This window comes from Dipodomys merriami, unplaced genomic scaffold (assembly GCF_024711535.1).
Source record: "Dipodomys merriami isolate MVZ:Mamm:240054 unplaced genomic scaffold, mDipMer1.0.p SCAF_63, whole genome shotgun sequence".
Taxonomy (NCBI): domain Eukaryota; kingdom Metazoa; phylum Chordata; class Mammalia; order Rodentia; family Heteromyidae; genus Dipodomys; species Dipodomys merriami.
The window spans coordinates 222,023-349,762 of NW_027206213.1; the positions used below are offsets into that span (position 1 = coordinate 222,023).

Genomic DNA, 127,740 nt, shown 5'->3' on the forward strand with positions numbered 1-127,740 from the left:
TATATGGTACTGAGGAATTGAACCCAGGGCTTCATGCATGCTAGGTAAGCATTCTACCACTAAGCCACATTCCCAACCCAGCTGTGAAATTCTTTTTTTTTTTTTTTTTTCTTTTGGTCATGAGGCTTGAACTCTGGGCCTGGGCGCTGTCCCTCAGCTCTTCAGCTCAAGGCTAGCACTCTACCACTTGAGCCACAATGCCACTCCGGTTTTCTGAGTGGTTTATTGGAGATAAGAGTCTCACGGACTTTCCTACCCGGGCTGGCTTTGAGCCATTATCCTCAGATCTCAGCCTCCTGAGTGAGCCACTGGTGCCTGGCTGTGAAATTCTTATCTCCAATTATCCACCAGAAAACTAGAAGTGGAGCTGTGGCTCAAAGTGCTAGAACTCTAACCTGAGCAAAGGAGACCAGGCTCTAAGTTCAAGCCCCATGACTGATTAAAAAAAAATTTTTTTTGAGGGGCTGGGAAGTTGGCTCAGTGGTAGAGCGCTTGCCTTGCATGCCTGAGGCCCTGGGTTCGATTCCTCAGCACCACATAAGCAAAAAGAAAAAAGCCGGAAGTGGCGCTGTGGCTCAAGTGGTAGAGTGCTAGCCTTGAGCTGAAGAGCTCAGGGACAGTGCCCAGGCCCAGAGTTCAGGCCACAGGACAGGACCCAAAAGAAAAAAATTTTTTTTTGAGAACACATTTTGACTGAGGATATAACTCAGTGCCTAGTTGTACTAGTACTTCAGGAGAAATAAAATGAATACATTTAGAAAGATGCATATTCAAGCCCAGCACTGGTAGCTCATGCCTGTCATACTAGCTCTTCAGGAGAATGAGATCTGAGGATTGCAGTTCAAAGCCAGCCTGGGTAGGAAAAGTCTGTGAGACTCTTGTTTCTATTTTTGTTTTGTTTTGTTTTGTTTTGGTTGTGGGGCTTGAACTCAGAGCTTGGGCACTGTCCCTGAGCTTCTTTTGCTCAAGGCCAGTGCTCTACCACTTTGAGCCACAGTGCCACTACCAAGTCTGTAAGACTACTACCTCAAATTAACTGCCAGAAAACTGGAAGCGGCACTGAGGCTCAAAGTGGTGGAGTGCTAACCTTGAGCATAAAAGCTCAAAGACAGCACCTAGGCCATGAGTTCAAGCCCCACAGCCTACTCAAATAAATAAATAAATAAATAAATAATATAAAAAGATGCATAATCAAATGTTTTTTTCCTTTGGTTTTTAGTTACTTTATACTTTTTATTTGATTTTGTTTTTTGTTTTTGTTAGTCCTGGAGCTTGAACTCAGGGCCTGGGCACTGTCCCTAAACTTCTTTTGCTCAGGGCTAGTACTCTGCCACTTGAGCCACAGCACCACTTCCAGCCTTTTCTGTGTATGTGGTACTGAGAAATCAAACCCAGGGCTTCATGCATGCTAGGCAAGCACTCTACCACTAAAACACATTCCCAGTCCCATACTTTATACTTTTTAACACAGAACACAAATATTTATACAATCAAGTCTCTAAATCTTTCTTTTTGCAAGTTTTGATTTGGGTTTCATGTTTCTAGGTAGCAAGTTTTAAATAGACTTACGATGTTCCCTGACAGCTGAGACCTAATTTTAATTGGAAAGGGTCATAGATAGAAGACATTGCTCAGTCCATCTCCCCAGTGGCTTTCAAACTTGTGTGTGTGTGTGTATGCACACATGCACATACTAGTTCTGGGGCTTGAACTCAGGACCAAGGTTCTGTTCCTTAGCTTTTTTGCTCAAGGCTGATGCTCTACACATGAACCATACCTATACTTTGGCTTTTTGCTGGGCTGGCTTAACACTGAAATCTTCATATCTCAGCTTTCTTCTTCTTCTTCTTCTTTTTTTTTTTCCAGTCTCGGGGCTTGAACTCAGGGCTTGGGCACTCCTGAGCTTCTTTTGCACAAGGCTAGCACTCTACCACTTGAGCCCCAGCATCACTTCCAGTTTTTTCTGTGTATGTGATACTGAGGAATTGAACCCAGGGCTTTATGTATGTCAAGCAAACACTCTTACCACTGAACCACATTCCCAGTCCTATCTCAGCCTCTGAGTAGCTAGGATTATAGACATGAGCCACTAGTGCCTAGCCTTAAGCTATATTTTTAATTTTTATTTATTTATTTATTTATTTGCCAGTCCTGGGGCTTGAACTCAGTGCTTGAGCACTGTCCCTGAGCTTCTTTGGCTCAAGGCTAGCACTCTACCACTTGAGCCACAGCACCACTTCCAGCTTTTTCTGCTTATGTGGTACTGAGGAATCGAACCCAGAGCTTCGTGCATGCTAGGCCAGCATTCTATCACTGAGTCACATTCCCAGACCCAACTATTTTTTTCTGACTGTGGCTTACAGTTAAACAAACAAACAAACTATGCTGCAAACCACAACAAACAAATCTATTAAAGGGATGAGGATGTAGCTCAAGTGATAGACTGCCAGCCTAGCAAGTGGGATCCTAATGCAGCTCAAGTGGTAGAGCACTTACCTAGCAAACCCAAAGTCCTAAGTTCAAGCCCCACTACTACCAAAAAAATTATTTGAAAATAGACATTGCATACTTCAGTTGTATATGATATAGTCAGAAACTTCTAAAGAAAAATGTCAAGCAGAATATTTTGTTTTCTTTTTTAAAATTTTTTTTCTGGGGGCTGGGAAGGTGGCTCAGTGGTAGAGTGCTTGCCTAGTATGCATGAGGCCCTGGGTTTGATTCCTCAGCACCACATAAGCAAGAAGAAAAAAGCCGGAAGTGGCGCTGTGGCTCAAGTGGTAGAGCGCTAGCCTTGAGCTGAAGAGCTGAGGGACAGCGCCCAGGCCCAGAGTTCAGGCCCCACGACCGAACCCCAAAAAAAAAAAAAATTTCTGGGCTGGGAAGGTGGCTCAGTGGTAGAGTGCTTGCCTAGCATGCATGAGGCCCTGGGTTCGATTCCTTAGAACCACATAAACAGAAAAAGCCAGAAGTGGCGCTGTGGCTCGAGCAGAACCACAGCTTAGGTAGAGTGCTAGCCACACTGTGGCTCAAAATGGTAGAGTGCTAGCCTTGAGCAAAAAAGAGCTCAGGGTCAGTGCCAGGCCCTGAGTTCAAGCCCCACAAATGACAAAAAACAAAACAAAACAAACTAGATAAAAATAAAAATAAAAAATCCACAGAGGGTTCCAGACTTGTATAAGTGGACACTCAGGTTGAACGCAGTTTTGATTGACGGCTAACAGGCAAGAGCCCAAACTAGTTTTGAATTTCAGCCCTGAGATTAGCATGAGATTCTTTCTAATTCCACAGACCTGAAATCCTCCTCTTTGCTAGCCTTACTTTAAAGTAATCCTAGAAAACTCCTCTTGACTACTGTGTAATCCGGAACTTGGCAACAAATGGTCCCCAGGATCTGCTCCAGCTCAGCTGTTCTTGAAATTAGAGCCTAAGAAAAAGTTGACACTACTTTCTTGGGCAGAGAAACTAATCCCATGCATTCTTTGCATGTACACGTAAGCTAGTATGAAGAAGCCAGTCCTACCCCTGAAGGGAAGAGACTCACTAGTTAGTAGCTTACTCTGAAAAAAAGATAGATGACATAAAAGAAATAAAAATGTAGGGCTGGGAAGGCGGCTCAGTGGTAGAGCGCTTGCCTTGCATGCATGAGGCCCTGGGTTCAATTCCTCAGCATCACAAATGCAGGAAAAAAAAGCCGGAAGTAGTGCTGTGGCTCAAGTGGCAGAGCGCTAGCCTTGAGCTGAAGAGCTGAGGGACAGCGCCCAGGCCCAGAGTTCAGACCCATGACCGGACCCCCCCCCCAAAAAAAAAAAAAGAAGAAGAAAAAAATGTGACTAGCATTGGGCTGGGAATGTGGCTTAGTGGTAAACTGAAAGCCTACAATGCATGATGAAGTTCTCGTTCGATTCCTTAGTACCACATATAAAGAAAAAGCCAAAGTGGTACTGTGGTTCAAGTGATAGAGTGCTAGCCTTGAGCAAAAGAGGCTCAGGGACAGTGCCTAGGCCCTGAATTGAAGCCCCAGGTTTGGGGGTTGTGAGTAGCAGAGCGCAAGTTCAAGGCCTTAAGTTCAGTATAAAAAGAAAAAGAAAAAAATAGGCCTAAAAAGTGACGAATAAGGGGATGGGAAGGTGGCTGAGGCCCTGGGTTCGATTCCTCAGCACCATGTAAGCAGAAAAATCTTGAAGTGGTGCTGTGGCTCAAGTAGTAGAGCACTAGCCTTGAGCTGAAGAGCTGAGGGACAGCGCCCAGAGTTCAGGGCCCACGACTGACCCTCCCCCCCCCCCCCCGCAAAAAAAATGTGATGAATAAGCTGGGCGTCAGTGGCTCACACCTGTAATCCTAGCTACTGAGGAGTCTGAGATCTGAGGATCCCAGTTCAAAACCAGCCTGGGTAGGAAAGCCCATGAGACTCTGATCTCCAACTAACCACCAGAGAATTGGAAGTGGCACTGTGGCTCAAATGGTTGAGTGCTAGCTTTGATCTGAAGAGCTGAGGGACAGCACCCAGATGCAGAGTTCAAGCCCAAGACCAAAAAGAAAAGTTATGAATAAGTAGGGTACTGCCTGTTCACGCCTGTAATCCTAGTTACTAAGGAGGCTGAGATCTGAGGATTGTGGTTCAAAGCCAGCCCAAGCAGTCTGAGACCCTGATCTCCAATAAATCACCAGAAAACCGAAAGTGGTTTGAGCTGAAGAACTGAGGAGAAAGGAAGGAAGGAAGGAAGGAAGGAAGGAAGGAAGGAAGGAAGGAAGGAAGGAAGGAAGGAAGGAAGGAAGGAAGGAAGGAAGGAAAAAGCGATCCTCAGAGCTCAGCTTCCTCAGTAGCTAGGATTATAGGTGTGAGCCACCAGTGCCTGGTTTCTTTGAGACTTTTATCTCCAATTAACTAGCAAAAACCAGAAGTGGAACTGCAGCTCAAAAATGGTAGAGTGGGTCTGGGAAGGTGTCTCAGTGGTAGAGTTCTTGTCTTGCATGCATGAGGCCCTGGGTTTGATTCCTCAGCACCACATAAACAGAAAAATCTGGAAGTGCCCAGGTCCAGAGTTCAGGGCCCATGACCTTCAAAAATAAATAAAGCTCAAGGAGAGCACTTATGCTCTGAGTTCAAGCCCCAGTACAAAACAGAAAAAATAAAAGATGTCAAACTATTGATTGTTGGATTTGGATAGTGATTTTGCCAGTCATGGGACTTAAACTCCGGGCCTGGGTGCTGTCCCTGAGCTTTTTCATCAAGGCCAGTGCCCTACCACTTTGAGCCACAGTTCCACAGTTCCACTTCTGCTGAGTAGCTAGGATTTATAAGCATTAGACACTGGCACCCAGCTCTTTGTGCTTATAATTTAACTCCAGTCACAGCTAATGGTTCTAAATGTGTGTGTGTGTGTGTGTGTGTGTGTGTGTGTGTGTGTGTGTGTGTGTGTGTGTGTGTGTGTGTGTGTGTATTAGGGTTTAATGTCAGGGCCTTGGTGCCTGCTAAGGAGGTACTCTACCACTTTGACCTATACCTTCAGTCCAGCATTCTTCTGGTTACTTGGAAATGAAGTCTTGCAGACTTTCCTGCCAGAGCTGGCTTTGAACTTTGATTTTCCAGGTCTCAGCTTCCTGAATAATCAGGATTACAGGTGTGAGTCCCCAGTCCCCTGACTGCCATACATTTTCACTTTCTCTTGTAGACAGCCCTCAGAGGTTCCTGGAGAGCAGAGATAAGCTGGCTCCCTGTGGGGGTGCACCTTCATTCTCTCTGCCATGAGCAGCCTTCACCCTCCAGGGTGTCTTTGGGAAATGAGCTCTAGAGCAGCAACTTTGGTGTGACTAGGATGAGCTTTAATACTTCAGGGTCACAGAGAGGTGAACATGGCAGATTCAGTGGTCAAGTTAGCAACCCCTGATAATGTGGACAGTAAATGCAGCCCCATTCAGCCAGGCTGAATTCAGAGCTCAGAACATTTCCATGAGGTCCTCTTGGATGTCAGCCAGGGCATTCCTATTGCTTTTTTCTCTTCCCACAGAAAAGTTCTGGTGGGTCTGAAGCATAGTAATGCCTTTGCCTAGTAAGGGTGAGGTCTTGAATTCAAACCCAGTACAGCAAAGAAAAAAGAAAACAAGAAGTTCTTGCTGAGTACTTCTGGGGAGATTGTCGGCTCACAAGGGACTTCCCTTCTCTCAAAAGAGCTGCACCTAGGGGACATAACTGTGGCCAGAAGCTGCTTCCCCGGGCAGAGCTGACTGAGCTTGCAGACACCTAACCCAGGCAGGCAAGCCGGATTCTCTCTCCTGGGAATTTGAAACTTGAACAGCAAGTCTCTGAGCTGGGCTGGCGTGGAGCAGTGTCACATGAGCCAGCATGCTTTAGAAAGAAGGTCCCCAGGCTGCCCCTGTTCCTGCCTGTCTGCTGTCTGATAGTTCTTCCTTTACCTTCCTGAGCCACCCCATTCTTTAAAAAACAAAAAAGTCTCATTGCGTTAGATGGTCAGAGTTGCTTTGAGAGGACTCAGAAAACAAACAAAACACAAGTCACGCATAAAAAAATTGATAAATATTATAGCATCTAATAAACAGGTATGAAATGGGCTCTGTGTGTGTGTGTGTGTGTGTGTGTGTGTGTGTGTGTGTGTTTTGCAGGGCCTGGGCACTGAATTCTTTTCCTTTAAGCTAGTGCTTTACCACTTGGAGCCACAGTGCCACTTCCAGTTTTCTGGTGGTTAATTGAAGACGTTTACTGACTTTTCTGCCCTAGTACCTATACACTCATACAAAAAATTGTGTGTGTGTGTGTGTTTACAAGTCCTGGGGCTTGAACTAAAGGCCTGGGCACCTTTTTTTTGCTCAAGACTAGCACTCTACTACTTGAGCCTCAGTGCTAACTTGCAGTTTTTTCTGTGTATGTGGTGCTGAGGAATCAAACCCAGGGCTTCATGCATGTTAGACAAGCACTCTACCACTAAGCCACATTCCCATCCCTCAAATAAGATTTTTAATACTTTACCTACCTGAAGACGTTTTGTTTGTTTGATCAACTTGAAGTCTTTGAAGAGAAGAGATTTTGGTTAATTCACATACACACACACACACACACACACACACACACACACACACACTCACATGTATGTACATATAACATTAAATTTGCCATCATCACCTGTGGGATGGAACCTAGGAACTCACACATGCTAGGTAAGTGCTCTACCAGTGAGCTCCACCCTAATCTTTCCTCTCTTCCCCCCCCCCTTTATTATTATTTTTTTTTTTTTTGCCAATTCTGGGCCTTGAACTCAGGGCATGGGCACTGTCCCTGAGCTTCTTTTGCTCAAGACTACCACTCTACCACTTGAGCCACAGCACCACTTCCAGCTTTTTCTGCGTATGTGGTACTGAGGAATTGAACCCAAGGCTTCATACATGCAAGGCAAGCACTCTACCAGTAAGCCATCTTCTCAGCTCCCTCTTTTTTTGGGGTGGGGGTGGGGCCTGAACTCCAGGTCTAGGCGCTGTCCCTCAGCTCTTCAGCTCAAGGAGAGTGCTCTACCACTTGAGCCACAGAGCCACTTCTGGCTTTTTCCGCTTATGTGGTACTAAAGAATGGAACCCAGTGCCTCGTGCATAGCACTCTACCACTGAGCCACCTTCCCAGCCCCACCCTAATCTCTCTCTCTCTCTCTCTTTTTTTTTTTGTCAGTTGTGGGGCTTGAGCTCTGGGCCTGGGAGCTATCCCTTAGCTCTTCAGCTTAAGGCAAAGACTCTACAACTTGAGCCATAGCTCCACTTCTGGCTTTCTGGTGGTTTATTGGAGACAAGAGTCTCACAGAGGGCTGGGAAGGTGGCTCAGTGGTAGAGTGCTTGCCTTGCATGCATGAGGCCCTGGGTTTGATTCCTCAGCACCACATAAGCAGAAAAAAACGGAAGTAGCACTGTGGCTCAAGTGGTAGAGCGCTATCTTTGAGCTGAAGAGCTGAGGGACAGTACCCAGTCCTGGAATTCAGGCTCCAAGACCAACAACAACAACAAAAAAAGAGTCTCACAGACTCTCCTGCCCAGGCTGGCTTTGAACTGCAATCCTCAGCTCTCAGCCTTCTGAGTAGCTAGGATTGGAGGCATGAGCCACTGGCTCCCGGTTTACTAACCATTTCTAATTGTACAGTTCAGTGACATAAACTACAGTCACATTGTTGACAAGAAAGAATAGGATGGTCTTGTTTCAATATGATTCCAAATATGTAATTGCATTGTTATTCAAATTTTTGTTGCTGTTGTTGGTTTTGGGGCTTGAACTCTGGGCCTGGGAGCTGTCCCTCAGCTCTTCAGCTCAAAGCTACACTTGAGCCACAGCGCTACTTCCTGTTTTCTGAGTGGTTTATTGGAGATAAGAGTCTTTGGGACTTTCCTGCCTGGGCTGGCTTTGAACCACGATCCTCAGATCTCAGCCTCCTGAGCACCTAGGATTACAGGTGTGATCCACCAGTGTCCAGCCTGTCATTCAATTTTTACGCCTCTGAAAATGTATCATGTGAATGCAAATCATTTAAACCCTTTGTCAGCCTATCTGTTTTTCTGGTTTGGAAACTTCAGTAGCTCTTAGTCTGAACTGGGTCAAGTTCTAAGCAGCTTTGAGCTCTGCCCTGGGGAACCATTCTCAGGAGTTAGAGCTTAGGGTTTCCGTAGTCTAAGGCCTCAATATACATGGTCCTCGCTCATTCAAACATCAAATCTTTATTGATTCCACATAGCAGGAACTGAAATAGGAACTAAAGGAAAGGCCCAAGCCATTGTTGTTCCTGGTGGAGCTCATGACCATCTAGAGACTGATATGATCACAGGGCTGTAGGGGAAGAGGCTCAGAAGGCTGGAGAGCATAAGACAGGCACAGATCTCCATTAGATGAGATTACAAAAATAGCCTGGAAGCCAGGTACTAGTGACTCACACCTGTAATCCTAGCTACTACCCAGAAGCCTGAGATCTGAGGATTGCAGTTCAAAGCATGGGCAGAAAAGTTTAGGAGACTCTTATCTCCAGTTAATTAGCAAAAAAGTCAAAAATGGAAGATGTGGCTTGCATGGTAGGGATGAGAGAAAAAGCTAAGTGAGAACTCTAGGCCTTTAGTTCATATATATCATACACACACACACACACACACACACACATACACACACACACACACACGTGTGTGAGCCACTAGTGCCTGACTCACATATGTTTGTTTTGTGCGTATAGCCACGAACCAGATTTTTTGTTTTTTGTTTTTTGTTTTTTTATGCCAGTCCTTGGGCCTGGGCACTGTCCCTGAGCTTCTTTTGCTCAAGGCTAGCATTTGAGCCAGTTGAACCACAGTGTCATTTCGTTTTTTCTGCTTATGTAGTACTGAGGAATTGAACCCAGGGCTTCATGCATGCTAGGCAAGCACTCTACCAGTAAGCCATATTCCCAGCCCCCCGAGTTTCTTTCTTTGGGGGGGTCTGGTCATGGGGCCTGAACTCTGGGCCTGGGCGCTGTCCCTCAGCTCTTCAGCTCAAGGCTAGCGCCCTACCACTTAAGCCACAGCGCCACTTCCGGCTTTTTTCTTTTTGCTTATGTGGTGCTGAGGAATCGAACCCAGAGCCTCATGCATGCAAGGCAAGCGCTCTACCACTGAGCCACCTTCCCAGCCCCACTGAGTTTCTTTTGCTCAAGGTGGTGAGCCACAGTGCCACTTCTGGCTTTTTCAATAGTTTTTTTGGAGATTTGAGTGTCACTGAGTTTTCTTTGTGGGCTGGCTTTGAACTGTAATCCTCAGATCTCAACCTCCTGGATAGCTAGGATTAGAAGAGTGAGCCACTGGCACCCACCTTGGATTTTGGCTTTAAAGATAAAGTATTGCTGTAGCTAAAGCTGGTTTCAAACTCTCTATTCTCTTGCCTCAGGCTCCTGAAAGATGAAATTATTGGTATGGGCCACCATGCTTACCTAGCTCATATATATATATATATATATATATATATATAATACAAATATATATTATCAAACATATACCATACATATATACACATACACACATATGATATATGATGCTAGGAGGTTAACCCCAGTATCTTGCACATGCTTGGCAAGTGCTTTATCACTGAGCTGTATTCTTAGCCCCCATACCAGATTTTAAAAAATACTTTATTTATGTTTTACTGTTTTACTATAAAGGTGATGTATAGAGAGGTTACAGTTACATAAGTCAGGTAATGAGTACATTTCTCTTTGGACAATGTCACCCCTTAACAGATTTTTTTTTTTTTTTGTCATGGGGCTTGAACTCTGGGCCTGGGCTTTGTCCCTCAACTCTTCAGCTCAAGGCAAGTACTCTACCTCTGAAGCCACAGCATGACTTCCAGTTTTCTGGTGGTTAGTTGGAGATAAGAATCTCACAGACTTTCCTGCCTGGGCTGGCTTTGAACCATGATCTTCAGATTTCAGCCTCATGAGTAGTTAGGATTATAGGCATGAACCCCCAGCACCCCCAGCCTACACCAGATTTTTTTTTTTTTTTTTTGGTCAGTCATGGGGCTTGAACTCTGAGTTTGGGCACTGTCCCTGCGCTCTTCAGCTCAAGGCGAGCACTCTACCGGTTGAGACACAACGCCACTTCCAGTTTTCTAGTGTTTTATTAGAGATAAGAGTCTCATGGACTCTTAGAGAGTTTTCTGCCCAGGCTGGCTTTGAACCGTGATCCTCATATCTCAGTCTCCTGAGTAGCTAGGATTACAGGTGTGAGCCACCAGCGCCCAGCACCTACACCAGATTTTGAAGGGCTTCAAATAGCACAAAGAAAAGTTTAGAGGGGGCTGGGAAGTTGGCTCAGTGGTAGAGCGCTTGCCTTGCATGCTTGAGGCCCTGGGTTTGATTCCTCAGCACCACATAAGCAAAAAGGAAAAAGCCGGAAGTGGCGCTGTGGCTCAAGTGGTAGAACGTTAGCCTTGAGCTGAAGAGCTGAGGGACAGCGCCCAGGCCCAGAGTTCAGGCCCCACAACCGGACCCCCCCCCCAAAAAAAAAGAAAAGTTTAGACTCTTCAGCTGGGGTTAGAGTAGGGGTAAAATCAGATGCGCGCTTTAGGGCAAAGTCAGATTGCATCAGTGCAAAGAATGGGCTAAAGATCTCAGAGAGAAGCCAGAGGATTCATCAGCTTTAGAATTATTAAATGTCTTTAAGCTAGTGCTCTGCCACTTGAGCCACAGTGCCAGTTCTAGTTTTCTGGTGGTTAATTGGAGATAAGAGTCTCACAAACTTTCCTACCAGGGCTGGCTTTGAATCAAGATCCTCAGATCTCAGCCTCCTGAGTAGCTAGGATTACAGGCTTAAGCAATTGTCGCCTAGAGTCCCTGAGCTTCCTTTGCTCAAGGTTAGCACTCTACCACTTGAGCAACTGTGCCACTTCTGGCTTTTTCTGTTTATGTGGTATCGAGGAATTGAACCCAGGGCTTCATTCGTACCAGGCAAGCACTCTATCACTCAACTAAATTCCTAGCCCTAAATGTCTTTAAAAATTACACAGTAGAGCCAGGCACTGGTGGGTCACACTTGTAATCCTAGTTATGCAGGAGGCTGAGATCTGAGGATCCCGGTTCAAAGCCAGACCTGGCAGGAAATCTGTGAGACGCTTATCTCCAATTAACCACAAGAAAATTGGAAGTGGTGCTGTGGCTCAAGTGGTAGAGCCCTAGCCTTGAGCTTTAGAGTTGAGGGACAGTGCTCAGGCCCAGAGTTCAAGCCCCAGGACTGACAGAAAAGAAAGAAAGAAAGAAAGAACCAAAGAGGATTTCCTTCTACTCTGTCAGAGCCCTTTTCAGAGCAGTCCCCTCCTAGGAGAACAGAGTTGGTATGAAATGTGCTAGAAAAATGTGAAGCATTCCTAAACACTACCTCACACCCCAGGCAGGCTTTGCAAGGCTATCTTTGTATCTTTCAGATAAAAGAGACTACAGTTTCTCAAGATCTGATTTCCTAGGCTGGTTTACAGGAGGAGGGGTGAGGATGGGGAGGGTAAGGGATAAGATGATCTGTGAGAGGAAGCAGATGGAAATTTCTGTTCCAAAGGTGAAGCCTCCATCACTGTTGACAGACCTGCTCTCTGCTGCAAGATCACACACAAAATCTAGGTCAGAGTGTGGCCTCAATCCAGAACACTGGAATCTTCAAATGGTAAGGGTCCATTTAAAGCCAACTCACTCATTTGACAAATGGAGAAATTGAGTCCCTGAAAGTGTCAAACAGATTTAAAGGTTCCGGCTCTGTTCCTTCCCATAACCTCCAGCATCTTTCATCCAGGGCTTCTGGATATATTTGTATATGTTTAGAAATAAGGTCACCAGCAAAGGTGGTTCACTCTTGTAATTCCAGCTACAAGAAATGTAGGTAGGAGGATCACGATCCCAGGGCCCAGAAAAAGTGAGACCCTATCTGAAAAACAACCTCAAGCTAAAAGGGCTGAGGGTACAGCACTGAGGTGGAATGGCTGTTTAGATGGACACACATGATAGGTAGGCAGGTGGGTAGGTATGTTCAAAGGAGGAATGAAAACTGGGCGCCGTGGCTCTTGCCTGTAATCCTAACTATTCAGGAGGCTGAGATCTGAGGATCACGGTTCAAAGCCAGCCTGGACAGGAAAGTCCGAGAGACTCTTATCTCCAAAAAACCACTAGAAAACCAGAAGTGGTGCTATAGCTCCAGTGGTAGAGCGCTCACCTTGAGCTGAAGAGCACAGGGATAGCGCCCAAGCTGAGTTCAAGCCCCACAACCGACCAAAACAAAAAACCAACAAAAAAAAAAAAAAAAAGAGGAATGAGAACAGAATGTCCCCTCCGATATTCAGTACTTATTATTTTTTTTTTTTTTGTCAGTCATGGGGCTTGAACTCTGGGCCTGGACGCTGTCCCTCAGCTCTTCAGCTCAAGGCTAGCAATCTACTACTTGAGCCACAGCACCATTTCTGGGTTTCTGGTAGTTCATTCGAGGTAAGAGTCTCACGGACTTTCCTGCCCAGACTGGCTTTAAATCGTGATCCTCAGATCTCAGCCTCCTGAGTAGCTAGGATTACAGGTGTGAGCCACCAGGCGCCAGGTTCCAATTACCTTTTACTCCAGTGGTTTTCAAACACAGCTGTACATTAGACTTATCTTGGCAGATTCTAGAACTCTCAAAGCCTTGGTTCTAAATTACAATAATTAGAGATGATTCTCTAGAGATGGAGCCCTGTCATCAGGATTTTTCAACTCTAGGTGAGCATTGGGAGGTGTGGCTCAAATGAGACAGTTTGCAGCCAGAGATAAAACCAGTATTGTCAAAACAAACAAAAATGGGGCTGGGAAGGTGGCTCAGTGGTAGAGCGCTTGCCTTGCATGCCTGAGGCCTTGGGTTCAATTCCTCAGCACCACATAAGCAAAAAGAAAAAAGCCGGAAGTGGCGCTGTGGCCCAGGCCCAGAGTTCAGGCCCCACAACCGGATCCAAAACAAACAAAAACTCCTCAGGGTGCTCTTTTTCTTTTTCTTTTTGCCATCCTTAGGATTTGAACTCAGGACCTTTCATTTGCTCAGTTTAGCTTGCTTAGTTAGCTTTCCACCACTTGAGCCAAGCCTCCAGCCTATCTGTTTGCTGGTGATTTTTTTGGACATGATGTCTTCTTGCCTTGACTGGCTTCTAACTGAGCGGCTGGCTAGGATTACAGCTGTGAGCAGCTGCCCAAATTACCTAAACACAGAAGAAAAGCTTGGCATCTCTGCCTCCATTTTGTATGTGTGTCTGCTTTAGGTCATTTTCTACAGTCACTTTGGCTTCATCTTGTGATCCAGGAAGGACAGGAATGAGAGATATCAGGTTTGTGACTAGGGAAGAAACTATCCCTAAGGGAAGAACAGAACCTCCACTGACCTACCACCCAACCAGCTGACTGACTTCAGAGTCCTGACCCGAGAAGGCAGAGATAACTTCTGCAAAGCCCCTCCAGATACAGACTAAGAAAATAGCCAACCTAGCTCAACCTGTGACCGACTAGCCATGTATACCTTTTCAATGGCTGTCCCATTGGATCCCTGTCTAAGTATATGGCTCATGTCTGTACCCCAAAGATAGATGTAGATATACTAAAGTATCTCTTCCTGTGTCTCTTTATTTGGAGTAAAGAGGCAAGTGGCTAGACCTGACACATGAGCTCCTGGAGCTTGGAACTGAAGTTTAAAACTCCCAGTTCTTTTTCTTAGTCATGGGGCTGGAACTCAGGGCCTGGCTGCTGAGCTTTTATGCTCAAGGCTAGTATTCTATCACTTTGAGCCACAGCTCCACTTCCCGTTTGCTGGTGGTTAATTGGAGATAAAAGAACTAAAGCCATTTTTGCCTAAGCTGGCTTTGAACCTGAGTAGCTACTAGCAGCAGCCATTGGTTTCAGGCTTTGGTTGGCTTTTTGTTTGTTTGTTTTGGTCTTTTGCCAGTCCAGAGTCTAGAGCTCAGGGGCTGGGCACTGTCTTTGAGCTTCTTTTTGCCTAAGGCTAGCACTCTACCACTTGAGCCACAACACCACTTCTGTCTTCTTTTGTTCATGTGGTACTGAGGAATTGAACCCAGGGCTTCATGCATGCTAAGCAAGCACTCTCCCACTAAGCCACATTCCCAGCCCTTGTTTGGCATTTTTATTTTATTATTTAATTTTTTTGGGTCCAGTTGTGGGGCCTGAACTCTGGGCCTGGGCGCTGTCCCTCAGCTCTTCAGCTCAAGGCTAGCGCTCTACCACTTGAGCCACAGCGCCACTCCCGGCTTTTTTCTTTTTGCTTATGTGGTGCTGAGGAATCGAACCCAGGGCCTCAGGCATGCAAGGCAAGCACTCTACCACTGAGCCACCTTCCCAGCCCCCAGCATTTTTATTTTTTAATTTGGAAAAACAGTGCAGGGCTGGGAAGGGACGGACCAAAAAAAGGAACAAACAAACAGTGCAGACAGGTTACTATGTCTTTCAATCAGGTTAAAAACAATCAAAAGCAAATGTTAGCCAGATACCAGTGGCTCACGCCTATAATTCTAGCTACCCAAAAGGCTGAGATTTGAGGCTTAGTTTTCAAAGCCAGCCCAGGCAGAAAAGTCGGTGAGACTCTATCTCCAATTAATCACCAAAAAGTCAGAAATGGTGCTGTGGCTCAAATTGATGCTAGCGGTGAGCACAAAAGCTCAGGGACAGTACCAAGTACCCAGTCTGGAGTTCAAGCCCTAGGACTGGCACAAACAAAACAAAACAAAAAGTAAACTTATTTCTTCAGATGGTATTCTTGTTTAAATATGACCTTACCAATTTTTTTTTCCCTGAGACAGTTTTTTTTTTTTTTTGTCGGTCCTGGGGCTTGAACTCTGAACTTGAGCGCTGTCCCTGAGCTCTTCAGCTCAAGGCAAGCGCTCTACCGCTTGAGCCACAGTGCCACTTCTGGTTTTCTAGTGGTTTATTGGAAATAAGAGTTTCATGAACTTTCCTACTCACACTGGCTTTGAACCGCAATTCTCAGTTCTCAGCCTCCTGAGTAGCTAGGATTACAGGCCTGAACCACCGGTGCCCGGCCCGAGATTGTTTTTAACTTAAGTATTCTCAGCTTTGGTTGTGTCATGATGTGTTTTTTTCTGGTGAACTCCAAATAGAATCTTTGCTACCAAGAAGGCTATTTGACCTCATGGTCAATAATAGGGGTTCTGAAAGTGGCATACTAGCTTTCTAACTAGGGCAGTTTACTAATAGGTAGAAGTGGAACACTCACCTTGATTGAAAGAAACTCAGGGGGACTGGGAAAGTGGCTCAGTGGTAGAGTGATTACCTTGCATGCCTAAGGCCATGGGTTCGATTCCTTAGCACCACATAAACAGAAAAGGCTGGAAGTGGCACTATGGCTCAAGTGGTAGAGTGTTCACTTTAAGCTGAAGAGCTGAGGGACAGCATCTAGGCCCACAGTTCAAGCTCTATGACCGACAAAAAAAAAAAAAAGAAAAAGAAAAAGAAAAATCTAAAAGAAAAAGAAAAGAAACTCAGGAACAGTGTCTAGGCCCTGAGTTTAAGCCCCAGGACCAGCCAAAAAAAAGTCTCTGGGTGGGCTGGGAATGAGGCTTAGTGGTAGAGTGCTTGCCTAGCATGCATGAAGCTGTTGTTTTTTTATATCTTGAGACTAATCACATTTCAAGTCTTCAAGTTGCCACCCATGTGGCTATTCTGTTGGATGGACAGTGCAGGTTTAGTATAGATTTCCTTCCTATCCTCAAACTTGCACACTGTTAAGTTCCCATTAAATGTGTTCCTCAGGGTAGTCTTTTTTTTTTCTTTTTGGTCGGTTGTGGGGCCTGAATTCTGGGCCTGTGCGGTGTCCCTCAGCTCTTCAGCTCAAGGCTAGCACTCTACCACTTGAGCCACAGCGCCACTTCCGGCTTTTTCTGCTTATGTGGTGCTAAGGAATCGAACCCAGGGCCTCATGCATACAAGGCAAGCACTCTACCACTGAGCCACCTTCCCAGCCCTCTCAGGATAATCTTTTCTCCTGTAAGGTCCCCTCCTCATGCCCTCTCCAGTGCTCTGCCTTGGCCTATTGTTCCAGGTTGAATATGTCCTGGAAAAGGTGATGCAGGATTTTTTAAATTTTTCCAGTCTTGTGGCTTGAACTTGGGGCCTGGGCACTGTCCCTGAGCTTCTTTTTTACAAGGCTACCTACCACTTTACCACTTGAGCCACAATGCCACTTCTGGCTTTTTCTGTTTACATGCTATTGAGGAATCGAACTAGGGCTTCATGCATACTAGGCAAGCACTCTACCACTAAGCCACATTCCCAGCTAAGGCTATATGTTTAACCTAACTTGGTACACCCCAAATCTTTGCAAGATTGCTGGTTAACACTGGTACATTTGTGATGGTAAGAGGAAAATTACATTGTCTGTGTAATTTGATTGGTCCTAGAAGCAGCCCCGTGAGACAGAGTGGGAAGTTTGGAAGAATCTGTAACCCTCAACTCTCTCCACCCACCCAGGCTCCACCCCAGTGAGCGGAGGCAGGCCTGGGCCTCTTAGCTCAACCGGATGAATCATCACGTGGTCAGTTGTTAAGCTTTACGCGCGCGCACGCACACACACACACACGCACACACACACACACACACGGTCACAGTTACTAACCACACTGCTCTTTTAATCAATGGATGCACCCCCCCCCCCACTTAGCTCAGTGTTGATTTGAATCAAAAACCAAAGAAAAACCCAGAGAAGTTTCTGTACATAAACCAGTGAAGAAAATGTGTGTTACACATTGTCATCATAATCACTCCATGAAGAGGGGAGGGAAGGGTCAAAATGAAAACCAAGGCTCAGTTAGATTTTCAGTGGGAGAACATTGAGGTAATTACTATCACAGATCTAAACCCCTTCCTTCTTCCACATACCAGAGGCTGTGTTAAGGAAGCTGATGGTTTCCCTTAGGGTAAGAGGTTGGGTGAGGCATTCAGATCCTGTCTGCAGGGAAGAACAAGGCAGAAATCCTTCCCATTCTGACTATGGAACTGCTCAGTTCATCCTCTTTCCTTAGTCTTTTTTTTTTTTTCCTCCTCCTCCTCCTCCTCCCTCTCCTCCTCCCCCTTCTCTTCCTCCCTCTCTTCCTCCCCTTCCTCCTCCTCCCCCTTCCTCCCCTTCCTCCTCCTTCCCCTTCCTCCTCCTTCCCCTACCTCCTCCTTCCCCTTCCTCCTCCTTCTTCTTTTGCTAGTCCTGGGGCTTGAATTCAGGGCTTGGGTTGCTCAAGGCTAGCACTTGACCACTTGAGCCACAGTGTCACTTTCAGCTTTTTCTGCTTATGTGGTAGGAGAAATGGAACCTAGGGCTTTATGCATGCATAAAGCCACATTCCCAACTTCTCTTCCCTCAATCTTTTGCCCACATTTTCAAGGAGGTTGATGGTCTTCTTTTCACATGCTTTTCCTTATAAATATCCTTGAGACAATACTTCAAAAAATCCAAGTTCTAACCGGATGCTGGTGGCTCATGCCCTTAATCCTAGTTACTCCGGAGGCTGAGATCTGAGGATCGTGGTTCAAAGCCAGCCTGTGCAGGAAAGTCCGTGAGACTCTTATCTCCAATAAACCACCAGAAAACCAGAGGTGACTTTGTGGCTCAAGTGGTAAAGTGTTCAGCTTGAGCTGCAAAACTCAGGGACAGCGCCTAGGCCCAGTGTTCAAGTGCCAATGACTGGAAAAAAAAAATCCCTCCTTTAACTTAGTACCTGGTCTCTTGCTTATGTTTATTTTTATTTTATTTTGTCGGTCGTGGGGCTTAACCTCTGGGCTTGGGCGCTGTCCTTGTGCTCTTCAGCTCAAGGCGAGTGCTCTACCACTTGAGCCACAGTGCCACTTTCGGTTTTCTAGTGGTTTATTGGAGATAAGAGTCTCACAGACTTTCCTTCCCGGGCTGGCTTTGAACCGAGATCCTCAGATTTCAGCCTCCTAAATAGCTGGGATTACAGATGTGAGCACCAGTGCCCGGCTTATGTTTATTTTTTAATTTATTTAAGTATTTTTGTTGTTGTTGTTCCAGTACTGGGTCCTGAACTCAGATCATGGGCATTGTCCCTTATCTTTTTATTCAAAGATGGTGCTTTATCACTAGAGCCATACACCTCCAACTTCCAGACTTTTTTCTTTTCTTTTCTTTTCTTTTTTTTTTTCCCCTGGTCATGGCACTTGAGCTCTGGGCCTGCACCTGTGCCTGAGCTCTTCAGCTCTAGGCAAGCTTTGGACCACTTGAGCCACAGCGCCACTTCCAGTTTTCTAGTGGTTTATTGGAGATAAGGATCTCACAAGACTTTCCTGCTTTGAACTTCGATCCTCAGATCTCTGCCTCCTGAGTATATAAAATGACAGGAGTAAGCTACCAGCACCCGGCTAATTTATTTAAAATTTTTTGCTAGTCCTGGAACTTGTATTCAGGGCCTAGGTGCTTCCCTTAGCTTCTTTTGATCATGGCTAGTGCAATAGCACTGGAGTCACAGCATCACTTCTGGCTTTTTTGGAGTAGTTTATTGGAGATAAGAATCTTAAGGACTTTCCAGGCCAGGCAGGCTTACGAATGGATCTTCAGATCTCAGCTTCCTGAGTAGCTAGGATTACAGAGTGAGCCACTAGTGGCCAGCAGTTTGATATTGTGTAAGAAGGTACAAGAACAGCACATGCTGGAAAGAAAGAAGTTATTAATACTTACAAATGCAGAGCAATCCAGAGAATCATGTAAAAAAATAACTAATCAGTTTGGCAAATTTGCATGTTGCAAAGAGTAACACACAAAGGTAAAAGCATTGTTTATTCTATTATTCATTAAAAAAATAAGCTAAGCATGATGGCAAATGTCTATAAACAGCACTCAGGAGGCTGGGGCTGGAGGACTTCAAATTCAAGGTGGAAATAGATTACATAGTGAAACCTTTCAGGGGCTGGGAAGATGCTTGCCTTGCATGCATGAGGCCCTGGGTTTGATTCTTCAGCACCACATAAGCAGAAAAAGCAGAGAGCTAGCTTTGAGCGGAAGAGCTCAGGAACAGCACCCAGGCCCAGAGTTCAGGCCCCACAACTAGCAAAAACAAAAAACAAAACATAGTGAAACTTTTCAAAAAAATAACAAAAGGTTTTTTTTTGTTTTTTTGGTCAGCTGTGGGGCTTGAACTCTGGGCCTGGGCACTATTTCTCAGTTCTACAGCTCAAGGATAGTACTCTACCACTTGAGCCACAATGCCAATTGTGTTTTTCTGGTAGTTTATTGGAGATAATAGTCTCACGGACTTTCCTGCTTGGGCTGGCTTTGAACCATGATCCTCAGATCTCAGCTTCCTGAGTAGCTAGGATTACAGGAGTGAGACACCAGTCCCTGGCAGCACTCTTTCTTTCTTTCTTTCTTTCCTTCTTTCTTTCTTTCTTTCTTTCCTTCTTTCTTTCCTTCCTTCCTTCCTTCCTTCCTTCCTTCCTTCCTTCCTTCCTTCCTTCCTTCCTTCCTTCCTTCCTTCCTTCCTTCCTTCCTTCCTTCCTTCCTTGTCCGGTCGTGGGGCCTGAACTCTGGGCCTGGGCGCTGTCCCTCAGCTCTTCAGCTCAAGGCTAGTGCTCTACCACTTGAGCCACAACCCCACTTTCGGCTTTTTTCTTTTTGCTTATGTGTTGCTGAGGAATCGAACCCAGAGCCTCAGGCATGCAAGGCAAGCACTCTACCACTGAGCCACCCTCCCAGCCCCATCAGCACTGTTTCTTAAATACTTTTTTTTGTTTGTTTGTTTTGGTTGTGGGCTTGAATTCTGGGCCTAGGCGCTGTCCCTGAGCTTTGTCCACCCAAGGTGAAAGCTCCACCAATTTGAGCCACCAGAGCCACTTGTGGGTTTTGAGTGATTAAATGGAGATAAGAGTCTCAGACTTTCCTCCCCAGGCTGGCTTGGAGCAGTGATCTTCAGATCTCAGCTTCTGGTTTTATTTTTTGGCAGTTCTGGGGCTTAAACTCTGGGCCTGGGCACTGTCCCGGAGCTTCTTTTGCTCAAGGCTAGCACTCTACTACTTAAGTCACAGCACCACTTCAGGATTTTTCTGTTTATGTGGTACTGAGGAATCAAACCCAGGGCTTCATGAATGCTAGGCAAGCACTCTACCACTAAGCTAGTCTCTGAGTAGTTAGGATTACATGTATGTATCACCGATGACCAGCTGGCCTTTTTTTTTTTCTTTTCTTAAATTCTAAGGGTATACTTACATACAAATGATAGAGCTTTTATGAAGCTTACATTGTAATAGAAAATTAGAGTGGAGGGGCTGGGAAGATGGTTCAGTGGTAGAGCGCTTGCCTTGCATGCATGAGGCCCTGGGTTCGATTCCTCAGCTCCACATAAGCAGAAAAAAGCCAGAAGTTGCGCTGTGGCTCAAGTGGTAGAACACTAGCCTTGAGCTGGAGAGCTGAGGAACACTGCCCAGGCCCAGAGTTCACCGACAGAGAGAGAGAGAGAGAGAGAGAGAGAGAGAGAGAGAGAGAGAGAGAGAGAGAGAGAGAGAGAGAGAGAGAGAGAGAGAGAGAGGAAGAAAAATTAGAGCAGAAAGTTAGAAAATTATACTGGAAAAAAAATTTTGCCAGGTGCTGGTAGCTCACGCCTGTAATCCTAGCTACTCAGGATGCTGAGATCTGAGAATTGCAGTTCAAAGCCAGCCCAGGTAAGAAAGTTCTTGAGACTCTTTAATTAATCACCAGAAAACCGGAAGCGGAGCTGTAGTTCAAAGTACTAGAGTCCTAGCTTTGAGCAAAAGAGCACAGGGGGTGCTGGGAAGGTGGCTCAGTGGCAGAGTGCTTGCCTTGCATGCATGAGGCCCTGGGTTCGATTCCTCAGCACCACATAAACAGAAAAAGCCAGAAGTGGCGCTGTGGCTCAAGTGGTAGGGTGCTTGCCTTGAGCTGAAGAGCTGAGGGACAGCGCCCAGACCTAGAGTTCAAGCCCAGGACTGGCAAAAAAAAAAAAAAAAAAAAGAGCACAGGGACAGTTCCTAGCCCCTGAGTTCAAGTCCCATGACCAACCAAAAAAAAAAAAAAATTCCACCAATGGCCAGGCATGGTGGCTCATATCTTCAATCCTAGTCCTTAGAAAGCAGAAATGTAGATCATATGGGCTGGGAGGGTGGCTCAGTGGTAGAGTGCTTGCCTTGCATGCATGAGGCCTTGGGTTCGATTCCTCAGCACCACATAAACAGAAGAAAAAAAAAAGAGTCTCATAGACTTTAAAAAAAAAAAAAGAGGGGAGGAGGGAGGGCTGGGAGGATTGGAAGGGATGGGTAGGGGAAACAAAGGAGGAGGCTACAATGCTTGATAAGAAATGTACTCATTATCTTGCCCATGTAATTGTAACCCCTCTGTACAGTATTTTCACAATAAAAAATTAAATTAAATTAAATTTAAAAAAAGAAATGCAGATCATACTTTTTGAGGCCAGCTGGTGTGTGTGTGTGTGTGTGTGTGTGTGTGTATACATGTGTGATAATGAGAGCTGATGTAAATCAACAAGCCAAGTGTGGTGGTTAACCTGTCATTCCGGCTATTAGGAAGGCCATAAGAAGGAATTTAGGCTCCAGGTGAGTCCAGGGTAGAAATCCAAGACCCTATCTGAAAACAAACAAAAAAACTAAGGCAATCAATTAATGAATGAATGAAGAAATAAAGAGGGTAAAGGTTGGAGGTATGACTCAAGCATTTGCCTAACAAGTCTAAGGTGCTAAGTTTCTTTTTTGTTTTTGTTTTGTTTTTTTTTGTGGTTGGTTGTGGGGCTTGAACTCTGGGCCTAGGCACTGTCCATGAGCTCTTCAGCTCAAGGTGAGCACTCTACCACTTGAGCCACAAAGTCACTTCCAGTTTTCTGGTGGTTAATTGGAGACAAGAGTGTCATGGACATTCCTACCTGCCTAGGCTGGCCTTGAACTGTGATCCTCAGATCTCAGCCTCGTGATTAGATAGGATTACAGGGGTGAGCCACCGGCACCCAGATTAAACCCCAATAACACCAAACAAACAAAACCTCCAACCATAAATGTAAAATTTGAAACAATAAATGTAACTAGTAAGTAATGTTAAGGGCCTTGTGCTTGCTAGACAGAGTGCTCTTCCACTTGAGCCATTCTCCTAGCCCAAAAAGCTGTTTTTTAATAAAGGCCTCACACGTCAACAGGAAAAAGGATGGATTGGTCTAGGGAATGACAACTTTTTATTTTTCTTCAACACATGTCTCTGGGGTAGAAGGTGGCTGCCAGAAGTCACAGTGAGGCTGCGGGGGCCTAGTCTAGGTTTAGTCAGGAGTTCTGTGATTGATTAGAAATGTCTTTCAGGGATCCTGGTGCAGGGAGAATGACTGCATTGGGCCACTTACTGGCTATTCATGGACTATTCATGAATATCCCTGGGACAACATCCCAGCAATTTAGGGACAAAATCGTCCTACTCATACTATATGCCCAAACAAATTGTATTTCTTGATGAATTAGATTTAAATATTATACATACATGAAAACTACAGAGGGAGAAAACAAAAACAAAAACAGGATTTATTCCAGACCAAACAAAACCAACTCTTAGCAAAATTAAGATTTATAGAGTTTCCCAGAGAACCATGCAGACATCCAGGTACAGAGAACAAAGAAATGTTTATTGCCAGGAAAGGGGGCAGGCAAGACCCCTTCTCACAAGAGAGGAGTGAGAAGAAGCACCGGCTATGGCTATTGTCTGCGGTGACCTATATAACCTCGGAGGTTTAGGAGGGGCTAGAAGTGGGGCTGGGAGGCGGAGATCCTGGTTTGGACGTGTGGGCCAGGGGCTTCATCGTGTTCGACTAGGATTTATGGTTGCTATGCTAATAGCAGGGCAACTGCTCAGACCTGAAGGTCACTCTAAGGGGCTCCTGTTGCTTTATACGGTGGTTGCTGCCCAGAGAAATGCCATCCCAAAGTAAAGGGGGTTAGAAGTTGATTATTTACTGCCCTTACTACATGGGCCTAGTGTTGCTTAGGAAGGAAGCATGCTAAGCTGTGGAGAGGGGAAGGAGTGGACTAAGCTATAGGAAGGGACTCATTTCGCTCACATTCCAACCAACAAAACAAAAACTCAAGTGCTGATTTTAGGGAAGGGCTTCCCAAGCGTAACCTTAAAGACAGAAACTATGAAGTTAAAGATTGATAGGTTTAGAAACTTCTCTCCAGTAGAGTATAAAAGGAAAGTGACAAAAAGAATTCAGTATATTTTAGTATTTAGTGAGTCCCTCCACTAATAAGGCAAATATCAACATCCTAGTAGAACAAAAAGTAAGGAAGAGACAAGAAATCAGCAGTCCACTGAGAGAAACGTAAACTGCTGAGGCACAGGTTAGCAACCTAAGAAATGAAAATTAAAATGATATTATACCATTTTCATCTGCCAGAGTGGCAAAAATATCCTAGCTGGGCACTGGTGGCAGATGTTTCTTATCCTGGCTACTCGACAAGCTAAGATTTGAGGATTGAGGTTTGAAGCCAGCTTAGGCAGAAAAGTCTGACTCTGTGTGTGTGTGTGTGTGTGTGTGTGTGTGTGTGTGTGTGTGTGTGTGTGTGTGTGTGTGTGTGTGTGTGTGTGTGTGTGTGTGTGTGTGTGTGTGTATCAGTCGTGGGGCCTGAACTTGGGGCCTGGGCGTTGTCCTTCAGCTCTTCAACTCAAGGCTAGCACTCTACCACTTGAGCCATAGCACCACTTCCGGCTTTTTCCGCTTACGTGGTGCTGAGGAATCGAACCCAGGGCCTCATGCATGATAGGCAAGTACTCTACCACTGAGCCACTTTCCTAGCCCAGTCTGAGACCCTTATCTCCAATTAACCACCCCAAATCGGTAAGCAGTAAGCAGAAAAAGCTCAGGGACAGTGCCAAGTCCTGAGTTCAAGCCCCTGTACCAGGACATACACAAGTTCAAGTCTCAGTACCAACACACACACACACACACACACACACACACACACACACACACACACACACACACACACACACACACACACACACACACACACACACTATCCTGAAGGATGTGAGAAAGGTTTTGTTGGGTTTTGTTTGTTTATTTTGGTCAGCTTTGGGGATTGGCTTCAGAGCCTTGGTGTTGTCCCTGAGCTATTTTGCTCAAGGTTAGTGCTCTAACACTTTGAGCCACAGTACCACTTCCTGTTCTTTCTGGTGGTTAACTGGAGATAAGAGGCTCCTGGCTGGTTTTGAACTGGGATCCTCAGATCTCAGTCTTGAGTAGCTAGTGGAGTTTGGATGTGGAAAACATTTGAAGAGCAGAAAAACTTTGTTTGTGAAGTCTAGTTCCTTTAAACACAAAATCCACTCTTTTTTTTTTTTTTTTGTTATTTGTTTTGTTTTTTTGAGAGCAGTCAAGCAGCAGAAGATAGCTTTTACTGCCTGGATCAGTCAGAAGTTGTGGAAAGAGATCTCTGTGGCTCCATAGTTAGCAAGGACATCCTGCCTGCCAGTTCAACTCAAGTTTCTTTTTTCTTATGCTAAGAGGTATTGCCACAGGAAGTAGGTCTGTGCCTGTAGGCTATTTCCCTTAAGAAAGCTTTCACTTCTTAGATACCTAAATCACTGGCTAAAATGTTAACTCTCAGCTTGCCCCACTTTTGGGAAAGCTTCCCTAAGTCCCTCCTGAGGCCAGGAAGCCCACTCAGAAGGATGGGCCCCTCCCCTGCACCTGCAGACATCCAGGTCTCCAATCCGTACCCAGGTCATCACACCTTTGTCACTTTGTTTTGGTGAGCAGGAGCTTGCTCCCCTGGGACATTTGGTGGGAAGTATCTTGGGGTGGTGTCAAAGATCATCTTTATTATGACTCAGATGTGATATCACTTTCATTTTGAAATACCCAAATAACCAACAGAATGAGAAGATTTTATTAATACGACAAGGGCTGGAGGCATGGTTCAAGTGGTAGAGTGCCTTGGAAGCTTGAGGCCTTGAGTTCAAATTTGGTTCCACAAAAACAAGTGAATTAAAAAGATATGTGTAGGGCTGGGAAGGTGGCTCAGTGGTAGAGCGCTTGCCTTGCATGCATGAGGCCCTGGGTTCGATTCCCCAGCACCACATAAGCAAAAAGAAAAAAAAGCCGGAAGTGGCGCTGTGGCTCAAGTGGTAGCCTTGAGCTGAAGAGCTGAGAGACAACCAACACCCAAGCCCAGAATTCAGACCCCACGACTGACAAAAAAAAAAAAAAAAAAAAAAAAAAAAAAAAAATGTGTATGTGTATACACAGAACTGATCATCTACTAATGCCTTCCTAGGCCAAATAAGCACTCCCCCCCCCCTTTTTGCCAGTCCTGGGGCTTGAACCCAGCGCTTGGGCACTGTTCCTGAGCTGCTTTTGCTCAAGGCTAGCTCTACCATTTGATCCACAGTGCCACTTCCAGCTTTTTCTGTTTAATTGGTACTGACTTCATGCTAGGCAAGCACTCTACCAATAAGCCACATTCCCAGCCCAATAGGGACTTTTTTTTTTTTTTTTGGTCATTCGTGGGGCCTGAACTCTGGGCCTGGGCGCTGTCTCTCAGCTCTTCTTTTGCTCAAGGCTAGCTCTACCACGTAAGCCAAAGAGCCACTTCCGACTTTTCTACTTATGTAGTGCTAAGAAATCAAACCCAGGGCCTCATGCATGCAAAGCAAACACTCTACCACTGAGCCACCTTCCCAGTCCCCCCAAATAGGTATTTTTAAACACTGGTGGCAAGAAATTAAATTGGAGGACAACTTATTTCATATGACAGAAAACAAAAGCAAAGGATGTTGGGAACCAGACACTGGTGGCTCACACCTGTAATCCTAACCACTCAGGAGGCTGAGACTGGAGGATCACAGTTCAAAGCCAGCTAGGACAGTAAAGTCCAATTAAACACCAAAGGCCGGAAGTGGAGCTGTGGCTCAAGTGGCAGAGTGCTGGCCTTGAGCTGAAGAGCTGAGGGACAGCGCCCAGGCCTAGAGATCAAGCCCCATGACTGACCTCTCCGCAAAAAAACAAAAACAAAAAACCATAGGCCTGGGCTGAGAAGGTGGCTCAGTGGTAGAGCACTTGCCTTGCATGCCCGAGGCCCTGGGTTCGATTCCCCAGCACCCCATAAGCAAAAAGAAAAAAGCCAGAAGTGGTGCTATGGCTCAAGTGGTAGAGCACTAGCCTTGAGCTGAAGAGCTGAGGGGCAGCGCCCAGGCCCAGAGTTCAGGCCCCACGACTGGACCCCCCCCAAAAAAAAAAAAAAAAGGGCAATGGGGAAGTAGCGCTGTGGCTCAAGTGGCAGAACACTAGCTTTGAGCTGAAGAGCTCAGCAAAAGCGCCCAAGCCCAGAGTTCAAGCCCCACGACCAACCAAAACAAACAAACAAACAAACAAATATGCAATGGTGAGAGTATGACTCAGTTAGATATTACTATAGAGCAAGGTTTCTCAGAGGCTCTAGAGATGCTTTCCTGGCTCTAGGAAAATTTGTTTCATAAATTGTTTTCATAAGCCAGCCAGCCCAGGCAGGAACGTCCATGAGACTTATCTCCAATTAACCAGCAAAAAACAGAAGTGGCACTGTGGTTCTAGTGGTAGAGTGCTAGCCTTGAACTGAAGAGTTCAGGGACAGCGCGCAGGCCCAGAGTTCAGGCCCCACGACCAACAACAAAAAAAAAGAATTCTAGGTTTTGGAAAATAGTTGTCCTTAACAAAAACAATATATATGCTAAAATGGTATTTAGCATATTTTTATTCATATATATACTAGAAAGATTCTTATCTTCAGTTAACCACCAAAAAGCCAAAAGTGGAATTATGGCTCAAGTAGTAGAGCACTGGCCTTGAGGGGGGAAAAATGCAGAAGGCTAGTGCCTAGACCCTGAGTCCAAGCCCTAGGACTGGCACACACACACACACACACAAAATAAAAATAAAATAAAGTGGATTAGTTTGAGGACTGGATGTATGGCACAAGTAGTAAAGCACTTGCTTAACATGCTTATGGTTCTTGATTCAATCATACATTGTCAAGAAAAAAAAATAGGTGGTTGTGTGCTAGGTCCTGGGTTCATCCCCAGCACCAGCACAAAAAGGAAGGAAGGAAGGAAGGAAGGAAGGAAAGAAAGAGGGAGGGAGGGAGGGAGGGAGAGAGGGAGGGGAGGAGAGAGAAAGAAAAAGAGAAAGTAAAAGAAAGAGAAGGAAAAACAAAAAGAGCCAAGTGCCATGGCTCATGTCTGTAATCAGGAGGCTGAGATGAGGATTGAGGTTTGGTATTAACCCAGTCTGTGAAAGTCTTATCTCCAATTAACTACCAAAAAGGCAGAAATAGAGAAGGGGCTCAAGTGGTAGAACACTAAAAAAGCCAGGCCAAAAAAAGCCCGGCAATAGCCTGAGGGCCTGAGTTCAGGCAAAAAGGTGGGGGGGGGGGGGGGAGAGAAAAAGAAAAGCCTATCTTTGGTGATTGGAGATACTGACACCACATGACTAATCCAGGAAGGTTTACTATTATTGAAGTAGAATTGCCTCAACTTTCCACAAGGGTTCAACCAGCCTGGTAGCAGATGTCAGGAGGCATAGTCAGCCATGAGGAGGGGGGGGGAGGAGGAGGAGGAAGGGGAGGAGGGGGAGGAGATGTCAGGAGGCACAGTCAGCCATGAGGAGGGGGGGAGGAGGAGGAGGAGGAAGGGGAGGAGGGGGAGATGTCAGGAGGCACAGTCAGCCATGGGGGGGGGGTGGAGGAGGGGGAGAGGGAGGGGGCTGCAGTAATTCTTTCCCTACTAACTAGACACAAAGTTTAGGAGATCATTTGGGGAGCTACAGCCCTCTGAGCGCCAGTCTTTGGGGGGCAGGGGAAATAAGGGAAAGGGGTCTTGGGTCTGCCTTTGGGGACAACTCCTCATTGTAATCTTCTCTATAATGACCCTGTTTGTTCTTCTCTCCTCTTTTGCAGTCTAAGTGACAGGCAGGACTGAGGATGTCAGCACAAGTCTTTGGCGTTCATTGCTTTCTCTGTCCTTCTCCAGCAAACGCCGGTGGATAGTTCCCATCATGCCAAGCTGAGGCTGCCCTTACCAGTTTTCGGTGAACTTCCCCTTTCCCCCTGAGTGTTTACAGAAGGCCTGTGTGGCAGCAGTTAGCCCTGTGACAGGAGGTGCAGTAGGGGTGCGTGCCCACAAAGGCAGCTTTATTTCACCAGGCAGCCAGACAATTGTGCATAGTATGTCATCCAGTCTTCTCAGATAGAGGACTGTGCCCCAGAAAAGGGGAGCATCCTTGTTCAAGATCACCCAGAGAATCAATGCTAGAGCCAGGCCTATGTCTCAGGTCCACCAGCCCTCAGCAGAGTGGAGTTTTTCTTACAGAATGTTGATGTTCAAAACAGGAACCCCATAGCCTCAGGTAGATGTGGAAGAGTATAGTCATGGTCAGAAGGAAGAAGAAACAATAGCTGGGCTCCGGCGGCTCACGCCTGTAATCCTAGCTACTCAGGAGGCTGAGATCTGAGGATCACGGTTCAAAGCCAGCCCAGACAGGAAAGGCTACGAGACTCTTATCTCCAATAAACCACTCAGAAAACAGGAAATGGCACTGTGGGTCAAGTGGTAGAGTGCTAGCCTGAGCAGAAGAGCTGAGGGACAGTGCCCAGGCCCATGACTGACAAAACAAAAAAGAAAAGAAAAGAAAAAGAAACAATTATATCCTCCAGGTTAAGAACACCCAAACAGAATGACAAAAGGAACTTTAAATTGTTTGCTACTTGGGGTAGCTCTGAGTGGTGAAGGCTGAGGTGGATTCAACTCAAACTTCAAGCTCTTAGGAAACACTGCTTACTTCCCAGGTCATAGAGACTAAGGAGTGACCTCAAAAATGACTTACCACAAAGGTGCAATGGCTGTGTGCCTCTGATCATATAAAATAATACTTATTCAAGCTGGGCACTGGTGGCTTACACCTGTAACCCTAGCTACTCAGACAGCTGAGATTTGAAGATCACAGTGTGAAGCCAGTTCAGGCAGAACTCCCAGTGAGACTCCTTTATCCAATTAACCACTCAAATGGTTTAAAAAAAAAAAGGTTTAAAAAAAAGCCCAGCAACAGCCGGGTGCTGGTGGCTCATGCCTGTCATCCTAGCCACTCAGGAGGCTGAGATCTGAGGATCACGGTTCAAAACCAGCCCGGGCAGGAGAGACCGTGAGACTCCTATCTCCAATAAACCACCAGAAAACCGGAAGTGGTGCTGTAGCTCAAGTGGTAGAGTGCTCGCCTTGAGCTGAAGAGCTGAAGGACAGCACCCAGGCCCAGAGTTCAAGCCCCACGACCGACCAAAAAAAAAACAAAAAACAAAAAAAACAAAAAACCCAGCAACAACAACAAAAAACTTGTTTCCATTACTTGGAGTTCATTTCCATAAATGTTATTTTTACATTTTTAAAATTTTTACATTGATTGATTGTTGGTTGTGGGGCTTGAACTCAGAGCCTACGCACTGTCACTGAGCTTCTTTTGCTCAAGGCTAGCACTCTACTGCTTGAGCCACAGCGCTACTTTGAGTTTTTCCTGTTTATGTGGTACTGAGGAATCGAACCCAGGGCTTCATGCATGCTAAGCAAGGACTCTACCGCTAAGCCATATTCCCAGCCCTATTAATTTTAGTTATCATTAAGTAGTTGTGCGATGGGGTTTCAAGTGAACATGACAATTTTTGAGCATAGTGCATCTGGCTCAGTGTCATCCCTCTGCCCCCTCTTCTGCTCTCCAAGCATACCCATTCCATTGAAACTTTTGTCCAGGTTTTTTTTTTTTTTGGTCCATCATGGGGCTTGAACTCTGGGCCTGGGCGCTGTCCCTCAGCTCTTCAGCTCAAGGCCAATACTCTACCACTTGAGCCACAGTACCACTGCCAGTTTTAGAGTCTCTCAGACTTTTCTGACCCGGCTGGCTTTGAACCATGATCCTCAGATCTCAGCCTCCTGAGTAGCTAGGATTACAGTAGTGACCCACTGGCACCAGGCCTTTCAGTATTTCTTAGCTCATTGAAGAAACTATTGGAATTTAGACTTTTATGTATTTAGTGATGCTGAGGTTTGAACCCAGAACCTCCTTGTACATATTAGGAGAGTGTTCTATCATTTAGCTATATCTCCAGTCCCATAATCTTGTTTTTATTTTGTTCTGCCATATTTTTGAACTCAGGGCCTAAATGAACGGTAACACTTGAGCCACATGTTCAGCCTGGATTTTTGCTGGCTGTTTTTGTTTTTGCTGGTCCTGGAACTTAAACTCAGGGCATGGGCACCGTCCCTAAGCCTCTCTGTGCTCAACGCTAGCACTCTACCATTTGAGCCACAGTGCCTTTTTTTTTTTTTTTTTTTTTGCCAGTCCTAGGGCTGGAACTCAGAGCCTGGGCACTGTCCCTGAGCTTCTTTTGCTCAAGGCTAGCACTCCAACTTGAGCCACAGCGCCACTTCTGGCTTTTTCTGTTTATGTGGTGCTGAGCAATAGAACCCAGTGTTTCATGCATGCCAGGCAAGCACTCTACCACTAAGCCACATTCCCAGCCCTGGTTATTTTTATTTTTGTTGGTCATAGGACTTGAACTCAGGGCCTAGGTGCTCTCCCTGAGCCTCTTTATGCTTAAGTCTAGGGCTATACCACTAGACCCACAGCACCATTCCTTTTGTTGGTTATTTCATTTTATTTTATTTTTTTGTTAGTCGTGGGGCCTGAACTCAGGGCCTGGGCACTGTCCCTCAGCTCTTCAGCTCAAGGCTAGCACTCTACCATTTGAGCTACACTTCCAGTTTTTCCTGTTTATGTGGTACTGAGGAATCGAACCCAGCTTCATGCATGTTAGGCAAGTACTCTACCACTAAGCCACCTTTGCAGCCCTGACTATGTTCTATATTTACTTATGCATCCATTTATTTTGCTGTGCTGGGGAATCAAACTCAGACCCTTGTGATACTTGGCAAGCGCTCTACCCCTGAGCTATATTTCCTGGCCAACAAATATTTTTCTAAGCTCTATTGTGTCAGATATAGTGGCAGATATACAGAAGACTACTTGTTCCCTCATCTCAAGGTTATACCCCAACATTCAGCCTCTACTTCTTTAGCCTTTTTTACCTCTCTTTGTCCATGTAGCTTTGACTTCTTTTCTTCAGTCTCTTTGTCATTTCTAGATACCAGTCAAATTGGGCTGGGAAGGTGGCTCAGTGGTAGAGCGCTTGCCTTGCATGCATGAGGCCCTGGGTTCGATTCCTCAGCACCACATAAGCAAACAGAAAAAAGCCGGAAGTGGCACTGTGGCTCAAGTGGTAGAGCGCTAGCCTTGAGATGAAGAGCTGAGGGACAGCACCCAGACCCAGAGTACAAGCCCCATGACTGGACCCAAAAAAATTGTGGAGGGCTGGGAAGGTGGCTCAGTGGTAGAGCGCTTGCCTTGCATGCTCAAGGCCCTGGGTTCGATTCCTCAGCACCACATAAGCAAAAAGAAAAAAGCCGGAAGTGGCGCTGTGGATCAAGTGGTAGAGCGCTAGCCTTGAGCTGAAGAGCTGAGGGACAGCGCCCAGGCCTAGAGTTCAGGTCCCACGACCGGACCCCCCCCCCAAAAAAAAAATTGTGGATACCAGCCAAATGTTTCTTCTGCCTGCCTATGCTTCAATTACCATGTCTAGACTCATTATTCCTACTCTATATCTCTCTGGCCTCTATACTGAGCATCAAACTCTTGCTTTGATTACCTTGTTCTTTTCACTTTTTTTTTTTTTTTGGTTGGTCCTGGGGCTTGAACTCTGGGCTTGGGTGCTGTCCCTCAGCTCTTCAGCTTAAGGAGAGTGCTCTACCACTTGAGCCACAGCGCCACTTCCGGTTTTCTGGTGGTTTACTGGAGATAAGAGTTTCACGGTCTTTCCTGCCCAGGCTGGCTTTGAACTGAGATCCTCATATCTCAGCCTCATGAGTAGCTAGGATTACAGGCGTGAGCCACCAGCGCCCAGCTTTCACTTTTTTTTTTTTTTCTTTTGGTCGGTTGTAGGGCATGAACTCTTGGCCTGGTTGCTGTCCCTGAGCTCTTCAGCTCAAGGCTAGTGCTCTACCTCTTGAGCTACAGCACCACTTCTGGTTTTCTGCTGGCTAATTGGAGATAATTGCTTGGGATGGCTTTGAACTGTGATCCTCAGATTTCAGCCTCCAGGTGGATTACAGACAGGAGCCACTGGTGCTCGGATTCTCTTCACTTGTTTTGATGCCACATTCTAGCCTATGTTATAAACTCCTTTTCCTCCAGATTTAATTATTTTAATTTTTTTTGTGCTGGTAACTAGGACTTGAACTCAAGCCTCAAGTTCTCACTTCGCTTTTCCCTCCTGGGTGGCATTCTACCCCTTGAGATATGCCTTCAGTTCTGGCTTTTTGCAGGTTGAGTTTTAGAGATCCTCAGATCTCAGCTTCCTGTATAGCAAGGGACTTCAGGATCCTGCCTTTTAAGGTGCAATTCATCATATGCTTTGCTGCCCAAGTCGTTTTACAAATTGTTACCAGTTTTGCACTGTAAGGGAAATGGCAGAGAGGAGAGTTTGAGGTATGTTTGCCACAGGATATATATATATATAGGGCTTGAACTCAGGGCCTAGGTGCTGTTCCTGAGCCTTTGTGCTCAAGGCTAGCACTCTAGTACTTGAGCCACAGCACGACTTTTTCTGAGTGGTTTATTGGAGATGAGTTTCAAGGGACTATTTTGCCTGGCCTGGCTTTGAACCATGATCCTCAGACTTCAACCTCCTCAGCTAGGATTATAGGTGTGGGGCATGGGGCCCCCAGGTAGCTCCAGGCCTTTTCTCTTTTCTGCATAGATAGCCTTCCCCCCCCCCCCCCCCAGTCTTGGTGCTTGAACTCAAGGCCTGGGCACTATCCCTAAGCTTCTTTTGCTCAAGGCTAGCACCACAGCACCACTTCTGGCTCTGTTTATGTGGTACTGAGGAATGGAACTAGCATGCTTCATGCATGCTAGTCAAGCACTCTACCACTAAGCCACATTCCTAGTCTCTACCTAGATATTCTAAGCAACAACCCTCCCTACCCCCACAAATATGGCTTTTGGTAGTTTCCTGTTGTAAGCACTGCTCTGCTTTACATACACACTTTCATTTTCTTCTCAAACACAGAGGGTATTTTTAACATTATATAAAGGTTACATGCCCAAGGCTGTGAGTGGAGTGAAAGACAAATATGAAAGCAGTCTAAGTTGGGAATTTGGGCTTCTTTCAGTGACTGCCTCTCACCAGGTCAGTGGATGTTAAGTACATGGAAATCTCACCTCCAGGAACTCTCAGAACAAGGCCTATACCTCAGGAAGGAGAGGTCCTGTAGAACAGCTTCAGCAAATATTTATTATGGATAATACTTCCCTCCCACAGGAATTTCTTTGATGGTAATGATATCCTACATAGTGCCTGGGATTTGATCTGCACACTTAGGCACTAGCTTTTGTTTACAGTGCTGCCTTAGACTGATAAAAACTTTTTCCTCTCTCCTCAGGCCCAGCCTAGTTTTATTGGCTGATGTGCCATGAGGCTACCAAGCCTTCACATCTTCCTCATTCACTAGAGACACAATGGCACTCAAAGACCCTTAAGAACATTTAAAAAGCAAATTTTCAGGTTGGTTTTTAAGTAGGACCCAGAAACCTGCCTTCTGGACACCAGGATCCTCCTTAGGCTGTAGTCAATGATCAATCTCTAAACTGTGAGGAATATCCCAATTAAGGATTTCCTGACAATTCTCCAAAACCCTGCACAGCTGAAAAATTAGAAACTGGGCCTCTTTTGTTTCTGAATATGCCTGACAGGTGTAGTAACATCCTGACAAGCCGCTAGCCACAGGTGCATGCTTGCCACGTGGTTGGTTAGTACCAGCCCCCTCCCTGTCCAAGACCCTCTTATTCCCACCACCCTGCAGCTGCTGCCCTCCTCCTACCCTTCCCTCCCTCCGGCTGCCCCACTTCTAATATTGTATTGTTTTTGGATAAGCTTTTCCAGGGGGGTGGGGGATTGGTTAGAAAGGTAGCTATTCTTTTTTCATGTCTGGAGAGCGGACATTTTCCTCCCGAGAAAACCTGAGGTTTTCTACCAGAAAAGGGGGCAGAGGCTATTCTCCGGCACTTGGAGATATCACTCCCAGGAAAAGACCGTTGGTCTTTGTACACCAACATCCCAAAGCAGGCCCAACCTGCTGTTTCTTTGTTGGGGCAAAGGGAAAGGATTCTTAAGAGATAAGGTGAAAACAGTTCCAATACCCAGGGTCCACCCACCCTTCTCCCTTCAGCCTCGAAACACTTACACTGAAAGGGGGGAAAAAAAGGCACCAACAAAGAGTTTTAAGATAGTAATTCCCAGGTTTTTCAAATATGAAGCGTTTTTTTTTAACCAATCCATTTTTTAATTCTTAAATTCTTGACATTACAGAACTAAACTGAAATTTATTAACATTCCACTCTTACATTTCTTTTTATCGACAAACAGAAATAAAATCCATGAGCCAAAAAACCCAAACAAAACTAAAAACAGGGAAAAGCTTATAAAACTAAATATGGATCCCAGCATTAACAGCTGAACAGAGAATGTGATTTTTAAATTCTTAGCGGATGATAAAGTGTAGAAACTGAACACTTACAAATTATTTAAAACCTGGAATCACTGACCAGAAATTACACAGTTGGATCATGGGAAAAACAGCAGAAGGGGGTTATGAGTGACCCTACACTGTTCTAGCTGCACCCCATGCCCTTCTCAGAGGAAAGCCTGGCATTAATTAGATACTGGGCCAGACTAATACTGGCAGCCGAGCCAGTGATAGTAACCTGCCTACCAGAGGAGCCTTCCACTGGGTTGGCAATTTTGATCTGGGCCCCCGACATCTGGCGGATCTCATTGATGTTGGCGCCTTGGCGCCCGATTATGCAGCCAATTAAGTTATTTGGAATGGTGAGTTCATGGGTGGTTTGAGTAGATGCATCCAAACTTGCCCAATAGCCTTTCACCTCTGGAGAGCTGGAGTCAATTCCGGCGAATCCGGTCCCGCCGTGCATCATGGCAAAGTGCGACTGTTGTCTTGCCACCTGGTTCAGCTTGGCCAGATCGAGCGGCGAAATGGTGTGTTGTCCTTGAATGGAGTAGGCATCTAGAGGTGGTCCCTCCAGGTCATGGGTGGCGTGGGGGTAGCCCGCGGCGTCGCTGCACCGATCTTGGCCGCCCGCGCAGATGACGGGAGAGCTGGCCGGCATGGGCTGGTACGGAATGGTCATGACTCTCCCTTGCGGAGACTGGGAGAGCGTCTCCAGCATGACCAGGCAGATCTGCTTGACACACTCGGTGACAGACTGCGGTACACCGGCGATGGTAATGGCCCGCTCGGTGGAGTTGGGCAGCATATCCCCCGCCACCTGGACCTGGGCCCCCGTGCTCTCGCGGATCTCTTTGATCTTACAGCCGCCTTTCCCAATCAGGGAGCCGCACTGGGTGGCCGGCACCACCAGCCTCAGGGTGACCGGGGGCCTGCTGGCCGCCGTGCTGTTGGTCATGGAGCTGTTGATATCTTCCTCCAGCTTGTCGATGATCATGGCGAAGGCCTTAAAGATGGCATTGGTGGGGCCGGTCAGAGTGATGATTCTCTCCGGACAATTCCCCTCCGAGATGTTGATCCGCGCGCCACTCTCCTCGCGGATCCTCTTAACCGACTCCCCTTTCTTCCCAATGATGCTCCCCACTTCCTTCCCGTGCATAAGCAGCCGAATGGTGAGAGTCACATTTAGTCCGCTTTCGGTCACACCGGCGTCCATGGCGAGCGGCGGGCGGCGTTCGGGGGAGTTGGGCTCGTTACGTGGTCAAGTCTTTGGTGGCTGGCGGGGGGAGGGGAGGTGTAGGCCCAAAACTGCCGGCGCGAGGCGAGCGAGGGCCGCGGGAGCGAGCGGGTGCGGGCGGGAGGCCGCGGCGTCGTCGCAGGGGCGGGCGGCGGCGGCGGAGGGGGCGAGCGGGGCCGGGAGCGGCGGGCGGGCGGGTGGGCGAGGGCGCGGCGGTAGCGACTCCGGCGGCAGCCTCGGCGGTCTGGGCGGGGCGGGAAGCCCGCTTTCAACCCCGAGTACCCTCTGACCCCGGAAGTGCTTGCCGCGCAGGACCCCTTGAAAAAAATGAGGACCCACAACTTTTAGGTCCCAAGTTCGTGCCCACCTCCACGCGGTACTTTAAAAAAAATGTCCCAACCCCACGGTAGTGAAGCCGATGCACTCGGAGGGTGGGTGCTGCAGGACCGGCAGACTTCTAAAGTGAACATATATTTTGCCGACATTCACGGCCGCGGGGCCGCGGCTGGAAATATTAGTGTTTACTGTGGGACACGCGTATCATTTTCCGGCTTTCATAAAGGGACTTCTGCATGCGGCACGACACAGGCAGCCCGGCGGCCACTGCAGGCGGTAGCTAGGACGCCGCGGGTTTAAAACGTGCGCGTGAGGTGACCAGAGCGCATGCGCACAAGCGTGGGGGGAAACGGGAGGGGTAGCTTCCATCTTCCGGGGGGGAGGGGTGGCGAGGCGCGGCCTGGCGCGCGGGGGCGCGCGCCGGCGGGCACGTGGGGCCTTTTCGTCCCTGGCGTCCGAGCGCCCCGCGCCACCCCCCCCCCCAACCCCTACCTAGGCTCGGTCGCGGCGGCTGAGGAGAAAGTTACTAAACGGGTCTCCTGTCGCTGGCAGAGCTCCGGCTGTGGTGTTTTGGTGAAGCGTTAGAAACACGGCCATAAAAAGAATGGCGCCATTTATATAATGCTTTGTTTGCACTTTCCTGCTCTCTTGGCAAAACCCGGAGGGCCCCCCCCCATCTTGTGCCCTTGTGTCGTGCCTGCTGCGGCAGCGTCGCGCCTTTGGAACAATGACGCGCCTCGGTGCAGGCCGAGCTCCGGGGGCGCGGGGTGGGAGCTGCGGGCTCCGCGGCCTTGCCGGCGCGGTGGGCGCTCGCTCCCGCCGCCGCCGCTCGGCCGCCCTCGGCGCCACCGCCGCCGCCGCCGCGCCCCGCTCTCCGGGGGCGGCTCGAGGCTGGGCCGCCATCTTGGGAAGCCTTTCTTTCCCGAGCGCCTCCCGCTGGGAAATGTTGAGGGCGCTGGCGTCGGAGTTGGGCTTTGCCCTTTCTCTTTTCCTCCTTGGGCAGAGCCAGGTCGGAGAAGGTGGTGTGGAGAGCGTGTTTGAGGATGCCGCAGAGCAAACGGCTAACGTGGCACCCCCCCACCCCCCCCGCGGGCTTGGTCCGCGTGGGTGGCCGCCATGTTTACTGAACACAAAATGGCGACACGTGGCCGCGATTCGTCGCCAATAGGAAACTAGGGTCGGCTGGAAAGCTCTAGAACGCGTCCCCTCTCGTTCCCCTCGGGCTTCCCGGCACCGCGGGTGTTATGATTTCCCCCTGGCAGGTTAAAACCTCCAAGCGTGGTGGGACACTGGCCTCCCCTCCCCGGTCTGGACGGGGCACGTGACACATGCAGACACAATGGCGGCCCTCCCGGCCCGCTCGAGTTCATTAGTGGGGGATGGGGGGTGGGGGTGCAGGTGCTGGGCCAAGGTATCGGTTGGTTTTCCTCTACCTCCCTGCGAAGGACCCGAAAGCACTTAGAAACGACTGCTTTAAGGAAGGAGATGGGAAACTCCTAGACTTTTTTTTTTTTTTTTTGCTGGAGAAATCACGGTGTTTTTTTGTTTGTTTTTCAGTTTATTTTAACGGGAGACTATGGTTTTTGCCCTGTCCCAGCAGGCCAAACACCTGAAGTTGATTACAGTTGTGTGTCCACTGTTGTAGTCGGAAAACGACAGATCTGATGTTAGGGATTTCATTACATACGATCTTTAATTCTTACCACAATTCCCTAAGGTATTTATATATCTCTCTCACTTTTTTTTTTGACAGAAGAAGACATTTTAGGTCCTAGAGAGATGAAGTGACTGGTTCAAGGTCACACAGTATCGGGGATGGAATCCAGACCTCCTGATTTCCATACTGGTGAGCATGTTTTCCAGATTTTCTTTGTTTCTCTTAAAGGTTCTAGATTATTATTTATGCCAGTACTGGGTTATTAGTTCTTATTTTTGTCATAGCTGGTACTCTACCCACTGAAGCCACTCCTCCAGTCCAGCATTTTGCTGCGTTTTCTTTTTGGAGCTAGAATGTAGGGGACCTTGCTGCTCAGGCAAGCTTTGAAGGAACATCAGCCCTCTGGATATCAGCCTTCTGAGAAGCTAGGGTTACAGGCATGAGCAACTAGCACACAGCCTTATTTGTAGAGCTGGGGAATGAGCTCAGGCCTTGCATTTATTTGCTAGGCAAGTAGTTTACCACAAGAGCCCTTTAAAAAAAAAATTTTTTTTTTAATGTGGCACTGAGAAATCAAACCCAGGGCTTCATGCATGCCAGGCAAGCACTCTAGCACTAAGCCACCTTCCCACCCTGAGCCTTCTTTTTTTGAGACTGGGTCTCACTGAGTAGCTTAGGCTGGCCTGGAACACTGGCCAAACACAGCTTTACAATTTAAGTGCAGTCTTCAACAGAGTAGATGAGTTGTCTCTTAAAGGAACCTTCTATGGCTGGGAAGGTGGCTCAGTGGTAGAGTGCTTGCTTTGCATGCAGGAGGCCCTAGGTTCATTTCCTTGGCACCACATAAGCAGAAAAAGCTGGAAGTGGCACTGTGGCTTAAGTGGTAGAATGCTAGCCTTGAGCTTGAAGAGCTCAGGGATAGCGTCCAGGCCCAGAGTTCAGGCCCCATGACGGGCCAAAAAAAAAAAGGAACCCTCTAGTAACTCTTTGTTATATAGTCAGCACCTATTATATCTATTTGGGAACTTCCAGTTTTTATTGAGATGATACCTGTATAGATAGGCTCAGCTATTGTTTTAGGACATATCTGGATGTAGATTGGGAGAAGGAAGTGATTCTGATCTGCCCAAGGCATCAGTCCGCCCCCCCCCTTTTTTTTTGTCGGTAATGGGACTTGAACTCTGGGCCTGAGCGCTGTCCCTCAGCTCTTCAGCTCAAGGCTAGCGCTCTACCACTTGAGCTACAGCGCCACTTCCAGTTTTCTGGTGGTTTTATTGGAAATAAGAGTTTTACAGACTTTGCTGCCTGGGCTGGCTTTGAACTGTGATCCTCAGATCTCAGCCTCCCGAGTAGCTAGGATTACAGGCATGAGCCATAAGCGCCTGGCAGTCTGGCCCTTTGTGTGGCACATTTGAGTCTATCTACCTCTGGGGAAGTGAACAATTTCGTTTAAATTACATGTTTGACTTTACCTCATCTCTACTCAGGTGCTTGACTCCTGTCTTCCCTTACCTTAAAGTTCCAAGCAGATAAAAATGTTATTTTATTCTGGCACCAAGCCTCCATTTTTCAGCAAATATTAACAGAGTGTGATGGAGTGTTAGGTAAAAGTCAGGAATCTGTGGACTTATGAATTCCATATGTAGCATAGCTAGTGGGCCAAGAAACAAATTGTGCATATGTAGTGTGCTGTGTAAGTTGGTATCAGAAATGGAGGGAAGGGCCTTTTGCTTTTTCACTTATATTAATGTTTTCCAAAGTGCTTTCACATTGTTTTTTTTTTTTTTTTTTTTTTGGGTCCGGTCATGGGGCCTGAACTTGGCCTGGGCGCTGTCCCTCAGCTCTTCAGCTCAAGGCTAGTGCTTTACCACTTGAGCCACAGCGCCCCTTCTGGCTTTTTTCTTTTTGCTTATGTGGTGCTGAGGAATCGAACCCAGGGCCTCATGCATGCAAGGCAAGCACTCTACCACTGAGCCACCTTCCCAGCCCCTCACATTGTTGTATTTAAGCCTGCAAACAATCTTAATAGATAAGTATATAATAGCAATGGTGGCTATAATAGAAGCACCAAGCACTTAATATGTGCTAGGCACTGTTCTAAACATTATTCTATACTGGAGTTCAATGACTGTCACCTTTTTTTTTTTTCCTTTGGTATCAGTCCTGGGGCTTGAATCTGGGCCTAGGCATTATTCCTGAACTTTTGTTCTCAAGGCCAATGCTCTACCACTTGAGCCACAGTTCCTCTCCCTGCTTTTTGGCAGCTAATTGGAGATAAGGGTCTTGTGGACTTTCCTGCTTGGACTGACTTTGAACCTCTAGCCTCAGATCTCAGCTTCCTGAATATCTAGGATTACAGGTGTGAGCTTTCGCCCTTGGGTAATGGCTGTCACATTTTAAAAAGTAAATCAATTTTATATCATAACTTGTGTACACACACACACACACACACATACATATATGCACACGCATATATAACAAAACTTTAGTGAAATAGTACTACTACTTGGCATTCTAAGTATTTTGGAAATGTATCTTCACTATTATATTAAAAGAAGCAGGGCTGGGAAGGTGGCTCAGTGGTAGAGTGCTTGCCTTGCATGCCTGAGGCCCTGGGTTCGATTCCTCAGCACCACATAAGCAAAAAGAAAAAAGCCGGAAGTGGCGCTGTGGCTCAAGTGGTAGAGCGCTAGCCTTGAGCTGAAGAGCTGAGGGACAGCGCCCAGGCCCAGAGTTCAGGCCCCACGACCCGACCCAAAAAAAAAACCACAAAGAAGCAGTCATAGCTGGGTGCTGGTGGCTCACACTAGTAATCCTGGCTACACAGGAAGCTGAGATCTGAGGATCATAGTTCAAAGCCAGCCTGGGCAGCAAAGTCCACGAGACTCTTTTTTTTTTTTTTTGGTCAGTCGTGGGGCCTGAACTCAGGGCCTGGGCGCTGTCCCTCAACTCTTCAGCTCAAGGCTAGCACTCTACCACTTGAGCCACAGCACCATTCTGGCTTTTTCTGCTTATCTGGTGCTGAGGAATCAAACCCAGGGCCTCATGCCTGCAAGACAAGAACTCTACCACTGAGCCAACTTCCCAGCCTCCCATGAGACTCGTATCTCCAATAAACCACCAGAAAAATGGAAGTGGTGCTGTGGCTCAAGTGGTAAAGTACTGGTCTTGAGCTGAAGAGCTGAGGGACAGCATCCAGGCTCAGAGTTCAAGGCTCACAACTGACCAAAAAAAAAAAAAAAAAAAGCAGTCATAACAAGTAAAGTGATTGAAAACAAGTTGATTTTGACCAGTATAAATTTTAGCCTCTGCTCAGCCTCTTAAAATGGGTTGGTGATATTTCTATTTTACAGAGGTCAGAGATGAACTATATTATATACCCCCCCATATATATATATATATATATATATATATATATATATTTTTTTTTTTTTTTTGTTGTTGTTGTTGTTGTTGGTCATGGGCTTGAACTCCGGGCCTGGGTGCTGCCCCTCAGCTCTTCAGATCAAGGTGAGCATTGTACTGCTTGAGCCATAGTGCCACTTCTCTTTTTTCTGGTGGTTTATTGGAGATCAGAGTCTCACGGATGTTTCTGCCTGGGCTGGCTTTGAACCGCAATCCTCAGATCTCAGCCCCCTGAGTAGCTAGGATTTCAGGTGAGCCACCAGTGCTGGGCTAGAGAGATGAACAATTTCTTTTTTTTGGGTCCGGTCATGGGGCCTGAATTCTGGGCCTGGGCACTGTCCCTCAGCTCTTCAGCTCAAGGCTAGCGCTTTACCACTTGAGCCACAGCACCACTTCCGGCTTTTTTTCTTTTTGCTTATGTGGTGCTGAGGAATCGAACCCAGGGCCTCATGCATGCAAGGCAAGCACTCTACCACTGAGCCACCTTCCCAGCCCGAGATGAACAATTTTTATCCAACATCCCCCATAAAGTGGTGAGTTAAGGATTCAAATCTAGGCATTTTGATTCTAGAGACTGTATACTTAACTACTAAGCTAGGTGTGTCTCTGCAGTGGTCTTGTTTTGTTGGGAGATAGATTAAGGAAATTAAAATGTTAATAAATGCTGAAAAGCCAAGCAACAAAAAGGCATTTTTGGCCTTATAAATCTGCTACTTAAAAAAAAAATGCTGCATGCTTGTGGTTTAAGTCTGTAATTCTAGCTACTTAGGAAGCTGAGATCTGAGGATCTTATTTCAAAGCCAGCGTGGTCAAAGTAAGTCCGAGAGACTCTTATCTCCAATTAACCACCAGTGGCGCTGTGGCTCAAGTGGTAGAGTGCTTGCTTTGAGCTAAAGAGCTCAGGGACAGTGCCCAGGCCCTGAGTTCAAGCCCCATGACTGATGAAAAAAAAAAAAAAAACCAACCCAAAACAAACAAAAGCCCCTCAGAGAAAGTGCTCAGGCCTTGAGTTCAAACCCCAGGACTGGCACCAAAACTCCCCTGAAATCTTGCCAGCACTAGTGGCTCACATTTGTAACCCTAGCTACTCAGGAGGTAGAGATCTGGGAATTGAAGTTTGAAGCCAGCCTAGGGGGATAAATCTGAGAATCTCTAGCCAGCAAAAATCAGGAAGTAGGGGCTGGGAATGTGGTTTAGCAGTAGAGTGTTTGCCTAGCATGCATGACCCCCTGGGTTCAATTCCTCACTACCACTTAAACTGAAAAAGCCAGAAGTGGCACAAGTGGTAGAGTGCTAGCCTTGAGTAAAAAGAAGCTCAAGGACAGTGCCCAGGCCCTGAGTTCAAGCCCTAGCACTAGCAAAAAAAAAAAAAAAAAAAAAAAAAAAAAAAAAAGCAGGAAGTAGAATTATGGCTTAAGTGGCTTAAGTGGTAAGTAGATAAAACTGAGCAATAGAGCTGGGAAGCTGGCTCAGTGGTAGAGTGCTTGCCTTGCATGCCTGAGGCCCTGGGTTCGATTCCTCAACACCACATAAACAGAAAAAATTGGAAGTGGCACTGTGGTTCAAGTGGTAGAGTGCTAGCCTTGAGTGGAAGAGCTGAGGGACAGTGCCCAGGCCCAAAATTCAGGCCCTAAGACCGACAAAAAAACAAAAAACAAACCCAAAACTGAGCAGCAGGCCTGGTATTCAAACCCCAGTATTGGAATGTATACCTAAAAAAAGGAAATATTCCCTAAAGAAAATTTTACTCACATGTCTTCGCCCCCAAACAACCTATTTTAAGTCTTTCCTTTCTCTAGGACTCATTATGCTTCCTCAGGAAAACCTCTTGTTTTCCAGCTCTATTTCCCAAGCTGTTTTTCCATTAGATTTTTCTGCCCCTACTTTCAGGCTACCTTTTGTTGTTAAGTTTTACAGTGATTATTTATTTTTGGTGCTGGTCCTTGGGCTTCAACTTAGGGGCTAAGCACTATCCCTGAGTTGTTTTTGCTTAAGGCTAGCATTCTGCCACCTGAGCCACAGCTCTACTTCTGGCTACTAGCTACTCAGGAGGCTGAGATCTGAGGATTGTGGTTTGAAGCCTGCTGGAGCAGAAAAGTCCCCATAATTCTAATTCCTGCTTTTTTTTTTTTTTTTTTTGGCCAGGCCTGGGGCTTGAACTCAGGGCCTGAGCACTGTCCCTAAGCTGCTTTTTGCTCAAGGTTACCATTCTACTACTCAAGCCACAGTGCCACTTTTGGCTTTTTCTGTGGTAGAGCACTAGCCTTGAGCACAAAGATGCTCAGGGACAGTGCCCAGGCCCTAAATTCAAGCCCCACAACTGACAAAAAACAAAACAGCAGCAACAAAAAAACAGTGAATCATTGTGGACTGCCTGGACTGGTTTCAAAATGTGATCCTCAGATATCTCTGCCTTCTGAGTAGATAGGATTACAGAGGAGTTTACTGATGCTAGTCAAATGTGTTTTGATGATGATAATGTACTCTACAGGTTACAGGTAGGCCTTTGTGTGGTCCTGTGATCTGGCCTAGAGAGCTCTAGACTTTGGAATCCAAGGCTTGCATGCAGCCCCTTGCTCAGGGACTGATTAGCTCTGAGAATTCTATAATCCATATATCTGGGCTTCAGTTTTCTTATCTGTAAAACAAAAGATTAATGATCTCTTAAGTCCTTTTCTGATTATTTCCAAGTAGGGAATGCCATTTGATGGCTTTGTTTTTTGCTTTCTTTTTGGTGGTGGTGGTGGTGGGGGCAGGGTTGGTTTGAACTCTGGGCCTGGCTGCTGTCCCTCAGCTCTTCAGCTCAAGGCTAGAGCTCTACCACTTGAGCCACAGCGCCACTTCCAGTTTTCTAGTGGTTTATTGGAGATAAGAGTCTTACGGACTTTCCTGCTTGAGCTAGATTTGAACTGTGATCCTCATATCTCAGCCTCCTTAGTGGTTAGGATTACAGGCATGAGCCATCAGCACATGGCTCTGGCTATTTATTTTTTGAGGGAGTAAGAGCATTATATAAATACTCACTTTTTGCAAATTCTGCACTCCTTCAGACCCATCCTTCAGACCCACACCACCAACTTTATGGAGGAAGCCACTGAGATACGGAATGGAACAACAGATTAAATAGTCAATGTCTCACTCCGGGAGCCTCACACGTGATCCTTCTTTCATTCAAGCAACCACAGGTTGGTGAAGGGGTTTAATAGGGTAGAGATGGGATAGCAAGTCAGGCCTAGACTGGAAGTTGAAGCACAGGATTTATACTCGATCCGAGGGATAATTTTTCTTTCCACTTACCCTTGCTGGTATACTACATAGAACTTTTTCAAAGTGATTTTATAGTACTTGATCATCATAGACAACTTTGCCAACAAGTTATGTTTACTTTATGGATGAGTGATCTTTGGATGGAAGAGTAAGGTGATTTGCTCAGAGTTACACAGTTTGTTAGTACCAAAGCTAGGCCTCTTGATTCCTAGTTGTGGATTGTTCTCCTTGGCTTCTGATGCTATGGCATGGATTTGGACATGTGAAATAAGTACCTTAAACTCAAAAGTTCTTCCAGCCAGTCTTTTTTTTTTTTTTCTCTCTCTCAGTTACCCACAGGCTCCTGACTTTCTTAAGATAGTCTTTTCCTTTTTACTCTTATTGTTTATATTTATGAGTTCCACAAAGGTAGGGATGATTCCTGATTCTTTCATTCCCTGAGAGGGCATTTAAGAGTAGAGATCACATTCATTTTCTTTAAACTCAGGGCTTGGGCCCTGTCCCTGAGCTTTTTTGCTCAAGGCTAGTGATTGATCTGCCACTTGAGCCATAGCTCCACTTCTGACTTTTTTTAAAAAACTGTGTGTATATATATATATATATATATATATATATATATATATATTTTTTTTTTTTTTTTGGTCTTTTCTTTTTTAGTACTGGGGATCGAACCCAGGACGTTGCACTTGCTAGGCAAGTGCTTTACCACTGAACTACATCCCAGCCCCACTTCTGACTTTTTAAGTCGTTAATTGGAGAGAAGAATCTCATGTGTGGGGCCGGGAAGTTGGCTCAGTGGTAGAGTGCTTGCCTCGCATGCATGAGGCCCTGGGTTCGATTCCTCAGCATTACATAAGCAGAAAAAACCAGAAGTGGTGCTGTGGCTCAAGTGGTAGGGCGCTGAAGAGCTGAGGGACAGCACCCAGGCCCAGAGTTCAGCCCCAATGACCGATTAAAAAAAAAAAAAATCTCTTGTAGGAGCCAGGACTGGCTCAGATCTTGGCCTCCTGAACATCTAATTTTTCAGTGCCGGGCATGATAGTTATTTAAATTTGTTCTGCTAACATGTAGCAATTTTTCCAAAATATGATTTCAAATTACTCTTCCTCTTCAGGTTTATCTACTTATCTTTCTCTCTGTCCCTTTTTTTTGGTTGGTCATGGGACTTGAACTTGGCCTGAGTGCTATTCTGAGCTTTTCAGCTCAATACAAGTGCTCTACCACTTGAGCCAAGTGCCACTTCCTATTTTCTGGTGGTTAATAGACTTTCCTGCCCTGGCTAGCTTTGAATCATGATCCTCAGAGCTCAGCCTCCTCAGTAGCTAGGATTACAGACGTGAGTCCGGCACCCGACACTTATATTTTTTATTTAAAATAATAGTAGAAGCTGGGTGCTGGTGGCTCACGCCTGTAATCCTAGCTACTCAGGAAGCTGAACTTGGAGGATCACGGTTCAAAACCAGCCCAGGCAGGAAAGTCCGTGAGACTCTTATCTTTGATAAAGCACTAGAAAACCAGAAGTGGCACTGTGGCTCAAGTGGTAGAACACTTGCCTTGAGCTGAAGAACTGAGGGATAGCACTCAAGCCCTGAGCTCAAGCCCCACGACCTAAAAAAAAAAAAAAAAAAAAAAAAGTAGAATGGGCTGGAGGCATGGTGTAAGTGATAGATTATCTGTTTAGTAGGCTCTGTGTTCAACCCTAGTATATCACACACGAAAAACATAGCCTAGGCTTTTGATAGAGGGCTTGTATGGTATGAATGAGGCCCTGGGGTTTACCTATAGCTCTGCTACTCCTCCCCCCTCACTTCCCCCCCCCCCCCCCAAAAAAAAAAAACAACAAAGCCAGGCACTGGTGGCTCATGTTTGTAATCCTAGCTACTGAGGAGGCTGAGATCTGAGGATCATGGGTTTTTTTTTTGTCTGTCATGGGGCTTGAACTCTGAACTTGGGTGCTGTCCTTGAGCTCAATCTTGAGTTCAAGGCAAGCGTTTACCACTTGAGCCATAGGCACAGCCATAGCGCTACTTCCAGTTTTCTGGTGGTTAATTGGAGATAAGAGTCTCATGTACTTTTTTGCCCAGGCTGGCTTTGAAACGCAATGCTCAGATCTCAGCCTCCTGAGTAGCTAGGATTATAGGCCTGATCCACCAGCTCCCTTCTGAGGATCATGGTTTGAAGGTAGTTCAGGCAGGAAAGTCCCTGAGACTCTTATCTCTAATTATTCACTGAAAAGCCAGAAGTGGGGATATAACTCTTAAGTGTAGAGCACTAGCTGTGAGCAAAAAAGCTCCAGGATAGTGCCTAGGCCCTAAGTTCAAGTCCCAGATCCAGCACAGAAAAAATAATGAAAGAAAATTAAGGAAAGAAAACCTTGGGCTGGGAATCTGGCTTAGTGGTAGAGTGCTGGCCTAGCATGCATGAAGCCCTGGGTTCGATTCCTTAGTTCCACATAAACAGAAAAAACTGGAAGCGGTGCTGTGGCTAAAGTGGTGGAGTGCTACCTTTGAGCACATTGAGGCTCAGGGACAGAGCCAAGGCCCTGAGTTCAAGCCCCAGGACTGGCCAAAAAAAAAAATGAAAAGAAAGTCTTTATTGTATTTTAGATTGCTATACCCGAGAACCATGTCTTACTTTTTTTTGTCGGTAGTGGCGCTTGAACTCTGGAAATGGGCACTGCCCCTGAGCTCTTCAGCTCAAGGCAAGCACTCTGGCATTTGAGCCACAGCACCACTTCCGTTTTATGGTGGTTAATTGGAGATAAGAGTCTCATGGACTTTATTGCCTGGGCTGGCTTTGAGCTGAGATCCTCAGATCTCGGCCTCTTATTTTATTTTATTTATTTTTTTGTCGGTCGTGGGGCTTGAACTCTGGGCCTGGGCGCTGTCCCTCAGCTCTTCAGCTCAAGGCGAGCGCTCTACCACTTGAGCTACAGCGCCACTTCCGGTTTTCTGGTGGTTTATTGGAGATAGGAGTCTCACGGTCTCTCCTCCCCAGATTGGCTTTGAACCATGATCCTCAGATCTCAGCCTCCTGAGTAGCTAGGATTACAGGCGTGAGCCACCAGCGCCCGGCAGATCTCGGCCTCTTAAGTAGCTACGATTATAGGCATGAACCACCTCTACTCTTTTTAAAGATGGTAAATAATGGGGTCCCATACTGATGACCTTGTACTGCAATTAGGAGGTCACATCTTAGTTCCCCTTAAAACATCAGAATATAGCTGGAGGCTTGGTTCAAGTGATAGAGTGACTTGTTTAACAAATGTGAGGCCCTGAGTTCAGATCACCACCCCTCTCAAAAAAGAAATTAATTAGTACAGTTGATGGAAATAACCAGGAATTTAGTTTTTCACATTGATATAGTTTTTTACATTGGACAAAGCCAGGGCCCATGTGAAACCTGTACCTAAAGTCCAGGGAGGGCAGGGGAAAGCTAAAGGGAAAACTGAGAACAGAATGAAAATACAAAAGCATAGAGAATGAGAAAGGAGACAAAGGTAAAAAGGGGAACAAAAAAATAAGGTAAAAGAAAATATAGGATTGGTAGGAGGGATGTGAAGACAGTAATCCAGAGATCCATCAGTTCCTCTGACCTCCAGGCTTGCAGAAGCATAGGCTGTTACCTTGTACCAAAGAACAGGTAGCATGATCATGCTTTCTGAGCTTATTTTATAATTTTTTTATAATTTTTTTTTTTTTGTCAGTCGTGGGGCTTGAACTCTGGGCCTCGGCGCTGTCCCTCAGCTCTTCAGCTCAAGGCGAGTGCTCTACCACTTGAGCTACAGCGCCACTTCCTCTGAGCTTATTTTAGATAGCAAGTGATTCCTTTTTTTTGGTACAGTTTTAGAGCTTGAACTCAGGGCTTGGGTGCTGACCCTAAGATTATTTTGCTCAAGGCTAGCATTCTACCTCTTGAGATGTAGGTCTAACTTTGGCTTTTTGGTGGGTAATTGGAGATGAGTTTCACTGACTTTTCTGCCTGGACTGATTTTGAACCACAGTCCTCAGCTCTCTGCCTCCTGAGGAACTAGGATTTCAGGCCCAGCCAATTCCATTTTTTTTTAATCCTTTATTTTCATGATCTGATAGGGGCATTTTTTTGTTTCTGCTATCAGCTAGAGATGGGATTGGATGGAGCAATTTTAATATTAGCCTGATTTCAGTTGATTTATCAGGGAAAATGTGTTTAAAAAATCACAAAAAGGATTCTAAATGAAATTTATTGCACTCATTCATTCATTAATTCATTCAACAAATGATTTTTGACTGAGCTGGGCACTGATAGTTAATGCCTATAATCTTTTTTTGGGGGTCAGTTGTGGGGCTTGAACTCAAGGGCTTGGGCACTGTCCCTAAGCTCTTTTGCTCAAGGCTAGCACTTTACCACTTTAAGTCATAGCTCCACTTCCGGATTTGAGTGGTTAATTGGAGATAAGAGTTTCACCAGGATTTTTCTTTCTGGGTTGGTTTCAAACTGTGATCCTTAGATCTCAGCCTCCTGAGGTAGCTAGAAGGTGTGAGCCACTAGCTCCAAGCTGTGAGATTGTTATCTCCAGTTAACCACCCAAAAGCCAGAAATCGAGCTGGGGTTTAAGTGGTACAGTGCTAACCTTGAGCAAGAAAGCTCAGAGACAGTGCCAGGCTCTGAGTTCAAGCCCAGGACTGGCACCAAAAAAAAAAAAAAAAAGATTATTGACTGTGGGATATCCTAGAAACTACTGATATAAACAAGAATGAGGAAGTGGCGCTGTGGCTCAAGTGGTAGAGCACTTGCCTTGAGCTGAAGAGCTGAGGGACAGCGCCCAGACCCAGAGTTCAAGCCCCATGACCAACAAATAAATAAATAAAAAAAAAAAAAAAAAAAAAAAAAGAATGAGATTTTGTCCTTGCCATCCATATGAAGATGTTTATGGTCTAGAGAAGGAGACAAAAAAAAGCTACAGAGACAATTTGTTACATATTAGGATGTGAGTTAGCAAAGGGTGCAGTGGTAGACTAGAGGCAGGGGCCTTAATTTAGCCTTGGAAGAGACCTGAGTCTGCATAAATAAGGTGACATCTAGACATGTGTTGGGATTACCACTATGCTTGGCTTCAGCTTTTTGTCTCTAAGGAAAAAAGAGAGAGAGAGAGAGAGAGAGAGAGAGAGAGAGAGAGAGAGAATGTGTGTGTGAAATTTAAGGTCTTTGTTTAACTGGCTAGCCTGTTTGAGCTAGTGAGGAGGGAAAGGAGTTCAAGAATAATTGCTGCTTTATGCAGAACAAAAGAAATACGTTTAGCTCATTTTTCTGATTCTACCTACTGAGCACAAGCAAGACCTAGAGACTTGGTTTTAGAGAGAAAATTACTCCAACCAGACAAAGATAAATTCACTGTATAAAATCTGTTACGTCTAGTATAAGAGCCTTGATTTTTTTTTTTTTTTGAGACATGGATATAGCTGCATTAAACAAAAATCTAATGTATAGCTGCGCGCTGGTGGCTCACGCCTGTAATCCTAGCTACTTAGGAGGGTGAGACTGAGCATCATGGTTCGAAGCCAGCCCGGGCAGGAAAGTCCATGAGACTCTTATTGCTAATAAAAACCACTAGAAAACCGGAAGTGGCACTGTGGCTCAAGTGGTAGAGCGCTTGCCTTGAGCTGAAGAGTTGAGGGACAGCGCCCAGGCCCAGAATTCAAGCCTCATAACTGACCAAAAAAACCCCAAAAACCTAATATATATATTTATTAGACATTTCTGGGATTTATCTGGACTAAAAAGGAAAAAATGTTATATTGGAAGAACATCTAAAGTGAACACTTAAACTAAATGGTTGTTATTCAGCCATCTTCTTTTCTTAACCTTTTTTTTTTTTTTTTTTTTTTTGTGAGAATACCATACAGAGGAGTTACAATTACATGGGCAAGTCTCTTAACTTCTTGTTAGCATTAATACTCCCTGCTTATACTCAGCTTACTTGGCTACTAGAATAGCAGTCCTTTGTCTCTCTTCTGACCTCCTTGGCTTTCCTCAGCCCTTTCTTTTTTCCTTTTTTCCCCCTGACATTCCCCTCATCTCAGCTTCTAATGATAGAAAGAGAAGTATTACTGCTACTACTCAAAAGCAGTCCTTGTATCCCTGTTCTGACTGAACTCATTTTTTAAGTGCTACAGTCAAGATTTTTTTTTTTTTGACAGCTCTGGGGCTTGAACTCGGCCTGGGCACTGTCCCTGAGCTTCTTTTGCTCAAGACTAGAACTCTACCACTTGTGAGCCACAGCGCCACTTTTGACTTTTTTCTGCGTATGTGGTATTAAGCAATTGAACCCAGGGCTTCATTGCATGCAAGGCAAGCACTCTTCCACTAAGTCATATTCCCAGCCCTACTGTCAAATTTTTATTTATTTATTTTTTGCCAGTCTTAGGGCCGGAATTCAGGGCCTGGGCATTGTCCCTGAGCTTCATTTGCTCAAGGCTAACACTCTACCACTTGAGCCACAATACCACTTCTGGCTTTTTCTGTTTATGTGTTACTGAGGAATCGAACCCAGGGCTCTAGACCACATTCCCAGCCCCTACTGTCAAGATTTTTTTTGGGTCCGGTCATGGGGCCTGAACTCTGGGCCTGGGTGCTGTCCCTCAGTTCTTCAGCTCAAGGCTAGCGCTGTATCACTTGAGCCACAGCGCCACTTCCAGCTTTTTGTTTTCTGCCTATGTGGTGCTGAGAAATCGAACCCAGGTCTTCATGCATGCAAGGCAAGTGCTCTACCACTGAGCCACCTTCCCAGCCCCTGTCAAGATTTTAAATACCATATACTCCCTGATAAATTCTAACTCCCTCTTCTCTCTCCTTCCCTCCTACTGGGATTTGAACTTGTTTGCCATTGAGCAACATCTCCAGTCCTTTTTTGCCTTGATATTTTGCTGTCAGGGTCTGTGCCTGGACCTTGTGCACCTATTTTAGGCTTCCTGTCTTAGCTCGGGTTACAAGTATAAACCATCTTGCCAGGTTCTTTTTTTTTATTTTTATTTTTTGGTCCAGTTGTGGGGCCTGAACTCTGGGCCTGGCCACTGTCCCTCAGCTCTTCAGCTCAAGACGAGCGCTCTACCACTTGAGCCACAGCGCCACTTCCGGCTTTTTTCTTTTTGCTTATGTGGTGCTGAGGAATCGAACCCAGGGCCTCATGCATGCAAGGCAAGCGCTCTACCACTGAGCCACCTTCCCAGCCCTTGCCAGGTTATTTTATTGAGATGGAGTCACATACTTTTCTGACCAAGCTGAGCTGAAACTTTTTTTGTTTTGTTAGTTGTGGAGGCTGAACTGAGCTCAAGGCTAGAGCTCTACCATTTGAGCTACAGCGCCACTTCTGGTTTTCTGGTGTTTTATTGGAGATACGAGTCTCATGGGCTTTCCTGCCTGGGCTAGCTTTGAACCATGATCCTCAGATCTCAGCCTCCTGGGTAGCTAGGATTACAGGTGTGAGCCACCAGTGCCCAGCTGAAAAGACTTTTTCTATTTTTTTTTCCGTTTTTGTTTTAGGCAGGTTGTTATCTAGGCTTGTCTCAAAACTCATACACTCAAGTAGTCCTTTTGCCTCTGCGTCCTAGTATCTGGGACTTCAGGAATCTTCTCACAGAGCCAGCACCTCCCACTAACTTTACCTTCTGTCATATCTCAAAGTTTTTTTTTTGTCGGGGTGGGGCTTGAATTCTGGGCTTGAGTGCTGTCTCTCAGCTCTTCAGCTCCAGGTGAGCTTTCTACCGATTGAGCCACAGCGCCACTTCCGGTTTTCTAGTGGGTTATTGAAGATAAAAGTCTCACGGACTTTCCTACCCGGGCTGGCTTTGAACCATGATCCTCAGATCTCGGCCCTCTGAGTAGCTAGGATTACAGGTGTGAGCCCCCAGCGCCGGCTTCAAAGTTTTTTTTTTGTCTAGTCATTCACTTACTACCTATGTGGTCTTGAATCTCTTTGAACCTATTTTTGCACCTTTTGAAAAGATTGTGAGTATGAAATAACATACATTAGTTTTGAAAATACAGTATAAAAGGGAAGAAGGGTAGAGAACTGATTGTGTATGGGTGTGGTTTGTGTGTGTGTGTTTGTATGTGAGTGTATTAGTCTTGGGCCTAAACTAAGGGCCTGGGCACTATCCCTGAGATATTTTGCTCAAGGATAGCACTTGCTCCAGTTTTAGCTTTTTGGTGGACTTTTTTTTTATGGACTTTTCTGCCGAGCCAGCTGCAAACCATGATCTCAGCCTCCAGAGTAGCTAAGATTAGGTGCACCCAGTACGTGGGGTTTTTTGTTTGTTTGTTTGTTTTTCTGTTGCCAATCCTGGTGCTTGAACTCAGCCTGGGCACTGTCCCTGAACTTCTACTCAAGGTTAGTACTCTACCACTTGAGCCATGGCACCGCTTTTGGCTTTTTCTGTTTATGTGGTACCAAAGAATTGAACCCAGGGCTTCATGCATGCTAGGCAAGCACTCTACCACTAAGCCACGGATTCCCAGCCCATGTATTTGTTTTTTTAGTAAATGTGTCTCTGCTTTTATTTTGAGAAAAAAAAAAGTTCTTTAAAAAAAATTTTTTTTTTTTGTAGCTGGTCCTGGGGCTTAAATTCAGGGCCTGGTTCCTGTCCCTGAGCCTTTTCTGTTCAAGGATATAGCACTGTCCACTTGAACCACAGCTCTTCTTCCAGTGTTTTGACGTTACATTGAAGATAACAGTCTCATAGAATTTCCTGCCCAGGCTGGCTTCAAACTGAATCCTAAGATCTCAGCTTCTTCAGTAGCTTGGATTACAGGTGTGAGCCACCAGCACTTGGCTTTTTTTCTTTCTTTTTTTTTTTTTTTTCTGGTACCAGAGTCTGAACTCTTGCTTGGCTTGCTTGCTTATTTGCTTGCTGACAGTGGGGAAATCTACCACTTGAGCCAGGCCTCTTGCCCAGCTTTTTTCTGGTTAATTGGAGATAGAGTCTCTTGAACTTTTCTTCCCAGGCTGATTTGGAACTGATATTCTCCATGTCTCAGCCTGTTGCCTAGTAGAATTATATGTATGAGCTACTGGTATCTAGCTATGTTTTCTTTTTTTTCCCCTCCCTCCCTCCCTCCCTTACCCTCCCCGCCCCTACTCTCCTCTCCTTTCCTTTTTTTTCCTTTCTTTCTTTTCTTTGTGCTGGTCCTGGGCTTGAACTCAGGGCCTAGGCACTATCTCTTAGCTTTTTAGCTTAAAAGCTAGCATTCTACCATTCTAGCTAGTTTTTTTGCTGGTTAACTGGCTATAATGAGTTTCAAAAACTTGTCTGACTGGGCAGGCTTTGAACTTCCGTTCTCAGAATGGAAGTTACAGACATGAGCCATCAGCCTTGGGCTTAATTTTCTTTTGTAAAGAGAATAATAAGAATTTTGTTTAGTTTTTGATAGAAGGTGTTAATGTGTAGCTGAAAGTAGCCTTGAACCCAGCCTTCTGCTGTAGTCTCCCTGAGGTTTTCCTGATAATTTCAGCCTTACCCAATCCAGTCTCAGCCCCTCTATCATCTCTCTTCCCTCCTCCTTCACTTCTCCAAGCAATTTTAACAGGGTTCATTGTTCTGTTCTCATAGCTGCAAATAATCTATTCTGATAGTACTTATTTTCTTCCATCCTCCTTGTTATCTCAACCCCCTCCTCCTAGTACCAACCTCCCAGTAGAGCTTATATCTCTTTCCCTGCCTTCCTGTCCTCTGTTGACCAACAGCTTTTATTGTGTATGTTTTTGATGTTACTTTCCTATGTATTATACTGCATTTTTTAGTGTGGAGGTTTTTAATAAATGATCCATTACTCTCTACTGAGGTAATCAGTCTCTGTATTATATGAGGGAATGAAATATTAGAATCCCACCCCAAGCTAGCCAGGGAGCTGGTAGGAAAACACCTCTTTTCCTTCAGGTGAAATTGGTACTCAGGAAGGAGGAGTAATCATTAGAATAAGCTCAAAGGAATTGATATGATGACGACGACAACAACAACGACAGAATTAATAATTGTAATTTCTGCGGGTTGCTCACACTGTAAGTCTAGCTATTTGGGAGGCTGAGATTGGGGAGGGTAAATTCAGGCAGAACAGTTCAGAGGACCCCATTTTAGTAGAAGAAATCTGTCCATTCCAGTTGTAGTGGGAGAGAAAATAGGATAATGATTCAGTTGCAAGAAGCAAGGCCTTATCTCAAAAATAACAGTGCAAAAAAAAAAGGACTAGAGACAGTGGTGGAGTGGCTGCCTAGCAAATTCAAGGCTCTGAGTTCAAATCCCAGTGAAACACATACATACACACACTAATAATCGTAATGTTTAACTTGATTAAACAGACTCTATGCTAAACACATCCTGTAAATTGTTTTACTTTAACAACACTACATGATATCAGTATTTCAAGAAGCAGAGCAGTTTAAGGAGTTGTTGGGACTAGACCTTGTGCGTTGACATCTCTGCTCTATCAGTAATTGATTTTGTGGCCTCAAATAAGAAAACTGCCTCATTTTCCAAACATGCGTTATGCTTATTATGCTTATTGCCATGTTAAGGATTGAACTGAGGTGAGTGCTAGGTAAGTTCTCCACCACTGAACTACATCCCCAGTCTCGTCTGTAAAATGAAGATAATAATAGTATCTGCCTTACAAGACTTTTGTGACACTTAAATGACTGACCCAGATAAAGTGCTTCACACAGTACTTGGCACATAGAAAATACATTCCAGGCTGGGCGCTGGTAGTTCACGCCTGTAATCCTAACTACTCAGGAGGCTAAGATCAGGATCGTGGTTCAAAGCTAGCCAGGGCAGGAAAGTCCCCTCGAGACTCTTATCTGCAATTAACCACCAGAAAACTGGAAGTGCCACTGTGTCTCAAGTGGTAGAGTCCTGGCCTTTTTTTTTTTTGGTCAGTCGTGGGGCTTGACCTCTGGGCCTGGTGCTGTCCCTCAGCTCTTCAGCTCCAGACAAGAGCTTTACGACTTGAACCACAGCGCCACTTCTGGCTTTTTCTATTATGTGGTGTTGAGGAATTGAACCCAGGATCTCATGCATGCGAGGCAAGCACTCTAGGCACTGAGCCACCTTCCTAGCCCAGAGTGTGTGAGGCAAGCGCTCTAGCACTGAGCCACCTTCCTAGCCCAGAGTGTTGGCCTTGAGCTGAAGAGTGCACCGACAGTGCTGAAGCCCAGAGTTCAAGCCCCATGACCCAAAAGAAAAAGAAAATAAAATCCAATTAGTAGGATGCCTGTGGCTCACACCTGTAATCCTAGGTACTTAGGAGGCTGAGATCTGAGAATCGTGGTTCAAAGCCAGCCTGGGCAGGAAAAGTCCATGAGACTCTCTAATTAACCACTAGAAAACCGGAAGTGGCTCTGTGGCTCAAGTGGTAGAGCACTAGCCTTGAGCTGAAGAGCTGAGGGACAGCGCTCAGGCCCAGAGATCAAGCCTCATGACTGATAAAGAAAAAGAAAAGAAGAAGAAAATACATTCCAATTATTAGCTTTTATCATAATGAAAATAGTTGTGATCATTTAACATGGAAAAACAAAAGCTTAGAGAAAAGTAACTAGAGTGGCCCATGTAATTGTAACCCCTCTGTACAGTATTTTCACAATAATAATAATAATATAAAGTAACTAGAGTATACTCAGAGTGAAACTTCACAGTGATTTTGCTCTTACTCATTATCTTGCATCACATAGTAGGTTGAAGGAAGAGACTGGACATAAAATGCATTTTGTGGAACTTGAGGTACGTGTTGGTGAATGTTGGCAGGCTTAGGTTCTGACCTTCCTAACCATGGTTTGTAATTTTTTTTTAAGGTGCTGGTATTAGGGCTTGAACTCAGGGCTATGAGTTCTTTTTTTCACTAGACCACTGTCATTCTACCACTTGAGGCATACCTCCCTCTGGCATTTTTCTGGCTAATTGGAGATAGAGCCTTGCAGACTTTTCTTCCTGGGCTAGCTTTGAACCTCCAACTTCTGGGATTACGGGAGTGTAGTGCAATGCCGATGGTCCCACTATATCTTAAACCATACAGCCATCATGTTGAACAACTCTTCAAGATTCAGGTTTGGGATTTTCAGATTAGGGATGCTCAACCTCTAAAATTATGCAAATATTAAAAAATCAAACATCTGAATCTGCTGGGTACTAATGGCTCATGCCTGTAACCCTAGTTACTTCAGAGGCTGAGCTCTGGAAGGATATCAGTTTAAATTCAGTTGGGGCAGAAAGGTCCATCAGATTTTATCCCCCCAAACTAGAAGAATGTGTGAATCAAGTGGGACAATGGGCATAGTAGTACACTCCTGTAATCCTAGCACTTGGGAAGCTGAGGCAAGAGGATTTCTAGTTCAAGAAGAGTGGGCTGTGTGGAGTAAGGATAGTTTTCTTTTTCTGCCTGAGAAATAGAAAAGTGTTGCAGACCCAGTGGCTCATAATTGTAATCCTAGCTACTCAGGAGATGGAGGTTTGAAGATCATGCTTTGGAGCCAGCCTGGGCAGGAAAATATGAGTGAGACCCTCATCTCCAATATCTAGTGATAGGCAGTACTTTGAAATAAAGCACAGGGGGAGTACTTTGAAATAAAGCACAGGGGGGGCTGGGAAGGTGGCTCAGTGGTAGAGTGCTTGCCTTACATGCATGAGGCCCTGGATTTGATTCCTCAGCACCACATAAGCAAAAAGAAAAAAGCCGGAAGTGGCGCTGTGGCTCAAGTGGTAGAGCACTAGCCTTGAGCTGAATAGCTGAGGGACAGTGCCCAGGCCGAGTTCAGGCTCCATGACTGGACCAAAAAACAAACAAACAAACAAAAAACTGTCTTCAAAAAAAAGCACAAGGGATGGTATCAGGGTTCAGAGTCTATTGTGTGCGCACCCCTCTCCCCCCACTTCCGGCTTTTTCTGCTTATGTGGTGCTGAGGAATCGAACCCAGGGCCTCATGCATGCAAGGCAAGCACTCCACCACTGAGCCACCTTCCCAGCCCCCTGTGATTTTTTTCTTGTCCCTACCACAAACTTGTTATGTCCAGAGCTTCACTTTACTTAGCTTTGTTGTTCTAATTTATTAAATGAAGGAGTTGCTTTAGGCAGATCTCTCAGCCCCTTTTGAATTCTGATGTTTTTGCCATTGATCATATGAAGCAATAACAACACTTTTCAGCTTCTTGAGTTTAGAGAAGTGATATTTGCTAAGTTTCAGCATGTAGTGAAGAGGCCAGATTCCAGGGTAAGGTATGAGCCACCTCATGAAAAAGGTAGGTCTGGCTCTTTTTTAAGCTGGTTGCCAAGGGAACTCAGCCTCTGGTCAGCAATAGCCACGAATGCTTTGGGTAAAGCTTTGATACAGATAACTAAGAACAAGTAGGTTTCATTGCTTGTCTCCCCCAGTTACCTTCCTTTTCAAGCTGCCACTTTTTTTTTTTTGGTTGGTGGTGGGGCTTGAACTCTGGGCTTGGGCACGATCCCTCAGCTCTTCAGCTCAAGGCAAGTGCTCTACCGCTTAAGCCATAGTGCCACTTCTGGTTTTCTAGTGGTTTTATTGGAGATAAGAGTTTCACAGATTTTCCTTGCCTGGGCTGGCTTTGAACTGTGATCCTCAGATCTCAGCCTCCAGAGTAGGTAGGATTACAGGTGTGAGCCACTGGTGCCCGGCTAAGCTGCCACGTTTGAATACTGTGATATAGAGGACACTGGCTTAAGCATGGTATAATTTTATTTATTTATTTTAAAATATAATTTCTGATAATTTTTCGTTGAGAAATTAGTGTCACTGCTTTCCTCACCAATGTCTGTGTCAGTGCAATAAGGCATTACTTCTGAGAACTACCTACATATCAGCTACATGTATTTGATCTAAAATATATAAATTCAGTATGAAAACAAAGATGCAGCAAGGCAATATTCTTTTTTTTTTTTTTTGGTTGGTCGTGAGGCCTGAACTCTGGGCCTGGCCACTGCCCCTCAGCTCAGCTCAAGGCTAACGCTCTGCCACTTGAGCCACAGTGCCACTTCGGTTTTTTTCTGCCTATGTGATGCTGAGGAATTGAACCCAGGGCCTCATTCATGCCAGGCAAGCGCTCTACCACTGAGCTACTTTCACAAGGCAGTATTCTTTTGACAGTTGCACAGTTCACCCTGGATACAGTAGTTCCAGGGAAAAAAACAAATAGTGATTATTAGAGAAGGGAGATCTTCAAACAATTGTAGACTCTTGTAATTTGTCACATTCTTTTTTTTATTGTGAAAATACTGTACAGAGGGGTTACAATTACATGGGCAAGATAATGAGTACATTTCTTATCAATCATTGTAGCCTCCTCCTTTGTTTCCCCTTCCCATCTCTTCCCATCCTGCCTCCCCCCCACCCCCCCCACTCAACCCTCCCCCCCCCCCAAAGTGATAAAGTTCGTTTTCCCACAAAAATATGGAACGCTTCACGAATTTGCGTGTCATCCTTGCGCAGGGGCCATGCTAATCTTCTCTGTATCTTTCCAATTTTAGTATATGTGCTGCCGGAGCGAGCACTGTCACAGTCTTGATATTCTATTTTTCCATATAAATGCAGATATATTCATATAATGGTCTCCATTATGGAGAGATGTGCCTGAAGAAACTTTTTTATTATTATTATTATCTTTAAGTAGTGTACAAAGAAGTTCCCATTCAACAAAACAGTATATGAATACAAAGTGTCTGACAACATTGTCACCCATCTCTCCTAACCCATCCCTTCTGTCCCTTTTTTTTCTTTACATAAATTTCCCAAATTTCACAGTATTGTGGGATAGTGATAGTTAAAGTCACAAACACATTTTAACCTTCACAAGGCAAATTGTTATTATCATGGTCTATACAGTTTGTGAATTCTATGAGCTTTGAAAATACAAGTTATTTTTTCCATATCAGGTGATGTTTACATTTTTTTCCTTTTGGTTAGTGTAGGCTGTTCCCACTTATTCTGTTCCTCCTCCTGGCTTCCCTCCATTGCATGCCTATATCTACCATATATATGGTCAAGAACATGGAGTCATTTAGCAATGATAGGACAAAATGGGTGGCTATCCCTTGTTTCTTGAGTCCTGTTACTTTGTCATATCTTGTATTTTGGCTTTAGCACCCACTTATTAGGGAGAACAGGTGCCGTTTGTCTCTTTGTTCTTGGCTTACTTTGCTTAAAATAATCTGCTCTGGTTCCATCCATTTCCTTGCAAATGCCATTATTTTGTCCTTTCTCATGGCCGCATAATATTCTGTATATAGGTACTACAATTTTTGGATCCACTCATCAGTAGTGGGACATCTGGGTTGTTTCCAAATCTTGGCTATTGTGAGCAGTGCTGCAATAAACATGGAGGTGCATGTGTCTTTGTATACTGGTTCCTGTTGTTCAGGGTAGATGCCTAGGAGTGGTATGGCTGGGTCATAGAGGAGGTCTATATTTAGCTTTCTGAGATACCTCCATACCTTCCCACCAGCAATGCAGTACAGTTCCTCTTTCCCCACATTCCCTCCAGCATTTGTCTTTGGCTGACTTTAGGATGTGGGCCATTCTGACTGGGGTAAGGTGGCATCTTAGTGTTGTTTTTATTTGCATTTCCTTTACAACCAGGGATGATGAACATTTCCTCATGTGTTTGCCATTTTTATCTCTTCTGAGAAGTCTCTCTTTAGTTCCCTTGCCCATTTCAGTTATAATTTTATTTAATATTTATAATCTTAGATAATGTCAGCTATTATACTAAATTTACAGATAATGAAATGGAGACAAACAGATAAATAATTTGTCTGCATTTATACAAATAAGTAATATCAAGCCAGACACTGGTGGCTTACACCTATAATCTAGCTACTGAGGAGGCTGAGATTTTAGGATTGTGGTTCCAAGCCAGCATGGGCAAAAAAGTCCCTGTGAGAGACGCTTATCTCCAATCAACTACTCAATTCAAAAAGCTGGAGGTGGTGCTGTGGCTCAAGTGATAGAGTGCTAGCCTTGAGCACAGAGAGGCTCAGGGACAACACCCAGTTTGAGTTCAAGCCCCAGGACTGGCCAAAAAAAAAAAGTATCAGCAGGGTGTCCATGACTCATAGCTGTAGTCCTAGCTACTCAGGGGGCTAAGATCTGAGTATTGCTGTTCAAAGCCAACTTGGGCAGACAGATCTGTAAAACACTTATCTCCCATTAAACAACAAAAAGTTAGTGGGCGTATGACTCAAGTTGTAGAGCACCAGCTTTGAGCAAAAAAACCAGGCAAAAACATGAGGCCTTAGTATTGGTGCATGCATGTACATGTACATGTACATGTACACACACACACACACACACACACACACACACACACACACACACACACACACACACACACACACACACACACACACACACACACACACACACACACACACACACACACACACACACACACACACACACACACCTCTCATCTATGCTTTTAGCTGCTAAGTTATACCACCTGGGTAAATAAAAACAAACCTTTATTTTTATTTTATTTTGTTTTTTGATCAGTTGTGGGGTTTGAACTCTCAGCCTGGGTACTGTCCCTCAGCTCTTCAGCTCAAGGCAAGTGCTCCACCACTTGGGCCACATCACCACTTCAGGTTTTCTGGTGGTTTATTGAAGATTAGAGTCAGCCTAGGCTGACTTTGAACTGTGATCCTCAGATCTCAGACTCCTGATTAGGATTATAGGCATGAGCCACTGGCGCCCAGCTAAAAACAAACCTTTATAATAACATAAAAAATAAAAAAAGATTCTAATTATTTGTTAGTAATTTTGTTTGTTTGATTTAGGATGATAGATTCTTGAAGCTAGAAGAGCCTTTGATCTAATTTAATATGATCTCCCTGTCTCTAGTCTGTCATTCAATTACAGGAATGCTTTCTATTGTCATCCTGACAGATGATCATCCCAATTCATTTTGAGTACCTCCATTGGTGGGGAAGTATATCATTTGTTGAAATTGCTATTATATTACTGAATAGCCATCAACAATAGAAAATTCTTTGTTTCGTATCTTCATTCTCCCTCTTTTTTTTTTTTTTGAGACAGAGTCCCTACTATGTATTCCAGGATGACATAGAACTTACTATGTAGCTTAGGCTAGTCTTGAACTTTTTTCTTTTGACCAGTCCTGGGGCTTGAACTCAGGGCCTGGGCACTGTCCCTGAACTGCTTTTGCTCAAGGATAGCACTCTACCACTTGAGCCACAGTGCCACTTCCAGCTTTTTCTGTTTATGTGCTACTGAGGAATCAGAACCCAGGCTTCATGCATGCTAAGCAAGCATTCTACCACTAAGCTGCATTCCCAGGCCCTAGTCTTGAACTTTTAAGTCCTCCTGCTTCAGCCTCCTGAATGCTGAAAGTGCAGGTATATATCACCATACCATATCCAGCAGCTGCTGCCACCTTCTCTTCCTCCTCCTTTCTTCTCTCTCTCTCTTTTTTAAAGGGGGGAGCAGATGACAAGTTATCACTATGTAGATCAGGCTTTCAAACTTCATGCCTCAACCTAATGGCTGTGATTACAGGTATGCACCATTGTGTCTATTTATTTATTTTCGTGGTTGTAGGGGCTGAACTCTGGGCCTAGGTGCTGTCCCTCAGCTCTTCAGCTCAATACTAGCACCCTACCACTTGAGCCACAGCCCTACTTCCAGCTTTTTTCTGCTTATGTGGTGCTGAGAAATCGAACCCAGGGCATCATGAATGCAAGGCAAGCACTCTACTACTGAGTCAACTTCCCACCTCCAACTTTTTTGTTCTAAATTGAAATCTAATAGAGACTTCTTGTTAATTTTAGACTACTCCAATGGAACCCTATTGGAGAAACATTCATCTTCCTCATGCCAATCTTGTGAACCTTTGAAGATAGTATTTCTATTTATAAATCATATTTGATACTTTATTAGCATCTGAACTTTTTTTCAGTTTAGATCGGACTGCACAAAAGCAATTGCTACCTATCACTGCTTGCAGATGCAGCCTTGCAAATTGGTACTTCACTTCTTGTGATTATTTAGGCACAAAATGGGCCTTTCCTATATGCTTGGAGACTGACTGGGTCATGAGCTAAGTCTTTATAATTGCATATTAATCTGGAAGTTTCTGGGTGCCAGTAGCTCATGCTTCTAATTCTAGTTACTCAAGAGCCTGACATCAGGATTGAGATTTCATGTTCATGCCATCGGAGGCAGAAAATTCTGTGTCTTATGTCCAATTAACCACTAGAAAAAGTCGGAAATGAAGCTGTGGCTCAAGTGGTAGAGCACTCAGGAGCTGAGTTTAGGCCCCCAGTATTGTCATATTAAAAAAAAAAAAAAAAAAGAAAAGGCTGGGTATTGGTGATTCACACTGTAATCCTAGCTACTCAGAAGGCTGAGATCTGAGGATTGAGTTTCAAAGCCAACCCCAGGCAGGAAAGTCCAGGAGACTCTTTTTTAAAAAAATACTTTTTAAAAAGTCACAAATACCTTTTAATCTTGAAATGATAGTCATCATTATCTTAATCTACATTGCTTATGAACTCCGTGACCTTTAACAATAAAACTTTTTTTTTTTTACAAATCAGGTGATATGTACAGTTCTTTCCTTTCGCTTATTTATCAGCTGTGCCCTCTCTCTGTCATTCCCACCCTCCCATCACCACCCTTGAGTTGCTTAGTTCACTTTCATCAGTGTCCGTGCAGCGGATGGGCCTCTTTGCTGTATTTTTCACCTACTTTCCACTGGTTCTGTTCTCAGTTCCCACCTTCCCTCAGATGTACATGTGTAAACACCATATATGAGGTAAAGAATATACCATCATCTAAAAAATGATAGGACAAATTAAGAAGAGGTCCTTTGTTTCCTTATCGTTGGGGTTCTTTTTTTAGTATGCCTGTCACTTTATATATACAAATGAAGGGATTGCTTGGGTATTGCAATTTGGTGCTTTTCTCTTGAGTCCATGAATGAGCCTCTTTATTCTAATTAATCAGAAAAGTGGAAATTGGACTTTTGCTCAGGGTTGGTATAGCTCTAGCCTTAAGCAGAAAAAGCTCAGGGACAGCACTCAGGACCTGAGTTCAAGCCCCATGACTGACAAAAAAAAATTGTGTAATTTTTTTAGTCTGACTACTGTTTTGTACATGGTAGCAGAACTCACAAAATGGCTGGAAGTTTATCCCAGGACTTTGTAAGCTGCATTTACTTCATTAGACCACTAGGTGATGAGCGACTCACAAACCCAGCCTGCCAGGAACTATTGTGTACAGGGCAGTTTCTTTTAGTAATTGGAAAGGCTGTTAGAAGTCATCTGGTCCAACTTCATTAAAAGATTTCTTTGTGGGGGTGCGAAGATAAATGTGTTTCTTATGTACTTTGTCTTTCCTGACTTTATTCCAGTTTTAAATACTAATTTGGCTAGACTATATCTTTGATAGAAGGCCCGAGCCGCTTTTCATTTTACGCCAAAAGTTAAATTAATTTTTAATTAATAAAAACATAAAAATTAAACATTTATGTGGGTACCATGTGATGTTTCAGCACTTATATACATTGTGTAATGTCTAAATAAGTTAAGAAGTGGCACTGTGGCTCAAGTGGCGCTTGTTTTGAGCTGAAGAGCACAGGGACAGCGCCCAGGCCCAGAGTTCAAGTCCCACGATGACAAAAAAAAAAAAAAGAGAGAGAGAGAGAGAACTAAATAGATAAATATCCCCTCAATGATTTATTATTATTTTTCTTTTTATTTGTGGTCATGGGGTTAGAACATAGGGCCTCTCACTTGTTAGGCTAGCCATCTTATCACTTGAGCCAAACCTCCAGCCTTACTTTTTGCTGTTTGTTTTGGAGATGGAGCCTAGTAAACTTTCCTGTCCTGGCTGGTCTGGACCCAGAATCCTTCAGATCTTGACCTCATGGATAGCTCGTATTACAGGAGTGAACCACCAACGTCCAGCTACATTTATCATTACATTTATCATTTTGTTATTGTAAAAACTTAATTCTTTTTCTAGCTTAAAAAATATACATAGTACATTAATGTTACCTGTAGTCACCCCTACTGTGCTTCAAATAGCATACCAGAACTTTTAATTCCTATCAGACTATATCTTAGTGCTCATTGATCAACTTTTCTACCCCTACTTCAGCCTCTAATAACTACCATTCTACTCTCAACTTTCATGAGATTGATTACAAAAAATTTCTACATGTGAGATCATGTAGTACTTGTCTTTCTCTTCCTGGCTTATTTTCCTTAACATGTGATCATCTTATTCCATTCATGGTGGTGTAAATGACAAGATTTAAATTTTTTTTATTAGTAATAGTCGTGATGTATATGTTTTTACATTTTTGTTCCTTTTAAAATATTTTATTCTTTTTATATGCCAGTGCTAGTGCTTGAACTCAGTGCCTGAGCACTACTGTCCCTTAGTTTTTTTGCTCATAGCTGGTACTCTACTACTTGAGCCACAGCTTTACTTCTTGCTCTTTGGTGATTAATTGGAGATCAGAGCCTCATGGACTTTCTTGTATGAGCTGGCTTTGCACCATGAGCCTCAAATCTCAACTTCATGAGTAGCTAGGATTACAGGTTGTGAGCCACTGGCACCTGGCTCCTGTTTTTAATTTTTTTTTTTTTTTTTTGCCAATCTTGGGGCTTGAACTCAGGGACTGGGCACTACCCCTGAGCTTCTTTTGCTCAAGGCTAGCATTCTACCTCTTTAGCCAGAGCCCCACTTCTGGCTTTTTCTGTTTATGTGGTACTGAAGAACTCAGCACTTAATGCATGCTAGGAAAGCACTCTACCACTAATCCACATTCCAAGTCCTGTTTTTAATTTTTAAATTTTAAAAATTATTATTTTTTTTTATAGTACTGAGTTTTAAGGCCTGGGCACTGTCCCTCAGGTGTTCAGCTCAAGGCTAGTGCTCTACCTCTTGAGCCACAATGCCACTTCCGGCTTTTTTCTTTTTGCTTATGTGGTGCTGAGGAATCGAATCCAGGGCCTCATGCATGCAAGGCAAGTGCTCTACCACTGAGCCACCTTCCCAGCCCCCTCCAGCCCTTTTTTTGTACTGGATTTGTTGTTGTTGTTATTGTTGTTGGTCGTGGGGCTTGAACTCTGGGTTTAGGTGCTATCCTTCACCTCTTCAGCTCAAGGTGAGCACTCTACCACTTAAGCCACAGAGCCACTTCTGGTTTTCCAGTGGTTTATTGGAGATAAGAGTCTCACTGACTTTCTTGCCTGGGCTGGCTTTGAACCGTGATCCTCATATCTCAGCCTCCTGAGTAGCTAGGATTACAGGTGTGAGCCACCAGCAACCGGCAGTACTGGATATTTTTGTTTTTGTTTTTGTTTTTGGGTCGGTCATGGGCCTGAACTCTGGGCCTGGGCACTGTCCCTCAGCTCTTCAGCTTAAGGCTAGCGCTCTACCACTTGAGCCACAGCGCCACTTCCGGCTTTTTTCTTTTTGCTTATGTGGTGCTGAGGAATCGAACCCAGGGCCTCATGCATGCAAGGGAAGCGCTCTACCACTGAGCCACCTTCCCAGCCTCAGTACTGGATATTTTGGAATATGGTCTTTCCTTCTCTGTGCCTGTGCTAAGATCTGTCTAATTTAAGCTTCCCATCATTGTTGGGATGAGAGGACACCCAACTTCTTCCATTGAATTAGAGTCACATATACCTCTGCCCAGTGAATCTGGAACCATATCCTCCTGATCTCAACCTCTTATGTACCTTGGATGACAGGTTAACACTATGGTGCCCAACTATTAGTTGAGAAGGGTTTTCTTGTGTATACCTGAGCTGTCCGCAAACTATGGTCCTCCCAATCTCAGCCTTTCAAATAGCTAGGATTACCAGTGGGAGTTGTTGGTACCTGGCACATTTTGTGTGTGTGTTGATCCTGGGGCTTGAACTCAGAGCCTGAGCTTTTGTGCTCAAGGCTGGTGTTCCCACCACTTGGGCCACAGCTCTGTTTCTGGTTTTTTTTGTGGTTAATTGGAAATAGGAGTTTCACAGACATTCCTACCCAGGCTGGCTTTGAACCGTGATACACAGATCTCAGCCTCTTGAGTAGCTGGAATTACAGGTGTGAGCTACTGACACTTGGCTCATTGTCCTATTTTCATACATGCAAATAAACTACATGCACTGTATTCATCCTCATTCATGTCTTTGTTAGCTTTCCCTCTCCTTTTTCTTTCTTCTAATACTGGGGTTTGAACTGAGGGCCTGGGGATTGTTCCTTAGTTTTTTTCACTCAAGGCTGGTATTCTAACCACGGAGCCACAGTTCCACTTTTGGCTTTTCAGTGGTTAATTGGGTAAAATTGGTTAATTGTGTATGGCTTCCTTTGAGCCCTTTGACTTAAAAACCTAAGTCTTTTTCTCAGTTTAAGAATATTTTATACTTGGATGGTGGTAGCTCATACCTGAAATTCTAGATATTTAGGGGGCTGAAATTCAGAGATTGAAGTTCAATTAGCCTGGGCAAAAAAGTCCAAAAGACTCCATCTCCAAAATAACTAGCAAAAGGCAAAGCTGTAGGTATGGCCCAAGTGGTAGAGTGACAGCCTTGGAAGCAAGCTGAGCAAGTGAAGTGCTAGGTCCTGAGTTTAAATCCTAGTACTTCTAAAAATATCACCATCATAAAAAACAAAACAAAACACCTCTTTTGTAATTGGGTGTGATAATGTATGCCTATATTCATAGCACTTATGAGACTGAGGCTAGAAAATCATGAGTTAAGGTCAGCCTGGGCTACATAAAAAACAAAAACAAAAAGAACATTTTATGTTTTCCCTTGTATTTCTAACTTCCTTACTTTACAGATGAGGAAATAGAAACTGAGCTCAGAAAAGTGAAGTTACTTGCCTGAAGTCATATGGCTAGTTATAAATGGACCTCAAGCAAATAAACTGACTCCTTAGATGAACTAGAATTTTGTTGTGTTACCATTGCTCCAGTGAGAAAGACTTTTATAAATAACTTGGAAATTATTTATTTATTGAGATAGGAATTTTGTCAGATATTCATGAGGAGATAAAAAAGGAAGAGGGGTAATAAAATTCATTACAGTTAAGTGATTTAAAGACTGAGCAGTTTATAAGTCTCCTGGTATTTCAGGTATTGGAGCTTCCTCAAAGTTTTAAAAGTTAAGCACTCATAGAATTAGATATGCAGAATTAGATATTTAGTAGTCAGGAGTTGGGAAATTGTGGTCATACCCTGTTGTAAATATTGAAAAACATGTAATTGGCATCTGAAGGCTTGGAGACATACATCATAAACTGTCTTATCAAGGTCTGGTTTCTGTTTTGAGTTCCAGTCTACGACCTATCAGAAAACTGATAGGAACCACTTATTCCTGGCTCTGTTGATCTTTGGAGTTCCCCAGACCTTCATTTGCTTTCAGTTTGGAAATGAAACCTACCCCAGAGGGTGAGGTCAGCTATGGAGAGGACTTTGACAGCTCACACTGACTTGTTTTTTCTAGAGCCATCTGGTATGTGATCGTGTGTGGTGTGAGGTACAGCAGGCTGTGATAGAGACTAATTGGTAGTGAATCAGTTGTTACGTAAGATGTAGGTCGTGTTGTTTCTTTGGGAAACCACAGGAAAACACAACCAAATATCTTAAGTTTCATCCTCAGAAAGTAGAAAGTTAAGAGTATAGTCACCAGAGATATACACATGATGTTTGTGCCTTTGGTTTGCTGAAGAAGGAAAGGCTTTATCTCTACTTATACTCTCATTTGTACTTACCTCCTTTTTGTTCAAGCTTCTAGACTTTTTTTTTTGCCAGTCCTGGGGCTTGAACTCAGGGCTTGGGCACTGTCCCTGAGCTTGAGCCACAGAGCTATATCTGGCCTTTTTTGTTTATGTGTTTATGTGAGTAATTGAACCCAGGGCTTCATGCATGCATGGCAAGCACTCTACCACTAAGCTACATTCCCAGTCCCTTCTAAACTCTTTTCACTCCTCTAGCTACTAAACCTTTATAGTGTGCCTCTTAAGATTGCTGCTTTGTGAAATGGCTCCTCTAGAACCCTCCATCCTTCACAAAATTCAGCTTATTTTGCTCCCTTTGCCATAAACCTGGTTTCCACCAGATTATATCATTTTACTTGCAAACTACTGGTAGAACTAACTCATCCTTCAACTCATCCTATATTGCTAACTTGGCCTGTCACCTAGCCCCGTTTCTCAGCATCCCAGAACTGTGTATAAGTCTTCAAACACCTTTCCCTCTTTGATTTTCTGGTGGCCAGTAAGGTTACCTGATCCTTGAAGTTAGCATTAATACCTCTTTCTTTTGTGCCTGTTCAAGATTTGTGTTTTGACCTCTCTTTCTGGGGCCTCTTGGTCTTGTGAAAGAATTGATAGACAGGGCTGGCCTGGGGCTTAAGGAGTTCAGGATACATGGAATAATGAGGTTTGGTGTTAACATTTTCACACATGGGTGGATGCAAATCCAGAAAAAGGGACTTGGTACATAGATTAGGAGGTAGAGCACTTGACTAACATGAACAAGACTTTGGGTTCTATTTCTAGCACTACCAACACCATTAAAATGCTAGGAATTGCACCTAGGGCTTCCTGCATGTTAGGCAAGCATGCATTCTGCTACTGAGCTACATCCTTTGACCTGATACCTTGTATTCATGGTAAAACACACTTCCTTCTTTTTCCCACTTGTACCTTCTCCAGCATCCTATTGTGTACATTGTAAACAGCATGTAATGGCTAAAGCCTCCAACTAATAGTGACTGGGAGACCTTCCTTCCCTTGCCACCAGTCAGTCGCTAGGATTTGACAACCAGTCTTCATTAGGATTTGTCCTACTTTCTGAGTATTTCTGGAATCACATCTCTTACTTTATTGTCATTACCCTGTTCCTTCTTAATTTATAAATTAAGAGTATTTGTGAGGATTAAACAAATTAATACATGTAAAATGCTTAGAAGAGTAGGTTAGTACCTACTAAATACTACGCAAATGTTGGTCTCTAATCTGCTCTCATCTCTACCTCTAGTATCTTCCCCCCCTGGTTCTGGGACTTGAACTCAGGATCTGGGCACTGTCCTTGAGCCTCTTTATGGTCAAGGTTAGCACTCTACCACTTGTACCACAGCACCATTTCCGGCATTTTCTGAGATAAGAGACTGCTGCTTCAAACTGAAATCCTTAGATCTCAGCCTCTAGAGTAGCTGGTATCACAAGGGTGAGCCATTAGCACCTGGCTCTAGTATCTTATTTTTTGATATTTTATTTGTGTGTTTTTACTACTTTGGTTTTTTTTTTTTTTTTTACAGAAGTGAGCCTGACAGGGACTTTCTTGGCCTGGAAGGAAGTTCATATATGCTGAGGATCAAGGTAGAGGATCAAGGTAGGAAGATTTTTTACTTAGGGCTGCTGAAGATAGAATAATAGAATAGGGTGAAATTGTAATCAAGGTAGGAAAAAAGGCCTGAGGGATAAGGTGAGGCATCATTGAAACAGGAAGCTGATTCATTGGGTCCGATACTTAGAACAGGAGAGTGGGTGGGGTGTAAGAAGGGACAGAAGCATGCAGTTCAGGATTAGAGTCATAAATAATCTTGGCAATTACTTAAATTGTCTAACATTCTTTTTTAAAAAATATGTTTTTATTGTAAAAATACTGTATAGAGGGGTTACAGTTACATGAGTAAGGTTATGAGTACATTTCCTATTGAGGATTATTACCTCCTCCTTTAGCATTTTTACCTTTTTAGTCTAGAGCCAGCTTTTTGGGAAGGATCAGATAGTTGACATATAAGGATTTGAACAAGGTCACATATTACTTTATTTGTATTTTATGTGGTGTTTACATTAAAATCAAATCCCCAGAAAACTTACCTTACTTTTCCCTTTTCTCTCCCTCAGTTTCTGCTGCTGAGACTGTCTTCTATTCTTTTTTTTTCTTTTTCATTATTTCTCCTTTTATTTTATATAGCTCAAAAGTATGCTTAGAGAAAGATTGCAAGCCTAAAGCACTTATGACAAATAAAAGTAATGTTTAAAATCAGTTACTTAACATCAGTTTCAAGAAATTAGAAAAACATTTCAAACTTCCATTGTGGTATTATTCTTTACATTGTTTAGGATTATTTAAAATTGTGTTTTCTATTCTTTTATTTAACTAGCTTATTTTGAGTCATTTTAAGCTAGTCATTTTTAACTAGCTTAGTTTATCTTTGAAACAGGTTTCCTTTATGGAAGCCTACAGCAGCCCTGGGTCTACCTTCAGGTAGGTTGGAGGAAGTGAACATTCTTCAGATTACCTCTTCTCACTGAATGAGACCTAGGAGCTTGCATCATTGGCCTTAAGAGTTCAGGGTTCTGTCAAACCTGAATGTAGAATTTCTTTTTGAATTTGAATTACATAGTTCATTGTTTTACACAATTCTCTTTGAGTTTTGGGGAGGGACAGGAGTGTTTAAACTATAAGCTAGGACTCTACTAGTGAAGCATAGTAAGAAGTAGTGGAAAATGCTGATATAGTGGCATATGCCTGTAATTCTGCCTGTAATTCCAGCATTCTGGAATTACGTAAGTTTGGAGCTAGTCTTGGGAGAGACTGTCTCAAAAAACAAAAATATAAACAAGACAAGTGGGAGACTAGGTTGGTGACTGTAGATGCTGAGATCTGGGAGTATGGAGTGAACATCAAATTATCTGACCTGGCATGGTCCTTGAGTTTATGGTAGGGATAGGAGGCTCTGAGGTACCAAGTCGATAGTTGTGAGCAGTGCTGGTCATTACCCTTAGAAGTGCTATGAGTGCTTCCTATGTAGTCTAGAGCTGTGCTGCAGGATGGAGATTAAGGGAATGGGTTGTGGAATCATGAGAATAGGGGGAAAAAACCCAAAAACGTTTCTGAAGAGAGTTGTGTTGTCTTCCGAAGGTTGGATGATTGTGTACACAGACTGGACAGTCTATGCAGGTCATCTGGCCTATATGAAGGAGGCAGTTTTACATCCCTCCTAGGGTTCTGCTGGGAAAACCATCACTAGCTAGCTTCAAATAAGAACCTTCCTCTATTATTACTCTTTGTAGAGCTATGGTTTTGAAGCTTTAATGCATCAGAATTATCTATAGGGTTGGGTTGGGGACTGGATTTTTTTTTTTTTTGCCAATCCTGGGACTTGAACTCAGGGCCTAGGAACTGTCCATGAGCTTCTTTTGCTCAAGGCTAGCGCTCTACCACTTGAGCCACAGCACCACTTATGGCTTTTTCTGTTTATGTGGTACTGAGGAATTGAACCCAGGGCTTTATGCATGCTAGGCAAGCACTCTACCACAAAGCCACATTCCCAGCCCTGGGACTGGATATTTTCTTAACATAAAGATTTGTGTTTTTGGGCTGGGAAGATGGCTCAGTGGTAGAGCGCTTGCCTTGCATGCTCGAGGCCCTGGGTTCGATTCCTCAGCACCACATAAGCAAAAAGAAAAAAGCCGGAAGTGGCTCTGTGGCTCAAGTGGTAGAGTGCTAGCCTTGAGCTGAAGAGCTGAGGGACAGTACCCAGGCCCAGAGTTCAGGCCCCACGACTGGACCCCCCCCCCCAAAAAAAAAAAAGATTCATGTTTTCTTCTAGATAATTCATGTTTTCTAATTGAATGGATAGAGAATGATGAACAGGAATCAAATTTGATCATCTTCACAGGTGATTCTGGTACCAGTCATCTTAAGATCATATTTAAAGAAACTGACTGGAAAGGGTGTGTCTTTGATAACTCCTCACCCCTAAAGGAACAGGAGGTTTATTTGAATCCTAGGAACCTTAGTCTGTTGCCTGTCATGCAGTGAGGATGATGAGGGTGTCTTTATGCTCTGGAACCTCATCTCCTGGTGTTCTGTAGGGGCAGATGAGGTAGAAGCCCTTAGTGTTTGTCCTGTCTGCCCAATTGCAGATCAGTATCTTTGGGCCTTATAAGGACTTTGGCTTCAAAGCTAGGAGAGCAAATCTGGGGGTTGCCTCTTGAGTTACTTTCATCTTAGAGTATATTGACCCTCTTCTAGTGTAGGCCTTTCTCATGTAGTATGTGCAGTCTTTAGTCACTTGAGATTCTCATTCATCTTCCTATTAAGAACCGATTTTAGGGGCTGGGAAGGTGGCTCAGTGATAGAGCGCATGCCTTGCATGCCAGAGGCCCTGGGTTCGATTCCTCAGCACCACATAAGCAAAAAGAAACAGCCAGAAGTGGTGCTCTGGCTCAAGTGGTAGAGCGCTAGCCTTGAGCTGAAGAGCTGAGGGACAGCGCCCAGGTCTAGAGTTCAGGCCCCATGACCGGACCCAAAAAAAAAAAGAACCGATTTTACCTTTCTTCTTCAAAAATCCTCTGTTGCATCCATGTTACTTATATAGTCAAGTCCAAATGTCTTAGTTTGGAATAGCAGTCTTCACAATTTGGCCTAAATAAAGGCCCTGCAATATCTGGTTCCTGCATGTGTCTCAAATCTCATCCCAGGCTATACTTTCTTCTTCCCTGTTAGGGGTACCATCATTTGCTTATATTTCCAACTGTCTCTTGCTTCAGGACCTTTTTGATACTACCTGTTTCCACCAGAAATACTCTTTACCCTGATCTTTAACTGTCCTTTGCCTTTAAGAACCAACTAGGTCTTTCCTGACCACTGTATATAAGGAAAAGTTTGTGTTTTAGTACTCCATTTACTTCAGATAGCTCACTTGATGCCGTTTACCCATTATTTTTCTCTTCTAGTAGCTTATACATTCCATGAGAGTAGGGACCCTCTCATTTATAGTTGTATTTTCAGTGCTTTTTGCATAAATGTACTCAATAAATACTTGGCAGATCTACACATTTTTATTTTTTAATTTTTTTTTTGGTTTGGTCATGGGGCTTGAACTTTGGCCTGGGCACTGTCCCTCAGCTCTTCAGCTCAAGGTGAGTGCTCTACCACTTGAGTCACAATGCCACTTCTGGTTTTCTGGTGGTTTTTATTGAAGATAAGAGTCTCACGGACTTTCCTACCAGGGCTAGCTTTGAACCGTGATCCTCAGATCTCAGCCTCCTGAGTGGCTAGGATTACAGGTGTGAGCACCAGTGCTCAGCCAAATCTACATATTTTTATCTTGTTAATTTCTGTTTTGCTTCATTGTGGCACTGCACAACTCTAGTCCTTTGAATTTTCTCTTTGCTGTGCCATAAGCATTATTCCTTTTTATCAACTTGTCTGATTCTTCTTTTTCTTTTTTTCCCTCTTTTTATTTTTATTTTTGGTGATGGTACTAATACTGGAATTTGAACTCAGAGCTGCACATGTGCTAGACAGGTACTCTACTATGTCTGCCCCTCCTCTAGCTCTATCAGATTTCTTCTTCTCCTTTACAGTTCTTCATATATATTATTGACTTTTCCAAGAAGTCCTACTTCACAATTAAGATAGCACTTTGTTGCTTTTAATTGTTTTTCTTTTCCTTTCCGTCTCTTTTTCCTCCTGTCTCTCTCTCTTTTGTTCTTTTGTACTTTTTGAAACAAAGTCTCTGTGTATGTGTAGCTCAGGCTGGTCTCACACTCACTATCCTCTTGTTTCAGCCTTCTGAGTACTCGAATTATAGGTGTGTGCTACCACATTCAACTTATTTATTTATTATTATTGTTATGAAATATTTGTACAAAGGGGTTAGAATTCCATAAATCAGGTTATGAGTACAATGCTTCTTGGTCATTATCGTTTCTTCCTTTTTTCTCCCCCTTTTTATCCTTTTCATCCCTACCCTCAGGTTACGTAGATCATTTTGACGTAATGTACATTGTATATTCAACTTTGTTCTCCCCCGCCCCCCCCTCTTAGTTGTGGAGCTTGAACCCTGGGCCTGGGTGTGGTCCCTCAGCTTTTCAGCTCAAGGCTAGTGTTCTACCACTTGAGCCACAGCACCACTTCCAATTTTCTGGTGGTTTATTGGAGGTAAGAGTCTCATGGATTTCCTGCCCAGGATGGCTTTGAACCATGATCCTCAGATCTCAGCCTCCTGAGTAGTTAGGATTACAGGTGTGAACCACTGGCACCCGGCTTAGCTTTGTTTTTTGTTTTTTGTTTTTGCCGGTTGTGGGGCCTGCTGGGCCTGGGTGCTGTCCCTCAGCTCTTTAGCTCAAGGCTAGCGCTCTACCACTTGAGCCACAGTGCCACTTCTGGCTTTTTCTGCTTATGTGGTACTGAGGAATCAAACCCAGGGCCTCATGCATGCAAGGCAAGCACTCTACTGCTGAGCCACCTTCCCAGCCCCATTAGCTTTGTTTTTTTTTAACAGGCTTCTTTCCCCCACTCTGTGTCATGATTTCACTTGCTTAAAACATAGGTAGTATTGCCTCTGTTTTACAAATGGCAAACGAAAGGTTTTGAAAGATATATTAACTTGAAAATAGGACTGATATTTGAACACTGATGTATCTGAGGAGTACTTATTCTATCTCACTTTTTTGTTTTTGCCTGGTTGTGGGACTTGAACTCAGGACCAGGGCACTGTCCCTGAGCTCTTTTTTTTTTTTTTTTTTTTTTTGTTCAAGGCCAGCATGTGAGACACAGCTCTACTTCCAGCATTTTGGTGGTCAATTGGAGATAAGAGTCATGGACTTTCCTACTTGGGCAGGCTTTGACCCACAATTCTCAGATTTTAGCTTCCTGAGTAGCTAGGATTATAGGTGTGAGCCACCTGTGCCCAGACTAGCAGGCTTCTTCAGTGCAATTTTGTATCAGCAGAATCATACCTTCTTCCTCCCCTCTTTGCCTCCCCCCAGCCCCAACCCTCCTTCTCCGACTGTCTTTCTATGTGTGGTCCAAGCTGGCCTTCAAATACTGGGATCAGGTGTGTGCTTAGCCCCACTGACCCTGTTTTTTTTTTTTTTATTTCTTTTCTCTTAATGTTATTTCATGATTTTATTATTGTTTATTATTACTATGTTTTAAGACAAGGTTGTGCTGTATAGTCTAGGGTAGTCCCAACCTGCCTAGATTACAGGCATATGTTACCAAACTCAGCTGATTTTTTTTTTTTTTTTGCTTAGTATTGGAAACATCTTTTTTTTTTTTTTTTTTTGTCCAGTTGTGGGGCCTGAACTCTGGGCTTGGGCGCTGTCCCTCAGCTCTTCAGCTCAAGGCTAGCGCTCTACCACTTGAGCCACAGCGCCACTTCTGGCTTTTTTTCTTTTTGCTTATGTGGTGCTGAGGAATCGAACCCAGGGCATCATGCATGCAAGGCAAGCGCTCTACCACTGAGCCACCTTCCCAGCCCCTGGAAACATCTTTTAATATCAGTAAATACAGAATAAATAGCTGAATTACTTCAGTGAGTGCATATACTATGGATTTTCATCCCTAATATATAATCTGGTTATCTCATGTTTTCATGAGCATTTTCTAACCCTCTTTTTATTTTTTATTTTTTTGCTAGTCTTGGGGCTTTAACTCAGGGCCTGGGCACTGTCCCTGAGCTTCTTTTGCTCAAGGCTAGCCCTCTCCCACTTGAGGCACAACCACTATTGGCCTTTTCTGTTTATGTGGTAATGAGGAATTGAACCCAGGGCTTCATGCATGCTAAGCAAGCACTCTACCACTAAGCTACATTCCCAGCCACCCTCATAATTTTTTTTTTTTTTTTGGTTAGTTGTAGGGGCCTGAACTCTGGGCCTATGCACCATTCCTGAGCTCTTCTACTCAAGGCAAGTGCTCTACCACTTGAGCCACAGCACCACCTCTGACTTTTTCTGCTTATGTGGTGCTGAGGTATCAAACCCAGGGCCTTATGCATGCAAGGCAAGCACTCTACTACTGAGCTACCTTCTCAGCCCAGAGCCTCTTAAAATTTTAATGATCTCTCCCTGTCTCACTTGTTCAATTTTTTTTTTGGGGGGGGTCAGTTGTGGGGCCTGAACTCTGGGCCTGGGTGCTGCCCCTCAGCTCCTCAGCTCAAGGAGAGCACAGTGTCACTTCCAGCTTCTTCTGCTTATATGGTGCTGAGGAATCGAACCCAGGGCCTCATGCATGCAAGGCAAGCACTGTACCACTGAGCCACCTTCTCAGCCCAGACCCTCTTAAAATTTTAATGATCTCCTTTCCCTATCTCACTTGTATTTTTATATAATGTTTAATGCCACCTGATACAGTACATATTTTTCTTGTTTATTGCCTAAGTCTCTTGATTAGAATGTAAGTGCCATGAAAATAAGGACTTTTTTCTCTTGTTGAATGAATGTTAGACTATAGACAAACTTTTTTTTTTTTTTTTTTGTTGGTTGTGGGGCTTGAACTCTGGGCCTGGGTGCTATTCCTCAGCTCTTAGCTCAAGCAAGCACTCTACCACTTGAGCCACAGTGCCACTTCTGGTTTTCTGGTGGTTAATTGGAGATAAGAGTCTCACGGACTTTCCTACGTGGGGGGCTGGCTTTGAACTGTGATCCTCAGATCTCAGCCTCCTGAGTAGTTAGGATTACAGGCATGAACCACCAGTGCACATAGAACATTGTCCCTTTCTATTGTTATTTTTGGTTTTTGTCTTTTCCATCTAATAGGTGAAACATAGTCTTAAAACATCGTGATTACAAATGGATTTTGAGCTGAGGATGCTGTAACTATTCAGGAGACAGGTCTGAAGATGGGGGTTTGAAGGCAGCCTAGGAAGGAAAGTCTGTCAGACCTTTATCTCCAATTACTGCCCCCAAAAAATAAATAAATAAGGAAAAAAAGCCAGAAGTAAGGCAGGTCAAGTGGTAGAGCCCTAACCTTAGCAAAAAAAAAATTCACACAGTACATTAAAAACAAAACAAAAAACCCCTCATTTCCATATCTTAGAGTTCATTTTGATTACATCATTTTATAAGGTCATATGTAGATGGGTCTTGAGCTATTTGTGATCCTTTGCTTGGACTATCCTATACATATACTAATTATTACAAATTAGGGAAACCATGGAGCCTATGTTTCTTTGGGTCTCGCTTACTTCATCTCATATGATTTTTTCCAAGTCTTTCCATTTCTTTATGAATGGGACAATGCCATTCTTTCTGATGGAAGCATAGAATTCCATTGAGTATATATACCACATCTTCTTGATCCATTCATCTACTGAGGGTTATCTGCGTTAGTTGCATATCTTAGCTATAGTGAATAATTATGCAATGAACATAGTTGTGCTGGTAGCTTTGGTGTGGCCTTGTTTGTGATTGTTTGGGTAAATGCCCAGGAGTGGAATTGCTGGATCATAGGGGGGAGCTCTATGTTTATTCTTTTTTTTTTTTTTTGGTTGGTTGTGGGGGTTGAATCCTGGGCCTGGGCACTGTCCCTGAGTTCTTCAGCTCAACAAGCATTCTACCACTTGAGCCACAGCGGTACTTCGGTTTTCTGGTAGTTAATTGGAGATAAGAGTCTTATGGAGCTGGCTCCAGTGGCTCACACCTGTAATCCTAGCTACTCAGGAGGCTGAGATTTGAGTATCGGTTCAAAGCCAGCCCAGGCAGGAAAGTCCGTGAGACTCTTATCTCCAATAAACCACTAAAAAACTGGAAGTGGTGCTGTAGGTCAAGTGGTAGAGTACTCGCCTTGAGCTGAAGAGCTGAGGGACAGCGCCCAGGCCCAGAGTTCAAGCCCCACGACTGACAAAAGAAAAAAAAAAGAGTCTCATGGACTTTCTTTCCCAGGCTGGCTTTGAACTGTGATCCTCAGATCTCACCTTCCTGAGTAGCTAGGATTACAGGCGTGAGCCATCAATGCTCGGCTATGTTTAGTCTTTTGAGGAACTTCCATATTGCTTACCAGAGTGGTTGAACCAGTTTACATTTCCACCAACAATGTAGTAGCTTTCCCTTTTGTTTGTTGAATGAAGAAATGAGTATTGACTTCAAGTCTTCAAACTCCTGGGTTTTCCTTGGATCTTCCAAAGCCAAGGACATAGGAAAACTTATCCTGGGTGCTAGTGGCTCATATTTATGATCATAGCTACTCAAGTGGCTGAGACCTAAAAGATTTGAAGCCAGCCAGGGCGGAAAAGTCTGTAACTCTTCCATCTCTGTTAACCAACCAAATGGACTAGAGGTATGGTTCAAGGAATTGAATGCTAGCCATGAGCAAGAAAGCTTACTAAGAGTAGGAGGCCCTGAGTTCAAGTCCCCTGACTTGTACACATACCCACACACACACACAGAGCACCCTAAAACACTGCCCTAAGCAGTAAAAACAAATTGTTTTCTTATACTTTCAGTCTTTGATGTGTATTACAAAATAGTAATAAATGCAAAATAAGTATAAAGAAATCCAGGAAAGTATAAGGAAAATGCAGCAAATTCTGATTTTTAGAGTGGTGTGTAATTTGACAAATATAGAATAACTTAAAAGTATTTATTATTGTCTCTGCTTTGCCAGTTCCCTAAGCACATGCTGTTGTACAATCCTGCTGAACCAGTTCCTCTTATCACTTAGACTTCATTTTTTAGTTCTTCTTTATACCATCTGTTGAAGTTGCCAGCCAGCCTTTTTCCACTTCCCAGGAGTGTCCAGCTCCTGAAAATCCAGGATGGACAAGTATCTCTAGCTCTCTGGGGCTGGTCAGGAAAATCAGATAGAATATATACACTGCTAAAGAATGCCATATGAGAATTCTTTTTTTTTTTTGGGTCCGGTCGTGGGGCCTGAACTCTGGGCCTGGGCACTGTCCCTCAGCTCTTCAGCTCAAGGCTAGCGCTCTACCACTTGAGCCACAGCGCCACTTCCGGCTTTTTTTCTTATGTGGTGCTGAGGAATCGAACCCAGGGCCTCGAGCATGCAAGGCAAGTGCTCTACCACTGAGCCACCTTCCCAGCCCTATATGAGAATTCTTTTGCTGAATTTTGATTTATTGTGCCAGGTTATAATGCTTAGGCTGATTTTAGCCATAATTTTCTGTGATCTTGTATATAGAAATTTCCTTCAGTCATTGAAAGAGAAATCAGGGTATTGGTCCATCTGCTTCCTGTATTAATCTGGGCTTTTTTGAGATTATTTTGAAAAGAAAGGTTGAAGAGATGCTGGAAGTAGGACCCCAGGCCTTCCACAGACTGTTCAAGGGCTCTGACCATAGTCAAGTCCTGTTGGTTGATTTCAAAGAATTTAAAATAGTTTTGGAAAATATCCTAGGAAAAAAGTACCACAGAAACTTCTTGGCTAAGGAAGTATTATGTACTGGCTAGAGGAAGAGATATAACAAAGGCTTCCAAATTCTATTCAAGACCTGATTTGAGGTAGTGACATTCAGCAACCTGAGTTGATGTTCTCTGGCTCTTAGGGTAATGCAGGCTGTGTTTGCAGGGAAGAAGGTGATTCTCTGCTCCTTTATCCTCTAGGAAAGCCTCTCCATTAAATGTCCTTCCTTTCTTTGGAATTTCCAGAATCCCTTTTAAAATACAGAAATGCCCCTGCAGAGTTAATATGGGAACCCAGCAACACTGTTTACATTGTATTTGAATTCATTTAATTAGACAGGCTCTCTTTTTTTCTTTTCCTTCCTTCCTTCCTTCCTTCCTTCCTTCCTTCCTTCCTTCCTTCTTTCCTTTCGTTCTTCCTTTCTTCCTTCCTTCCTTCCTTCCTTCCTTTCTTTGTTTTTGCCAGTCCTGGGGCTTGAACTCAGGGCCAAGGCACTGTCCCTAAGCTTCTTTTGCTCAAGACTAGCACTCTACCACTTGAGCCACAACACCACTTCTGGCTTTTTCTGTTTATGTGGTACTGAGAAATCAAACCCAGGGCCTCATGCATGCTAGGCAAGCACTCTACCACAAAGCCACATTCCCAGCCCCTAGACATGCTTTCTTTCTTTCTTTCTTTCTTTCTTTTTTTTTTTTTTGGGTTCGGTCATGGGGCCTGAACTTTGGGCCTGGGCGCTGTCCTTCAGCTCTTCAGCTCAAGGCTAGTGCTCTACCACTCTTGCCTAAGTGCCACTTCTGGCTTTTTTCTTTTTGCTTATGTGGTGCTGAGGAATCAAACCCAGGGCCTCATGCATGCAAGGCAAGCGCTCTACCATTGAGCCACCTTCCCAGCCCCTGGACATGCTTTCTTTTGAACAGTATGTTTACATCAGCTCTTGTAGGGGATTGGAACTTGGACAGGGTATATATGCAAAAGAAAGAGAAGGTTTGTGGGACACTCTTGCTGACCTTGGACAGCAGAAAATAGCTTGAGGGCACCAATTATATGATGAGTTAGATAAAAAGAAGCTCATATCCCTTTAGAACCACGCACAAGTTAGATGCTTTTTGTATATTTTCTTATTTAATTACAGTGCAATGAAGTGTCAGTCCCCATTTTTGCACATGGGCAAGCTGAAAGCCAAAGAAGCTATATAACGTATTCAAAGCCATACAGCTAATGAGGCTTAAACTAGGATTTATTTCTCATCAGGTCTATCCAACTCTAAAGCCATGGTGTTTCCCACTTTACTGACTTTGATAAGATTTAAGAAAGAAGAATGGGGCAAATAGGAAGATACCATCTTTCTTTACCTCATAATTTTGTTTATAATGACCTGTTTAGCCAAAGCATCCTATTTCTAGAATTCTAGGGTCTATATATAGAGATACCATAACAGCATGTTTGAGCAAGATACCGATGGCTGTAAGGGAAGGATTTAAAAAGCTTTTGTTCTTCTAGGTCTTCAGGGTTACCGCCAACTATCAAAATACAAGAGTAACTGGTTTACTGCTTAAGTGACCCTGTCTTTTTCCTATACATAAAATCTGATGTGTCTCAGTGAGAAAATCATGATTTGGTAGAGGTGAAGTGTAGTATATGCTGGAGCTAGTTACTATTTTATGATTAAGAGGTTAATAAAAGGTGTCACTTTTACCTTTGTTTATTTGTTTTGACAGTTCTGGGATGTGAACTCATAGCCTTGTGCTTGCTAAGCTGGCATTTTACTGAGCTATTCCTATAGCCCTGCTTTTGCTGGTTATTTTAGAGCTGGAATATAGAGAACTTTTCTGCCTGGGCTGTCTTTGAACAATAATGATCTTTTGAATTTCAGCCTCTTGAGGAGGTAAGATTACAAGTGTGAGCTACCAGCATGCAGCTTCTAATTTTATTTTATTTTTTTGTCGGTCGTGGGGCTTAAACTCTGGGCTTGGGCGCTGTCCCTGAGCTCTTCAGCTCAAGGCGAGCGCTCTCAACGCGAGCGCTCTACCGCTTGAGCCACAGTGCCACTTCTGGTTTTCGAGTGGTTTATTGGAGATAAGAATCTCACAGACTTTCCTGCCTGGGCTGGCTTTGAACCCTGATTCTCAGATCTCAGCCTCCTGAGTAGCTAGGATTACAGGTGTGAGCCACCGGCGCCTGGCTCAGCATTCAGCTTCTTTTGTTTTTCTTTTCTTCTTCTTCTTCTTCTTCCTCTTCCTCTTCTTCTTCTTCCTCTTCTTCTTCTTCTTCTTCTTCTTTTTCTTCTTCTTCTTCTTCCTTTTCTTTCTTCTTTCTTCTTTCTTCTTTCTTCTTCTTTCTTCTTGTCGGTCGTGGGGCTTGAACTCTGGGTTTGGGTGCTGTCCCTGCACTCTTCAGCTCAAGGCGAGTGCTCTACCACTTGAGCCACAGCGCCACTTCCGGTTTTCTTTTGCTTTTCTAAGAGAGACCAGATGGTAATGAGTGCTGGCACAGGGGATCCTAATCTCTGAAGTAGCAGAGAAGATGTCTTAAGAGTGTCATATAAAAGAGGACTGGTCTGTCAAGTAGTATAATTTCAGGGTGACTAAGAATGCTGCTTGTTCCTCAAAAACTTCCAACAGTCATTTGCTATTGCTTGGAATTCTACAACTAAATTTTCATTTCCTTGATTTAAAACTTTGAGATCTAATTGAAAATGAAGGTTGAGGGTATAGCACAGTGATAGAGGAAATACATACTTAGTGTCTTGAGGGCCTAAGTTTTGATCCTTAGCGCTGGAAAGAAAAGTACTTTGGGCTGGGAAGGTGGCTCAGTTGGTAGAGTGCTTGTCTTGCATGCCTGAGGCCCTGGGTTCGATTCCTCAGCACCACGTAAGCAAAAAGCAAAAAGCCGGAAGTGGTGCTTTGTCTCAAGTGGTAGAGCACTAGCCTTGAGCTGAAGAGCTGAGGGACAGCGCCCAGGCCCAGAGTTCAGGCCCCACAACCAGACCAAAAAAAAAAAAGAAAAGAAAAGTACTCCAGGAAGGTATTTGATCTTGAAGCATCTTGGTTATGTAAGTGGAACTGAGTGAAATGATGGTATTTATAGTGTTGATTTCTCACAACCAGACTAAGGAAAGAATAGAGAGGAGAAAGCACTGTGCCATAGTTGGAGGGGCAGGAAAGAGACACCACTGAGTTAAAGATAAAAGCCCTCCAAAAAGGAGCCAGGGGTCTTAAGAAACATTTTTCTTTTCTTCAGAGTTTTGTCTATAAAAAGACAAGCAGCTGAAGTTGCTGAGGATGGAGGTTTTAGGGCCCCAAAGTAAGAGGGTTGGATTGAGAGATTTCCCACTAACTAGTATGCTGAGATGTAGGCAATCTGGATAGTAGCAGACAGAGTGTAATCAGGAGTGCAGAAGCTTTGAGTCTGTGGTTAGCTGTGATGTCCTCAGACAGGAGATGAAACCATCACAGATCTTAGGAAGGGTGGAGGAGGCCTAGCTTACCAGAAACAATGCAAAATAGTGGCGTAAGAGAGGATGCCAGTGACAACACAATCAGAGTACTTCCTTTATTACTGCTGGTCACGGACAACTTAGGATCTCTATTTCTCCAGTGACTTATTTTGATGTTATTTTTTTCTTTTTTTTTTTTGTCAATCATGGGGCTTGAACTCTGGGCCTGGGTGCCATCCCTCACCTCTTCAGCTCAATGCAAGTGCTCTACCATTTGAGCCACAGTGCCACTTCCGGCTTTCTGAGTGTTTTATTGGCGATAAGTCTCTCCTTTCCTGCCCAGGCTAGCTTTGAACCTCAATCCTCAGATCTCAGCTTACACGTGTGAGCCACTGACGCTTGGCTTGGCCTCCACCAATTTCTGATTCTCCCTCCTCACTTTTACCCAGAAGTATCAAGATCTATCCAACTTCCTTTCCTAGACTCCCTACTTTCCTAGACTCCCTACTAGTATTGCAGCTCTGGCGTGTGTGTGTGTGTGTGTGTGTGTGTGTGTGTGTGTGTGTGTGTGTGTGTGTGTGTGTGTGTGTGTGTGTGTGTGTGTGTGTGTGTGTGTGTGTGTGTGTGTGTGTGTGTGTGTGTGTGTGTGTGTGTGTCTGTGTCTGTGTCTGTGTGTCTGTGTGTGTGTGTGTGTGTGTGTCTGTGTGTGTGTGTGTCTGTGTGTGTGTGTGTCTGTGTGTGTGTGTGTCTGTGTGTGTGTGTCTGTGTGTGTGTGTGTGTCTTTGAACCATAATCCTCAGATTTCAGCCTTTTGAGCAGCTAGGATTTATAGTTGTGAGCCATCTGCCCATCACTGCTGTAAATCATTTTATTTGTTGTGCTGGTCCTAGGGCTTGAACTCAGGTTCTGGATGCTATCCCTGAGCTTTTTTGCTCAAGGTAAGTGTTCTACCACTTGAGCCACAGCTCTGCTTTTGGCTTTTTGGTAGTTAACTGGAGATAAGATGCCAGTGGACTTTCTGCTTGGACTGGTTGAACCATGATTCTTAGATCTCAGTCTCCTGAGTAGCTAGAATCATAGGTGTGAGCCTAGAACTCTTTCACCAAGGGCTCCTACCTTTGTCTTCCCTGATACTAGAATTTTATTTATTTTTTAAATTTTTATCCTGGAGACTGTCTCAGGGCCTCATGCTTGCAAGACAGATACTCCACCTCGAGTCAGGTCTCCAGTCCCTTCTTGCTTTGGTTATTTTCAAGGTAGTATATTTTTTTAAATGCTCAGGTTAGCCTGGGCTGTGATCTTTCTACTTTTGTGCTTCCCATGTTGTTAAGTATGACAGGCAAACTATGCTTCCCCTGTAGTTGTAACATACTCATGTCATTGAGTGAGGTGAGTCTTTTATGCCTGGTCTGGCTTCAAACTGCAGTCCTCCATCTCTGCCTCCCAAGTAGCTAGGATCATGGCACATAGCAGAGCCTTTTTTTTTTTTTTTTTAATTTTTTTTTTTTGGGTCCGGTTGTAGGGCCTGAACTCTGGGTCTGGGCGCTGTTCCTCAGCTCTTCAGCTCTTCAGCTCAAGGCTAGTGCTCTACCACTTGAACCACAGCGCCACTTCCGGCTTTTTTCTTTTTGCTTATGTGGTGCTGAGGAATCAAACCCAGGGCCTCAGGCATGCAAGGCAAGCGCTCTACCACTGAGCCACCTTCCCAGCCCCCCTTTTTTATTTTATTTTATTTATTATTTTATTTTTTTTGTCGGTCGTGGGGCTTGAACTCTGGGCCTGGGCGCTGTCCTTCAGCTCTTCAGCTGAAGGCGAGCACTCTACCACTTGAGCTACAGCCCCACTTCCGGTTTTCTGGTGGTTTATTGGAGATAGGAGTCTCACGGTCTCTCCTGCCTGGGCTGGCTTTGAACCGCGATCCTCAGATCTCAGCCTCCTGAGTAGCTAGGATTACAGGCGTGAGCCACCAGCGCCCGGCTCCAGCCCCCCTTTTTTAAAAAAAAAATAAGTTTTTTTTATTGTAAAAATACTTACAGAGGGGAGAGGTGTTACAGTTACATGAACAAGGTAATGAGTACATTTCCTATCAAGCATTGTTACATCCTCCTTTGTTTTCCCCCTACCATCCCTTCCTTCCCACTTCAACTACACTCCCCCCCCCCCCCCCCCCCGCCCTACCTTAAATTGTAAAGTTTGTTTTTCAACATAGTGTCTTATGGGTCGCATTGCTCATTGTTACAATGGGTCAACCTGTATCCCCATTTAAGCATTTCGTTTTTTTCCCTTCCCCTCTCCAAACTAGCAAAGTGTATATATACAAGATGCAGGGCACCAATATCAAATACAGTGAAGACAGGGGTTATACCGTGGGGGAGGAACATACAAGAGAAACACAAAAATCACATGGTACATTATAAATACATTAGAAACAATAGCAAGAAAGAAAAAACCACTTGTGTCCCTATCTTGGGGTTCATTTTACTTAACATCATCTTATCTGGTCATATGTACATAGTTTTTGACCTTTTCTGCTTGGCCCAGACATATACTAGTTATTGCAAATAAAGGAAACCATGGGACTTACGTTTCTTTGGGCCTGGCTTACTTCACTTAATATAATTTTTTCCAAGTCTTTCCATTTCCTAACAAATGGGCCGATGTCATTTTTTTCTGATGGAGGCATAGAATTCATATATATATATACACATATCACATTTTCTTGATCCATTCATCTACTGAGGAGCATCTGGGTTGGTTGCATATCTTAGCTATGGTAAATAATGCTGCAATAAATGTAGTTGTGCTGGGAGCTTTAGTATTTGTCTTATTTGTGATCATTTGGGTAAATGCCCAAAAGTAGGATTGCTGGGTCATAGGGGAGCTCTATGTGGAGTCTTTTGAGGAACCTCCATGCTGCTTTCCAAAGTCGTTGAAAAAGTTTACACTCCCACCAACACTGCGTAGGGTTTCTTTGTTTGTTTGTTTGTTTGTTTCTTTCCTTCCTTCCTTCCTTCCTTCCTTCCTTCCTTCCTTCCTTCCTTCCTTCCTTCCTTCCTTCCTTCCTTCCTTCTTCTTTCTTTTTTGTCAGTTGTGGGGCTTGAACTCTGGGCTTGAGCGCTGTCCCTGTGCTCTTCAGCTCAAGGCTAGCACTCTACCACAGTGCCGCTTCCGGCTTTTTTTTTCCTGCTTATGTGGTGCTAAGGAATCGAACCCCGGGCCTCATGCATGCAAAGCAAGCACTCTACCACTGAGTCACCTTCCCAGACCTAATTGCACTTCCGTAGGTAGAATACTGCCCCTGCACTACTCCTTGTACTGGTCATCTTGAACTCTGCCTTCTATTCTTTGAGCTAAGTGGATATCATGCTTCTCTGTCCAGCTGCTCTTCTGGAAGAAGGCTCTTAACTTAGCTGTTTTATTTTTCTTTTGTTCTGGATTTCATGTTAGCTCTCTAACTGCCAGTGCCACACACAAAATTTTTTTTTTCCCTTTGCTGGTATTGGGTTTGAACTCAGGACCTGGCTCTTATTGGGCTTGCTTGTTCTGTTGCTCTATCCCACTTGAGCCACACCTTCAGCTCAGCCTTTTGTTGGTTATTTTGGAGAAGGAGTCTTACAGACTTCCTGGCGCCCAGGTTCAAAAAAGAACTTTTAATAAGCATTGTAAAACTCCAAAAGGGAAAATCGAGAATGAATTTTCCAAACCTATTTAGAGAAATCCCCTTCCCCATCCCTTGGTGGGGGTATTTATTGAAGTTTCACAGAATATGATGTTTGGTGAAGCAGTTTTGGAAAAGTTGAGGCCCTATTCCAAAAGAAGACACAGAATGTAGAGTAATCCCAAGTGAAGGGGATGGGAAAATTAGTGAAAGAAATTTTGAGGCATCTGGTCCCTCATGGACACCCTTTGCGTAACTAACGCCTATCTGAATACATCTGAGGCCTTTGGGTTTGACCTCCAGCACCACACTAAAAAAGAAGAAAATACTTGGTGCTAACTGGGGCCGAAGGAACAGGAAGCCTTATTTTGTGGCTAGGAATTTAAGTTAGTACAGCCTGAATTTCAAAGTGTAAGAGAGAGAGAGAGAGAGAGAGAGAGAGAGAGTGTGTACACTTTACTACTTGAGTCAGAGCGCCACTTCGGACTTTCCAGTGTGTGTGGCTTCGAACCATGATCCTAAGATCTCAACCTTCTGAGTAGTTAGTATTATAAATGTAAGCCTTAAACACCCAGCTCTGACATTAGTTTTACAATATCAAAACTTAAGATATACACAATTTTTTTTTTGGTGCTTTTTTCTTTGTTTACTCCCTCCCCTCCCCTCCCCTCCCTTCTTCCCCTCCTGCCGCATGGTGCTGGGATTTGAACTCAGGAACTCAAACTTGCCAAGCAGGTACTCCATAAATCACTTGATTTATGTGCACACATTTTTTTTTTTTTTTTTTTTTTTTTTTGGGTCTAGTCGTGGGGCCTGAACTCTGGTCCTGGGCGCTGTCCCTCAGCTCTTCAGCTCAAGGCTAGCACTCTACCACTTGAGCCACAGCGCCACTTCCGGCTTTTTTCTTTTTGCTTATGTGGTGCTGAGGAATCGAACCCAGGGCTTCATGCATGCAAGGCAAGTGCTGTACCACTGAGCCACCTTCCCAGACCCAAAGTGCACACATTTAAAAAAATTAATTAATTAATTGTATTTATTGTTTATTTATTTTTTTCCCTGGTCATGGAGCTTGAACTATGGGCCTGGGCACTGTCCTTCAACTCTTCAGTTCAAGGCTAGCACTCTACCACTTGAGCCACAGCACCACTTCCAGTTTTCTGGTGGTTAATTGGAGATAAGAGTCTCACGGACGTTCCTGCCTGGGCTGGCTTTGAACCGTGATCCTCAGATCTCAGCCTCCTGAGTATCTAGGACTGCAGCCAGAAGTTGCATTGTGGCTCAAGTGGTAGAGTGCTAGCCTTGAGCTGAAGAGCTGAGGGACAGCGCCCAGGCCCAGAGTTCAGGCCCCACGACCCACACGGAAAAAAATTCTTATGGACTTTCCTGCCTGGGCTGGCTTTGAACCGCAGTCCTCAGATCTGAGCCTGAGTAGCTAAGATTACAGGAGTGAGCCACTGTTACCCAGCTCAAAGTGCACACTTTTTTTTTCTTTTTCTCTTTTTTGTTGTCGTGGGACTTGAACTCAGAGCCTGGGCACTGTCTCTGAGCCTTTTTGTGCTCAAGGTTACCACTTGAGTCACAGAGCTAGTTCCAATTTTGAGTGGTGAATTGGAGATAAGAGTCTCAGGCAGACTTTTCTGCCCAGGCTTGCTTTGAACTGCAATCCTCAGATCTCAGCCTTCTGAATAGCTAGGATTATATGAGTGAGCCACCATCGCCTGGCTAAGTGCACACATTTTTAAACCATCATTTCCACTCCTATCTAGGTACTTCTCCTAGGGTCAGGATTACAGAGACAAATCTATAATGATATTTGTTACTGTAGAATTTGGAAAATAATCAAAATGAGGGCTGGGACATAGCTCAGTGGCACAGCACTTGTCTAGCATGTGCTGGGTTTGATTCCCAAGGCCAAAAAAGAAAAGAAAAGAAACTACAGCTAATAATCAAAATGGTCATTGTTGATAAAAGATGGATCAAATTGTGGTATATTAATACATTGCTAAATAAATTTACAATTACTGAAATGAAAAGATGATTATAGCTGGGCATCAGTGGCTCACAACTGTAATCCTAGCTACTCAGGAGGCTGAGATCTGAGGGTTTACTGTTTGAAGCCAGCCTGGGCAGGGAAGGCTGTGTGACTCTCATCTCCAGTTAATCACAGAAAAATCCAGGAGTGGTGCTATAGCTGAAGTGGTAGAGTGCTAGCCTGAGCAAAAAGGAGCTTAAGAACAGCACGCAGGGGGTGGGGGGAGGTTGGGGGGAGGAGGGAGGTGGGAGATGGGAAGGGGAAACAAAGGAGGAGGCAACAATGCTTGATAAGAAATGTACTCATTATCTTGCCCATGTAATTGTAACCTCTCCGTATGTTATTTTCACAAAAAACAAAAACAAAAAAACACAGCACCCAGGTCCAGTTCAAGGCCCAGGGCCATCAAATAAAAAAAGATGATCACAATATTTGTGTGAAAAAATATTATGTGAACCTCTTTTACTTGAACTAAACATAGGTATAACTGTGTATGCATTTTAAAAACTACACAGCAGCCAGGTACCTGTGATTTACTCCTGTTACCCTATCTACTCAGGAGATGAGACCTGAGGATTGCAGCCAGCTCAGGAAAGAAAACTCCATGAGATTCTTATTTCCAATTAACCAGAAAAAGCAGGCTCTAATATGCCTCTAGTGGTAGAAGGCTAGCCTTGAGCAAAAGAGCTCAAGAACAGTATTTAGGCCCTGAGTTTAAGCCCTAGTACTAGCACCAAATAAATAAATAAAATTTTCACGTCAGAGGGCTGAGATGTAGCTCAGTCAGTAGTAGAGCACTTGCTAGCATGTGCAAAGCTTAAGGTTTGCTCCCTAGTACTGCAAGACAACAACAAAACTAAAAGCCATAAAAATTATACAGCACAACGTTAACAGAAATTATCTTTTCTGATAGGGAATAAAAGTTGCTGGAAAAATAAGATTTTGACTGCACTGGCTGAAAAAAGCATTTTACCTTGGTGACCTAGGTAATGAAGAATCATTGTAAGTTCTTGAACAGATATTGGTAATAAAGATGGTGATGAAGGAAGGTTTTATGGTATGGCATGTGAAATGAATGAAGCAGAAAATGAGGTTCAACAAATATATTAATAAGTTGAAAGGGCAGTGCAGTGTCACTTACAGTAGGCAGTGGGATATGCAGAAAGAATGAATTTAAAGGCAGTGTATTGGGGGGGGGACCCACTGTCAAACAGGAAGAGGAGAAAGAACAGAGTACCTGGAACAAACAGATAGTACCAAGATGTTTGTCTACTTTAAGAAACTGGAAGATTACATGACAGAAAAATGGGTAACTAGAAAGTGAACCTCTCTTCTAAAACAGGTAGATGAATTCGTTTCCTTGAGTTGAATTTGAAGGGCTTGAGTTACATCTAAAAGGAAATGTTCTGTAGGCTTCAGATTCCCTTTCATAGAAAAAGTTACTTCTAGCTGGGTGCTGGTGGCTCACATTTGTAATCCTAGCTACTCAGGAGGCTGAGATCTGAGGATCATGGTACACAGCCAGCTTGGGCAGGAAAGCATGTGAGACTCTTATCTCCAGTTAACCACCAGAAAACTGGAAGTGGCACTGTGACTCAAGTAGTAGAGCTAGCCTTTAGCTGAAGAGCTGAGGGATAGCGCCCAGGCCTAGAGTTCAAGCCTCACAACCAACAGGAAAAAAAAAAAGTTATTTCTAAAGTACAGGCAATAGATTGGAGTGGAAATTCCTTGTTACCCTTTACAGGTATAGGGAAGCATGGTGATGTCTTTGTTCCTCCTTTCTTGCTATAGGTCTTGAGAGACACTAGAAGAGAAGGGTTTGGCAGAAGGTAGAGGTTAGGGGAAAGTAGGAGGGAGTGAGCAATCATCATAACAAATAGCTGCAACAACATGTAAAAATCACTGTGCCATCTGTACATGTGTGCCATATGTATACCTCTTTGTATATGTAGGATAGGTAGTACTATCCTATATGCTTTCTGTTGTTGTTGTTATTATTATTATTATTGATGCTGGCCCTGGAACAAATATTATTTGTGCCAGCCCTCATTTGATCTCAGGGCCTGGTTATGGTCCCTGAGTTTCTTTTGCTCAAGGCTAGTACTCTACTACTTGAGCCACAGTTCCATTTTACAGCTATTTTGGTAGTTTAGTGGAGATGAGAGCCTCAGGGACTTTCCTGCGTGGGCTGGCTTTGAACTGCAATCCTCAGATCTGTCTCCTGAATAGCTAGGATTACTGGTGTGAGCCAGTGGTGCCTGGCACGTGTTACTACTTTTTTGGGTGGCTACAAGCTAAATGAGAAAGTAGAATTCAAACTTAGATATTCAGAGCCAGATTCCATTTCTATCTTCTCTTGTTGAATTTTCCAAGGAGGGAAAGTCAAAAGCAAAAGCTGAAGCCTAGAGCTAGAAATAGTGAAGAATTGAGCCAGGGAAGATACCATGTTACAGTCAGTACACTGTTCTGTAAGCCTGAGAACTTGGGATGTTCCATTGAATTCAATGAGCAAAAAAAGTACTAATCTGTTCACAAATAACTGTATTTGGAAGTAAGCTCGTCTAGTTTGATTATGGCAGAGTTAGTGGTAGCTTAGTTGTTACTGAATTCTGGCTTCATTCTTTTGAGAGCAACACAGTAGAAGTATATTGACTTATACCAGAGAGAGAGAGACTTGACTGAGTTAAATGGAAAAAAAAAAGTTTTTGGTGATGTCACTAGGTTTGTTTATTTTTAGAACCTCCACTTGTGTATTCACTAGCTAATAGGGATCCTGAGAGGACCTGCTTTAATGAGTAAACTATCAAGTGTCCCTGAAGTCACTTCAGTTTTCCATCTAGTAGTCATATTTATGAGATTAAATTATTGAATGAATGAATGTATTCTTTTTTTTTTTTTTTTTGGTCTGGTCGTGGGGCCTGAACTCTGGGCCTGGGCGCTGTCCCTCAGGTAGGCTAGTGCTCTACCACTTGAGCCACAACGCCACTTCCAGCTTTTTTCTTATGTGGTGCTGAGGAATCAAACCCAGGGCCTCTGGCATGCAAGGCAAGCGCTCTACCACTGAGCCACCTTCCCAGCCCTAATGAATGTATTCTTATAGCATAAAAACAAAAGAAAGTCATGCCCTTTCAGAAGTTTTGAATTTATAAGGTCAACTTTAAAGACAGACTCCTGCAATCACTAGACTGGTATCTACCAAGAATCCTGCAAGGAATTTTTGCAGCCCCATTCTTGGAGCATATGGACATTTGGGAAATAATGATTAAATCATTGAATAAATGAGTTAATGAAGGACTGAGGGAATCTTTCTCCCTGATGCATGTTGAGCCGTATACTGTCTTTCCACAGCCTCACACTACAGCTTTGATTAGTTGCTTTAGGACAAGTCTCATTGCTCAGAGGAGGAGGTAATGAAGCATCATGGAAGTTTCTGCTCTGTGACTTGTAGCTTCACCAGTGTTTTCAGAACTCACTATCTGGTGTCACTTAGGCCCTAATTATCTGATCTCTCTGCCTAAAAGGTTAGGCTGTTGAGGTTCTGGAACAAATGAACAGGATCACAGAGGTAGATTTTCTACTGGCAGATGTGAATTTTACCTAAAGTGGACAGTTACTTTATAGGTCCTCTATAGGAGGGTCTTGACCTCTCTTCCCTGATTACTTGGATACTAAATCAAGAGCCTTATCTCTGGGTTTTGTTTGCCTTAACTCCGCCTTACTTTATGGCTATGCTTAGTTAGGGATTTGAGTCTTCCTGGAAATTATACCCTCTACCAGGGTAAAGCAAACTTAGGAGGTACTAGTTCTGGTTTCAGAGGAACTGGAACCTATCACCTGGCCCTGCCCTGTGTTTTCTGGCCTATATTCCTAGCCACCTTTTTTACCCTTGGTGCACTTCTTCCAAGCCCATAATTCTACCTAAGTAAGGATTATCCACTAGCTCCTTCAGGGAGACTGTAGGAACTATAATATCAGTACTATGGAAGAAGCTGTTGGTACAAATCTCCATGTCTCACCATGGAATTATTGGTTTCATACAGATGTGTAACAGTTCTTTTTGGGGGGAATGGAGTGTATTCATAGCATAAAAGAATTTACTGCTGTGCTCAAGCATTCAAACTTTTTCAAAATAAAATCTGAGCAAGGTGCTGGTGGCTCACACCTATATTCCTAGCTACTCTGGAGGCTGAGTTCTGATGAACATGGTTCAAAACCAGCCTATGCAGACAATCCAAGAGACTCTTATCTCCTGTTAGCCAGCAGAAAGCCAGAAGTGGAAGTGTGGTTCAAGTGGTAAGAATCAGCCCTGAGCAAACCAAGTAAGAGTACAAGGTCCTGAGTTCAAGCCCCAGTTCTGGGGGGAAAATCTGATTTCTAAATAGTAATAGATAATCATTCAGATTATTAACATCAGAAATAAGTTTTTTGGGGTTGGAGGTATGGTTCAGTTGGTAGAGCACTAGCCAGTGAGCTAAAGTGGCAGATACTGAATTCAAGTTCTGGTCTCAGAACTTAAAAAAGTTTTTTTTCTAGGCAAACCTCATTGTTTTAGAAATAAAATGGGGGAGGGGGAGTATCCAGCAAAGGCAGAGTTCTCTGCTGAAGGGCTGACACTTAGGTTAATTATGAAAGAAATTAAGCCAGGCACCTGTAATCTTAGCTACACAGGAGGCTGTGATCTGAGCATCACAGTTCAAAGCCAGCCTAGGCAGGAACATCCATGAGACTCTTATCTCCAGTTAACCACCAGAAAACCAGAAATGGTGCTGTGGCTCAAGTAGCAGATTACTTTCCCTGAGCTGAAGAGCTGAGGGGACAGTGCCCAGGCCCAGAGTTCAAGCCCCACAACTGACCAAAAAAAAAAAAAAAAGATTTTTCAAAAACATGTTTGTTTTAAAAAAACATGTTAAATAACCTTTTTATTTTTTGGGTGCCAGTCCTAGGGTTTGAATCCTGAGCTTTTTTGCTCAAGGCTGGCTTATTGATGGTTAATTGGAATCTCATACACTTTCTTGCCTAGGCTAGCTTTGAACCCTGATCTTCAGATCTCAGCCTCCTGGATAACTCGTATATATAACTGATGGCATGAGCCATCAGTACCCACATATTCTTTCTTTTTCATTTTTCTTTTCTTTTTTGCTGGTCCTGGGGCTTAAACTCTGGGCCTGGGTGCTGACCCTGAGCTTTTTTGCTCAAGGCTAGCACTATACGACTTGAGCTCCACCTTTGTCATTTTGATAGTTTATTGGATATCAGAGTCTTTAAAAAAGTTTTTTTTTAATTGATTTTTTTTGTTTTGTTTTTCTTTGGATTTTTTGGCCAGTCCTGGGGCTTGAACACAGGGCCTGACAACTGCCCTGAGATTCTTTTATTCAAAGCTAGCACTCTACTGCTTGAGCCACAGCACCACTTTCTGGCTTTTTCTGAGTAGTTTGTTGGAGATTAGAGTCATAGACTTTCCTGCCGGGGCTGGCTTTGAACCACAACCTCACATCTCAGCTTCCTGAGTAGTTAGGATTACCGACATGAGCCACCCATGCCTGGCTGCAGTTCACTCTTTTGCGCTGCAGCTAGTAAAAGGGAGGCAAAAGTTTGCTCAACTCAGGAGGCCACTCCCCTCTCCTTCCTTTCCCAGTCATCCTCTTCTTCCCTCCCCTCCTTTTCTTTCCTCTCCTATTCCACCCTCCTTGCTTCCTTCCATTGATTTCTGCATAACTAAAAAAATTTAAGCTGGGTGCTGGTTGCTCATGCTTGTAATCCTAGCTACTCAGGAAGCTGCCAGCCTGGGCAGGAAAGTCAGTGAGACTCTTATTTCCAATTAAATAGCAAAAAGCTGTCTGGAAATATGACTCAAGTGGTGTAGAGTACTAAATTTGAGTAAAAAAGCTCAGGGACAGTGATGCCCAGGTCCTGGGTTGAAGCCCCAGGACTGGCACACATATTAAAAAATTAGCACACATTAGTTATGGGGGGTTCATTGTGACATTTCCATGCATACAATATATCCTAATCAAACTGGCCCTCTCTGTTACCCTCTCTTCCTCACTTTTCTCTTTCTTAAAACAATTTGAACATTTCATTGTTCTATTTTCATACAAGTAAACTATTGTATCCTTATTTATCTTTATTCACCCTCTGTTCACCCTCCTCTGTCTTCGTGGCACCCTCCCACCCCCAACAAAGCCTGTTTTACTTGGAGCTGTTTTCTCTGGGCAGAAGTGAAATCATCTACTCGGAGCAATTTGGGATAATGGGGGAGATAGGAATGGTTTCAGAGAACTCCTCTGTCAATTACAGTGATAGGAGGGAGATAATGTGGGATAGCTGAAAGGAAATGAAGGGATAGCTGAGCATTGATGAAGACCCACCTAGTGTTAAGGAGGATGGATTTTTTAAAGATAAAAAGCCTTCATGACTCAATGGAGCACGTAGAAATTAAAGCAGAGAACATCTGGCTGGACACTATAACCCCACATACTTGTGATGCTGAGATCGGAAGAATTTCAGTTCAAGGCCAGCTCAGGCACACACACATAAGACCCATTCTCAACCAGTAGCTGGATGCATAATATGTGCCTGTCATTCCAGCTGTGTGGGAGTCTGAGATCAGAAGGATTGCTGCTTTAAGCCAGCGTAGGCAGAAAATCCTGCCTAGATTCCCAAAGAATCTGATATGAATGGGCTTGGAGTGTGGCTTAAGTGTTATCCAGCAAGTACAAGCCCTGAGTTCAAACACCAGCGCCATGAAAAAGAAGAAAAAGCTGTGCATCATAAAATAGATTGTAGTCCTGGCACAGACCTGGGAAAAAAACAGGACCTTCTCTCAAAACAGTGCAAAAAGGGGCTGAGGCATGTCTCAACATTAAAGTGCTTGCCTAGCAAGCTTAAGGTCCTGAGTTCAAACCCAAGTACTGTCAAAAAATAATGCAAAAGACATCTGTATTCAGAAAGAAGCTATGTGTTGTGGGACAAATGAAGACATGGGATAAAGGATTCAGATAATTGGCAGAATAACTGACTGAAGAAAGAAGTGAATCAAGGAAAGGAATGATGGGTGGCAGTGTGATAGGGAATGAGTTCTTTGGGGATAGAAATAGCAGTGAAGTTGAAGAATAGAAGCTGTAGAAGAAAAGATGAGGGGAAGTATAAATATAGAGAAGGTCATGACCAGGCAAGGTCTGACTTGTAGTGGAAAGACAGACTGCAGCTGAGTTCTTGATGACCAGGAGGTCAGTAGATGACAGTAGTAATGCGGAGTGTAGTTGTTGGGTGCACTTGGCAAAGAGGTGTAATAATAATGATTTTGAGACATCATCAAGACGGATACTTGTTTTTCCTCTGTGTACTACTGGGTAGGTAAGAGTGCCTTTATGGTGGAACCTTCATTGTCTAGAAAGCAAGTTCCTAAAGAACTGTAAGGACCATTTTCAGGCTCACCTTCTACATTGCCTGCCTAAATAATATGAAGTTTAATGAGATTGGTAGGGGTGCATTCTGGACAAGTAGAATGATTTCTACAAAGTCCTGGGCTATGGCCCTCTTGTAGGCAAAGTCCCCTTTGGTCACTAGGTGTTTTTGGTTAGCTGGATCAGATTGGACCAGTGCTAATTTTCTCTGAGGCTGAATAAGGTGCTTTTATTTGTTTTTTGAGGTAGAGTCTTGTTGTTTCCTAGGTTGAACCCAAGAATCACCTGCCTCCACCAACTGAATGCTGGGACTACTGTATCCAGACTTGCATAGAAACTTTTAAAAAGTTTCTTGTATAAGATTCCAGGAGTTAGTAGACTCTTAAACCTTTCTATTTTGGCGGGTGCTGGGGTGGGAGTGGGGTGGGGGTGGTAGTGGTGAGGGGGTGGGGGGGTAGGGGATTGTCTGAAGTTTATTTTTCCTGGGCTGTCTTTTTTTTTGGGGGGGGGAGGGTCTGGTTGTGGGGCCTGAACTCTGGGCCTGGGTGCTGTCCCTCAGCTCTTCAGCTCAAGGCTAGCACTCTACCACTTGAGCCACAGCGCCACTTCCGGCTTTTTTCTTTTTGCTTATGTGGTGCTGAGGAATCGAACCCAGGGCCTCAGGCATGCAAGGCAAGCGCTCTACCACTGAGCCACCTTCCTAGCCCCTTCCTGGGCTGTCTTAAGTAATTCCCTTCATAGTGACAGCAAATAATGCCTCAAAGTGTACATACATAGTTTGAGGGAGTCTAGACACATTACATTATTTGTAAAGATATTTTTGAATTTTCATTAGTTTAGGATTTCTTCAGCATTATTAGTCCATAATTCCAAACATTTTTATAAAAGAAACTTCCACTAGCTGAAACAAAAATTCACAATTGCCGGTTGTTGGTGGCTCACACCTGTAATCCTAGCTACTCAGGAGGCTGAGATCTGAGGATCAAGGTTCAAAGCTAGTCCAGGTAAGGAAAGCCGGTGAGACTCTTATCTCCAATTAACCACCAGAAAACTGGAAGTGGCGCTCTAGCTCAAGTGGTAGAGCACTCACCTTGAGCTGAAGAGATCAGGGACAGTGTTCAGGCCCAGAGTTCAAGTCCCACAATGAACAAATAAATAGATAAATAAAATTCACCTTTTTTTTTTTTTTTGCCCTTCCTAATTTAGTTTCATCTAGTTTCAACTTCACCCTGACTATAAACCAGATGAGTATGTTGGTGGCTCACACCTGTAATCAGGAGGCTGAGATCTGAGGATTGAGGTTCAAAACCAGTCTAGGCAGGAAAGTCTGGGAGACTCTTACCTCCAATTAACTACCAGAAAACTGGAAGTGGCACTGTGGCTCAAGTGTAGAGCACTTGCCTTGAGCAGAAGAGCTCAGGAACAGCGTCCAGGCCCATAGTTTAAGCCCTACAACTAACAAAAACAACAACAACAAAAATTCTACTAGACTTGATCAGCTCTAAAAATAATTGCCTAATCATCCATTCCAGCATAGGAACCTGCACAGAAAAGGCCATGCAGCTCAGGGCATGAGGTACATTGTTCCTCTTCCAGTACCTTTTGGTTTGTAATTTGCTTTGCTACATAAAAATGAAAAACAAATACCTGGCAAAAATCATTATAAACAATCACATAGCCAACTTGTTAGCGCAAAAGAATAGAAATTAGAGTCAGAGAGACTACTAAGAGTATTAGCATCTTGGAATTTGCAGAGATTCTGGGAAGGCCATTGAACTTCTCATGGAACTTAGGATAGGGAAATCTAAGCAGCTTGCTTGCTTGCTTGTTTGCTTGCTTTCTTGCTTTGCCAAACCTGGGGTTTGAACTCAGCCTGGGTACTGTCCTTGAGCTTCTTTCGCTCAAGGCTAGCACTCTACCACTTAAGCAACAGCACCACTTCTGGTTTTCTGGTGGTTAATTGGAGATCAGAGTTTCATGGACTTTCCTGACCGGGCTGGCTTTGAACTGAGATCTTCAGATCTCAGCCTCCTGGGTAGCTAGGATTACAGGCGTAAGCCACTGGTACCTGGCAGGATGTTTTAACAGTAGACCAAAGATCTTGTTCTATGGATACTCCAGTAACTCTCTTGTTATTTATTTCTCTTTTTACACAAATGGAAGTCATTTTCAGTTACAACTTCAAGCGAGAAGCCAAACTTCCTAACAAAAGAAGGACTTTGTCTTATTCTTCTTTTCCTGTGAGTTACAGAGAATCTGAGGATACTGGTTAAAAAAGCAGAGACTGTCAGCTTTCTTAGCCATACTACTGCTGAGTGGAGGACATTATTTAGGTCAGAGAACAGTAGTTGATATGGGCATCACCCCATGTCTAGGCCAATCAGAACTCCATGTTAATTGGAACTATTAAGAAGTGCTCTTATTTCTTTACAGCCTCATGCTACTAGGAACCATCTTGCTGTCCCAAGAATGCTGTCTGAGAAAGAAGCCAACATGGGTGAAATCTGAGTTGTGAGATGGAGAAAGCTGGAGACTAGATGAAGTCTTTTTGAGTACCTGGATCTAACCATGCCTTAAGCGAGTATAATCCTGGACATCTCCTTTACACGACCCCTAGATCTCTTTCCCCTCCTACCTCACTTTTGTTCCCCTTATGAAGAGTTGGATTTGGATTTTTGTCACTTGTAGCCAGAAATGTTTTAACTAATTCATGCCATAAATTGTATGTAGTTCTCATTAGAGTATAATTCAGTTTTTATTTTTTACTAGATCCGTTAGTGTTAAAGTGCTAAATTTGAATTGTTTGTTATAAAAATCAGATTAAGCTGGGTGCCAGTGGCTCACACTTGTAATCCTAGCTACTCAGGAGGCTGAGATCTAAGGATCACGGTTCAAAGCCAGCCTGGGCAGAAAACTCTCTTAAGACTCTTATCTCCAATAAACCACCAGAAAACCAGAGGTGGCACTGTGGCTGAAGTGGTAGAGTGCTAGCCTTGAGCTGAAGAGCTCAGGGACAGCACCCAGGCCCAGAGTTCAAGCCTCATGACCAACCAAAAAAAAAAAAAAATCAGATTAAGATCTAATTTGGTTAGAGTGTAAATTACCTAGCATTATCCTTTGCATAGTAGAAACCCAGGAAATCTTAGCTAGAGGAAGCAAAGAAGGAGGGAGGGAAGGGAAAGGAAGGGAAGGAAGAAGCAGTGTTAAATTAAAAGAACCCTGAGACTCCTTAAGGTAATCTTTTAAGAATCCTGAGACCCTCTCCAGGCTCCCTGTTCTAAATGCCCTGAGCATCCTATACCTTCCCCTCCTAATCATTCTCTTTTTTTGAGCCACAGTGCCACTTCCAGTTTTCTGGTAGTTTATTAGAGATAACAGTCTCACAGGAAGTGGTGCTGTGGCTCAAGCAGTAGAGTGCTTGCCTTGAGCTGAAGAGCGCAGGGATAGTGCCCAAGCCCAGAGTTCAAGCCCCCTGACCGACAAAAAAAAAAAAAAAGTCTCACAGACTTTCCTGCCCTGGCTGGCTTTAAACCGTGATCCTCAGATCTCAGCCTCCTGAGCATCTAAGATTACAGGCATGAGCCATTGGCACCCAATTCATAATCATTCTTTGTAGTTGCAATGATGTGTTTATCTACTACTTTGATTAATGTCTGCTTCCCCTCACTGACCTAGCACTTCTACCCATATAGATTTTGCTCTAATCCATCCCCAACATTTAATCCAGTATGTGACATTCAACAAATGTTCACCTAATGAATTGTTCTATGTAGTTAACCCAAACTGGATGACTTTCTTGTTTCTTGCAGTTTGGACTGTGACAGAATTTGCAAAGTTAGAGGAAGACAACCTTGTCCTGCCTATATCTCCTATATTATCCATACTCCCAACATAGACATACAGAGAAATTTGTCTCAGTGAGATAGTAAATTTCTATTAGATTGTGAAACCCTGTACCAAACCATTTTATTGAAAAACAGAATAGTTTTGGTGTAATGTTTGGAAAGCCTTGGAGAGGACCTCTCTATGCCTAGCAAGCAGCATCCTTGCCCCTGTGTATTTATAAAGTGGCACCTATTTAAATAGGGTGGTCTACTGTCCCTCAGGTTCTTTCAGGAATGTTTTGGAGGCTGTTGGAAGGTCAGGTGTTAATGAGGAAAAGGTCTTAGCCATGGGAGACTTCAGTCCCTTATATGAAAGTAAAGCAGGAAGGTGTATGGGTTATCTGGGGCACACTCCTTCAACACTTTCAGCTGAAGCAGCCTTCAAGTCTGAGCATTCCCTCACTGCTGCCACATTCTCCCAGCCAAAGCTGTCTTTTGTCCCTTCCCCCAGCCTGCTTTCTCTGCAGTTGGGGAGTGATTCCCAGAGCCATGTGACTTCCACTGGCAAGTGACGATTACAGACGGTTTACCAGTCAGTAAAGCTGCCAGAGGCTTTTGTGCTGTAATAATCCTTTTCCTGTTTTAAACTCTGGGGATTTTTTTCTACTGTTGCCAATAGTTTTTCAAGTCAGCAATTACAGTGTAGATTATGTAATGGCTAGGTAGTAAAAATAGAAAAGACCAGGGTTTGCATCTATTTTAACCAAATCAAAACAGAGTGAAGGATAGAGAAGGGAGGAGGAGAAACTAGAGGTGAGGGAAAGAAATCATGTGACAAGAGATAATGGCATTATATTACGTGACTGGATAATACAGACACGATTTACAGTGTATTTTTCTACCACTTTTGACCCAAGGACCTGTTATTTTCTCCTCAGCCTCATCCTGGGAGTGGGGCTGGCCAAGAATTCCTTCTGAGGATAGAAGATCCCCTGTGGATATTCCTTAGCTCAGCTGTGGTGTGTCAGCTACCAGAGTGACTAGTTGAATGTGAAAGCCCCCTCTCAGGTCAATTATGTCTCAATTTCCAAGGACTTTGCCATTAATTGGTTTCTCTTGTTGCAGTGGTAGAGTTAAGAGTGGCTTATAAGGGTGTGTGTGAGTGAGATATCCCAAATTTCTATCAGTGCTATGGTTAAAGCCATCAGAAAATTTTCAGTGTAATTAAAAACCACATATAAAAGGTGTGCTATACACCCCTATACACCTTTTATAGAAATACCCCTAATCCTTCCTCTTCTCCACTCCTACTCCTCTGCCCCAGGATTGCTATCCTAAGCAGGACTACCACTAGTTTGTTATTTTACTACTGCACCAGTCCCCTGCCATGAGTGAATGGATATTTGCTTCATTTCTTTCTCTCTCCTCCTCTCCCTCCGCTTCCTCTTTCTTTCCTTGCCTCTCCCTTCCCCTTTTCTTTCTTTTTGTTTTATTGCCAGTTCCAGGACTTAAACAAGCTCTGTTTTTTGCTGGTTAATTGGAGATGAAATCTCATGGACTTTCTTTTTTTCTTTTTTGTTTTGTTGGTCATGGGGCTTCAACTCAGGGCCTGGGCGCTGTCCCTCAGCTCTTCAGCTCAAGGCTAGTGCTCTACCACTTGAGCCACAGTGTCACTTCCGTCTCTTTCTGCTTATGTGGTGCTGAGGAATCGAACCAAGGGCCTCATGCATACAAGGCAACCACTCTACCACTGAGCTATCTTCCCAGCCCCTCTCATGGACTTTTCTGCCCTGGCTAGCTTTGAACCTTGATCCTCTGATCTCATCCTCCTGACTAGCTAGGTTTCTAGGTATGAGCCATTGGCACAAAATATTTGTGTATACAAATATTTTGTATACACAAATATTTTGCACATATACATGTGTACACACACACACACACACACACACACACACACACACACACACACACACACACACACACACACACACACACACACACACACACACACACACACACACACACACACACACACACACACACACACACACACACACACACACACACACACACACACACTTGCCAGTCCTGGGACTTGACCTTAGGGCCTGGTCACTGTCCCTGAGCCTTTTTGTGCTTAAGGCTAGCACTTCACCACTTGAGCCACAGCACCACTTTTGGCTTTTTCTGAGTAGTTAATTACAGGTAAGAGTCTCATAGATTCTCTTGCTTGGGCTGACTTCAAACCATGATCCTCAAATCTCAGCTTTCTGAGTAGCTAGGATTTTGTTAATATTTGAATTTTTCTAGAGACCTTTTGAATAACTTTTTTGTTGTTGTTTTGCAATTGTACTAAGGTTTGAACTCAAGGCCTAGCCATTCTCCTTTAGTTTTTTTGCTCAAGGCTGGCATTCTACCACTTGAATCACACCACTACTTCTGGCTTTTTTTTTTTTTTTGTCGGTCGTGGGGCCTGAACTCTGGGCCTAGGCACTTTCCCTCAGCTCTTCAGCTCAAGACTAGCTCTCTATCACTTGAGCCACAGTACCACTCAGCCTTTTCTGCTTATGTGGTGCTGAGGAATTGAACCGGGGCCTCATGCATGCAAGGCAAACACTCTACCACTGAGCCACCTTCCCAGCCCTCACTTCTGACTTAAAAAAAAATTATATTAAAAAAATTGTAGGTTTGAGCAACCAGTACCGTTTCCTTTTGAATAACTGTTTTTTTTTTTTTTGGTGGGGGGGTCGGTTGTGGGGCCTGGGAGCTGTCCCTCAGCTCTTTAGCTCAAGGCTAGCACACTACCACTTGAGCTACAGCACCACTTCTGGTTTTCTGGTGGTTTATTGGAGATAAGAGTCTCATGGACATTCCTGCCCGGCTGGCTTTGAACCGTGATCCTCAGATCTCAGGCTCCTGAGTAGCTAGGATTATAGGCGTGAGTCACTGGCACCGGGCTCCTTTTGAATAACTTTAAGGACTCTAATAGTAAACATTTTAGATGTCACATGGTACAAGTGGTGAAGATATTTTTGGAAGACTTCTAAGTGTGTGATAGATCACACACACAGTCTTCTACCAGGTCATTTCCAAAGGCATACATAGAGTTGATCATTGGATCCCTTACAGCCCTTGAGTCTGCATAGAGCTCATTCAGAAAGCACCCTACTAGGTCTCTGGTGGCAGGGAGAGATAGATACTCTGAAGATGTAGCTCACTAATTTCTGGAGGTTTGGTGAGGTTAGCCAGAGACCTGAAAGTCTAAGCGGCCAGCAGACTCCCAGTCACAGGTAATATTAGAAAGTTGTTGCCAGGTATGAGTGGCTCAAGCCTGTAATATAGCTACTCAGGAGGCTGAGATCTGAGGATTGTGGTTACAAGCCAGCCCAAGGAGGAATCTTCAATAAACTACTCAAAAGAAAGCTGGAAGTGGCTCAAGTGGTAGAGTGCTAGCTTTGAGCAAAAGAAGCTCAGGGGCAGTGTCTAAGCTGAGAGTTCAAGCCCCAGGACCAGGAAAAAAAGTGTGTGTGGTGGTGGTGGTGGGAAACTGGGAATTGGCTTAGTACCAGAGTGCTTGCCTAGCATGCTTGAAGCCCTGGGTTTGATTCCTCATTACCACATAAACAGAAAAGGCCAGAAGTGGCGCTGTGGCTCAAGTAGTAGAGCACTAGCCTTGAGCACAGAGAGAAGCTCAGGGACAGTTCTAGGCCCTGAGTTCAAACTCCAGGACTGGCAAAAAAAAAAAAAAAAAAAAGTAGTCTCATCACCACTATTCTTTTGCCTCATTCATCTAAATGGTAGATAGAACCACCCACAAGCATGCCCAACATGATCTAGATTATAATCCTTCCAATTTATTATGTCCATTCATATACCTAAACTTGTCTGATCAAGTGTAGTGGCTTTGAGCATGTTTAGTGTGATTTAGTTTCTGTATTCGGATAGCCTGGCCGCTCTAGACCATAACAGCAAAAGTTGGAGGTCACAGAATAATCTGTCTTTCACATTCTATCCCACCTTCCAATTCTTGAGCAAGGTAAAGTATCCACTGAATACAGGCTTAGTCCAGGAATAAGATGTTGGCAAGATCTATAAAAGAACCTTCCTTTCTGCCTGAACTCAACTGTATTGTGGCCTCCTTCCCACCCCAGTGGATAGAGCCTTAAAAAGTTGTTAGAACTTGACCACAGTGATGTGGTCATCCATATCCTTTTCCTGAAGCAGATGTTCTGTCATTAAAATAGAATGGGGCATAAAAATGGAGCCGGGGTGCTGGTGGCTCACACCTATAATCCTAGCCACTTAGGAGCCTGAGATCTAAAGATTCAGATTCAAAGTCAGCTCTGGAAGGAACGTTGGTGAGACTTATCTTTAATTAAGTATCAAAAAAGCTGGAAGTGGAGCTGTGGCTTGAGTTGGTAGAGAGGTAGCCTTAATTGCAAAAGTTCAGGGACAGTATCTAGGCCCTGAGTTCAAGCCACAGGACTGGCACAAATAAATAAATAAATAAATAAAATAATTAATTAATAAAGTGTTTCTGTCCCCAACACTCATGTACATGCATGGTATAGTGGTACACTATTGGTGTCTGTTTGAGATAACACGAGTGGTCACAAAGCTAGAATGGAAAGAGTAACAAATTTAAATATATTTAATTTTCAACGTTTAACATTGACAAATTTGAGATATATGTGAGGCATCTATTTGGGCTATGAATAGTAATGTATAAATAATGTGCCTGTTGGGTTAAAACAGTGCCAGGGCCCATGGTTAGACAGCTATCATCCTTTACTGCATACCTCTTCCCTCCACAGGTTTCTTCTCCCTATGGTCATGGTGAGAAAAGTGCTTGGAGAATAGACCAATATGGGCCACTGTTTTCATGCAGGTCTTTTGACTAGAAGTGCCATGAAGTGGGGTTGAGGAAAGGATGTAATGTGGGGAGAAGTCTCCTGATACCTGGTGATTCCAGACATAACTGGAGTTACTCTTTGTTTTCTAACTGAAGAGAACAGAATAGGGAGGGGAAGTGAGGAGAGGGGACAAGACGAAAGGAGGAAGTAGGTTAGTGAGTAGGGGGCTATGGGCAAAGCCAGGGGCTGGGACATGAGTGCTACCTCTTAGGGGAGCAAATCAGAGGGTAGCTTGGGAATCTGGCCTGTCCCTGACATAATCTTATTCAAGGGACAGTATCAGCCTCTCAGGTACACTCAGCATTCTGTAGCCTTCCAGATCACACCAACAAGCCCAGGCTCCAAAGACCTATCCTTTTGTTACAGAAGACTGCCCTGATTTTGCTTTTTGTTTGTCTTAGTTTTTGTTTCAGGGTTGTTGTTTTGTTTTTTTGTTTTTCCAACAATCGCCCATGTATCCCAGGCTGAACTTGAACTGGTTGATCCTCCTGCTTCTCAAATGCTGGACAAATTTGCATCTTTATTTATTTATTCATTTATTTATTTATTTTTGGGTATCAATCTTGGGGCTTCAATTTAGGAACTGGATGCTGCTCTTGAGCTTTTGTGCTCAAAGCTACCACTCTACCACTAGGGCCACTTCTGGCTTTATGGTGGTTCATTGGAGATGAGAGTTTCACAGGCTTTCCTGCCTAGATGGACTTTGAACTGAGATCCTCAGATCTCAGCCTCCTGAGTGGCTAGGGTTACGGATGTGAGTCACCAGAACTTAGCACCATTTTGACATTGTTGAGGAAAATATTTTAAAATTATTGACATAGAATTTTTCTATCTTATTCAAGTATCTACTGTATCTTTTTCATTACTAGTATCACAATACTCTAAAATCAAGTTTTATTATGTCTGTTGTCTTCTGTTTCATTTAACTTATTTGAAAACTTATTTGTATGTGTGCATATGTGTGTGGTTATGTATATTTTTGTTTTTTGTTTTTATTGGGGGGGGTCCGGTCGTGGGGCCTGACTCTGGGCTTAGGCTCTGTCTCTCAGCATTTCAGCTCAAGGCTAGCGCTCTACCACTTGAGCCTTAGTACCACTTCCGGCTTTTTTCTTTTTGCTTATGTGGTGCTGAGGAATCGAACCCAGGGCCTCAGGCATGCAAGGCAAGCGCTCTACCACTGAACCACCTTCCCAGCCCTGTGTATTTTGTTTTGTTTGAGATACAGTTTCACAGCCTGGCCTCAAACTGTAACCTAGGCCATCTTTGAACTCATGATAACTGCCTCACTCACTCCCTAAGATCTGGGATTTACAGGCTGGGTTTAAAAAGTTGTTTTATAGCCAGAATTGGAGCTGTGACTTAAGTGGCACAGCACTAGCTTTGAGAAAAAAAGCTCAGGGACAGAGGATTAGCACAAAACAACAACAAAAACTTTTTTTGTAATGGAAAAGTAAAACTTTCTCTTAAAAATTTTACTGTTATCTTCACATGATTGTACAAGGGGCTTTAGTTTTAGCATGTGCATTTATGCATACAATGCATCTTGATCAGAATGGATTACTTTCTCTTATAGACAGTTGGTAGAGTGCCTTCTTAGCAAGTATAAGTGCCTGAGTTTAAATCCCAGTGCTGCCAAAATAAGATTTTTTTTTTAAAATTTTCTTTTCTTTTTGGTCAGTTATGGGGCGTGGACTCTGGGCACTGTCCCTCAGCAATTCAGCTCAAGGCTAGCACTCTACCGCTTGAGCTACAGTGTGGCTTCTGACTTTTTCTGCTTATGTGGTGCTGAGGAATCAAACCCAGAGCCTCATGCATGCAAGGCAAGCACTCTACCACTGAGCCACCTTCCCAGCCCCAAATAAGACATTAGCAAGTAAAAAAAAAAAATCCTATTTTAAAGGTAGACCTTTTGAACTGACCTGGAGATGATCGTGTTAAGTGAAAGAAGACAAGACTCAGAAAGACAACTATCACTCATGTTTTCTCTCATATAGGGAACCTAGATTAAAAAAAAAAAGATGTGATTGTATTTCACCATTTGTTATGGGAAAGGAGACCAACAAGATGAGGAGGTAGTACAAAACATAGTAAAAAGGGTGTGAAGATATTCAAAGTACACTATATCCATACATGAAAATGTCATCTTGAGGGGTTGGGAAGGTGGCTCAGTGGTAGAGCGTTTGCCTTGCATGCCTGAGGCCCTGGGTTCGATTCTTCAGCACCACATAAGCAAAAAGAAAAAAGCCGGAAGTGGCACTGTGGCTCAAGTGGTAGAGCGCTAACCTTGAGCCGAAGAGCTGAGGGACAGCACCCAGGCCCAGAGTTAAAGGCCCTACAACTGGACCCATAAAAAGAAAATGTCATCTTGAAACCCATTAACAGTTGAACAAATTAAGGAGACCTCTAGCTTGAATGGGAAAGAGAGCAGCATAGGCATCTTAGGACCATTGCAATCAGGGAGAGTCCTGGACTGCAGACAGACGTCTGTCTCACTCTGTCCTTGTTTTATTTACTGGTATTAGGCAAGGTATATACTTTCGTTTTCTCACTTGGAAAGCATGATTAATAAGAAAATGCCCCCACCTGCCTTACCTCATTTGTTGTATCATACCAGATACTGAATGTGAAGGAGATAAGACACCTAGACACCTACTCAGGCCCCTACTTCCTCTTTCTTCTCTCATAGTACAGCATTGGGGGGATGGTGGATGAACCCAGATTGGCCTGGCAGAGCTACTTACCAAACCATGCTGCTTATGGAAAATTATTTTGGGGTTCTTATCACTCTTTAGCTCACCATGCCGACTCTTATTTATTTTTGCTATGTTTTGTTTTTGGGACTTCATAATTCTGTCTAATGTGGGAAAGTGAGTAGGAAGGATATGAATGTAGATCAAGAACTGGGAGCCAAGAATGGATGGTCTGCATCAGTGATTCTCAAATATTTTGATTTTAGGGCCATTTTCCCCCTCCTAGCCTTATTGAGGTATAATATACAAAAACTAGTGTAAATGTGTGCATTTTGAGTTTGGATTTATGGACAACTCTTCCTCTGTGATACCATCTCCATAATCAAGTATAAAGATGCAGTAAACATACCTTTAACCTTCCCTTTGTTCTTTTTTAAAAATTTTATTTTATTGATGCTGTACAGAAGAGTAAGGCAAATGAGTACTTGTCCACCATTGTTACCCCTTCCCTTGTTGTCTCACTATCCCTTCCATCCCCCACCTCCCATTCTCCCCCCCCCACCCAAGTTGTAAAGTTCCTTTCCAATATACTGTCCTGTTGCAATGGATCATCTTGTGTCCTTGTTTCAGTGTTTTGTTATTCCCTTAACCTTCTGTTCTTTTGTTACTTTTCTGGTTTTTTTTTTTTTTTTTTGAGGGAGAGTGAGAACAATATAGGTGCTATATTTAGAGCTTGTTCACTTTGTATATAGAAAAACTGGTTAGGCTGGGAATATGGCTTAGTGGTAGAGTGCTTGCCTAGTATGCATGAAGCCCTGGGTTTGATTCCTCAGTACCACATAAACAGAAAAAGCTGGAAGTAATACTGTGGCGCAAGTAGTAGAGTACTAACCTTAAGCAAAAGAATCTCAGGGACAGCACCCAGGCCCTGAGTTCAAGCCCCAAGACTGGCAAAAAAAAAATGGTTAAAGGAATTGTGATATGTGGATATTACCTTAAGGAAATGCAGTCAGCATACAGAAGAGATATCTGAATACCGTTTTTATTTTAGCACTATTCTTTGTGTGTATATGTGGCTAATCCTGGGGTTTGGACTCAGGGCATTGTCTTTGAGTTTTTATGCTCAAGGCTAATACTCTGCTACTTGAGTCACAGCTCCATTTCTGGCTTTTTGCTGGTTAATTGGAGATAAGAGTCTTGAGGATTTTTCACCCCAAGCTGGTTTTCAACCATGGTCTTCAGATTTCAGCCTCATGAGTAGCTAGGATTACAGGCATAAATCACCAATGCCTGATTTGTGGCACTATTCTTAATAGCCAAGATATGGAATCAGCCTAGGCGCTGCATTCAGATGAATGGATTAAAAAAAAATAAGAATGAGCTGGGCGCTTGTGGCTCACGCCTGTAATCCTAGCTACTCAGGAGGCTGAGATCTGAGGATCGCGGTTCAAAGCCAGCCCAGGCAGGAGAGACCGTGAGACTCCTATCTCCAATAAACCACCAGAAAACCGGAAGTGGCGCTGTAGCTCAAGTGGTAGAGCTCTCGCCTTGAGCTGAAGAGCTGAAGGACAGCACCCAGGCCCAGAGTTCAAGCCCCACGACTGACAAAAAAAAAAAAAAAAAAAAAAAAGAATGGTATATACATAGTGGAGTTTTATTCTGCCATGAATAATAATGAAAGCATGTCATTCATAGAAAAATAAAGGAACTGAAGATTATTACAGTAAATGAAATCAGACACAGAAAGGGAAATTGTATGTTTTCTCTCATGTGGAAACAACAGCAAAAAAGGACAACTTGAAATACAAGATGGACTACTATGTAATGGGAAGGAATCAGGAAAGAAGGGGAATAGGGAGGAAAAGAGAGGTGGGAGTATTATAGGCATGTATGGAAATATAAGGAACCCATTAGTTGGTACAATGAATATGATTGGGTAACATGCTGATGCCGAGACCACACAAATAATGGTATATTTCACAATAGAATATACATAGCAAGAAGTATATTCAGGGCTGGGAAGGTGCCTCAGTGGTAGAGTGCTTGCCTTGCATGCATGAGGCCCTGGGTTCGATTCCTCAGCACCACATAAGCCAAAAGAAAAAAGCCGGTGTTCGCTTCGGCAACACATATACTAAAATTGGAACGATACAGAGAAGATTAGCATGGCCCCTGCGCAAGGATGACACACAAATTCGTGAAGCGTTCCATATTTTTTCAAGAAAATGTGGTATATATACACAATGGAATTCTATGCCTCCATCAGAAAGAATGACATTGCCCCATTTGTTAGGAAATGGAAAAACTTGGGGGAAATTATGTTAAGTGAAGTAAGCCAGGCACAAAGAAACACAGGTCCCATGGTTTCCCTTATTTGCAATATCTAGTATATGTATGAGTCAAGCGGAAAAAGTCAGATAATGTGATGTTAGGAAAATGAATCCTTAGATAGGTATTTTAATGTTTTTTTTTCTTTCATGCATGTGTTTATAACGCATTTATAAGTTTATTTCTTTGTTGCTTTGTATGTCCCTCCCCCACAGTATAACCCCTGCTTTCAATATATTTGATGTCAGTATAACTTATGGAGAAGATGGGGAAAAACAAGTCATTTAAGGATTCAGGTGGACCTGTTGCAACAATGAGGAGTACAAATTGTCATGTCTAAAAGGAGCTTTACAATGTCGGTGGGGGGGGAGGGGGGGAGAGGATTGGGTGGGGGGGAGGGGGGAGGCTGGGAAGGGAGGTGAAGGGTAAACAAAGGAGGAGGCTGCAATGCTTGGTAAGAAATGTATGCATTATCTTGCCCATGTAATTGTAACCCCTCTGTACAGTATGTTCACAAATAAAATAAAATAAAAAAAAAAGCCAGAAGTGGCGCTGTGGCTCAAGTGGTAGAGCGCTAGCTTTGAGCTGAAGAGCTGAGGAACAGCGCCCAGGCCCAGAATTCAGGCCCCACGACTGGACCCCCCCCCCCCCCAAAAAAAAAAACAAAACAAAACATAGTCACACAGCCTTAAAAAGAAGGGAATCTTGTTATATGCAGCAACATGAATGAACCTTGGCACCATGCCAAATAGAAGAAACACTGTGTTGACTCTGTCTATACATGGTATATTCTTCCTAATCCACATAGGTGAATGTATGTAGAATGTAGCCATCAGGGGCTATAGGGGAGTCCTCTACCTCTGCCTCCCAAGCAGGTGGGATTACACCCATGAGTCATCACATCCAGCTGAAAAAGTAAGCTTTTATCTGTCTGTCTGTCTATCTATCTATCTGTCTATCTATCTTCTATCTATCTATCTATCTATCGCTGGTCTTGGGACTTGAACTTGGCCTGAGCACTGTCCCTGAGATTCTTTTTCTCAAGGTTAGTCTTCTACCACGTGAGCCACAGCAGCACTTCTGGCCTTTTCTGAATAGCTTATTAGAGAAAAGAGTCTCACGGACTTTTCTGTCCCGGTTAGCTTTGAACATCAGTCCTCAGATCTCAGCCTCCTGAGGAGCTAGGATTACAGGCATGAGCCACCAGCACCTAGCTTTGAAAAAGTAGTATTTTAGTAGCTTTTTTTTCAGATTGTTATGTCTGTTCTTTGATATGTCACCAAAATTGGATAAATGATAGTTTCTGAAAAATTAGTAGCAATATATACTTTAGAAGCAGTGAACTCCTTCATACACTGTGGTTTGTCTTGCACAGTGAATGGATCTTTATTCTTGCCTGGTTTGATAATATCATGGACTGCTTGTGTTGAAAGGCATGGCTCAGGGCTGGGATGTAGTTCTGTGGCAAAGCACTTGTCTCCTAAATGCAACATCCTAGTTCAATCCCAGTACCATAAAATAAAAGACAAAAAACCCCCACAAAGTTTACATTTCTGTGAGCTATATACACTCCCCTAAATCTAGGTGCATTTTGGTCTACTGTATCAAAATCTCACATTTGTCAGTACTACCACTAATCTTGCTTCAAGGCTCAGTTACTGAGAAGTCTTCAGACATCCATCAGTTCTGATACAAGTTTCCCCAAATACTGAATCATCATTTGACAGTTCAGTTTTTACAATTGGGAACAAATACTGTTTTTTTTGAGGTGATGGGCTGGCTTCATTTTCCTAAAATGATCTGCTAAATACCCAAGTTTGAATACTTATAATCTTTTAGTCCTCCTTCCCTCTCCAAAAAAAAAAAAAAAGGATGTTTCATAGCCAGGTGCTGATTGCTCATACCTGTAATCCTAGCTATTCAAGAGGATGAGATCTGAGGATCATGGTCCAAAAGCCAGCTCAGGCTGGAAAGTACAAGAAACATCTTCAATCAACCATCACAAAACAAAAAGTGAAGTGAAGCTGTGGCTTAAAGTGATAGAGTGCTAGTCTTAAGCACAAAAGCTCAGAGACAGTGCCCAGGCCCAGTTCAAGTTCCTTGACTGACAAAATAGTTTCATGAAAAAGCAGGTAAGTTCAGTTTGTAAAACAATCACACTGTGTTCTGTACTTCAATATTGGCAAGACCTTTATGAAGTAGACTATTTCAAAGACATAATCAAGGGTCAAGATTTGATAAAACTGATGGTTATCAGGCACATACATCCTTAGATAAAGCTGGAGTGTGTGTGTGTGTGTGTGTGTGTGTGTGTGTGTTTCTAGGGCTTAAACTTGGGATCCAGGTGCTGTCCCTACATCCTTAGATAAAGCTGGAGTGTGTGTGTGTGTGTGTGTGTGTGTGTGTGTGTGTGTGTGTGTGTGTGTGTGTGTGTGTGTGTGTGTGTGTGTGTGTGTGTGTGTGTGTGTGTGTGTGTGTGTGTGTGTGTGTGTGTTTCTAGGGCTTAAACTTGGGATCCAGGTGCTGTCCCTAGCCTTTTTCTTTTCTCCCTTAATGACAGCACTCTACTACTTGAGCTGCAGCTCTATGTCCACCTTTTTTTTGTTGTGTGTGATTCATTGGAGCTAAGAATCTCACAGACTTTTCTCTTGGGCTGGCTTTGAACCACAATCCTCAGAACTCAGTTTCCTGAGTACTTAGGATTATGGGCATCAGCTACCAGAACCTGGCTGAAGCCGAACTTTTTTTGTTGTTGTTGTTTTGTTTTTGATTTTTTTTTTGGTCGGTCGTGGGGCTTGAATGAAGCTGAGCTTTTTGTAGAACTGCTAGAATGTGCAGTGAAAAATATGATTTCTGGTATACTTTGGTATCTCTTTGTTGATTTGGGTTAAGGCCCCAAAGTTTCACTCATTGTTAATTTTGCAAAATCAGGGCAAATATTCATAAAGTAAATATTATAAAACAAAAACCTTTTGGTTTAATTATAAAAGAATATGGTCTTGACTTAATGTACCTTCCTGGAAGGGTCTTGGGTACTTTGAGAGCCTGTAGTCTACATGACCATACCCCACTGTTAGCCTTCTTGTTCCTTAGTTTTGGTTGGCCCTCAGTCCCTCCATACTGTTAGATTTGGTTTGCTAGCCCTTGGAGCTGCTTTTCCCATAGGCAGTGCCTGTGGTACTTGCTCTTGGCTGCTTCTCATCCTCCCTCCCTCACACTGATTTTTCTCTCTTTGACTCCTCTTACAGATTGCCATCCTCTTTGTTGTTTCATCTCCTCCTCCAACTATTCTTTCTCTACTCTTTTAACTATCACTTGATGGTCCTCTAATTTTCCTTTTTTTGGTCAGTCACGGGGCTTGAACTTGGGGCTTAGGCATGGTTCCTGAGCTTTTTTGCTCAAGGCTAGTGCTCTACTACTTTGAGCCACAGCTCCATTTCTGATTTTCTGGTGGTTAACTGGAGATAAAAGTCTCACAGACTTTCCTGTGATCCTTAGATCTCAGCATTCTGAGTAGCTAGGGTTACAGGCATGAGCCACAAGCACCTAGACATTCTCTTCTGAACGTTACTTACTTGGTTCCACCTGGGTCAGTTCTACCTGAATGTCCTACAGGCATGTCAGAGTCAACATTTCATCACCTCCAACATTGCCTCCTCTTCCAGAAAAACTAGTCATGGTTAACTCATCGCCTCAGCTGCATAAGCCACAACCTAGGTAGGAGTCCTCGAGTATCTGCTACCCTCATCTAATCACCCAAACCTATTCATTCTGCCTCCTAAGTATTTTCCAAGGTTTCTTTCCACATTTCCATTTTTCCCTAAATACATATTGAGTATTTATCAGCCAGGTACAGGGAGAGTGTGAGGACTACATCTAGAGCGAAGTTAAGGTTCCTGACCTCCCAATACTTCTATGGCAGTGTACAGAGGAGGAGAGACACAGGGCACAGGTCTTTACCACTCAGTGTGATGAGGAAAGATGATAGAGGTGCTTGGAAACTCCTAGAAACCTTAGCTGAGGACTAGCTTAGGTGTTAGGGGGAACTTCCTGAAGGAAGTAACTCATTCTCAGGCTGTTCACTGGGTGGGAATTAGCTGGGTGGTAGGGGGTGTGGTGGTGAAACACGTCCCTGGTAAATGTGATCATCTCCTTTCCAAGTAGACCTTTTCTGAGCTGCATGAGTGTCACTGCTGCCTGCAGGATAAAGTCCAGGTTCCTTCCTTACCATAGGCCTCACCTTCCACTCCCCCTTAGTTCATTGTAATCAGACTGAGCTGTTTTCAGTTCCCCCAAACACTGCTCACTCAGGTGCCAGGCCTTTGCACATGTGGCTCCTCATGCTCTCCATCCTTTCCACCCAGTGCTCCATTGCCCGTCTGTCAAGTCTGACTCACCAAGGTCAGCTGGCTCAGAACTTCCCTGACCCCTCCCATGCAGACTCTGTGGCTCGCTGTCCTGTGCTCCCCACCTATGCACGTATCTGAACTCATGCCCTTGTCACGGCATTAGAGCTCAACCACGTGCATCTGTCTTGCTCTTGGCTGTCACTATAGGAGCTCAGCTTCTGCCTTCTCATACTCTTACCCCATGGGCGTCTTGGGTGTCCCCAGGGTGTGTCTAGTGTACAGGCTGAATAATTACCACCACCTTTCCCAATCTCTTCCCTTCTTCTGGTTCTGCAACCTCCCTTTGCCCCTTTGCTCCTGCCACACCCTCAGGAGCTATCAGTTTTGCTGGACATTGTCACACCCATCAGTACCGTATACCTCTGGCAAGTCACTGGCCCTCCCTTGGCCTCACAGCAGGAGCTATGCTTCTAACTGTCCTATAGAGGTATAGATAGGCCTTGGCTCCACAGGTAGACCTAACTCATTCTAACTTGGAATAAGCTCCTTTGCACTAGGCAAAGCTTTGTCTCAGTGTCAGCCCATTGTGTCTGTTTCCTGCTTTAATTTTTTTAATGTTATAAAGGTGATATACAGAGGGGTTACAGTTATATAAGTAGGTAATGAGTACATTTCTTTTTGCATAATGTCACCCCTTCCCTCGCTCTCTCTCAGGTTTTTTTTTTTTTTGGGGGGGGGGTCTGGTCGTGGATCCTGAACTCTGGGCCTGGGCGCTGTCCCTCAGCTCTTCAGCTCAAGGCTAGTGCTCTACCACTTGAGCCACAGCGCCGCTTCCGGCTTTTTTCTTTTTGCTTATGTGGTGCTGAGGAATCGAACCCAGGACCTCATGCATGCAAGGCAAGCGCTCAACCACTGAGCCACCTTCCCAGCCCTCTCTCTCTCTCGCTCTCTCTCTCACTTTTTTCCTCCCATTTCTACCCACAAGTTGTATAGTTTATTTTCAACATAGTGTCTAGTGAGTATCACTGCTGCATTTGTTCACCCTTGGTCTCTCCATTTCTCTGCCCCTCTTACCCTCCCCAAACCAAATAAACAAGAAGAAAAGAAAAGCAAACAAAAATAGCAACAAAGAAAAACCTCTTGTTTCCATGAGTTTTTTTTTTTTAATACTAAGTACAACTTTATCATTAAAAAACATCAACAGGGCTGGGAAGGTGGCTCAGTGGTAGAGTACTTGCCTCACATGCATAAGGCCCTGGGTTCAATTCCTTAGCACCACATAAGCAGAAAAAGCCAGAAGTGGCGCTGTGGCTCAAGTGGTAGAGTGCTAGCCTTGAACTGAAGAGCTGAGGGACAGTGCCCAGGCCTAGAGTTCAGGCCCCATGACCGAAAAAAAAAAAATCAACAACTTAGAAATGAAGAATAAAATGTTAACAATCTGATACCATCTCTTCTCCCATCTAGAAGCCTGCTCTGGAGGTAAGCTGTTAATTATTTGATGGATTTATTCAGCCTTTTTGCTTTCTTTTGCACATACACATGGCTGGGATAGTATTTAAGGAATTGATTGGTCATCTTTTCATTTTCCTCTTTCCTCCTCCCATGCTCAGGGAACTCATTATGTCCTGAGCTGCTCTCCAGCTGCCTCTCTAGCTTTTGTGTGCTAAAAGCTTAAGGGTTTAGGGCAACTTCAAGATTTGCTGAGTAGCCCATCGAAGGACAAGTGTTCTCTGGCAAAGGCTGAAAGCCTTGAGTAGAAGCAAAGTGGAGAAAGGATTTACTGTGGAGTGGAAAAAGCTTCTTTTCCAGTCCTGTTCTCCCTGACTGGCTAGGGGACAGGTGACATAGAGGAGTAAGAATCTTTGGCTTCTAGAGTCTCACCTTGCCTTCTAACAGTTCACCTGGGAAGGCAGGAGAAAGATCTCAGACAGAGGTGGCCACATGGTGTGTCAGGTCATAAGGACACTGGTCACTGGGCCCAGGATTCCTGGCTGCTCAGGAAGAGGCCCAGAGCAATGGAGGCTACTGTATGGACCTGGCCTCTGCCAGCCTCACAGATACCATCTGAGATAATAATTCAGACACATCTGAAAGTAAGTTTCAGGGTCAAAGCTGACCCTAAACATGAATTAAACTATATAAACTAAAATGGATTTTTTGTTGTTGTTGTTGGTCGTGGGCCTTGAACTCTGAGCCTGGGCGCTCAGCTCTTCAGGTCAAGGCGAGCGCTCTACCACTTGAGCTACAGCACCACTTCTGGTTTTCTGGTGGTTTATTGGAGATAAGAGTCTCACGGTCTTTCCTACCTGGGCTGGCTTTGAACTGTGATCCTCAGATCTCAGCCTCCTGAGTAGCTAGGATTATAGGCGTGAGCCACCAGTGCCATCTAAAATGGAATTTCTTTTCTTTTCCGATCGTGGGGCCTGAACTCTGGGCCTGGGCGATGTCCCTCAGCTCTTCAGCTCAAGGCTAGCACTCTACCACTTGAGCCACAGTGCCACTTCCGTCTTTTTGCTTATGTGGTGCTGAGGAATTGAACCCAGGGCCTCGAGCATGCAAGGCAAGTGCTCTACCACTGAGCCACCTTCCCAGCCCTAAAATGGAATTTCTTACAAATAAAATTTGTAAACTGAAGCTGGGCGCTGGTGGCTCATGCCTGTAATCCTAGCTACTCAGGAGGCTGAGATCTGAGGATCATAGTTCAAAGCCAGCCCGGGCAAGAAAGTCTGTGAAACTCTTTATCTCCAATAAACCACCAGAAAACTGGAAGTGGCAGTGTAGCTCAAGTGGTAGAGCGCTAGCCTTAAGCTGAAGAGCTGAGGGACAGTGCTCAGCCCCACAGTTCAAGCCCCATGACCAACAGAAAAATAAAATAAAATTTGTAAACTGAGATTCATTCCTATGGCTGTTGGAATAAAGAGTACTATTACCCTATTCATATTCTGTCATTTAAAAATCAATACTACAAGTCTGGGAATGTGGTAGAGTACTTGCCTAGCATGCATGAAGCCCTGGGTTCAATTCCTCAGTGCCACATAAACAGAAAAAGTGGTGCTGTTGCTCAAGTGGTAGAATGCTAGCCTTGAGCACACAGAGGCTCAAAGACAGTGCCCAGGCCCTGAGTTCAAGCTCTAGGACTGGCAAAACAAAACAAAACACTACATCTTGAAACATTTTTCTGCAGTAATGGAACAAAGTAGATTTATCTCATTCATTCCTAGAAGCTCCCCTCCTGGGGCTTGAACTCTGGTCTGGGCCTGGGTGCTTTTCCTGATCTTCTTTAGCTCAAGGCTAGTGCTCTTATCAGTTGGGCCATCTCACCTCTTCCCGCTTTTTTTGAGTACTTAACTGGAGATAAGAGTCTCAGGACATGCTTTGGCAGCACCCGTACTAAAATTGGAACAATACAGAGAAGATTAGCATGGCCCCTGCTCGAGGATGACACACAAATTCGTGAAACATTCCATATTTTTGTATGTTCCTCCCCCACGGTATAACCCATACTTTCACTGTAATTGATGTTGGTATAATTTGTGGAGGGGAAGGGAAACAAATCGTTTAACTAGGGATACAGGTGGACCCATTGCGATAATGAGATGTACAAGTCGTTATGTTGAAAACGAACTTAAAACTTTGGTGGGGGGTGAGGGAGGTTGGGGTGGGGGGAGGGGAGGAGTATGGGAAGGGATGGGAAGGGGAAACAACGAGGAGGCAACAATGCTTGATAAGAAATGTACTCGTTATCTTGCCCACGTAATTGTAACTCCTCTGTATGGTATTCTCACAATAATAAAAAAAATCTTAAAATTAAAAAAAAAGTCTCATGGACTTTTCTGCCTGGGCTGGCTTTGGGTTGTGATCCTCAGATCTCAACTTCCTGAGTCACTAGGATTATACTGGCACCTGTCTCTAGAAGCGTTTAAAAAGTGTATGTTCATGGTAGAAGATTTATATAGTAGTAAAGGAGGAAGCACAATTTCTCTAGCTCTCCATATTCTCTCCCTAGACATGAATATCCTATTGGCAACCATTTAAGGGTTCTTCTAGAAATTTTCTATGCAGATGAAGTCATACAACTGTTTAACTTTTAAACACATCAGTAAGTTCTAACTCTGTATGTTTGTCTATATATTCTCTCTTACATATCATTAACTTAGCTAACTTTTATATATAACATAAATACTACTCATTACTTATTATGAAGTAGGTTCTATTTAAGTAGATATAGTTCTGCTTTATTTCTTTCAATGGCTGCCTGGTATTCCAGATTGGAGATGCTACATAGCCAGTTTTAAATTGGAAATGACTGGCATTTGAATTTCCAGGTTTTTAGCTGTTACCAAATAAAAGTATATGAACATATGAACGCTTAGCATTTGCTGACCACATGTGTGTTGTCGGTAAGTTATAGCCCTTGTAACACACAATAAGATAGGTCCTTGGCTAGGAATGTAGCTCATTGGTATGGTACCTGCATCCTAGAATAAGGTCCTGGGTTTGATTCACATCATTGAGGCCGGGGGCTCTCTTATTGTTCCTACTTCACAAATGAGGGAACTGAGTTCAAGAGAGGCCAATAGGTTCACATGGTAGTGGTGATCTGGGACTTGCACCCAGCATCTAGGTTCCAAGCCTGTGCTCCAAATGACAATATAGCCCCTCTGTAGATCTTAAGCATAAAATACACTTACAACAAGAACCTATGAGTCAAGATATGTGCTTTCTATACTTTAGTAGTGAGGGATGGTGAGGAGATTATTTTATGAAAAGAGCAATGTGTTGCTTTTTATAACTAATTGTGGAAACCAGTGGCCATGAAAAGAAAAGAAGGGCTGATGCTGCCCCTGTGTTGAGGTTTCATTGAGTACAGGCATCCTCTCTTATGTGGACAGGCCTGCAGCTCTCAATTCAATCTGTGTTCTCTGTTCCGGGCTGGATTGGACTCCCACAAGTCATGGTAACCCCTCTCATGCCCTGTAACTCAGGTCAAGGCCATGGGCTGCTAGAGGCGTGTGCTCCTGGTTGCCTCTTTTCTCTGCATTTTGGTCTCCCCAGAGAGATGGTACCTCCCAACTACAAGTTCAGCATACCACATTTTCCTGTTCGTTCTGCCAAGAGGAGAAAAAGTATGACCACCTGGAGAAACAGACTGCCTCGCCACCTGCAGTTCCTGCCTGTAACCACTAGGGGCTCACTGTGGGTCCTTCAAGTACTGAGCCACACCAGACCTGCACAGAGGTGGGTGGACAATACGTAGCCTAACTTCTTTCATGGCTGTGGCTTTTATAATACCGTAGCAATGGTTTTCTTTTTTTTTTTTTTTTATTAAAAAAATATTTTATTGTGAAAATACCGTACAGAGGAGTTACAATTACATGGGCAAGATAATGAGTACATTTCTTATCAAGCATTGTAGCCTCCTCCTTTGTTTCCCCTTCCCATCCCTTCCCATCTCTCCCCCCCCCACGTCCCCCCCCTCTCCCCTCACCCCCTCCAGCCAAAGTTATAACGTTGGTTTTTCGACATAATGACTTGTACTGACTTGTACATCTCATTGTTGCACTGGGTCCACCTGTATCCCTAATTAAACGATTTGTTTTTTCCCTTCCCCTCCACAAATTATACCAACATCAAATACAGTGAAAACAGGGGTTATACTGTGGGAGAGGGACATACAAAACAACAAAGAAATCATCTTACAAAAATGTTAGAAACAATCGTATGAAAGAAAAAACATTTGAAAACTTATCTTGGGGTTCATTTCACCTAACATCAACTTCTCTGACCTTTTCTGTTTGTCTCAGATATATACTAGTTATTACAAATAAGGGAAACCATGGGACTTATGTTTCTTTGGGCCTGGCTTACTTCAGTTAATATAATTTTTTCCAAGTTTTTTCATTTCCTAACAAATGGGGTAATGTCATTCTTTCTGATGGAGGCATAGAATTCCATTGTGTATATATACCATATTTTCTTGATCCATTCATCTACTGAGGGGCATCTGGGTTGGTTCCATATCTTAGCTATGTTTTTTTTTTTTGGGGGGGGGTCCGGTCATGGGGCCTGAACTCTGGGCCTGGGCACTGTCCCTCAGCTCTTCAGCTCAAGGCTAGCGCTCTACCACTTGAGCCACAGCGCCACTTCCGGCTTTTTTCTTATGTGGTGCTGAGGAATCGAACCCAGGGCCTCAGGCATGCAAGGTAAGCGCTCTACCACTGAGCCAACTTCCCAGCCCCTTAGCTATGGTTTTCAAATGCAGACAGTTTTGTCTTCTACCTCTATCAGGGAACATTTGGCAATTTTTGGAGATATTTTTGGTGTGACAATTTGGTGTGGATTATGTGAACATTTATGTAGACATACATACATACAAACATATATTACTATTATGGATAGAGGCCAAAGATATTGTTAAACAACATACAATGTACAGGATAGCACAGAGAATTAGTTTGCTCAGTGTCAGTAGTGAGGAGATTGAGAAGCCTTGGGCTATAGGGGGCAGACAATGCTCAGCATGTGCTTATCCCCTATGGCTTTTACATTTATTTCAACAAAGCTGGGGGATGGGTGGCTCTTTGGTATGAAAGTAAATAGTTTGGAGCTGTATTTACAAACATCTTTCTAGAAATAAGAAATATATATAAATATCCCCTTTAAAAACAGGATGGCTAATGAAGTTTGGAGATCGTGGGATAGGTATTTTTAATGTATTATTACTATTAATATGTTGTACAGAGTGGCTGCCATTTCATAAGTCAGATAATGATTTAGGAAAAATTTGTTTTTTGAACCATGTCACTCTTTTACTAGGTAGGCATTCTTTACATGCAAGTGTAGATTATTGAGTAATTATGGAACACATCTCAAAATTTACTAGATACAGTCTAGCTACTCTCAAAGCTAAATGTGTAGAACTAAATATTTTATCATTAAGTAAGAAAGAAGGGAATTTAACTTAGCAAACTAGAAGCTCACTAAGTAAAACAAGCCACAAGTAAACAAAGCTATGAAAAGGAACTAGAACACATTAAGTCATTAATGAATTAGAAAATAAAATCTATAAGGTCAATAGATACATTTAAGACAAAATAGACAAACTGGAAACATTTCCAATAGGAAAACATGAATAGATCTGTTTCTAGATCCGGAACATTCTGCTACACTGATAAACTAGTGGAAGGTGTGGGGGAACGGGTAGGGGGGGAATCCATTTACTGAACACATGCTGTATGCCAGTCTTCTAAGCATTGGGGATTTACACTGACCCAAATAGAAAAGGCAGTGCCATTCTGAGCTCTAAGTGAATCATGTAACAACAGCAGATATGAACCAGTGGTGTCCATTCAGCTAAGAATCAAGGCTGGCCCAAATGGCTGGATCTTAAAATGTTGAACAAGAAAATGTTGAGGCCCAAGTGAAATGGTACAGCAGGAGGTAAGAGGAATTGAAACTTCAGAAAGCCTGGGTACCCACCACAAAAACATTGATGTTTTTATGTATCTTATGTATCTGTCTTATCATCCATTTTTATTTTGAGATGGAATTTCAGTGTATTACCCAAGCTGGTTTTGAACTCTTGGGCTTGGGTGATCCTCTGTTGCAACTCTTGAGTGCTAGCTGGGATTCCAGATGTTTACCACCATGCTTGCTAGAAATAAATATTTCTTGATAACCATGATCCATTTCTTCATAGCCATCATCTATATAATTAAGTATATAATTACCTAATCTCTTAAAAGTTAGGACTGTGGAGTGAGTCCCTCCTTCCCTTCTGCATCCCTATCCCAGATCCCCGACAAGAAGGAAAGAAACTTTTGCTCTAGAATAGAAGCCACTGTCAGCTCTAACCCTGTGGCAGTGTGGCTCTCCACAGAGGCCAGCTTCCATGACTCCCTAGCCTCTCTCAAGTCCCAACACCATGAGTGTGCTGCTACAAAACTGTTCTATGGCCAGTTCCAAAACACCCAGGAGGGAAAACCCTCCTTGCGAGTTTGTACTGGGTCCGTCTTCACAGAGGGGCAGGAGTGAGCTGGGGCACTCCCAGGAAGGCATATTCCACACACTGCCTCTGTTCTTGTTAACAACGGCAAGCACCCAGTGCCTAAAGGCCTGACATCCATTAACTCATTGAGTCCTCACAACCCCTATGAGCAACTCTACAACCATCATTCCGTTTTACAGGCGAGGGAAGCCGAGGCACAGAGCCATGGGGTCCCTTGCCTCAAGTTGTTATGAAGGCGGGCTGGGCTTCGCCTTCATAGCGCTTCTTTTCACATGGGCTCATAGCAAGTGATCTAGGACTCGCTCCTTCTACAACCTTGTGCTTTCTCCCACTCTTATCTCTGATGGCTTTGGGAGGTTTTTCCTACAGAAAGTGAAACTGAAGTAAGCGCTGGTCACAAGAGTAAGAAAACCATGAGAAGGGTGAGGGAGGGAATATCACAGTGAAATCCTTTTCTACATATAACATATATATGTATGTAATTTAATTTAAAAAGAACCACTATTAGTTTTTACTTGTTGAGTCTGCTTGAGGCAATGCTTCTGTCAGGTTCTCTTGGCTTCCAGGCTGAGCAACTTGGGTAGTGGATTTGCTTTACTTGTAAGCAAGGAGGAGCTGATGAGTCTCACTAGAGACACAGGGAATAAGGCATAGGGGTACCTAGATCCATTCCAGAGATCAGATGAAGAGAATACATATTCAACAACCAAGCTGTGGAGTGGTAGATGGGGTGAAGTCTGGGGAAGGACTGGGCTTGATCTGTTTGTCCAAAGCCAATTTAGCACTAGAAACAAGGAGGAAACACTTATCAGGCTCATTAATTACAGGATGCCATTGGACTGATTGTCTTTGCCCCTGGGTGTGGGCAGTATCCTATGCTTTAAACAAACAGCCCCAACACTCAACAATAATCAGCAGTGACAAAAGGCATCTTCACAGAACTAGACTGACAAGTGGCTATAACACACAGCCCCAAGCCTGGCCTAGAACTAGTCTTGGATGCCACACCTCTGGGCCAGTCAGCTGGCCTTGGCCATCCCACAGCACCATGGGCACAGAAGTGACTGACTCATTGTCTCTTGGGTCATTTGCTGAGAACTTGCTCAGTACCAGACATGGAGAGAAGCACAAAAGAAATGTGAGATTTACAAATAAGGGAGACCATGGGACCTATGTTTCTTGGGGCCTGGCCTACTTCACTTAATATAATTTTTTCCAAGTCTTTCCATTCTCTAATAAATGGGGCAATGTCATTCTTTCTGATGGGAGGCATAGAATTCCATTGTGTGTGTATATATATATATATATATATATACCACATTTTTTTGATCCATTCATCTACTGAGGGGCATCTGGGTTGGTTCCATATCTTAGCTATGGTGAATAATGCTGCAATAAACATAGTTGTGCTTTAAGCCAAACTCAAAGAAACATAGGTCCCATGGTTTCCCTTATCTGCAATAACTAGCATATGTCTAGGACAAGCAGAAAAGGTCAAAAGCTATGTACATATGAATATATAAGATGATGTTAAGCAAAATGAACCCCAAGTTAGGGACACAGTGGGTTTTTTTTCTTTCTTGCTATTGCTTTTAATGTATTTATAATGTACTATGTGATTTTTTTTTTGTTTCTTTGGTATGTTCTTCCCCCACTATATAACCCTGTTTTTACTGTATTTGATTCTGGTACCCTGCATCTTGTGTACACATTTTTCTAATTTGGGAAGGAGAAGGTAAATAACAAAATGTTGAAACAAGGATTCCAGTTGACCCATTGTAACAATGAAATGTATAAGACACTATGTTGAAAATGAACTTTACAACTTGTGGGGGGGGGGGAGGAGTTGGGGAGGTGGGGAAGGAAGAGATGGTAGGGGGAAAACAAAGGAGGAGGTAACAATGTTCCATAGGAAATGTACTCATTACCTTACTCATGTAACTGTAACCACTCTGTACAGTATTTTTACAATAAAAAACATTCAAAAAAAGGTGAGATTTAACCATCATCTAGTGAATTCTCCCTCATCAATAAATAAACTTCTTAAGGAACTCATATCTTAATATGTATTGATCATGATTTAACTTATCTCTTGTTTTTTCCATTTGGGTTATTAATAACTGTGTCCATTGTATATAGCAGTGACACATTATTTTTCTTTTGGGTACAACTTTTAAGGAGAACAGCTGGATCAATGAATGGGGACACTTCTGAGGATGTTGATACATGTTGCCAAATGGCCCCTCAGAAAGGACATGGAAGCTTAGGCTCTCACTACCAATGCAAGAGTGTCTGGCTACATCATACCTAACACTAAGTATTAACTTTTTCTTTTCTTTTTTCTTTTTTTGTTTGCCATGGGGCTTGAACTCAGGCCTCGGTATTGTTCCTGCACTTTTTTGCTCAAGCCTGGTGCTCTATTACTTTGAGCCACAGCTCTACTTCTGGTTTTCTGGTGGTTAATTGAAGATAAGAGTCTCAGACTTTCCTGCCTGGGCTGGCTTTGAATCTCGATCCTCAGATCTCAGCCTCCTGAGCTGCCAGTGCCCTGCCACATTTTCAATTTGACAGTTGCAAGTTTTATAAGCAAGTAAGTATTTCATTATTGATTTTTGTTAGCTTTTTTTTTTTCAGGCCAGCTTCTGGTGGTATTTGTGTTTGTTTGGTATTTGGACTCATGGCTTTGGGCTTGTTAGGCAGGTACTCTGCCACTTGAGCTATGCCTCCGGTTCTTGTGATTCTTCTTCATCTTCTTTTCTTTTTCTTGTTCTTTTTCTATTTTGTGCTTGTCCTGGGGCTTCAACTCAGGGCCTGGGCATTGTTCCTAAGCTTTCTTTGCTCAAGGCTGACACCCTACCACTTGAGCCCATACCTCCACTTCGGGCTTTTTGGTGGTTAATTGGAGATAATAGTCTCACATACTTCCATGCCTAGGCTGGCTTCAAACTACCATTCTCAGCTCTTAGCCTCCTGAGTAGCTATTATGGGTGTGAGCCACTGCCATCTGGCTCACCCTGGCAATTCTTTGTTCATGAGTCTGATTGTGTCCTTTAACTAGATTGATATTTTTTCTATTGTTATAGTCTTCTTGCTTCCCGTTTTATTTGTGGAATTTTTAAACATTTTTTATTCATGTAGTATATTCCTTTTTCCTTATTTATTTTTGGTGGCATTGGGGCTTTAACTCAGGGCCCCATGTTTGCTAGGCCAGTGATCACCACTGGCTATTAACTTATCTTTAATATATTACAAATATTCTATCCTAGGTTACCATTTGGTTTGTTCATTTTAAAAATACCCATATATCTAAAATATTCATAGAACCAAAGCCACCTATACAGCCCTTCCAAACCACTAGGCTGGAGATGGCCATGACTGGAAGTAAGAGGCCAGCAGGTTAGCCCTGCCAGGGTGCAGCTGCAGCAAGATGAGGATTGGACAGGATTAGAGAGAATTCCCACCTGGGCAAACTCAGAGTAGACAGGTGGCCAAGAGGCGGTGGCTATGGGTGGGGACGGAGTTAGAGGGAGGAGCATGGGTGACTCACAAGGTACTGACCTGGGTGAGGGCTGAGCAGGTGGAGGATGAGTCAGGATGGGGACTACAGAGGAGACCCGGGGAAGGCAGGGAAAGAGTGTGGCAGTTTCACTATGTGACTTTTTGAGGTATTTCAGTTAGAGGGAGAAGCTTTGGGGAGCAGGGTGTGTCAATGGGCTTGCAATGCTCAGGCAGGGGGATCATGGGTTTGAGGCCAGCCAGGGCTACATAGTGAGACCTTGTCAGAAGGAGAGAGAGAAGAACAGGATAAGGAGAAGAGAAGAGAAGAGGAGGAGAAGAAGAAGGAGAAGGGGAAGAAGGAGGAGGAGGAGGAGGAGAAGGAAGAGGAGGAGGAGGAGGAGAAGAAGGAAGAGGAGGAGGAGGAAGGAGAATCTGTTGTGGAGGGGTTGAGATCAGGTGGAAAGGGAAGCATGGATGTACTTCTGCACATCCCTTAAAACGGTCATTAATGGTGTTAGAGGAAAGCCCTTGTCCATTTTGGCTCTCAAGGAGGCATGGAGAACAGAGTCCCACTATTACAATCCTTGGGGCTTCCTTTGCCTCAGTTTCGATAACTGTGAAGTGGGAGCAGATAGTAGATTCTGTCTCCATGAGACGACTACATGAGGCAGGCCATGTAAGTGCACAAAAAATGTTAATTGTTGTTTTTGTTGTTATTAGTAACTAGGAGGAGGAGGCCTTGGTTCTTAACTAAGCATACACACCAGAATTACCTGGGGCAATTTTGCTAAATCTACGTGTTCAACCTGGCCAGATCCACTGAGTCAGAATGTAGTTTGCACACTTCCCCGAGTTCATTCTGTTGCTCATCTGTGGTTAAGAGCCACTACACTAGAGATGGCCGTGACCGGAAGCAAAGAGGCCATCGGGTGGCCCTGCCAGTGTGCAGCTGCAGCAGGACGAGGCCCACGCGGGGCAGGGCTGGAGAGGATGCTCAGCTGCGCAGATTCAGGCAGAGTGGGATAGGTGGCCACGAGGTGGTGGCCATGATGAATGGCACGGGAGAAGCAGGAGTGATTGACAGGGTGCTGACCTGTTGAGGGCTGCGCAGGTGGAGGATGAGCCAGGATGAGGAAGATAGAAAGAGGTTCCGTGTGGATGAGAACAGATTGTGCTAAGTCCCTTTGGGCTGCTGGTGGAGATAGCATGTCAGTATTTGGATCTCTCGGCCTGGGGTATGGTATGGTTCTGGGAGTTCCCAGCTGAGAGAGATGGCTAGAGCTAGGGGTCTGGGCAGAGAGCCAAGGTAAAGGGCAGAGAAGGGCCAAGTTCACAAGCACCCATTTCTACAAATACTGTATCTCCTTGTTCTGTCCTCCCTGA

The 127,740-nt window shown here is 43.9% G+C and overlaps 1 protein-coding gene, 1 long non-coding RNA gene and 3 other non-coding genes across 14 annotated transcripts; 3 read left to right on the top strand and 2 right to left on the bottom strand.

Annotated features, from left to right (window-relative positions):
• Nucleotides 1-34,929: 34,929 nt before the first annotated feature.
• Nucleotides 34,930-36,643, bottom strand: Pcbp1 (poly(rC) binding protein 1). Its single transcript, XM_070004466.1, has one exon. The coding sequence runs from the start codon at nt 36,350-36,352 to the stop codon at nt 35,282-35,284; it is 1,071 nt and encodes a 356-aa protein (XP_069860567.1). The 5' UTR covers nt 36,353-36,643; the 3' UTR covers nt 34,930-35,281.
• A 621-nt stretch (nt 36,644-37,264) lies between these two features.
• LOC138815215 (uncharacterized) lies at nt 37,265-109,807 on the top strand. Of its 10 annotated transcripts, XR_011368220.1 has the most exons (6): nt 38,127-38,555; nt 44,822-44,956; nt 70,371-70,444; nt 90,255-90,327; nt 97,015-97,117; nt 99,181-109,807. It is a non-coding gene; the product is annotated as an uncharacterized lncRNA (long non-coding RNA). The 10 variants fall into 10 exon arrangements; XR_011368217.1 differs by lacking the exons at nt 90,255-90,327; nt 97,015-97,117 and adding an exon at nt 37,265-37,282 and having other exon boundaries at nt 38,463-38,555; XR_011368213.1 differs by lacking the exons at nt 90,255-90,327; nt 97,015-97,117 and adding an exon at nt 37,624-37,718 and having other exon boundaries at nt 38,463-38,555.
• LOC138815283 (U6 spliceosomal RNA) lies at nt 59,464-59,570 on the bottom strand. Its single transcript, XR_011368255.1, has one exon. It is a non-coding gene; the product is annotated as a U6 spliceosomal RNA (small nuclear RNA).
• A 477-nt stretch (nt 109,808-110,284) lies between the features above and the next one.
• On the top strand, nt 110,285-110,391 carry LOC138815282 (U6 spliceosomal RNA). The gene has a single exon (XR_011368254.1). It is a non-coding gene; the product is annotated as a U6 spliceosomal RNA (small nuclear RNA).
• Nucleotides 110,392-118,221: 7,830 nt separating this feature from the next.
• LOC138815276 (U6 spliceosomal RNA) lies at nt 118,222-118,324 on the top strand. Its single transcript, XR_011368247.1, has one exon. It is a non-coding gene; the product is annotated as a U6 spliceosomal RNA (small nuclear RNA).
• Nucleotides 118,325-127,740: the final 9,416 nt, after the last annotated feature.

Bases quoted from the DNA above. Each gene is read 5' to 3' on its own strand.
- Pcbp1 (XM_070004466.1), bottom strand. From the start codon at position 36,352: ATGGACGCCGGTGTGACCGAAAGCGGACTAAATGTGACTCTCACCATT.